This window comes from Photinus pyralis, unplaced genomic scaffold (genome assembly GCF_008802855.1).
Source record: "Photinus pyralis isolate 1611_PpyrPB1 unplaced genomic scaffold, Ppyr1.3 Ppyr1.4_LG7, whole genome shotgun sequence".
NCBI lineage: Eukaryota > Metazoa > Arthropoda > Insecta > Coleoptera > Lampyridae > Photinus > Photinus pyralis.
Window position 1 is genome coordinate 27071693 of NW_022170738.1, and position 144179 is coordinate 27215871.

General features: G+C 35.9%; 6 protein-coding genes and 2 long non-coding RNA genes across 13 annotated transcripts; 3 read left to right on the forward strand and 5 right to left on the reverse strand.

The window, feature by feature from the left end:
* Positions 1–5787: 5787 nt before the first annotated feature.
* LOC116176888 lies at positions 5788–6794 on the reverse strand. The gene is made up of 3 exons (XR_004146540.1): positions 6114–6794; positions 5971–6057; positions 5788–5918 (listed from the first exon to the last, which is right to left on the reverse strand). It is a non-coding gene; the product is annotated as an uncharacterized LOC116176888 (long non-coding RNA).
* Positions 6795–7156: 362 nt separating this feature from the next.
* LOC116176144 lies at positions 7157–9171 on the forward strand. Its single transcript, XM_031494619.1, has 3 exons — positions 7157–7212; positions 8040–9013; positions 9070–9171. Exons 1-2 carry the CDS (start codon positions 7157–7159, stop codon positions 8971–8973), a joined length of 990 nt encoding a protein of 329 aa, XP_031350479.1. The 3' UTR covers positions 8974–9013; positions 9070–9171.
* Positions 9172–15225: 6054 nt separating this feature from the next.
* Positions 15226–86912, forward strand: LOC116176887 (dnaJ homolog subfamily B member 6-B). 4 transcript variants are annotated; one of them, XM_031495704.1, is made up of 8 exons: positions 15226–15537; positions 40032–40118; positions 70896–71005; positions 82367–82476; positions 82541–82654; positions 82792–82968; positions 85627–85891; positions 85943–86912. In XM_031495704.1, exons 3-8 carry the CDS (start codon positions 70941–70943, stop codon positions 86037–86039), a joined length of 828 nt encoding a protein of 275 aa, XP_031351564.1. In that variant the 5' UTR covers positions 15226–15537; positions 40032–40118; positions 70896–70940; the 3' UTR covers positions 86040–86912. The 4 variants fall into 4 exon arrangements, with proteins under 4 accessions (XP_031351564.1, XP_031351563.1, XP_031351566.1 ...); XM_031495703.1 differs by lacking the exon at positions 40032–40118; XM_031495705.1 differs by lacking the exons at positions 15226–15537; positions 40032–40118 and adding an exon at positions 70750–70825.
* Positions 64160–65555, reverse strand: LOC116176884 (leucine-rich repeat-containing protein 15-like). Its single transcript, XM_031495699.1, has one exon. The coding sequence runs from the start codon at positions 65413–65415 to the stop codon at positions 64375–64377; it is 1041 nt and encodes a 346-aa protein (XP_031351559.1). The 5' UTR covers positions 65416–65555; the 3' UTR covers positions 64160–64374.
* LOC116176886 (chaoptin-like) lies at positions 76172–77332 on the reverse strand. The gene has a single exon (XM_031495702.1). The coding sequence runs from the start codon at positions 77224–77226 to the stop codon at positions 76228–76230; it is 999 nt and encodes a 332-aa protein (XP_031351562.1). The 5' UTR covers positions 77227–77332; the 3' UTR covers positions 76172–76227.
* On the reverse strand, positions 81060–82181 carry LOC116176885 (leucine-rich repeat-containing protein let-4-like). Its single transcript, XM_031495701.1, has one exon. It carries the CDS (start codon positions 82164–82166, stop codon positions 81147–81149), a length of 1020 nt encoding a protein of 339 aa, XP_031351561.1. The 5' UTR covers positions 82167–82181; the 3' UTR covers positions 81060–81146.
* Positions 86913–89670: 2758 nt separating the features above from the next.
* Positions 89671–91012, forward strand: LOC116176868. 2 transcript variants are annotated; one of them, XR_004146535.1, is made up of 4 exons: positions 89671–89897; positions 90109–90365; positions 90411–90573; positions 90755–91012. It is a non-coding gene; the product is annotated as an uncharacterized LOC116176868 (long non-coding RNA). The 2 variants fall into 2 exon arrangements; XR_004146534.1 differs by lacking the exon at positions 89671–89897 and having other exon boundaries at positions 89935–90365.
* A 4035-nt stretch (positions 91013–95047) lies between these two features.
* LOC116177361 (neprilysin-1) lies at positions 95048–116330 on the reverse strand. Of its 2 annotated transcripts, XM_031496328.1 has the most exons (13): positions 116261–116330; positions 111820–111981; positions 111491–111574; positions 111232–111437; positions 102294–102354; positions 102175–102242; positions 97775–97986; positions 97509–97725; positions 97277–97459; positions 97068–97230; positions 96895–97014; positions 96646–96842; positions 95048–95767 (listed from the first exon to the last, which is right to left on the reverse strand). In XM_031496328.1, exons 1-13 carry the CDS (start codon positions 116298–116300, stop codon positions 95495–95497), a joined length of 1986 nt encoding a protein of 661 aa, XP_031352188.1. In that variant the 5' UTR covers positions 116301–116330; the 3' UTR covers positions 95048–95494. The 2 variants fall into 2 exon arrangements, with proteins under 2 accessions (XP_031352188.1, XP_031352187.1); XM_031496327.1 differs by having other exon boundaries at positions 95049–95767; positions 102175–102354.
* Between the last annotated feature and the right edge of the window lie 27849 nt (positions 116331–144179).

The window sequence follows — 144179 nt, forward strand, 5'->3', positions numbered from 1 at the left end:
AAACAGTCAAAACTGAAATCTATTCACCCGTACTAATTATTTTCAACAGATATTTATGTTTTGGCTCACTACACGCCCGACAAAAACTATTCTAAACCGCTAATTAAATTGCACAATTTGTTTGGTGGGGCCTCTATTAATTATACTGTGCGTCAAGATCGGTTCAAATTTATGATCAGCATCGTCTGAGACTTTCGTAGAAATTCTGTAACGGGCCGTTACAATTTCATTTTTATTAGAAATCATGATGTAAATTGCAATTTTTTGTTTGGGGAGAGCTAATTAACAACCGATTTGAAGATGCGTTGCAAAAAAATTACCTATCGCGTTTAAATGAAAGTATACGTACGTAATTTTCAAGTGACGTTTAGCTGTTTTTAAATAATCTATGTCTATCGTGGTCAATGAAATCCATAGGATGGAGGTCTTTTTAAATTAATTCTTTGGCAATCAAATAACTGGAGATGATCTAGGCAGCTACCGAGATTTTGTCAACTTCACTTTATTTTGAGGATAATCCCAACATTACGCTGTTATTATTTTATCGATTGGTTGATCTAAGTGCAGTCAAGCCTTTAATAAATAATAGCGATCTCCTAATTAAGCTTGTAGCAACGACTAACGAGCCATGTTCGGTAAAGAAATAAACTGGTAGTTGTGCTCGTTAACTGATATAATTGACAATAGGTATGAAAGTTGAGAAAATTGCGCTTTAGGACATTTAAACTGTCGTATTAAATTATTTCTAACCTGCGAACATTACATGATAATTATTGTACAAGTTTTGCTCTACTTCGTTTATTTAAACGTCGTTAAATCTACCTAATGAACGGCTAGATTGCAATTTTCTTTTTTTGTTCTCGCCCAGTTTTCTCTCAAAAGACTGTTCAGCTCCAGCCACATAGTGCAAATTTTACCTAACTAATTCTCCTACACTACACGCAGATGTTAGCCTAGGAATCCTGGCTCTCATTAATACTTATTTCTTTAATTTTGGAAGATTCGCAGTTTTTAATAGATTCTTATTATTTGATCTTTTATTTGAAGTAGCGCACGGGACAAATGAGGGATATCGTTGGCAAAAGTTAAATTTATACGTTAATTAAGTTTGAGGAAAGGCAATGGGTGACATTTCACTCATATAAACACACTAAACGATTAACAACAAATACACAAAGGGAGAGATATTCTATTCATTTGCAATTAGAAAAAGCATATTTACGAAGCATTCAACCAATAAAATAGCATCAAATGGGGTTTAACCTAGAATAAGCAGATTACATCTTCTGTCGTTTTGAAATGGTTATATGTACTTTAAAATCCCGGAAGCCGACCTCCCGCATTACAGACCTCTTTTATTGCAGACATCTTGAGAACCGAAGCGGTGACATTACATTTGATATGGTACTGGCTATGTCAAGTTCGAATTTCATGCAATTCGGTTCACAAATGGCCGAGGTGATAAAAATTATCAAAGTCCGCATGTAAGATCGAAGGGACTTCAACGCATTTTTGTGTGACAGATCACTATTCTATTAGCCAGTTTTGACTCCAACATCAGTAAGATCTTGTCGGGGGTTACCATATTCCATTTGTCGGTACCCATCTCGGACGTCCCGTTCACCCGCGACGCGCGTTTGAAATTTCGACTTCACCATTCGGATTCTGAATTACGATTGGAGGGTGGACAGGATCAACGCGTGTCTAGGTCTCAATTTCGGACCCTTTTTACTACCTCCCTAGAGACTAGAGTCGTCTGACCTCTCAACGCCATCCCACACGTGAGATGAACCTAACTATGCTGGAAAGAGAGGCGGTTCTTATCGTAGTCACAGCTTGCTCTCTCACGTGGAGAACTAGCGGAGGTAAACCCAGGAGGACCTCCATGACGTCTGTGGGAGTTGTTCGCATCGCGCCCGTGCAAGCAAGGCACGCAGGTCTTTACACATGGTTAAGAAGTGCTACGGTTGTGGAGGGTGTGGTTGTTGGCCACCAGATAGTTGTTCCATAACAGAGCGTAGGTCTCACCTCCGTGTACAGTCACAAGACAGTCTTCGGAATGGTTCCTAAAGTCTCCCAATTGCGCGGCGACTTTGCTAGAAAGTCCTATTGCGGCTTTGCCCTTGATATTTTTGCTCCAATTCAGTTTTTTTGTCAAGTGTGATTCATAGATATTTCACTGACACTGAAAATTGGAGGGCTTCTTGGAATAGTAGGAGTTCGAAGACCCTTTACCTTTCTTTTTCTTAACGTTGCGAGCTCGAGCCCTGGCCTGTGGTCAGCTTGTCCATTCCCAAGGACCAAATGTAGCGTCATGCGGCTCGAATTGTAGCTTTAGGGTTGTAAGTCCTAATGTACATCCGTCCCGGAGGACCAAATGTAGCTTTTACTGGCATCGGAACACTTGTGGTAACGCGCACCAATTCGTTTAAAGGTGAAGTTAAAGAAACAAATAGACTCAAAACCGTTCCCATGCAATTTCTAATTGAGTGTAAAAAATTGGGGACACTACATGTTTCGACTTACGTCATCATCAGGTGTAATCTACAAGATGGAATTAAAGGTTTGAGGAGAGTATATAATTACCTTACAATTTTAAAACGAATTTCTCTAATACTAAATTCCGCAATACATATAAAGGAGGGGGACTTGGTCGACAGTCTTCCAATACTAACTTCAAATTTATTCTACTACAGAAAATACTTTCTATTGTTGATATGGTGCTAACGATGCCAAGTCTTCTCTTCGGAAAGCGATTATAAGGCGGATATCCCCTTTTTCGAAAAAATGCAAATCTTGCACAAACTGACGCAAGTTCGAAAAAAGCGCTCGTAGGAATGGTAATTGCGTCTTTCATTGTGAATCGTACTCTTATATAGCTCCGAATATATGTAGGCCGATAGTAACAGTGCGCCCCGAATTAATAATACGACAGGGCATGTTGCAAGTTTTTCTCAATTCATCACCGAAACTGAAAGGAACTTTGTAATTTCCCTCTCGCTAATGTTGAAAATGAACTTATGGCCTTACGTTTGACCGATTACCTAAAATGTCGATGGCTACAGCAATGAGTAATAATTGAATGGATTATGTATAGCTAAAAATTGTTTTGAAACCAATTAAGCTACCACCTTCTGGATGCCAGGAAGAGTGAAACTATCTGGTATGATGATTGACCAGTTGCGGTGTATTCCTCGAGGTGCTTTTGGAATCGAGTTACGCACTTATCTCTCAATTTGGAGGATATAAATTTAGATTTGTTAATACGTAAGTGACCGCCATTTGCTTAGTCACCTTTGTTGTATAGAGTATTTTTTTAGATTACGGCATCCGCAGACGGAACTAATTTAATTGTCAATATTATTTATAACCCTCTTATTAATTTTAGGTATGTGAAATTTTGTGTTCGTAGAGAAGCTACATGTGATTTCTTTCAGGGTTCTCGTTTCCGGTTTTAATTATTAGTTTGGGTTTCAATCATAGTCCCAAGCTGTAATTTCTACAACCATGACTACTTCCTTTTACCTACGTCGGCAATTACTGCATTAAAGGTAAGATTTTATTGTTACCTGTACTTTCATTGTCGGTATAAGTTTGCTCGTAATCAGTTTACACTTAAGAATTTTTGTGAGTAGTGTATTGTAAAAATTAACACATGTAGCCTTACAGGTTATTGCAAATTGATGATATTATTGTTACACCTAACGGTATCGGAATTCATGTTCCGAGATTCATTATTGATGCAAAGCATTTTTAATTAATATATGGATTTTGAAGCCCTTCAAATCTTAGTTGATGGATGTCGACGTAAAATAGCGGCGTATCCATTATTGCAAAACGGACAACTGGTCATTTATTTTATTTAAGGTCGTCCCTCGTTCTTTCATTTAATTCTGCAGGGATAACGCTAGGTCACACAAATAAAATACAAGTTTTTAAACAATTTGTTTATTTTCTCACGGAGCAGGTCTATAGTCTCCTATTCATACTAATGAATATTCGTCTTGTCTATATGCTGCATACCTGTGCACTTAAACGTTTAGTAACGGAATAAGCATTACTTACCTACGTTATACTTATATAACAAAATGTTTGTTATATTTCACGTACACGTTGTTTAACTAATCATTATAAAAATCATGCAGACAGCAAATCATTCAACTTCATTATATAAGAACTGACCTAATAAAGAGTATTTTTAATTCTTCCTCTCCATAACTTCTTTGTAATCATTTGGCATTCAAACTTCATAGTCTTTTCCGATTAATTGGAACTCCAACTTCAGAAGATGGTTTACCATCTCAAAAATTACCAAGATAATTGGAAGCACTGGAACTCATTTGTAGCCGTGGAACATACAAAAAGTGAAACTAAAATACCAATAAGTCACAATAATGTATTAAAGTATCGAACGCGTTTCAACAGCAAGACGGTCATCATCAGTAAACAACTGAACGATACGGTCTCGTTTATTGGCGTTTTGCTTACTTTTTGTACCTTGACATCTGGCTGTGTCTGATACATTGTGGTTTTATTAGTTCCAATTGTACCTCGGGTCACAGGATGCTGGACATTTAAAGTACCAGTGGGAAATACAGTGTTTATCAACCGACCTAGGCAGCGAAATATCCATGAGGGAGAAGAAGAGCGAAAGAAATAAAAGCGGGTGTGCAAGCACCTCGCGAACAAACAGGACTTTTTTGAATGAATTTTTCTAATATTATATAGAGTAGTATGTTTTCAGACGATGATCCTGTGTACGTGCTAAGTGACATGAAAACAGAGTATTGCGACAGCTACTCAAAGGTAGTAACTGAGTAAAATTTCATTCAAGTGGATCAAGTGGTAGTGGCTTATCTGTCATTGTTTCAGCTGTTTGTTTTGCAAATTGTTTTTATTACCTTCTTTTAAGCATGAGACAGAGATCGAATTGTTGCCTTGACGGAAGGTAGTTTTTCATTCGCAAATCATCTCTGCTAGAACCAATTCATTATCATGCGCTGTTTTCAATCTAATCATGAAACAGGTAGGCTCTGAATGGGCATCTGCGACATCTGTAGTCTCACAACTTATCTTAGCACTTGCTCCTAAACACCGACAGCAAAGTTTAACCTGTTACAGGCAGCGATAGAATTACAACCTGGAGTGGCAATATTATTTATAGTGGTGCTAAGTAATGAATCTCGCTTTTGTTCAAGAAGGCATCATGGTTATGAAATGAAGTTGTGGCGAAGAGGCTGGGTATTCATATTCATACATAAGTCGCGCCACAATGGATTTTTTGAAGCCATTATTCTCTGGTACTTTTGACCGGTCACTGCGTTCACCAGATTTAATGCTTCCAGATTTCTGTTCGTGGGGTGCTTGAAATCAAAGGTTTGTTTTGCTGTGTGCAATGGTATGTGATCACTACACCAATCACAAAACACCTGTTCAGCTAGCTGAAACAAATCAAAATTGAAACATAGAATTTTATAATCTCCCCTAATATTGATTTAAAATTTCTCAATTTCTGAGACTCAGTTGCCTCTATCAACTCCCGAACCTCCCCTTACCTACACAACTTTTGATTAACACCTGAAATAAATCTGAATAGAAAAAATCCGACATGAAAACTGTATCTGGGTCGCACTTTGGATTCGTGTAAACACACAATTAATTGATTGACAATGACAAACATTTATTCCGAAACATAATGGAAAAGTTTTTTTTAATAATCCAAATAATCTGGCCGTACAAGGTTTGCGATACTAGGCGCACTTAACACAAACGCTGACAAGTTAATGTGATTTATGTAGAACTCCATGATAGGCTTTGTCGTGTTAATTAATAAATCAAAGTATAATAAAAAACCTATAATTTTTATTGTTTTTCTATGGGCTATCGATTTCGCCTTATAGGGCTTCATCAGGCCGTAGCTGAAATATATATATATGCTAAACGCGTGAAATTTTTCAAAATCTATCTTACCGTCTACTGAATTACATTTTTTAACAAGATGGAAATGTATGATGTAATGTCCATATTTTTATATAAAATTGAATGTATGGGTGAGCGCTGAAATTGAATTAAAGGTTAGTAAATCGTATATCAGAAATAAATTAATTACTTACATGTTTTAAGTGTAGTGTGTGTGTGTATCAGTATGTGAGGTTATGTATGAGGCAGTGGCGTGTTATGTGAATGGGCAACGTATTTATAAAGATGATTATCATTGAATTCAGTTATGTCATTTATTAATTTGAAATTAGGATCTTGTAACGCTTTGTGAATTTCATAGTGTTCTAGTATTGTTAATTTTTTGTAATTGTTGGTTTTGTGTAGAATTTTTGTATTGTCTATTGATATTGTGTGTTTTGTGTTATTTATGTGGGTACCTATTGCTGAATGTGGTTTGTTTTTGTTGTGTTCGGTGAATCTTGTTAGCAATTTTCTTGTGGTTTGTCCTATATATATGCAGTTGCAATCGTTACATGTGATTTTGTATATTCCTGACTGTAAATGATGTGGTTCCTTTGGTTTGTAGTTGGTTAGAATTTTTTGTAATGTAGGGTGTGTGGTGTTAGTGAGGGTGATGTTGTAGGGGTTTAGTGCTTTTTGTAGGTGTGTATGTATGTGTTTGTAGTATGGGATGGTTATGTATTTATTGCTGTGTTTATGATGTGGATATATGTTTTTGAGCAAATGTTTGTACTTGATTCTTTTAAAAATGTTATTAATGAGGGTAGGTTTGTAGTTGTTATTTTGAGCTATCTGAAGGATCGTGTTGTATTCGTTATGAAAATCTAATGGGTTTAGGGGGGTGTTTAGTAGTCTATTAAAGAGGAAGTTGAAGGCGGCCATTTTTATGTTAGGTGAGTGATAGGAGTTGTAGGGTATTATAACATCAGTGGTAGTTGGTTTCCTGTATATATTGTATGATATGTGGTTGTTATTGTTATATAGAGTGATGTCTAGAAAGTTAAGTGTGTTATTTGATTCTGTTTCTAATGTAAATTTTATGTCTGAAATATTGTTAATAGTTGTGTGGAAGTGATGAAGTTGTTCTATTGTCCCACTCCAAATGACAAATATGTCGTCTACATATCTTAACCAGGTGGTAACATGTTTGAAATTTGGTAGATTTTTAATTCGAAGTTCAAGGTGATCAATAAAGATGTTTGCTAATAGTCCACTTATGGGATTTCCCATAGGTAGACCGTCTTCCATTTTGTAAGTTTTATTGTTAAACATGAAGAAATTTAAGTTTGTGACATGTTGAAATAATTTTAGTAGAATATTGATGTCGATTGGATCGAGGTTGTAGTTTTTTCTGAAATCATCGTTATCATATAACAAATCTGAGAGTATCTGTAGTGTTTCTGTTTTAGGAATATTAGTGTACAAGTTTACAATGTCGAAAGATATCATTGTGAATGTTTTGTGTTGGAGTTGTAGTTTGTTAATTTCTTGAATGAGTTGATTGGAGTTTTTTATGGATTGTGTGGATTTGTATTTAAATTTATGTATCATGATGTTGTTTAGTAGTTTAGCTAAGTTGTGTATGGGTGAGTTTGTTGATGCTGTAATTGGGCGGATTGGTTTATCTTGTTTGTGTAATTTAATTAAACTGTAAAGGATCGGAATTTTTGGGTTTCTGTTTTTTATTGTGTATGGTGTGTTTGTGAATTTATGTAATGTGTGTTGTGATTCAAGTAATATTTTGTTTGTGATTTCTATATATTTATTGATTGGATTGTGTTTTATTGTGTTGATGTTATTATCTGAAAAGAATTGTTCCGTTTTTGATATGTAGTCTTTGGTTTCGATAATTACCAAACCTGCGTTTTTGTCAGCGCATGTAACTGTGAGGTTGTGGGTTTTGATTTTTTGTTGTAAAGTTTTTATAGTGTGTGTAATGTTTTTATAGGTAGTGTTAGGAGTGTATTGCGTTTTACTAACCTTTTTGTTCAAGATTTTAATGACGTTTTCTTTGGCGTGGTTGTATGCTGGAAGATGTTTTAGTTGAGCTTCAATTAACATGTTACCACCTGGTTAAGATATGTAGACGACATATTTGTCATTTGGACTGGGACAATAGAACAACTTCATCACTTCCACACAACTATCAACAATATTTCAGACATAAAATTTACATTAGAAACAGAAGCAAATAACACACTTAACTTTCTAGACATCACTCTATATAACAATAACAACCACATATCATACAATATATACAGGAAACCAACTACCACTGATGTTATAATACCCTACAACTCCTATCACTCACCTAACATAAAAATGGCCGCCTTCAACTTCCTCTTTAATAGACTACTAAACACCCCCCTAAACCCATTAGATTTTCATAACGAATACAACACGATCCTTCAGATAGCTCAAAATAACAACTACAAACCTACCCTCATTAATAACATTTTTAAAAGAATCAAGTACAAACATTTGCTCAAAAACATATATCCACATCATAAACACAGCAATAAATACATAACCATCCCATACTACAAACACATACATACACACCTACAAAAAGCACTAAACCCCTACAACATCACCCTCACTAACACCACACACCCTACATTACAAAAAATTCTAACCAACTACAAACCAAAGGAACCACATCATTTACAGTCAGGAATATACAAAATCACATGTAACGATTGCAACTGCATATATATAGGACAAACCACAAGAAAATTGCTAACAAGATTCACCGAACACAACAAAAACAAACCACATTCAGCAATAGGTACCCACATAAATAACACAAAACACACAATATCAATAGACAATACAAAAATTCTACACAAAACCAACAATTACAAAAAATTAACAATACTAGAACACTATGAAATTCACAAAGCGTTACAAGATCCTAATTTCAAATTAATAAATGACATAACTGAATTCAATGATAATCATCTTTATAAATACGTTGCCCATTCACATAACACGCCACTGCCTCATACATAACCTCACATACTGATACACACACACACTACACTTAAAACATGTAAGTAATTAATTTATTTCTGATATACGATTTACTAACCTTTAATTCAATTTCAGCGCTCACCCATACATTCAATTTTATATAAAAATATGGACATTACATCATACATTTCCATCTTGTTAAAAAATGTAATTCAGTAGACGGTAAGATAGATTTTGAAAAATTTCACGCGTTTAGCATATATATATATTTTCAGCTACGGCCTGATGAAGCCCTATAAGGCGAAATCGATAGCCCATAGAAAAACAATAAAAATTATAGGTTTTTTATTATACTTTGATTTATTAATTAGCTGACAAGTTAACTTTGCTTTATAACACAGAATTAAATGACAATAAAAAGACTTGATGAATAAAATGTCTGTGGCTGTTTCGGACGGTACAAACTTTAAACTTTTATCTTTTAATAAGAAGAGAACCTCAACGAAAGGCCTCGCTGTACAATAGCTTCCTTTTTCAAATCAACGAAACTGTTTCTGTAATCAGACAACACGCATTAAACTTCTCACAAAACACTTTAGTTAATTTGCTTCTGCCCAGATTTATTATAAAAAATGACGAACTGCATCTTCAACAAAACTAATAGGACTGACGGCCCGTAAAAAAATCGCGTATACAAATTTACACCCTTTGTTAACCGTCGCGAAACTGAGAAGCAGCAGCCTATAGGACTATAGGAAACCATACCAGCTCCTACTGGGTTATCATTCTAAAATTCTAAAATATTAATGGTGCAAGAAGAAGAGGGTGCCTCTTCTTCTAAATGACAAGAGCTTTCGGGTGCAATAACACCCACTGAAATATCTGAAATTGGTATGCTTAGCAGCAAGTTGCAAGTAATTGTTTAGTTTAGTTATGTAGTCGTACCATGGCTATGAACTCTCTAATTGTTCTGCCTTTACCCCTTTTTTACCCCCCTCATTGGTTACTATAGGTCTTATGTGATCGTCCCTCCTGAAATTATAAGCTTTCGCTTCCATTTACATCATTTTTTCATAAAATGAATATTTATACAGGGCGATTCAAAATTGTGTGCAAAGATTTTAAGTGCACCTCTAAAAGCATTATGCGGGTCACTCTGTAATTGGGCGAAAGCCTGTTGAGGGCCCATACCAAGAGAGGAACAATAAATAAATCACCCAAAAAGAAGAAATTTTTTTCAATAATCGTCCTAACTTGCTTCGTTTTCTAAATACAGGGTGTAAAGGTTCTTAAAAAAAATCAGTTTTTTATCAATTATTCAAAAACCTTTCAAACGATTTAAATAAAATTTGGTAGGTTTATTTGTCGTCATAAGGCCTTTGGATAATTGATAAAAAACCGATTTCTTAAAAAAACTTTTACACCCTGTATCTAGAAAACGAAGCAAGTTAGGGCATACGACTACTTATATGAAAAAAAATTTCTATTTTTGGCTGGTAAATGCGCCCTTAAAATCTTTGACCTCAATTTTGAATCACCCTGTATAACGATGTAGAGTGTACGTACGCAGTAAAATAGGTGCTTTGGTAGCTTTTTTAAGATAAAGCCAAGCGAGATGCCTGCAGACGACTACTAGTCGGAAATTATGCTGAGGAATCGAAATGCCAGTAAAGCCAAATGCTTGGTGAAATTAATGCGAGTGCGAAATTTTCCAGGCGCGAATTGTTTTTGGTGTGATTTTTTCGTGATGGGAAATGTCCTGGTGTGAATCGTACTACAATCGGGCAACAACATTGTTAAAAGCATGAATGAACAAAAATTATGTCAATCTTTCTTTTTAAGAAATTGTAACTAATTAACTAATTAGTAATTAACTAATTAATAACTAACCTATGAGACTTCTCGGGAAAATTTATTCAAAAAATTCCACCGCCTTCTTGAGTTTGCAACCCATATATTACTGTACTGTAACTGTACAGGTGTGTATACTGTGTAGATAGGAACGTCATGGGTGACCTGCAGCGTGATAAAAAATTATTTAAGTAACCTATATACCTCCGTAAGTTTCTAATTACTTTTTCAAATTGATTTGTCAATAGCAAAAAGTGATTGACGAATATGGTCGAGCCGTGAAATTGGAAAGTTGCTTGTCATTAAGCGCATGGGAGGCATGCTTTTTTACATTATTGAGAGAAATTCCAAATTAAATAAAGCCATAATTGGTATAAACAGAAGATGAGCTATGAGTATGGTATGCTGGAAGCTACATTGTGGTACGAGTAATTAATATACATCAACAGGAATCCATAATTAGCTTGGCTGAGTTGATGTTATAAGCACCGGCAATGATTAATCGCCGGTACTTACGAGTCCTATATTAATTTTTTGGTGCTTAACACGTACCGTTTTAAACGGTATTGACTGCTTGAAATTCACGCAAAACACTTTTGTGAGTCATAAATAACAAAATATATAATCATAATAAAATAACTAACAAATTTCCGCGTAAGCTTCGCATTTATAACCATCTCTTTATCTTAATTTGATTTTTTTGTGCATTTCTCGTAAATTAATGTGCAACACGGTTTTTTGGTAACCATTCATTCGAAAATAATTTACACCATGTTTCTTTTTGGTTACGTTTTTTTTATTTAAAGCGGTTTTTAGTGAGTAATACCAATAAGGTTTATATAATACTTGCACATAATGCCAACAAGATCGTTCCGTATTATTTATTTTTCTGCCAATACTTTTTAGCAAATTTTAGAGAATAGTTCAAAAAAGGTTTTTAAAGAAATTTCTAAGACTTACAATACCAAAAAGGATAAGATGTTTCTGAAGAATACTTCTAGGAAGACTCTGCTAACATTTTCTCTAAGGAAATTTTTAAAAGATTCCTACAAATAATTTAAAATTACTTACTAAGAAGATTCAGAAAAAGAAAGTTAAGTTCTCAGAAGAATTCTGAGATCTAGAGAGAATTATTTTTTCTTCCTATAGAATAACGAAACGTTAACTGAAACTATTTCATTATTTGAGAAATAAAAAAAAAAATTAAAAAAAAACACTTCGTGAACAAACCGCAGAATCTGAAGTGAACAGTCAAGAATAAAATTTTCGTTGAAAATCTTAAGACTCTTAAGAATAGATGGAGAAATATGAATGTCGACGAAAATTTTATTTTTTGATTTTTAATTCAGATTCTGTGTTCTGTTGAAACGTATTTTTGCCAGTTTTTAAATTTTTTAAAGTCTTATTTATTTTATTTTTGTCTTTTAGTATTTTATATCTTGTCACCCAAAAAATCATGGAGAATTCTCTCGTTTGTTGCCGTGGACGTCTTCGGCTCGCTCGGCATTGGTTTGCGCTCACACAGCGAGTGACAGTTCGTGATTGATTAAATTTAAAAATTGTTTTAAATAAAAAATCCGATTAAAATGAAAAATATTTAATTACCTACTACCTAGATACCTATGTGGAAAAAAATCAAAATTTTTGTCATCACTGGTAAAAATGCAACCAGTTAACATTTTTAAGTAAATCAGGCGTTTCGATGAAACTGACCCGACTTGAGGTCTCAATTGCATATACTTCTTGATTTTATTTCGTATGAATCTATTCAGGAAAAAGATAAATCATTTTTATCATTTAAATGTCTGTAAACGCAAATTTGATTTTTAAAAAAAGGTAAGTATGTAGTTTAATAGTCATACGAATTTAAACTCGAATAATTCGAATATTTGGATAGTCGCATTTTTTTTAATAATTGTAATTACGCCAATATTGTAAAGGGCGCTTCGAATATTAAACATGGATACAATTTTCAAATATTGCGTGCTACGTCTGAATAGACTGCAAGTAAATGATAAATATTGAATTGTTATAATCAATATATTTAAAGGACGGCTATAAATTCCTGTGACAAGAAAATCAATTTATTTATTTATTTATTTATTGTCCATCTTGTTCTGTGCCCTCAACAGGCTTATGCCCAATTATTTTGTGACCCGCATAATTAAGTTGTTCTATTACATTACTCCGGTATTTACCTTACGAATTAGGAAAACTGCAGGAAAACCTAATTCTGAGTAGTCGGCAGAATACTCGAAACTGATCTAAGGAAATTCCCATCTCTACCACAGGTAACAAATTCTTACATCAGCCCAGAATCGAACACCCGACCTCCGGCTATGTAGACCAACGCTCTACCATAGCAGGTAATTAAATTTACGTACTGTACTGGTGTCCGGTGTGGGGTGTTTTAAAGTGAACAATTAGTAAAAGTTTGAGCCAGTAGTGACCAGAGTCACGTCATGAAAAATGGGACTGCTGCAATTAATGCAAGAAATGAAATGTGATCAGGTTAAAACCGAAGCCGGTCTAAATGACATGAAATTCGATCAATAAGCTATCGAAGCTAAAATAGAAGCCGGCCAACAGACGGTGGAAGCTAAATTCGAAGCTGGCCAAAAAACGAGAATTGCTATGTTGCGCTGTAGTAAAAACGGGCACAACAGAAGAAATTTTCCCGACAACAGCGACCAATAACAGGAAAGCACCACTTAAACTACACAATGTTATCTCCGAAATTGCGAACGAGATTGGGAAGGGCCGTATACAGTCGTGAAGAGCATAAACAGCTTGATGTGTCTCAGAATGTATGGCACATTACACTGGAACTCAAAGGGCACGATTTGGTGTTGTCCGTAAGATTCGTTTGAAGCGCCCGCAGAATACGCTTTGACTCACGGCGTATACTGTATACAAGGACATCAAACAATAACTACAAATTCATGGTGTTACAAAGTTGGCAATCCCAGTGGTCGGATGTGGTCTTGATGAGTTAAGACTGGCGCATCTTGCGCAATATGCAAGAGGTAGAAATATTGACCTGCTGTTTCATCCGCAGAGGAACATCGTAACACTTTCGTAAGACTGTTAATTGATTTTTGTGCGAAAATGGAAGACCGTCGTCCGTGTTCCGAGACGCAACAGTTTTAAGAGGAGTTGAAATGTAGCGATCCTTCTAGAACATTCGCGATACGCCATCAAGTCGATAAAGAATTAAAAGAAGGTTTATCGTTTGGTATATAATCAAATTAAATCGTGTTCAGTCTCAGTCTTAACATCGATGTCGAAGTGATAAATAACGAAATAGCGCTCGTGTTAAAAATTTAGTTTATCTTTAATAGTCTTAGTTCCTTGTGAACATAATTCCAGAAAAGTGATTAGTAAGGATTTGCTAGCAGAACTTCACAAATGCTGACTATGGGTGTTAGAATCGACGGCCAGAAGATGCTATCCGTTAGAAAATAGTGGAAACCTTTTCGAACATATGCTCTAAATTGAGTTGTTTTATGCAAATTCGTTTCTTATAGTGTTTTAAATCTCAAATCTTCTGTTAAAATATCACATGTTTGTTATTGTTTATTTTATTTGTTGGGTCTTTATTGTTGAGTGGGCGTAGTAGAAATCGAAGACTGCAAATCTCATTCGCAAAGGAAAACACATCGTACATAGTAAAAATCAAATTCGCCCATGTTCAGACTGCAAAATGCCAACTTTTTTACTGATGAAGGTCTCTCTTTAAAACTGTAACCATAGACGCTTTTAGTAAAAACAAACACCAGAAAAAAATAGTTCGTAAAACTGAAAAATTCGATTTTTTCCAAATAGCTCAAAAACCAACCACTTTTTCAAGGGTTTCTAAACGCTAGCTTGGATCTTCTAGACCTTTAATTGCGCAACTTTTCTTCGATTTAACCAAATTAGTATCTCCTGCCATTTCAAAAATGTTCATAGTGGGACCTCCTTATTATCTCGGACTCAGAGTACCCATAAATAAATCGCGAATTAAAAATTAAACCTATTTGCACAATAGGTAGGACTGCTTTAGTTGAGGTGGCTTTGTACGACAACTTCTCCCAAAATGTCGTGTGCGCTGTGCACAATCAAAAACAACGCGCTTGTGGCGTCGCCGCCACTGGAAAAATCCTTGACCTATGAGTAATAGGAAGTGTATCAAATACATTATTATCAATAATACGACCACAATACTTAACATTGTCGTTTTACTGATTCCCTTATTAGTTACAGTTAGTCATCCATTTTTGCGTCAATGCGACAATTTGAAATGCATTTGCCCGCCAAAATAACGCTGTTAACCAATCAACGATTTGAGAATGAAAAGGTGCACGGCAAATCCCTGATATAAATACGATAACGAACGAACCGAATGTCGATCTTTATCTGTTAAATGATGAACAGTTTATCGTTCTCACTTTCACTCGGTTCGTATGTTTGGGGTCGCCTGCCTAGCTCCGTGCGTCCGTGCAGTCCGTTTGCCGATCGTTGTTCGTTGTACGCGCAGCTGATGTTACCTCGTCCTGCGTGTGGCTGTCTGTAGTCTGCTGTACATTGTCCTCTTGTAGTGTTTAACAAAGCAACCTCGCTAGGCTTTAATAGTAGTAGTGTTTTAGTGATTTCCTTAATAATTATCTTCCTATTACGCGTACTAAACGTTGTTTTTAGTGTGATGCTTCTGTTTATTTCCAAGTGATCGCCTAATCAATTGGATATCAGTTAATAACTGACGAATTAAAGGTAAGTTTCTCCACTGTTTAATGTAAAATGTCCCATACGTACCAAGTGTGATTGTATTTATCGATTGCTTTGATAATGTAAAAGGCCGTTGCCATGACGACCGCGGTTCTAAAACTTTCCTACTCTCGATATTTTAAATTTACATTACCGATTCGCATTGCGCGTTTTGTCAATAAGGAAACGTTATTGTTGTTAAACACGTGTTCGTGATAGGCCTCAATTATATTTGTCTACCTCCACCTGAATTTCAGTTCCTAACAGTATGAAACGCCACTCATTTTATTTATACCTACCTCAGCAGCGCACACCGCTACTATTAATACACGCTTGACGTAAACTTTGATATGATAAACAAATAATAAAAACGTTTCATAATTAACACTTTATCAATTTTAACAGTTGCACTCGCCTCGTGTTTAGGGAAACCTTGTGCAATCATGCGGAATTTTCCAGAAATCGGTAGGTACGTTTTCTCGATCCATTCATTATTTTCCCTGAATTCGATGAATGATGTATACGTCTTCTTGCTCATCTTTAAAGAATTGACGATTCGCTGACGATGACACAATCGAAGTGGATGCCTCGAAATTGTTTTTGGACGGGATTAAAATAGTTTTGAATGTCATCAGCCTTGACGAAAATGTATTCGCAGCAAATTATTTCAGGCGGGAAAATGCCAATCTCTTCACAATAGCATTATTAAAAGTTTCCACAAAAGAAGTGGTCGGTCGACGGTCGGTTGTGGAAAAATACGGGTTGGTGCCCATGGCAGGTGGTTACTTCCAAGAAGGGGGTAGCATTTTGCAGGATGAGTTATGTGCAACACGTTCAAGGTGGTCAAGTGACAACTGCATCCGCTTTATCGCGTCATTTGTGTAATTTGCATTAATAACCTACCCATACCTGAACTTATAGTAAGCAGCGAGTAGTACATTAATTAATTTATTGTCAAACTTGTTCGGCCTTGTTTAGCTAAAATTTCATAGTCCGTTAGCTTGAGCGCCCTCATATCAGCTGTTCACATGGCTTGGTGAAATTAGGACTCTGTACAAAATTCACAAGTTTGTGAAACTTTGTTGTTGGCTATTGTTTGTTGGTGTCCATAGTTCGACGCTCACTATTGGTATCTCAAGAGATGGAAAGAAATGGAAATGAGCAACGTTTTGCAGAATTCATCGCTGATTTGAAAGATCACTTTAAATTTAATTTCATTTTTTTTGTTTTCAATATATTTGAGAAAAACAAAAATTTACTTTTCCTCCAACCGTCACAATAAGACGCTCGAGAAGGCGCTATTTTGTGACACTTTTGTAGGTTCATAAAATTGTCGATTTCATGATTAATCGGTATCACCATGGCAACCGAGATGACAACTGTACAAAAAGCACGGTTACATGAGAAAAAATGTGTCTATTTCTGTGGTCGAATTTAATCATAATGTCATTCACTAATGGGAAGGTAGTGGTAAGTGGTCAATGCTATTGTTTTGTTTAGATAATCCATGGCCTACTAAGTACATGTCGACCAAAATCGATCATTCTTCAAAAGCTGAAACATTGTTATGATAACAGAAATAAACAAATTGTGAAGGAAAAGGCACGTAGAAATTAGTGTCCTAGAAATAATTTTCATTACCACTAAAATTTTTGAAAAATAGCTTTAAGTTTTTATTTTTAATTTCCTATCATCATCATTGTTAAATTAAATCGAGTATGTTTTGCTCTTTTCAACGCCATAGAGGTTGATATATGTATTTCTTTTTAAAATTAGGGACTAATTTTAGCAAAAAAATAAATGCTTTATGCTATGTCTCGAAAACTGAGTAGGTAGTATATATGGAAATTATTTATACACCACTGTTTGCTATCTAACATTCTTGGTAAAAGTGTACAAATCTTCTCCCTTTGCCATTAATCTCGCCATTAATCTTTTAAAATACCCAACCAATTAGCCTCGCAATTAGTTTCCCAGTCATGGTTTTGAAAATTTTTCCTCCGACTGATTTCTGCGTGAAAATGTACAAAACTTTTTCTTTTGAATTTTCTAAAACGTTATCAAGGCGCCATCAAGTCGATAAAGGATTAGTCATCGGCGATAAGGAATAAAGGTGGATGTGACTAATTTTTTTGTGAAAAATGATATGCCGATTTTCCCGATTTTTGTCTACCATACAAACAAAATAAATTGCGTTTAGTCTTAGTGTTATCCATGTCGAAGCGATAAGAATAAAATTTGCGCTCGTTTTAATTATAAATATAAAGAAACTACGTATACCTAAATCTCGACCTAAATCAATCAATTTACGGACCGCGGTAATTTAGTTTTATCGTTAACGCTCGACTTAACGGTAGAGTCAGGAGTACTGAGATTTGGTAGTGGAATTGTAACAATAAATAGGCAGACATCGATGGAATGGAAGTTTGTTCTTTTTGCATCTTTCAATGTCTAGAGAGCATTGTTTTCTTAATGAACTTCGGATGTTTGAATACGAGATGTCTGGAATTTGGATCATATTCAGTTATCTTAATTAGGGCTATTTGATTATAAGTGCGAATTCCGCATGAGGTCATTTCATCAACGTGATAACTGCAACATACCATATGTTGGTCGCGAGTTGGTCGTATTTGCGAATGGTACCTTAACTTTTATTTGATTCGTATAGCGACGAGTAGGGCAGGAATTAAGTAAACGAGTTAGCGATTTAAAGATGGCCGTCTGCGTTAATAAGAAGCCATTTTGTAATAAGGAACAGAGGGATTAGTTTTCGGAGAAATTTTAAAGGATTCGTCATCAAGCACGCAGCGAGACTAGTGATCCTTAAAGAAATTAGAATAAATCAATTGGCGTTTGGTCACCAGGTATATCCAGTCGAGGTTATCACACCCTAGTCCTTCTCAGGATTTTAAATGGACCCAATCTATACAAGGCATGTGTTGTGATTGTGGACCTCCTTGGCGCATTCTTCGTCTAAAGTATCCGATTTTTACAGTTCAAGGGTCTGGACCCACGTTTTTGGGGCCAAGGAACACGATGGACGATGGTCAAAAATGTTATCGGAAGTGGAAGTCCGCGATTTTCATATTTAGGTCGAAATGGCGCCAAAATTTCGTTGCTGCTTTTCTGATAATGCTCCGAGTAATGCTCCTAGTTAGTGAATCCGATGTGTGGGGGTCGAAATAGTTGAAAACCACTTGCAACTCAGTACACGAAATGCATGAGCAAGGATAGCTTTTATTAGGAAGTGGCCCTGATGACAAGCAATATTTTCAATGACCATGACCATTAGTTGTTTTTTTTTACTTTTGACGACTTTAATCTCGACTTTAATAATTGATTTGTATCGTTTGGAAGTACTTTACACAAGTAAGAAAGAAGAAAGTATTTCAAAACGGAGCTATTTTCATATCTGCATATTAAACAGAAAATTAAGCGTTTAGAATGTGGGGGAGAGATATTTGATACATTTTGATAAAAAATGTAATATTCCCACCAGATAGCTAAGCTTTCTTTCGAGTTTTCTATAAGTACTCGTACAATAGATTCAATAGATCACAGCAATGCGTAAGTTGCGAGAAATGTGTACAAAACTTGTGTGTAATTGATTCATAAATCGATGAAGCAGGGCCAAACATTTCTGGCGGGAATTTGATAAAATGTTTGTTAATTTGGTTCTTGGCTTTGTTGAAATGAATATAAATAAATAAATTCATTTAACGTTTACCTATTTAAATCTTTAAAGTATTCTCGTACTCCACATGTTCATTTCTAAGCAATTTCCAGGGCAATTTCTAACAAAATTCCCAATATTTTCACCTTTTCAAAGCTTTTGTTGAGGCTTCGAGGCTTTTGTCAAATTTGCTACACATGTTCTATCCAATTTTTTTTACATTCGAAAAAATTTTACCCTTCTAAAAAAGTCTAACCCATGACTGATTCTACCTCGGATTCTACTATTTCAAATGCTGGTGTATAATAGTATCAGTATCTATTCTCTTTTCGCAAGATTTTTCAACAACCGGGTCTCCCTGTCGTATGCCGTTTGATACGCTTCCAATTGAATGATTTCACATAATTTGAGATTAAAAAAATTGTTTTGCCATGGTTTTTGAGTGCGACCACCATCTTGAATTCTTTAAAATCGCAACATAGGTCAGGTGATAAGTACGTCATGACTTGAGAAAGTTTATGTATTTTTTTTCTCTTACTACTTACCTTATCATGAATGATGTTCAGTTAGAAAGTAATGGAGAAAAAATGTCAAAAGGTTCATATTTCACAAAATTAAAGTTTATTACTTACTTAATACAATAGTTGTTCTGTGTTTTTGTCGAGGTTTTTGTTACTTATTAAACCCCTGCTCATTTCTTTTTTGTTCGATATTTTGTTAATTTTTGGCGTTCTGTTAATTTATAGGTATCTAAGGTGCAATACATTAGCCAGCCAAGCGTATGGCAAGGTTTATTCTAATTTTTTCTGTATTATTTTCTAATTTAACACCATACATATTTAAGGTAGCCAGAAAGGGAAAAATAAGCTTTCTAAGGACGCATCACATGAACATGATGACCTGACCTATGTTGCCATTTAATAAAATTCAAGATGACGCTCGTGAAAAATGTTTTTAACTTAAATACTTAATGTGGCACGAGATGTAACATAATTTCCAATGGTAGCTCTAATTTTCATGTGTACATCTCAAACGGTGTCGGTATATAAGGAGACGGAAGCCGAATTGTTATGTGCGGTATTGATTCCCTACTTTTTTAACACCCTGTATAAAATAAACTTAAACACGTAACGCTTTTGTTACATTACGCCGAGTATTACGCTATGTCAAGTTTGGATGACACGCGCAATATAAAAAAAAATATTTATAAATGCATTGTATACGCAATCAACTGCTTTGTTTTTAAATGCATTATTACCACTACAATTGATTTGCAGAAAATAGGTCGTTAATCAATTCATTAAAGTTGTTTGTAGTTGAACTACTGTATTCGGTATTGAAAGCATACGATGAATACATTTCAATTTGTGACAGTATAATTTCGTAGTAAAAAACGTCATGCGTCAATTAATATGTGCGTATCTATGGGGATTTAATTAAATTTAAACAGGCTTGTCGCAATAGTCTTGCAATAAACTAAATTGTCAAATTTTTAAATCCGAGTTTAAATATGTAGATATCTATATATTAGAAGAATAGCCTATAATCAAAGATAATTAATTAATCTTGTAAAAAGTTATACTACTAAAGTAAAAGTCTTACACATGGTCCATAAACAATTTAAAACGACTCAGGTAAAATTTTCTCGCTTTTAGTGGCGTCCAAATGCAAGTAGGGAAGTCATTGACAAAAGTAATGATCGCGTAATAGGTAAGTCCTGCAGCATACGCTTACGCAACTAGCAATAATTGTGCAACTTGGAAATGCGAACCAACAAATTAAGGTATCTCCTCCTGAAAGAATCTGACCGAGGCCGATGTGATAGGCATGTTGTTTGCTTATGCTGCAGAGTATAACCTATTAGGCGGTCATTACTTTTGTCAATGATCGTACATATACCAAGTATCCTTTTCTCTACGGAATACTGTTTATCTCACATGAAAATGAAAAATAGATTTACAAGACGTTCTGGACCTGGTATGAACCTACTAATCGTTGAGCGTGAGTGCTTGCTTATTTTGCCATGCGAAACGTGAGAATTATGCACGTCTCTATATATCGATTTATCAATATTACCAAGTAAATGAAGGCAGAAATAGCAACGCTTCAACCATAACCGAGACCATAACTTACTAATTTTAATCTTTATGGCTTAAAAAAATAAGTGGTGTAAAGACACAATTTCGCGCGGTTTGCATTGCTACACGCCGCAATTTTTATAACAAACTATCCATTTCAAACATTAAATTGCAAAACAAACAACGGGTTTGAGCTCGCGCCAAAAATCACTTTTGGATACTTCACCTAGTACTCGAGTTGCTAGAAGGAGCTGTTATGGCTCGTTTTTCCAGACCTTTCAACCAGATGTTTTGATCGTAACTACTTCGTTATTGAATACGGTTGCTTTAACACTGGTGACTGAACCACGAATCTAACCTAAATTTTAACAAAAAAAAAGGTTACCGATTTCGTTGAAAAACGCCTTAAAGCCCTGCAAATAATTTCAGGCAATTTAATTGTTTATAGTTGTGCTGAAAGTATGTACTAATATAGATATCAACTTCACTGCGGATGAATCACGCAACAGATCTTCTCGATGAAGAGTTTGACACTAATCAAGTGAAAGAAAAAAGGTTGTTGATCTTGATATGAATGAATCATGGGCACTCTCTCAAAATCGTAATCGTGTTCTCTACCCATTATAAGTTCCTTGAATTACCTTGCGATCACAATCTACAGAGCCTTGACCCCAGGTGAATTCCTTTACGGCGTCTCATCCACTTGCACTTTTAACAAAACAATTCCATATAAACAAATTGAACGCGACCGACCATTATTACAACCTTCAAACGGCTAAAAATGAGGAAATTACTTCTCGGAGCTTATAAATAATAAAGCAGGGATCGGCCTGTTAATGTGTTAATTACAGGTAGGTAAACCGTATTCTCGGTATTCCAATTGTGCAGGTAATGTAGGTTTCTACTCGAAGGTTGCAACACAACCTACACATTATGTAACAACTAATTTGGGACGGTAAGATTTTTTGCTTCCGTATTTGGAGGTAATTTATTTACCACACTAAAACCACTTAGGTGTTCTTGAAGATTATTATGCACTTATATTCCTCATATATCAACTAATTTCGTCTTGGATGCTTGCCATATTTAAGATAAATTTAGAGTGCATTAAGTCTAGGAAATCTATTGATGCAGTATAGCAACTATTTTTATGTTTGCGTATAATGTTAGTTATATCATCGTCTGAGCAGAATTTTTCCATTTAATGTCGGTGTAAATTTTTTACGATTACAGGTTGTAACCTGCTTTTTAGAGACTATTTTAAAACTGGTCGGTTTTATGCCTTGTACAATAATTATTATTAATAGTGCGGGTTCTTTTCATTTATCATTTATATAATGTTTGTCCTGCTTGTATAAACACTTTCAAAAGTTAACTTGTAGTTTATCTCAAATCTATTTAATTAATGAGATAACGGCCTATCCTGTTATTCTGGCACTCATAATAACTCCTATAATAGTTTTAGTATCGCCATTTCTCTTCACCTGTTTCCTCTGGGACTATTAATATAATTTTGATAACACAGAAAGCGTTATGTTTACGGAAAATCGATGGTGGAAGAGGTTGTAGAAGACGTCAAGTACTTACCCATGAGATTTTGAGTTAATTGTCAGTGTAGAATCCAATGTTTGAAAAGTTTAAACAACGAGCACACTTTTTAACGCATTTCCAAAAAAAAAAAAAAATGCGCTATTGTGGCCACTTTGTCCGTCCGTCCGTCCGTCCGCTCGTTTTGCGACGCTACTAGTTCTTTATCTTAAGAGCTATTGTTCTACTTTTTTCGCTATTTGGTTCGTTATGGTGTCGAGTCTTGTACCAAGGAAGGAATTTTTTCTGTACCGCTTACAAAAAAAGTTATTGTAAAAAAAACAAAAAACCGTTTTTTACATGTTCCATAATTTTACACTTTTGCCGTTTATTAACGATCCTAGAGATCGTTTATAATTTTGCATTGCTATCTGTCGCCTGCCGGTTGGTCTCTCCGTCTGTTCCTTTGTCTGTCTGTCCATCTATCTGTCCGTGTGAACGATAACTTTGTTTAGAAATGTTCGATCGCTTTACATCTCCGTTAGTTATGAACTGAATTGCATGAAATTCAATATGGGCATAGATTTAGCCATATAATACGCAATGCCAAAAGTTGGATCGAATCGATTCAAAATTCACAGTCCCCTTTTCGCATCTCGACCATTTATAAACCGAATTGCAAACTTTTTTACTTATAAAAGTATTTGAATGAAATTGGATACATAGGCATTTGTAATAAAGGAAAATCAAACGCCAATTTCAAAATTTGGTTTGGCGCATGCGCAGTGCCAACCTTTTTATTTATGGAAGAATTTAAACGAAATTTGATACATAGGCAATTGGAATAAAGGAAAATCAAACGCTAATTTCAAAATTTGGTTTTGCGCATGCGCAGTGCCAACTTTTTTATTTATGGAAGAATTTAAACGAAATTTGATACAAAGGCACTTGGGATAAAGGATCATCGAGCGCCAGTCTCAAAATTTTCTTTTGCGCATGCGCAGTGCCAACTTTTTTATCTATGGCACCATTTAAGTGAAATTTGATACTTAGGCGCTTGGAACAAAGGAAAATCTAACATTAGTTTTAAAATTTAGGTTTGCGCATGCGCAGTTCCAACTTTCTTATTTAGAAAAGCATTGAAATGAAATTCTTCTCATAAACTGAAATTGAAGTAACACGTCAAAAATGGATTGCCCATGTGCAACGCTATCTTTCATATTTGTGGCCGGATTTTTACGATTTTAACAGAAGTTGCATCTTACAAATGGGAAATGAATGCAAGTGGAAATGCGCTTTATGTAAATCGTTTACGATTACTTTTTAACTTGTTTGCTTATAAAAGTATTTGAATGAAATTTGATACATAGGCACTTGAATTAAGGAAAATCAAACGCCAATTTCAAAATTTGGTTTTGCGCATGCGCAGTGCCAACTTTTTTATTTATGGAAAAATTTAAACGAAATTTGATACATAGGCACTTGGGATAAAGGAAAATCAAACGCCAATTTCAAAATTTGGTTTTGCGCATGCGCAGTGCCAACATTTTTGTTTATGGAAGAATTTAAATGAAATTTGATACATGGGCAAATGGAATAAAGGAAAATCAAACGCCAGTTTCAAAATTTGGTTTTGCGCATGCGCAGTGCTAACTTTTTTATTTATGGAAGAATTTAAATGAAATGTGATACATAGGCACTTGGAATAAAGAAAAATCTAGCGTCAGTTTCAAAATTTTCTTTTGCGCATGCGCAGTGCCAACTCTCTTATCTATGGCACCATTTAAGTGAAATTTGATACTTAGGCGCTTGGAACAAAGGAAAATCTAACATTAGTTCCAAAATTTAGGTTTGCGCATGCGCAGTTCCAACTTTCTTATTTAGAAAAGCATTGAAATGAAATTCTTCTCATAAACTGAAATTGAAGTAGCACGTCAAAAATGGATTGCCCATGTGCAACGCTATCTTTCATATTTGTGGCCGGATTTTTACGATTTTAACAGAAGTTGCATCTTACAAATGGGAAATGAATGCAAGTGGAAATGCGCTTTATGTAAATCGTTTACGATTACTTTTTAACTTGTTTTAACTGTATCAGTTTAGGTAAACACGAGGGTAAACATATTGTCATACCCCCAACTTTTGGAACAGAATGAGAGAACATTAATAACAATCTTTCTGTGAATGTGTTTGAAAAATAATGTTTTCCCAAATTTTACTATGTACTATTATGCTGTTTATGAGGATCAACCGGAGATTTCCCAAATGTGCATTTGGAATTAGCATTTACTGTTAGTACTTACTTTTATATAGCAAAATATGTCACAAGTGCAAGGAAAATCACATTTTATTAAGGAAATCGTGCGATACATACACTAGATTCGTTGCTAGATTCTAAATTTAAGGAAATATTCCAATCGTTGAGCTTTACTGGAAAAATGAAGCCTATAGGAAATGCCTCGGGAAATGCGAATGAAATTTCCCAAAAGCTATACCTATGCGAAATATACCAGGCGATCAAAAATGGCAGACTTAAGGCATTGGCCAACATGATTCTCTTCCAACAGTAATCGCTATCCATTGGCGGCGATTTTTTATGTGTCATGTCTCTGTACCACGATCTTTGCATTTTAAAGCAAACCGTTTTCTTTCAAAGCATTAAAATCGTCGTCGTGTTTTAGAAAATGACCAATATACACATTTAAATCGTGTTTAATACCTTCGAAGTTTAAGATTATTGTTAATTATATGTAATAATTTGTCGCTATTACAAGGTATAAACCCGTATAAACCGGTATAAGCGACAATCAATAGAACGGTGATTGTATGACGCTATAGATTATTCTGACGCGGGTTCGAACCCCCGAGCGCGCTTTTTTTTACAAATCCGTAACGAGACTCTTCAAGTATAATCTTCATACAGTACATTCGAGATAGGAGGGTCATCTTAATATCTCTTATTTAGCGAGATACGAAAAATTTGTGTGGCATTACGATCTAACCAATCGCATATTTAAACTTCCGGTGTCATTTCCAGTTTAACCGCAACTGGGTTGTTTTTCAAATACGAGTTCAAATAAAATGCCTATGTTCTTTTTTTAATTTATTATTGAAAGTAGTAGTCTGTATCTTCTACATTTAGTGTGTTATGGAAATTCTGATAACAGATGCAAATTTTTCGAAAAACAACGCCCATAGAAGGTGCTAATGGGAACCGTCCATCTTCGACCGTTTAAGCTAGGGAAAATGAAAACAAAATTTGGCATTTTTGGTGCTATCACAGTTATTTTTAAAGATTTTTCAAAAATTTCAATAGCGTTTTTATAGCCACAAAAAAGGGCAACTTGTCCCCATTTAACCTACACTGTATCTCTTACCGTTGCGGAAGTGAGCCACACAATTAGATTTGCCTATATAGTATACGCCGGTCTTTCTCGAAAGTTCTCGAACACTCTACAATATTGTAGAACAAACACGTCATCTTTCCCGGAAAAAATGCTTCACATCCGTCTTAGTTTCTTATCGCCGATTACTAAACTCTCATTGCACCTCGATGTCTATTGGAATTTCTAGAATAGTCGTTCCACTGTGTAAGACCCTCGTTTAAGTAAAAAGATCAATTTTAGGGGTATTTCCGAAATCAGTCAATCAAAGTTTGATCTAACTATGGATTTTCACAGGTGATTTATCCTCGACTATCAGTTCCACTATCAAAGATGAAGCATTGGGTATATCGAGGTATGTTATATTAAAATGTACTACGGAATACTCCTCTCCTGTACTGAAAATAAATATTGTAATCGATGAACAAGAATCTCGATAAGAATAAGAGACGCACTCAAATGTAATTTAAGGAAATACTCCTTAAATGAAAAATAAGCATCTTATTTGATTTGATTCATCATATAATCAGATGATTTAATAGGAATTCGATGAAATTAGGCCCACTTTCACTTCCTGCAACTTGTGATATCACTATAGGCGCCCATAATCTTATCACTAATACTTTCAAGTGATTCGTTCATTAATAGGTGAATTCCACCCAAAATACATAGTGCAGCGGAGAGAGCCGCGAAATCGTTCAAAAAATTTTTTCGGAGTAGAAAGAATTGGGACCCACACCATTTTGTTCAGAAATGTTTGAACCTTCAGAATCTCGCTTTACGACATTTTCCCGTGGTCCTGACAAAAGTTATAGGCGCTAAAGTTGAACTTTACTCATTTTCGCGCGCGCGACTAGACCACCGAAAGTATTTATTTTCTCCGCAACTAAGCGATATACATCAATAATTCCTTTTGTAAAATGAAAGTACATTTATAGCAGAATCTAAAGCATTCAATTTACCTACCTTGTTATGGACAGTTTTTAGAAAAATTACCGTCAACTTCCAAAATTCGTGTAGCAGATGAAAAGTGCGCACTTTGAACTCTCATAACTTTTTATTTCACGATATCGATTTCCAATATTTATAGCTCATTCGATGCTCCAAAGCATTGTGATTTTTTATTTTCTATAACATTACCGTGAATTTTTCATAATAAAAAAGTTACGGTCATTTAAGTAAAAACCTACCGACCTCGCCGAGTCGGTAATCGCGAGTGAGATGGAGAGGGAAGGATAGTCAGCAGCGTTCGCTAAACAAGGAGCGATGCGTAAGAGATTTTACTTTACTAAGAAATTTCTCTCCGAATACCAAAACTAGCTATTTAGGCCGTTTAGTTTATAAATGCATTCCGCCGAGTTGCATTGTAAAATCTCAAACAATTCATTAACTCCATGTATTTCAGTTCTTTGGTGAAATATATAGGTACAAATAGGTACCTTTCCCTGTAAATTTTGGGGGTTACTCCACATTAGGTATCTCTTGTGCTGTGCTGTATATTGCAAGATCAGCAGTAACAACGGTATGATTTTGTCCCAAAGATTCAGGTTTGTTTTTTGATTTCACTAGACGATGGTTAGGATGGTATTGTAGCTCGCTGGTGGAGAATTCAAAAACGGCATAGGTATATTATATTGAATGGTAGATACCGGAACTTACTTAGGAGGATTATCAGCAGATACTTAGGCTGTTAAAGTCAGTTATCTGGTCGTTATCTAGTGATAGGTAAACGAGGAATTTGGATTTCTTCTGTCGATGTATCTCGCTTTTGAAAAAGGACTGTGCGTTGAATTTTTTTCGTCTGTTTCCACAGAATATGGCCTACTTATTCTTATTCTGTGACTGTTTCCTCATTGATGTCGAAGTTGCTCGCTGTGATAAAATTATCATTTTTTATTTGACAAATTTTTGTGAAATGTAGGTAGACACCCTTAGCAGAACATGTAATATTGACGTTTACTGTACTTGTTATGTCACTGTCGGAGAACATTTTCTGACCCGAAAGACCAATTTGCAAATGAGTGTAACTTTTGTTTGAAAAATGACCTTAAGAAAAACTGTTCAATAATTTTGTTCCGTAGGTATGTACCTAGACAACAAACGTGGAATTTTGTCAATTTTCGTTGTCCGGCCAAGAATTGCAGTGGAATTATTTTTTTCGAATTTTCAAAAACTAATTTCAGATTCAAAAACCACCAGATACCAAATTTCGTCGAATGTGCCCTTTTGCGGTAGGAATTTTGAAAAATTATTTGCAAAACCGGAAAGGGCATACAGCAAAACCTATTCAAAGACTTACCACCAGTCTCTGTAACTGTTGCTGAGAAAAAAAGAAACTTTACCACTTTTTTGAGGGTGGCTCCTAAACGAATACATGGATTTTTTTTGGGGGTTTGGATCCATCGTTCCTCGAAATGGGGGTTGAAATATATTGTGTGATCAAAACTCTCTAAACCTTCCCCATATAGTTTTTATTCGTTGAAGTTTTTAAAAATAAAAGCGACTATAGTTGTTTTTTAATTATTAACTGGCCAAGTGAAAAAACCTGAAGGGTGGTTAAACCGGAAAGGTTGTCCTAAGTTTCAAAACGAATTATTATCAAGCCTTGTTAAGACGAGGTTAAGACAACCAACCGGAGGGTTGAATTATTACATTAAAAGTTGAAAGTTGAATTTAACACATTTCAAAAGAACCGGGGGGGAAAAATAAACTTATAAAAGTTTTGAAACTATTGAGATGACTACATATTTAAATTATTTAAGTTAAGTTTAAATTCGAGATCATGCAGACGGCATGTCTAGAAATGATTGACCACCAGGTTTACCTATCACTAGATAACGACCAGATAACTGACTTGAACAGCCTAAGTACCTGCTGATAATCCTCCTAAGTAAGTTCCGGTATCTACCATTCAATATAATATACCTATGCCGTTTTTGAATTCTCCACCAGCGAGCTACAATACCACCCTAACCATCGTCTAGTGAAATCAAAAAACAAGCCTGAATCTTTGGGACAAAATCATACCGTTGTTACTGCTGATCTTGCAATATAAGCACAGCACAAGAGATACCTAATGTGGAGTAACCCCCAAAATTTACAGGGAAAGGTACCTATTTGTACCTATATATTTCACCAAAGAACTGAGATACATGGAGTTAATGAATTTGAGATTTTACAATGCAACTCGGCGGAATGCATTTGTAAACTAAACGGCCTAAATAGCTAGTTTTGGTATTCGGAGAGAAATTTCTTAGTAAAGTAAAATCTCTTAAGCATCGCTCCTTGTTTAGCGAACGCTGCTGACTATCCTTCCCTCTCCGTCTCACTCGCGATTACCGACTCGGCGAGGCCGGTAGGTTTTTACTTAAATGACCGTAACTTTTTTATTATGAAAAATTCACGGTAATGTTATAGAAAATAAAATAATCACAATGCTTTGGAGCATCGAATGAGATAAATATTGGAAATCGATATCGTGAAATAAAAAGTTATGAGAGTTCAAAGTGCGCACTTTTCATCTGCTACACGAATTTTGGAAGTTGACGGTCATTTTTCTAAAAACTGTGCATAACAAGGTAGGTAAATTGAATGCTTTATATTCTGATATAAATGTACTTTCATTTTACAAAAGGAATTATTGATGTATATCGCTTAGTTGCTGAGAAAATAAATACTTTCGGTGGTCTAGTCGCCCGCGCGAAAATGAGTAAAGTTCAACTTTAGCGGCCTATAACTTTTGTCAGGACCACGGGAAAATGTCGTAAAGCGAGATTATGAAGGTTCAAACATTTCTGAACAAAATGGTGTGGGTCCCAATTCTTTCTACTCCGAAAAAAAAACTACCTCAAATAAGCGAGTTAGCGCCGGCTCTCCGCTGCACTAACAGCTATATGAACGACATAATCTTGAAAATTTCAAGAGATCCAGATCAGCAATGCATAGAATAATACTAGAATTTTATTGGTTGTCGGTTCGCTTAGGAAGTATTTCAAAAAAATCAGATTAAAAATATATGTAAAATGTTTCAACTTAAATTTGAACCACCAACACGAGTTTCTTTACCAATCAGTATGCGCACTTTAAATCCACATTTATTTTTTGCAGCTAAACATTTATAAAGATTTAAAAAGAAACATTTTTAGGAATTCTCTGCCCATCCTAAATTTTTACGAATTTAGTTTCCGTTGGCCATTTCAGTAGCGCTCTTAGCTTTCTCTCATCTCCTTCTCAATTGCGACTGTCATTAATATAACCCCTCTCCAAGTCGAAGCATATTATGCTAAATCCGAGGGGGAAACCACTTCCTTAAAATTTGTACACCAGATTGAAAATGGAAATAATGAGAGGATTGAAGTGTGTAATGAAAGATTGAAATAATAATGAAAGAATGAAATCGTAAGAATTGAAAATGAACTATTCGTTTTTGTAAATAATGAAACCGTTAATGAAAAATATTTATAACCGTAATAAGAAAAAATGAGGAAATGAAAAATAAATGAAGAGAATTAATAGAATGAAAAAGAATTAATCTTAGAATTAATAGAATGAAAAGAGAATGAACAGATTGAAAGTAATGAAACTGATAATGATAATATTGAAAGATTGAAAATGGAATGAAACTGGAATGAAAAATTCATGTACACCCCTCGGGGGAAACCACTTCCTTAAAATTTGTACACCAGATTGAAAATGGAAATAATGAGAGGATTGAAGTGTGTAATGAAAGATTGAAATAATAATGAAAGAATGAAATCGTAAGAATTGAAAATGAACTATTCGTTTTTGTAAATAATGAAACCGTTAATGAAAAATATTTATAACCGTAATAAGAAAAAATGAGGAAATGAAAAATAAATGAAGAGAATTAATAGAATGAAAAAGAATTAATCTTAGAATTAATAGAATGAAAAGAGAATGAACAGATTGAAAGTGATAATGATAATATTGAAAGATTGAAAATGGAATGAAACTGGAATGAAAAATTCATGTACACCAAATTGAAAGAGTGGTTTCCCCCTCGGCTAAATCATTCTGGCAAAATAGATCTATTCATGGTATAATAAAAATAATAAAAGATCTATTGCAAAACTGCAAAAAAGGAAAAAAATGCACACACAATTAATGCTTAGTGTATGGCCAATTTCTTGCACGAAACATAAACAAAATTAACGTTACACGCAAACTAACCTTTGTTTAGCTTTATTAATTACATTTTTAAGATTAGATTATTACACTTTCACTTAACTAATTTTGCGGTTAATTATTTTAAATTATAATGCTAAATTGTTTATTAAAAAACCATCCGTTAAGACTATTCTATAATTAAAAAATGATTTGTTGTTGTTTTATTACCAACCTGTGAAAATGAACTACCACACAGTTAACACTCTCCTCGTTTATTACAGTTAATTTCCAAAGAATATCGTTACCGTAAAAAATTAAATCGAGAACGCGTGCCGTCTACAGCATAATTGATGGCAATTTAATTACCGAAAGACTACATTTTTATAATATATTATTGTAGTAATTAGTGAATGAGGTACCTACATCATTGTTCGTGTTTATTGCAAATCCTGTTGCATTTCGGTTTCGTTCCGTTTGTAAAATTTCTTTTATATATATATTAAAAAATCGCATTAATTGAACTTCAATCATTTAGATCTACCTTAGTTTAAATCAACGAACCTATTATTATGTTTGATACATTTGCCAGCCTTGATCTGTGAGCTTTTCATTACCGTGGCGGTAATGAATAGTGGCTACTTATGTAATTTTCCTTGACCTTCACCGTGTAAAAAGTGATCATCTGGCACGTTTTGATGGAAACGCAGTATTTTTTCTATACACTTGTAATTAACACCATTGGGTGGCATCACTTTTCATCTGATTGCGAAGCAGACGGAGATTACATATAGTTGGCGAGTAAGAACATTCTTTGATCACTATAATAGGCATAATGGAAATATGTATAAATAATGGATTTAGTTGCTGACAGATCCAAGCATATAATTATTTAACCGGGTAGGTAAGATAGGAAGCGCACAAAATTTATTTCCTGTGCATCAAGGTAGCGTGTTTTTTCGATTCCCAGATGATATTGGGGAACGAATTTGGCCATCATCCCAACCCATAACCTGGTGACCTATACCTATAAAACGAGACATCAACGAACTTTCTATGTGCCAAGATATCGTACCTTTACAGTACACGAACGGACGGAAAAGACCCTATTAATTGCGCATTTTCATCTTTGCTTGCCTTTGCAAATAGGATACAATACAAATACCGTTTACGTAACTCCATATTAGAAAGAACGCTATCAACGAAATAGGAAATAACAGCTGCAATATTATGAACAAAAACCAGTGGCAATAATTTACAAAAAGAATTAGTATGACATGAAAAAGCTACTCGTGTACATGTTAATTACCTAATTTAAAACTTTCAAAAATATTTAAAAGAACAAAATGTTTCTTCAATACAACACACTATTATTGTTCACGGTTTATTAATTGTTGAAAGACCCCCGTAACTTTGGTAGCGTTTTGATAGATGGCTCCGCCCATGGTATAATAAGCCATGGCTCCACCTATTTTTCGGCGAATTTTATTGCAGTGATTTTTGGTTGTCGACCTACATAAGTATTCCTCTTTCTGTGGTAAACCGTATCCAGTTATATTTTGTTTAAACCTCGGTTTAAACAAACAGCTGAAGCTTAATTGCCATCATCCATATATATTGACCTCTGGCGATTGGATTCATAATTGGAGGATTCCGCCTGGACAGAATTTCATCTATATAGCTCCTATAGTGAGTTCTTTCTTTCTTATCGTAAGTACCGCCCGAGGTACCGCCTTTTGCATTGCGTGTACTTAGAGTGTACCTTTCTTTAGATTCGGCTGATGTTTGTGTACCGCAAGGTCCATCGACAATTGCTGCTTCATCTACATATTGTACCCTCTTATTTAAGAGGTATGCAAATTTTTAGGTTATCAAAGAAGAGAGGTTACCTTTAATTTCTTTTAGGGTGTTAATTTTTAGTACCAGTTAAAGGACATTTCAAATTTTAATTTTAAGTACCAGTTGAGTTCGAGATGCGTTTTACTGTATCTACAATTCTTGTTCGAGTTTGGTAACCTTGGGTTAAATCTCGGGTTAAATTCACCGATACCTGCGAGTACCGAAACGGCGAAACCTTTGACATATCTTTCCACATGCTGATAACGATCGGCCATTTTGCTGTGAAATGGGTCAACGGGCCATGAAGGAGATTTAATATCTAGATTCGATCCTCAACTCCCAAAACTCTAGCGTCTTAGTTAATAACTACTTTCCCCTTCACCGAGTGTACCTACCACAAACAAAACCGGATATTTAAATTTTTTATTACCTGTAACTCCTCCCAGAACAGCTGCAAATATAACTATTAGGGAGAAAAACGCTAAAAAATTAAATTATCTAAATGACATTACTTCTACTACTATATTCCATTAATCCCCACAAAGAAAAATTTATATTCAACAAGAAACAGAAGCAACTCTCTCCACTCGTCTTTCCATCTTCCAGGAAATTTGTCCGATAGGTCGCACTACGTTGTGCGCGGGTGCACCATCCTGTTGAAATCAACTGTTCCAAGTCTTGTTTATTTTTGTGTGCCGTATATCGTTGTATTTGTAATAACGGCCCATATAAAAAAATAAAGTTTCTCCGAAACGTAACATTGTTTTGAAAACCTCTCAACGGTGTCCAGAAAAAAATAGAAACGAAATCGGCAAATTTCGGGGTTTCTGGCATACCTTCGGAAGTAATCGAAAGTTTCAGGTCTTCTTTAAAGCATGATTAACTGTTTAATTGTGCCACTGTTTCGTAATTTGACCATCGTCATATTCTATGGTTTCGAAGATCCCCACGAGATTCTTATTTTGGACACAGTGGATAGCTCGGTGCATAGTCAGCCTAGTCCCAGGCCTAATAATTTAGTGAATTCCTGACAATTTGATGTATGGGGTAGTTTCCCTTCCTTTTCTAGATCGATAAGGGATGACATTTATCGATCTCGAAGGGGAAGGGAATCCAATAGCTTGGCGGTAGGGAAAAACCGGAAATTTTTATTTTTGCGAAAAAAAGTCGCAGGGGTCTGAAATTTAGTCGAACGTCAAAAAAGAAGACAATTTATTGGATCCGCAAAGTGATAAAAAATATGTTTTTTTTATCGTACAATATCGTAAATATCAGAATTTTGAGAAAATCGCCAAAAATTGAAAAATCATTTTTTCCATATCCCCGACCCCAACGGATGCACACAGTCCAGGTGATTGTGTTTTAGACGCTGCATGATAGTCAGACGTTTATTGTTACTCGCTTTCGGTTGTCATAATACCACTTGATCTATGAATTCTGATAATGCAATTCATCCCCATTGGAAAAAGTTTGATGAATTAATTCATGTCAATCCTGATTTCAGTTTGACCCTGCGTTTTGAAACAAAAATGTGCGATCGCGATTTTCGTAAAAAAAAACACCAAAAGACTCCAATATCGGTAGTGCATCGACCACGACATTGCTTCACAATTTTACCAGCAGCTCATACAACTTTCCTCAATTTACACCGTATAGACGTAGGTATACCTTAATCATTCCGATTTCTGCCCACGGTACGGCTACGTCCTGTTGGAGCACATTGTACATAAGGTAATCCCATCGTTTAACCACCTCTGATATTTTACCTAACTTTAACGAAATGCATAGACGTGAACAATATTTGGTGTCGACCTTTTCTCTATTTTGCTGTACCTAGCTGCAACTTCCAGTCTAAAAACCACAACTTTTTCAATTCACCATAATCCAACAGATGAAATCGCACCAGAAAGCACTATACTTATTCAAGAGCAAGACGAAAAGTTGGCAATCCGCATAACCATAAATTTGATATCGGAATTGAAGCGTGCCAGGATCGTGTCTCTACGTTTCGAAAAAAATTTACGAGTTTGTATTGACGGTAGGTGAAGGTCATTACGGGACATGAACTTAGACACCTCCCATAAAGTCCGTAACTGGGTGCCACGAACGTGATGAAGGTACAAATGGACGCAATAACATCACACGTTCTCGTTGCAATAAACAACAGAGTTTAATAAACGACTAAAAAATCAGATCGTGTCTCCCGACTTGTAACGTAGTCAAATGACCGGACACATAATTAACATATTAAAATCTCCAACGGAAGGGGAGTACAAACACCGTCCACAACATTGATTTTTTTAAGCACGCATCGAAATAACCACGGCTGAACGACCTGATAAGTGTCCAATTACATTTGGGGACAAATTTATTTGTTTGTTTACCGGGAAGATGTTTATTAAAAATTCAATTTCCATCTGAAAGCTTTACCGTCTTTTTATTGCGTATTTTACGACGAGCTTTCTCTCGATTATTTTACCTGCGTAGGTATCGTTTCGTCTCGTGCGTTACGCCCATTCAATAAATATGTACTCCCTTGACCCACTTCCTAGTTTTAATCAAATCTAAAGAAGATTTTGCCACGTCAATACAGATATGCTAATCTAAAGTATCTAGTTTCTGGTCACGAATTATATAATTTCTATGAAGTGACAATTGTGAACTGCATTATGGATGTTCAGAAAAACTCGACCGGGAATACACTGTGCCCAAGATAAGGATATGTCCTCGGATATGTCGTATCATATTATACTACCATAGAAGATACGAACAACGATGTACAAATTAGAATAAGGAAGGGCTATTATCAATGCCTTCAAGAAAACTAGAAAATTCCAATAGCTTCCGAAGATGTTCGGTTTAATTTTGTCATTTCCACTTTTTGAGCTCTACCTCTACCGAGATACCGTAGAGAAATGTTCAATACAACGTTTCATTTCGGAGAAATCATCAACTTTATTTTTTTATATGGCCCATAAAAAAGTACACACCGTGTTGAGTAGAATTTTGTATATTATGAATACGACAATATATCGCACAAAAAAAAACAAAAGTTGGAAACTATTGGTTTCAACAGGATGGTGCACCCGTGCATAGCGCCCTAATCGTGCGAGAATACATCGGAGAATAAAACCGTCACTTCGGAAACTCCTCTTCTTTATTACCGAGTTTATTACCCACACACTTAACTTATTTAAAGTTGCCTATTTACTCTCTACCGTCGTACTCACAATCTCTCAATTCACCTAACTTTTTGCAAAGTTGCGTCCAAATTTGTTACGCACCGGTGTTACGTTACGATGTTTTGTCGCATGTCTGTACGCGCCTTTATCGCAACGACCGACAGTCTTAAAATTAAATAAACTTTTACAAACGCCTAATATAATTTTAACAAATGTTTCTTATCTTTCTCTAATTCAATTTTCCAAGAAAATGAACAAATGACAATATGTATAAACAAAAATCAGTTAACGTCCAATTTACACAATATAATATATATGTCTCAAAATTTGCGTGTCTTCTTCCTCTTCTTTCTCGCCCACCTTAGAATATAGAAAATAGGGCTTTACCTAGATTTTTGAATATACTCTTATCAAGAGCGTATATTCAAAAACCCAGGATAGCACATTACTTAGCGGAGATATAGAAAAATTCCAGCTAGACGAAATTGATATATATATACATACATATGTTTCATCATGAAAGTAAATCGACATATGCAATAATAGACAATGAATTTTAATTATGCGCGTTGTTAAATCAATAATCTTCTACCCACACACTAATCGCCCACCCTGTATACAATGTATAGACAAAATTTCCAATTTGTATATATCTTGCACGTTACGGTCGTCTATTCGCCATTATAAGAGTGGAAAATGTTGTTATAATACACTTTAAATCATTGCAAATCGATTAATATAATTAATTACAAATTCCAGTGTATTTGTATTTTAAAAATAGCCGTGGACGAGCATACTCGTACAAAATATCAGATTCTCGTAAAAATACACGGTGTAGGAATCACTATTGAAATCCGATGAAGAAATTATACGGCAGTTATTACCTCCCAAATTTGAAAAATAATAGATATATGAGAAACAGCATGCTGACAATAAAATATAGTGCAATAACCAGAATGTAGTGTATCGAATTTGCAAGATATCCAGGCGCCATCAAGTCGATAATAGATTCAAAGCGTCATCAAATCGAAAAAGGATTAACACTGGCGATGAGGAATAAAAACGAATGCGAATCATTCTTTTCTGTGAAGTATAATATGCCTTCTAGGTTCAAGAAGGTTAATTGTTTACGATGTAAATTGAATTGTGTTTAGTCTCACTCTTAACATCGATGCCGTAGTGATAAATACTGAAATTTGCGCTCGTATTATAAATGAAGTGTTTTAAAAGTGACTGCAAGTAAGCTGTCCAAGTAAATAAGTGTCCCAAAATACGCTCCTAAAAAGAAGGGGGGATTGGGAAGGACCTTTGGATTATGTCCTTTGCGGAATCGTTATGAGAAGAAAATTTTGGCCTTAACAAAATTTGGTATCTAGACATGAGAGTGTATCCAGCAGTCATTTTTGTTATCCGTTCAATAATTGCGTTTTTCTTTCGAAGTTTCATGGTGAAAGATTCTGGATTCTAAGTTTATTTGAAACCAGGTGTCAAATTCTTGACAGAATAGCTTCCTAGCTGAAACCAAAAATTGCCAACAAACGTACGTACGTACATACAGACGGAAAAAATAAGAAAGGTGCATTTTTACGCATGCATTTTGTTTGCTTTTATTAGAGGGACCTACCATCCAATTTTCGTTAAAATTGCTCCATAAATAAGAAAGTTGGATGTTGCACATGCGCAACTCGATTTTTTGCGCATGCATTTTGTTTTCTTTTATTATGAGGACCTACCATCCAAATTTCGTTTTAATTGTTCCATAAATAAGAAAATTGCATTTCTGCGCATGCGCAACACGATTTTTGCGCATGAATTTTGTTTGCTTTTATTAAAGGGACTTACCATAGAAATTTCGTTTAAATTGCTTCAGAAACAAGATCGTTGCGTTTTGCACATATGCAACACAATTTTTTGACTTTGACAATTTTTTTCTCCGTTTTTTGATAATATAACCCGGCCCAATTTTTTGTAGGTTGTACACAGGAAAATAAGGTCTTCCAAATAATAGAATAAAAATTTTAGGTTGCTATTTGAAAAAAAAAGTTCGATGCCGTTACGGCGCTCCAAAATTTTTTTTCAAAAATCCGGCCCGTTATTTTTCTGTTCGGTATGCCTAAAACATATATACAAAATTTCAACAAAATCCGTCGAGCCGTTTTCTCAGAAAATTGCCAACAAACGTACGTACGTACGTACATACAGACGGAAAAAAATTTTATTCTTTAAAAGTTGCTTAAAATGGCCTAAAACGTCGACATTTGATGAAATTTTGAAATGTTCAAAAAACGGCTATCGCAATAGCTACCTAGCACATGCTAGGAAGCTAAAAATATGCTTGATTTTTGGTCCTATGTATTGTCAAATTTCTTTGAAATACTTAAATGTTTCACCTTATATAGACACAACTACTAATTCAGCTTTTCTAATGTAGTAGTTAGGTAGATGAATACGTATCTTGAGTTTCTTTTGCCGTTAATTATAGAGATAAGGTTCCTTTGCACCCCGTAAGCCAAATCTCCACGACAAACGACCAAGGTTCCTTGATGAAGGTGCAAGACGTCTGCATTGACAAAATGTAGCTTTATATATGAAAAAAAAATTCTTCACTAACGTGCCAGACAAGGGTAGGAAAGGGTGCAGTTGGAGAGAACAACCAGGTTCACTCACATACTATTTCTGTTTGAATATCTTTGAGTCCGTAATTTGGTAACCATTACCTTTGGCATCTTAGAAAACGAACGCAAAAAAAATAGACGTAGGACCTTGCGATAACATTTCATGTCGGCCCACCAAAAGAGAAAGTGACAATACCGCCTCTGTTTATATGCAAATTGCTTATGAGTCAGGTGTCTGTTATGGTTAATTGCACAAGATACGTGTTTGTTATGCAACATTTACAATAATTATGGACCAATTCCACAGGTTGGCGTAAAATCGATACGGCTATTATGGGTGGCGTTACGTAACCGCCTCCTAGAGTTTAATTTTTTTAGCGTGTGAACCCTTTAACGCGTTTTAAAGTTCCGAAGCATGAGATCAGCAACCTTTATGTGGCCTTATAAATAAAGGCTGTGTGAATGCTGACATACAGAAGGGTAAGTAATATCCTGTTCTCGCGATAAACACAAACGCGTACCCATCTCAATGCTACACAAGCGAAGATCGAATGCGATGCAGGTCAGTGACAATAAATACTGAGCGATAAGGAGAAATTATACGATGTAGGTTGTTAATCGTTCAATTGGCCGAACGTGCACTGACCCTAAGCGGTCGGCATCCTCAAGGTCTATCGTGTTTGATTCCTAGAAAATGAAATAATTGGCTACCAACCGGTAGAACCGTGGGGGTGTTACTTTCGACAAGAGCAATGATCAATTCGACACACCTGACAAACCTACCGCTTCGCAACCACGACATTATTGTCAAAATCTTTATTTGCATATCGCCTACTAAAGATGTGATGAATTGGTTATTCATGGTAACAATGCGACACCCATCTTAGTGTCGGTCGGTAGTATTCTTAAGTCCATTGTTTATAACAAAAGCACTGAACTAGCTCTTGATTTATTTGTTTGTAAGCATGCATTGTGATTTTTTGTTGTACATTCCTCGCAGTTATTGTTGAGGTGCTCTAATGAACAACGAACTGACGCCATTTCTTTCGATAAACACTAATTTTGATGTATCTTTACAGGTGAGCCAATCGAGTAGCGGCGGTGGCTGTCTATAATCGATTTTTGGATAAGGCACAATTTGGAGATTTACTGATTTACAGCTCTTGGTACGTAAAGCACAAATTGGATATGGTGAACTCATTGTTTTATAAAAATGAGGATCTGTGTAGTTTGCCAAAATTAGGCTCGTCCATTCGGATGTAAACGCATCGATTCTTTATTACCTCTTCTAATGGACTATTAAATCTTTTGTCGTCCGAGGCACAGGTCTTACGTTATGGAGCCTAGTTTAGCTTCTACCAGAGACGTAGATTTCCGTGCAGCATTTCAACAACTGAAAAAATAATTACATAAAGCTAAAAAAGCGCATTTTAGAAAAGAAATCTTGACTACTTCAGTACCTACACTTCAATGACAACCACCAAAAAATTTAACTTCTTCTAAACATAGAGAGATTGTTTTATTTATATAAAGTATAATCAGGACCTTGAAGTATAAATACGTTGTAATGTTTTTGTAAACTGATTTTTTTACTTTTTTTGCAGATTGTTTTAAATTAATTAAAATATTTTGTTTATTCTAAAAAAAAAATTTTTTATGTCAAGCAGTGTTTACAAAAGTATTATTTCGCCTTTTTAAATATTAATTCCTGAATATGTATTTTAATGCTAACGTAGGGTTTCCAAAAAAGTTCTCATTTTACCGTACCGCGGTTGATCATAAATCGTCCAATCGCATAGCCTCATCACAACTTTAAACCACTTTAAATATTCAAACAAGCACATTTTCCTTTAACAAACTATTATCATAGATGAATATCAATGAAGACGTTTCTATAGGGTGTTTTCCAATAAATTATTTGACCAATGGAATTGAAACTATCCGTTGTGGAAATGAAATTTGTCTTTTTTTGCATGTCGTTAATTTCTGTACAGTGTGCATTATTTTCTTCATGGGTGCAAGATGTTTGGAGACGAGATGTCGGGGATTTGGATCATGTTTACGTATTTTAATTAGGGCGATTTGATTACAACTGCATGATATGATTCTCTGCATCGTGAGGAAATGGAAGTGAAGCAGATAGGAGTCGCAACGTTACAGTGTTGCCGGTTCTAAAAACAGTCGCGACAGCATGAGAGAGGCAATCTTCGCTATACTTACCTATGTATAAAAAACCGAGTAAACGCTTGTTTTGCGGTGGGTTGGTGTCAGAACTTCCAATCGGCGAATAGACCAGAACAGATTTGGTGAGAGAGCGGGATTCTTACCCCACCGTTTAGCGTTACCGTATTCATAGTTTGGTGCATTATTGTGTTAAGGCGCTTAAATAAATTAATATGAAATCGTTGGGATTCCGTTGCCCCAGATTTTTAGTGGCAAGTTACGTAAAAATTCAATTTATTAATCAAGGTTGTGCATCCAATTTATTTATATGAAGTGCGAACAAAATTATGAACAAAACGGCTACCGGTAAAAAGGTTAAAGACAATTAGTTCAAGCTTCTGTTTGCTGTTAAAAACCCTGCATTACAAGGGTCATTTGTGACATTTACACAGTGCGGTAATTTATAATTAATGTAAACAACTCAAAGTTCACCCATTTAAATCAAAGTCCTGAAGCACGGTGTGTTCTTGAATCAAATTTCGTCAATGATCTTGCGAAATTAATTTTTAAGAAGTTGTTACATTCACTGTGGGTAAAAGTAACAAAATAACCTTGAGATAAGATCAGACAAAGTAGAGGCTCATATACTAGCAAAAATAAGCAAAAAAGGGAAATGTAGTAACAGTAAACGGGATAGGCGCCACCTCGGGCGCCACTTAGTCTTTCGCAAATTTCAAAATGGAGGAGAGAATACTTACCAAAAGGGAAACCAAGGCGGACTAAGAGATCCTTGTTCTGGTCTTGAAATGCTAAAGGAATAAGACTTGATAGGGATAGAACATAAACAATAATTAACTTCACAATCGAGGATAATTTAATCAATGATCTCAGAAATATTACAAAGATGTCACTGTAAGAGCAAGATCTGCTAAGTCAATATTTGAAGTTTAATTAATTTTGAGTAAAAAGGGTATCAACACGTATTCAAAGAAAATATTAATATCAAAACCGCCTTCCGCAGAAACAACGGAGCTAAGATCGTTAAGTGCACCTGAAACAAATGTAATAATTACAATTTGATTGTCACGAAAACCAATATGTAATCAAATGTTAAATCAGGGAATCGACGAAAATAGCAACATTTTCGCACCTTGAGAGAAAGGCGAGGCAAGTTGAAACCCTAGAATTGTTTAACTGGAAAATACTAATTCGTAAAAACGTTTATATGGAGTCACCAAGACCAGTGGCGGATTTAAACTTTTTGCGCCCCTAGACACACCGAAAGATATGCGCCCCAAAATAATCTTTACAAATTGCAATAAATTTTAAAATAAAAATCAAATTATAACATGAAATTTTTAAAAGTAATAAGTATAAAAAGAACTATCTACCAATTCCAATAATTTTAATTAAACATTTTTGTCATTTATAATTTGTTAGGGGACTTATTTTAAAACTTAAAATGTTACCTAAAATAAGTATAGTGCAATAAATGCCGCCCCTAGGCACGTGCCTAGTGTGCCTATATGTAAATCCGCCACTGACCAAGACATCAAAGAGAAAGGGAAAACCACTCCAAAGATAATTCTGGTAAAGCCAAAAGACTAACACCTTTTCAGGCAGACGCGAAGCCAGATACATAATAGTTACCAAGAGACATCTAATCAACTCGTCGGCAGAAACTTTACTAAAGAGGAAGAGAAATACAACTACACGCAATAAGAATTAAAGAAGAGATAGCAACGACCTCGGTCGGCGACACTAATAACTATGGCAATAAGAAATGTATAACCCGAAAGGCGAAAATATAGAACTAGGTAAAAGAATTCGACTACAAGAAGAGCTACCTTAAACTAGTGGATTACAAAGAAGATATGGCGTAAGTATTAGCGTAACAGTACTAAATAAGGGCCACGAATCGAAAAGTGGAATAAATTAAGGGAAATGTTCAAGCAGGAAAAAAACACGCGATCCTGTATTTTCCTAGTTAGAAACAAAACTATCTTTATAATGATTGTTGCATAATCTGCCGTTTTCAAAATAAGTAAACGGGGCCAGGAAAAAAAGTTACATTCACTTTAAAGAGACATTTTTTGATTTTAAAGAAAAACCTTCACCCCAAAGATGAAGAAACGCGCAAAGTGATTAATGTCAAGTAAATTTAGATGTTGTTAGATAAAGTTTAATTTGATGAATTTGAAAGGATTGTAGGATGATTCGCCCCCGAAAATTCGCCCCGGTAAATTCACCCCTGAAAATTCGCCCCCGGAATATTCGCCCCCAAGTAAATTCGCCCCCGGACTATTCGCCTCCGTAAGATTCGCCCCAGAAAATTCGCCCCGGAAAACTCGCCCCCAATTAAATTCGCCCCCGGACTATTCGCCTCCGTAAGATTCGGCCCGGAAAATTCGCCCCCAAGAAAACTCGCCCCCGGACTATTTGCCTCCGTAAGATTCGCCCCAGAAAATTCGCCCCCGACAATTTCGCCCCCGACAAATTCGCTCCTGGAAGATTCGCCCCCGGCGATTCCGCTCCCGTAGGATTCGCCCCATAAGATTTATTAATTCTGGGAGGTAACAGGGCTAGCAGTTCATAAAATGAATTTTGCTTAATTTTAATTTTTTTCTAATAACTGTGTATACCTACATAAAGGGGATAGAATAATAGCACTCAAATACCTGTTAACTAAAATATGAATAGGTAATTAACATAAGGTTGAATAAAGTAAGGGTGATTTGCAAAGGATTTGACATCCAAAGGAAATAAATCCTATATTCACAATGATTTAATGACTTCTATAATTTCAGACATGACATATGGAAAATCCACTTTAACTCTTGTATTACAAAAGAAGGTAATATATAATCTAATTTAAATGACATTTTTGATTGACCGAGTTGTTAGTTAGCTTCATTTCTTCCTAACAGAACGTTTGATGGCTCGTTTGGTCATTGGTGGTGAAACTTTTTATGTTCCTACTTGTTATATTTTGGCGCGAATACGAACTTTGATTGTTGGTTAACGATTCTACAGCCTTTTTTTAACTTTCGGATCAATACTTGGCTTGAACACAGATTTTGAGTTTGGTGTATACCCGTGTGAAAAAATAGTTTTGAGTATTGAAGAAGATCGGTTTCACGTGGTGCTGGTAAGTTTTGTATTATTTTTTGATTAGGTAGTTAGATTTACTTAAAAAAAAGAATTTTGTGCACGATTTTCTAAGATTTTAACTATTACAATCCTAATAGACGAAGAGTTTATTTTATTGTAAATCAAACACAATATTTCACCTTTCGTAAATACAAAAATCTGAAAATCAAACTGACAACAGCAAAAAAGGAACTCCTTATGGCATCAGTAATAAAAACGTGCCTGTATTGTCATTTTTATACATAATAGTAGAACGCAAAGTATATACTAAATTCATTGTCTTTTTAAGGTCTAAATTTTTGATAAATGGTCAACGTTCAACATTTTTTATATTTTTATTTTTTATGGCATTTGCACATTTTTTACAAAAATTCTCAAATTTAAGGCTGATCCGACGGGCTGAATTTTAGTACAGTAAAATAACCTCTGAAATGCGGCAAAAAAAAAATATCTCAGTATAACTAAATGAGATATATATCATCTTTTAGGGAATTTTAAACCCTATCCCAATTAAATAATTACAACTTTTTTTAATAGGGCACATTTTTGTAAATTAGCAAAATGTAACGTTTTGGAGGCGAGTCAATATTCACGTTTTCATTGATTTAACTCCCTCTCTAAATTTTATTAATTGAGCTATAGCTTTCAAATTTTCAAAGTTTATAGAAGAAAGTACAGCGCTCATGATAGCAATTCAATTTTTTCCGTATCGCTAACAGTTTTTGTTTAAATAATTGATACACCACGGCACCGACAAACTGTATTGAAAATTTCGACATGCGAGCAACTTGTTTAAATAATAAAAGTACGTAGCTATATATATCGTACCAAATAACGTTAAAACATTGAAAAAGTTTTTAGAAAAAAAATTAGGTCAATACCTTTTATGGTTTTCGAAATGTGATAGATTAAAGGTTGACGCGGTGCGGTGTTGGCGCGCTTATTTAATGCTTCTACACAGATGCAGCGAGGTAGTCATGGCGTACTCGTATTATAATTTGAAATTTTGCATTTGATAATATTACTTACATATTTTAATTAACAAAATTTTATTTTTATTTATATTTCTAAATTTTCAACACATTTATTGTTGTCGCACTTTCTATCGGCACAAAAAATTGTAAGTAGACCCCTAACGTTGTCTGGAATTGGGGGTTTTTCTGTATGGACTGGTTCCCAAGTGCCATTTTGATTTGTCCATCCATATTCAGTAGGATCCATTTCCGGTATATGGCATAAATGACTATTCGTCCACATCTTCAATTGATATATACACCTAAACAAAATTAATAATGTCAGGAAAAATCTCGAGAAAAATAAATATGAAAAAGTGTTCACCTACCTCAGTACGTGCATCTTAAATGCATCATCTGTAGGAGGTAGTTGAGAGGCACACTTATTTGAAGACATTGTCTGTTTATATCTTAGATCATTCAATGATTTAATTTTTAAATCTTTATTTCGGAAAAGATGTAAAGCACATTTCGTTGCAATGTCAATAGCTTCTGGTACTGTTACATTTGAAATTTTTTGAAGTTCCTTAAAAGATTCATAACCTTTGTTTGCAGTGTCAAATGCCATTCTCTTGCCAATTCTAAAAAATGCGCTTGTTGTATTACAGCCTGTTAATGCGTGAAGCGACAATAACGTTTTTGATAGATCTTCTCCAATATTATTAACAATATCCGTAATAGAAATTCATCTTTTTTTGTTTATGTGTCCTAATTCTATGAATAAACGTTCCAATCATCCCGAAGCCGATACTAGAATAATACTCCATATCTTACACGATTTTAACATTTGTAAAAACGAGAATGTTTTAATCAGATCAGTGGATACAGACGTATTCCTTCTGTTGATATACTTCTACGTACAAATTGATAACAGCGTAAACAAACGTTTATTCATAGAATTAGGGCACATAAACAAAAAAAGATTAATTTCTATTACGGATATTGTTAATAATATTGGAGAAGATCTATCAAAAACCGTTGAGTGAAGAAATCCAGTTCACTCAACGCAAAAACGTTATTGTCGCTTCACGCATTAACAGGCTGTTATACAACAAGCGCATTTTTAGCGCATTTTTGAAAAAAATACGCTATTATATTCGTTATTGCTGGCAGGCCGGCTGTCCGCGTTAGATCTCCACAACTACAATAGCTAAAGACTCCAAATTTTCACTAAAAGCTTTCTGCTACAGTGTAGATGTGCAGGCACTAGTCTATTTTGAGTTAGATTACTTGTGAGATCGATAAGTGAAGAAAATAATTTCGATATGGGTTTCGGAGGTGCTATCATTTTATCGTTAGATAGCGCTACCAGTATAAAAACTTATTATTTACTTTGTGATTTGTTTTACAAAATGAAGACGTACCGTCAATTGAAATTAAATAAAATTAATTATTTAACGCAGCCAAAATTACTCGTGAGATCGATAATTTTTAAACTTCGCTAATAAAATACTGACCTGCATTACCAAAAATGCGCTTTAATCATGCATATGCTGATTTACAACTTGTTTAGAATTGGCAAGAGAATGGCATTTGACACTGCAAACAAAGATTATGAATCTTTTAAGGAACTTCAAAAAATTTCAAATGTAACAGTACCAGAAGCTATTGACATTGCAACGAAATGTGCTTTACATCTTTTCCGAAATAAAGATTTAAAAATTAAATCATTGAATGATCTAAGATATAAACAGACAATGTCTTCAAATAAGTGTGCCTCTCAACTACCTCCTACAGATGATGCATTTAAGATGCACGTACTGAGGTAGGTGAACACTTTTTCATATTTATTTTTCTCGAGATTTTTCCTGACATTATTAATTTTGTTTAGGTGTATATGTTACCGGACAAACCCGATTTTAGGACAAACTAGTTTGGACTAGGATGATCTCCGCAGATGTTCGTTGAAGTTTTGGCCCTTCCCTTTGATCTGCGGCTTAACGAAATGTCGGAAGAGGGTTCCATCAAAGGAAAGGTGCGAGGCGGCGAGGAGGTCAATCAAAGGGAAGGGCCAAAACTTCAACGAACATCTGCGGAGATCATCCTAGTCCAAACTAGTTTGTCCTAAAATCGGGTTTGTCCGGTAACATATATATCAATTGAAGATTTGGCCGAATAGTCATTTATGCCATATACCGGAAATGGATCCTACTGAATATGGATGGACAAATCAAAATGGCACTTGGGAACCAGTCCATACAGAAAAACCCCCAATTCCAGACAACGTTAGGGGTCTACTTACAATTTTTTGTGCCGATAGAAAGTGCGACAACAATAAATGTGTTTGTTTAAAAGAAGGAGTCAAATGCTGTTTGAACTGTAAATGTAATAGCAGCAATTGTAACAATCAGTTGATGCAAAAAAGTGAACAACAAATTGATGACGAAGAAAATTTAGAAATATAAATAAAAATAAAATTTTGTTAATTAAAATATGTAAGTAATATTATCAAATGCAAAATTTCAAATTATAATACGAGTATGCCATGACTACCTCGCTGCATCTGTGTAGAAGCATTAAATAAGCGCGGCAACACCGCACCGCGTCAACTTTAATCTATCACATTTCGAAAACCATAAAAGGTATTGACCTAATTTTTTTTCTAAAAACTTTTTCAATGTTTTAACGTTATTTGGTACGATATATATAGCTACGTACTTTTATTATTTAAACAAGTTGCTCGCATGTCGAAAATTTCAATACCCAATTTGTCGATGCCGTGGTTTATCAATTATTTAAACAAAAACTGTTAGCGATACAGAAAAAATTGAATTGCTATCATGTGCGCTGTACTTTCTTCTATAAACTTTGACAATTTGAAAGCTATAGCTCAATTAATAAAATTTATAAAGGGAGTTAAATCAATGAGAATGTGAATATTGACTCGCCTCCAAAACGTTACATTTTGCTAATTTACAAAAATGTGCCCTATTAAAAAAAGTTGTAATTATTTAATTCGGATAGGGCTTAAAATTCACTAAAAGATGATATACATCTCATTTAGTTATACTTCGGTAAAATTTTTCTCCTAAACTAATAGCGTTTTCCACTGATGGATTAGCAGTGCGCATTGGTACCGCCCGAATTCTGACCGCACTCTTTCTTGGAGCAGTAAAAAAATTGCACTACTTTGGGGCAGTGGAAAACGCGTGACAACCGAAAACTCTTTTGAAACTGTAATTGTTGTATCGTTAGTTAAGTAATACCTACTTTCACAAATTCAAGGATCTTTTACCTGATTATTACTATATTGCGAAATTATTTCTAAGTAATTCCTAATTTTTGGAACACTATTGTGTTCTGTAATAATTGAACCTAATTCTTCTATTAATTCCTCATCATCAGTATCTGAAGAAACCGTCAGTCTTTCTAATACAACAGTACAAATAACTTCATCCACTGCAAAAAATGAAAACAAGTTAAAAAGTAATCGTAAACGATTTACATAAAGCGCATTTCCACTTGCATTCATTTCCCATTTGTAAGATGCAACTTCTGTTAAAATCGTAAACATCCGCCCACAAATATGAAAGATAGCGTTGCACATGGGCAATCCATTGTTGACGTGCTACTTCAATTTCAGTTTATGCGAAGAATTTCATTTCAATGCTTTTTTAAATAAGAAAGTTGGAACTGCGCTGCGCATGCGCAAACCTAAATTTTAAAACTAATGTTAGATTTTCCTTTGTTCCAAGCGCCTAAGTATCAAATTTCATTTAAATTCTTCCATAAATAAAAAAGTTGGCACTGCGCATGCGCAAAACCAAATTTTGAAATTGGCGTTTGATTTTCCTTTATCCCAAGTGCCTATGTATCAAATTTCGTTAAAATTCTTCCATAAATAAAAAAGTTGGCACTGCGCATGCGCAAAACCAAATTTTGAAATTGGCGTTTGATTTTCCTTTATCCCAAGTGCCTATGCATCAAATTTCGTTTAAATTCTTCCATAAATAAAAAAGTTGGCACTGCGCATGCGCAAAACCAAATTTTGAAATTGGCGTTTGATTTTCCTTTATTCGAAGTGCTTATGTATCAAATTTCGTTTAAATTCTTCCATAAATAAAAAGTTGGCACTGCGCATGCGCAAAACCAAATTTTGAAATTGGCGTTTGATTTTCCTTTATCCCAAGTGCCTATGTATCAAATTTCGTTTAAATTCTTCCATAAATAAAAAAGTCGGCACTGCGCATGCGCAAAACCAAATTTTGAAATTGGCGTTTGATTTTCCTTTATCCCAAGTGCCTATGTATCAAATTTCGTTTAAATTCTTCCATAAATAAAAAAGTTGGCACTGCGCATGCGCAAAACCAAATTTTGAAATTGGCGTTTGATTTTCCTTTATTCCAAGTGCCTATGTATCAAATTTCATTCCATTCCATTCATAATCATGCATAATGCTGATTTACAACTTGTTTCACATTGAGATGTGTTTGTAAAAAATAGGGTTACGTATTTTTCTGATTGAAATTATTTGAAAACAAGCGCCAAACAGTTGTTTATATGAATAACAAATCAAAATGGGACATTGCAGTTTTACAGCATCTAATTCTAAAAATATGAATAATATATGTAACAGGAACGTTCATTATAATTTTAACGGGTAGGTTTCAAGACCACATCCCCATTTTTAGGTAGACCGAAAAGGCGTAAATAATGTTGGTGTTTTTAATTAAATAAAACAAGGATTAAACAGTAATATCCATTTTTGTATTGTGTACTGTAAAAGTGATCGCCTACGAGGCCATAAAGAACTAAAAAATAAAATCCCACGTCGAATACGAGGTGTCACATCTAGCTAGAATCAAGTCTGCGAAATTTATGTATAATTTAGAAGAAATTCTTTCCTGATAGTGGGAAACGGACATTAATGACAGTCGCATACAACCTTGAACCAACCGACCGAAAAAAAATACACGCACTATCCAAGCCAGATAGAAAGGACCAAATTGAGTCATTCTTTGTTACATCAAACAAAAGCGTTTTTTCCACACACTCAGAAACAACCATCAATTGAAGATTTCCAAATCGTTTATTAAATATAATTACGCTACAGAGAGCCACGCCACTTCTGACCTTATACTAACAATACTTTTTAATCGCAGCATATTACGGCCGCGGGAGGTCAGTCACGAATATAATATTATTATTTTGTAATTTAATTTTCTTGCCCGCTGCCGCGCGGTGTGCTATGGGAGTGTAATTGTGGATTACACATAATTTCTAGAGTGTAACCTTATAATTATTTATGACAAAATTCGATTACGTAAACATTAAAATCGAAATCCTTTACGTTTTAATCGGTAATGTGTCTACATACCGTAACTAAGAATGATTTAGTTTAAAATGAAAGTTAACATGCTTGCATCCACACATCGCGTGCTAATCCGATATCTACAAGTGTATTGGCAAAATCAGTGAAAAAATACGTTGAGCGCCGTTTGGATTGGGATGATAACGAAGTCGTTGAACTTTACACGTCAGGTACTGTAATTGTATTTACAACGTAAATAGAGTGAATAGTGATGAAATTGTTTAAAAAACGGTATACGGCGTGAAAGATACAAGGGAACGAATCGGCCTAGGTACCAAAACATACAAACGCGATGTGTAAAAACTGATTGCCTTTAATGCTACCGCGGCGGCAAAAATGTGCAGATCATGCAGTAGCGGAAAATTTAAAATGCTAGAATACGAAACGGTTGGCCTTAAACGTTTCCGTTGTAAACACATTCACTGATCAAACGATATTAAATTAAATCTAAACAAAAAGTGGAATAATTATTGGTTTGGTAATGAAGAAACATGACGTAATGTCATTAAAAAATTAAGTCTCGTCACTGAAATCGAAACCGGAAATGGCTGCAAAGATTAGCAACACCAAAAGATAATCGCATATAAACATCGGAATCATGAACAAAGAAAACCACGTCGACTGTGGACCAAGCACCACACCACGAATTGGGCAAAAGTGAGTGAAGGCTATTGATATCAAAGTTGCAATTAAAATTTTTTGTTTTAAACACTACACGGTTCAGTGAAGTCGAATCTTGTCACCAAAGAAACCTCCTCGAATCCAAGCAGTAACACGCCTTTCATTTCAACACTTTAAACCGTGCACAAGAAGTTGGATGCTTGTCTTAATTGAATAGCTTTTCCCTCGGCCTCAGATGTTTTTATTGCGACAAACGCAGATATGTATCTTGGAAAATGTCTGAATCTCCTGCAGTGTTCTCAAACTGTAAAGACCACATTTGAGTGATTTTTGGAACTTCACTTTTGCTTCTCATGTGTATAACAGAGAACAACTACCGTGCATCGACTATTTTGATTGACAGTCGCAATTCTTAGTGATCGACAAAAATATGGATGAATGATTGTGCTAAAATTACTCTCGATATCTAGGCGCCGTTAAGTCGCCAACAAATCGATAAGGGATTAGTCAACGCCGATAAGAAAAAATGGGGATGTGACGCATTCTTTCCAGGAAATATGTTACTTTTATTCGAGTACTTTCTAGAAGCTTTTTGTTTGCTGTAGATGCAAATTGAATTTTGTATAGTTCGGTTCCAAGATCGATGCCGGAGTGATAAGTAGTGAAATTCATGCTCGTGTTATATATTTGCATACACACGTACGTGATAAATCATAATCAACTAATTCAAGGACCGTTATAAATTCATTAATAATTAATTGTACAGGGTGAGTCAATGTTTGCCATGAAGATAAGATTTTTCGATAGTGCTTTTGTATGATGATATGGTTGAATATTCTCCACATTTTAAAAATATTTGGAATTATAGAGGGTGCGCCCACAAAGTAGGGCGCCAAAATAGTACACTTTTTTTAATAGAACCCTCTGTATTTGAATGCATTTTTGAATTCTACGTGTAACTGTACGTCTTTTTTATTATATGATTAATATCCGAAAAACTAGTAGTTTTAAAGATAAATTGGGCATTTGCAAGTGTCAGGACGAGGCAGATAAAAATTGCCTTTTTTTGCATGGCTACCCCGTTATTATGTAAATTACATATAACTTATTTAAGATTAGAATATAAAACCAGGAAAACCAAGATATTTCGAAAACTATCAGAGATAGGTATAGGACATTATTATCAAAAGTTGAAGGTTTTTGGAAGAGCTAAAAGATGACAGAAAAATGTACAGGGTGTTCGATTTAAAAAAGGGAGGTTTTTTTAATGATCTACAAAAAAAACACCCTGTAAGCTATTTTTTTAATGTGTCATAGTAAATGTATTTATTTGACTTTTACTTAACCCAGGATAAAAGATATAAAACCTGGAATCAAAATTTAGGTAATAATTATGACAATATACTGACGCTTGCAAAAGCCCAACTTTTCTTACAAATCGAATTATCTTTAAAACTACTAGTTTTTCGTATATTAACCATATAATAAAAAAGACAGTTGCACGTAGAATTCAAAAATGCATTCAAATACAGGGGGTTCTATTTAAAAAAATGTACCATTTTGGCGCCTTACTTTGTGGCCGCACCCTGTATAATTTTAAATATTTTTAAAGTGTGGATAATACGAGGGAGAATACTCAACCATATTTTAATACAAAAGCAATCCATCGAAAAATCTTATCTTCAAGGCATTAAGTTACTCCGCAATCGTTGACTCAGCCTGTACATAAATAAATCACGTAATTAAATTTGGTTATAATTTATAATATAAATAATTAAAGTGAATCCATCAACTGAAATTGTAGCCAACGCTGTAACTATCAAGTAGGGTAAGATTTTAATAAAAGGTTTTGTGGTAGATAGAGTGTGAACTGTTATTGTTGCTACTCCTGTGTCTTCTGTGAGCGGTGTTTTTACTGGTTCCAATACAGCTTCCGGTGTTGCAGGTATAGTATACCGGAATTATTGGCTTGAATCTATCCGTATATCTATGAGTCAACGTCTTCTTCAAATCAACAATTTAATAATAAGAAATGTTCCATACATTGGCAAAGATGTGTAATGGGAGCCCGCTTGAGCATTAAAATTTGTTCATTTTCATTAATTACGAGCGTATGTGTGTCAGGAAAATCAGGCTACGCGTTGGGATTACGAAAAATTTGTTTCCAAGCTCGGGCATAGTTTTAGTGTAGAATACGTGTATTTGTTACATTGACCAGCCGTCGATATTATTGGGATAATTCGCGTGTGTAGCCTGCTGCGATATCGGTTGACAAAGAGGTACTTTCATTGGAAACAATAATGAACGTTTAATGTACCAAATAGATTTCAATTTCATGATTATTAAAACAAGGTTAGTCCTTTCGAGGTATTCAATTAATACGTTTCAAATTAACTCTGTCATTTGGGTTACTCGACATCGAGCATTTCTTGAGTTTTTGCAAACAGTAAATCCTCCCCGCTATGAGCCAGGATTTAATGTCAGCAATTTTTGGTTCAATTCCACGAATCCTAAATAGAGGGTGATCCAGTTTTCCAAGGTTGGACGACTAAAGGGTAATTTTAAACATGTATGATTAAGGGAAAGTGTATCTTTCTATTTGTATTCTGCAGTATGGACCGTTTTACTTTAAGGATGTGCGTTTTGGAAATAAATAATTTGTTTTGTTTACCTACAATCTTTTGTTGGTTTACAAAACGAAAAATTGGATGGAATTCAGTAAAGTTAGTCATCTTATTTTTAGCGCATTTACCAACAAAGGGGCGAGAGACTTTCATTAACCGTATATAACCACCTAGAGCGACGTAGTTGACGGTGATTTTAATTTATTTCTCTCCGATCATTTCACCTCCCCTGCATACCACTTCACAACTTTAAAAAACATATTTAAGATATTAAAGTACCATGGCCCTCTTTAGTGAGAAACTTTATCATCGCGTGATGCTCTAAATAACTACAAAAATAACAGAAATAATTGATAAAAATGAAATAGATCTTTTTCAACCAACAAAGTTAAGCTACAAAAACGTGAAGTATAATTTCCTGCACGAGTATCTGATGACGATGTTAAAATTAAGTACCATATTGCCTCAAATTCACATGGAAAACATACAACCTATATTTAGAACGTTTTTGTCTATAGACATCCACTAAAAGATAATTTAGGAAGAAAGTTTGTCGCTTTAATCTAGCCTTAATGAAAATCGCACGAACGACGAAGGAAGGTTCGCGAAAATTTGGGTTAAGTTAAAAATAATTTAAGCTTAATTGACTATTTTCATTCTGCTTACCTTGAGTCAATAATGTACGTAAGTACGTCAACCCAGATTTACAATGCAATGGTGGATAAATTAACATTTTTCGCTATTAAATTCTTTTTTTAGATTTTGCCAGCATTCTCGTAACTGATTATGCATAGTTTTTCAAAAGAAAATTTTAAGAATTCACACGTGGACTGTGTTATTCTTACGGTGCCTTGGATTACAGATGCAAATCGCATCCTTGCGAAGAAAAATAGTAATTGTTATTGTTGTCCGTTGATTTAGGTTAATAACTAGCATTTTATTTATTCATAATAGTAATTCTAATTACAATCTGATCTAATTTCGCAAATATCAAAAAAATAACGATTTAAGTCAATATTATGAAACTTGCAATAATGCTTATTGATTGTAATGGAACCCTACTTAATTAACTAACATTTTCCCACCACCCGCAACCACGTACAATCTACATCTTTTTGGAATCGAGTTTGAAGACTTCAATACCATGATCAACATATCGAATTTTTTATGATCATTTATTCATAATATCGACCTAAAAGGCACAATCTTCAAGTGAGTATAACTTTTGTTTCAAAAATGATTTAAAAAACACAACGAATTTCGTGGAATTCTTTCCAGTTTCGTTGAAGAATTACAGTGGAATTTTTTTTTGAATTTTCAGAAACTAATTTCAGATTCGTAATTTTCATGTTCAAAACCCCCCAGATACCAAATTTCGTCGAAAGCAGAATTTTTTTTCGCACTCCCATTTAAGGGTGCGCCCTTTTGTGGTAGAATTTCTGAAAAAAATTTTGCAGGGTTTCCGAGAAAAAGATTAAAAAAGAAAAAAAATTTTACCACTTTTTTGAGGGTGCTCCCAAACGAAACGCGTTGAACCCTCGGTTTATTTGGAAAAAATGCTTGTTTTTATCCCCTCTACCACTCAGTTTTTTTTTACATACTTATCGTTATAAAGGACTCCTTCATAACTTCCAACTAATTCGATTAATATTGTTCATCCATCGTACAAATGCTTGTATTAACACAAAAAATGGAAAAACTAACGTTGCCTGTTGCTTGGTATCGTACTCATATAACACAACGGTTCACTCTCTGCTCCTTCAAAATATCCGCGGCGAGAAAGACCGCAGAAGATCGCTCCTTAACCGAACAGTCAAATGTAAATGTTTTACAAACGAATGTTTTAGCGCATGGTACGTAAGTGGCTTATTAGACGAGAACACCTGGCAACACCACCGGTAATAATATGGGTAGCCAGTGGTGTTCTGTTTCGTCGCGGGGCCGAGACACCGGTCGGATACCAAACTCTGGCGACGCGACACCAACGGTATCCCTAGTGTAAAAGGCTCCATAAGAACAAAGGCCCAGTAACTAGTCGCGCCACCGGTGGCGTCTCCAGATGTCGTCGTCTAATAAGGTGCCACCGCTATTGCGCAATAATCGCAATTACAACATTCTCAACACAAATAACATGTGCTAGTTTTTTGAAAGTCTAACTTCGCCAAAAAGTCCCATACAAACCGGTCTTACTAGCGTTTTATCTTGAAAACGCACATTTTCTCTAAAATGCACGCTTTTTTCTAGACATACGTTCGTTCATATGCACTATGAAGCGGTATATATATGTGTAGATTTTTCTATGTTGAACGAAATAAATTTTTGAAACTGCAAAGCGGTTATCTGTTACAAAACCTTCTGCAGCTCTTGTCTCGTACAGCGAAATATAGAGTTAACACTCAAATTCGGATGGTGACCGATATCCAAAAGGAAACTTGTTTAACACGGAATACACGCGAAACAGCCAAACACTTACCTTTTCTTAAATGAAAGCACGAAGTAGGCAGGTTTGACATGACCGAAAAATAAATGATTGCGCACGCACGCATGGACTCAGTATGTCTAGGTCTGACAAGGTATAACCGAAAATTTTAACGCAAGGTATACACTTTACAATCCTATACCAATCTCCACTGGTGTTCCTAATATCAAAAAATTAAAAAAAAATTCATTTACCTAAATATGCGATATAAAAAAAATTGTTTGTAAAACACTTAAAAATTACGAATTTAATTAACTTCCTATTGTCAAAGGTGCACTTTCATTTGTTTATGTTCGGTTATTTTGTCTATACGCCTTGTTGATTTTACGGGTATCTTGATTTGACAAATTATGTTATTTAAAAATGCTAGTAAACCGAAATCATTGACGAATTACGAATACCCGTCGGACATATTTTTCATTTTCCAGGAAATTTATCCGATTGGTATTCTCGCACGATTAGGGCGTTGTACGTGGGTGCACCATCCTGTTGAAACCAACAGTTTCCAACTTTTGTTTTTGTTTGTGTGCCGTATATCGTTGTAATAAAAAATGGTTTTTAGTACATTATGTAGTTTTTTACGGGCCATATAAAAAAATAATGTTGATGATGATTTCTCCGAAACGAAACGTTGTATTGAAAATCTCTCAACGGAGTCTTGTAGAGCTCAAGAAGTGAGAAGGTTTTTTTTAAATTTTTTTGTATCTAAATAACATCAGAAAAATAAAAACCAAAGCGGCAAATTTCGGTTTTTCTGGCATATGTTTGGATGTAATCGGAATTTTTGTATCTTCTATGGTTTCGGAGATCCCCATGATAGACATCTTTATCTTGGACACAGTGTACATTAAAAATTCTCGTAAAAATCCACCTTTGTGTAATTCAAAATATTTGAAAAATATGCAGGATATTGTATTATATAGAAAAGCACAATCTCTACAAGTTCTTCCCTAGATGCATAATAACATTCGGAATCGTTGATCCACCTTCTACATAAGCTAATAGGTGTAACAAAATGTGTAAAAAAAATGGGACTGAAATTCCGAAACGTTTGAGAGATACGCCCCCAAAGTTCCCAACATTTGCGTTTCTTGAATCTCTTTTCATTACCAAACATCGAGGAATGAAAGTAACGGGAATCTGGGTACACCATTTCTGATTTTTCAAACAATTTTCCAAAATTCTATTGCCAGCTACACAAGAATGGAAAAATTCCAATCTCGGTGAAATTTGGTGTATAGTGTAGCGAATTTTCTAAAGCGATATCAAGGCGCCCTCAAGTCACCGACGATAAGAAGTGAAAGCGGATGTGACGCATTCTTTCCATGAAATATGGATACTCATTCGAGAATTCTCTAGAAGCTTTTTGTTTTCTGTATGAGCAAATTGAATTGTTTCATTTCAGTTCCAACGTCGATGTCGAAGTGATAAGTGTAATAAATTTACATGTAATTACAAGGAAGTCAGTAAGTGATACTAAAAATTAACTGTTATTCTATTTACGGAACTAACATTAAAAATAAATCACCCAATTAATTATATGTACGTTACGGCAGGTATTTTTGAATATGAAAGGAAATTTATTAATTATCAACTTCAGGAATGGCTTACGGCTTTCAAACTGAGCAATGCAGGAATAACACGATAGTACGAATATATAATGCCGAAAACCCGAAAGTTCTACGATATTCCGTTGTGGCATCCGAACTACCACAGTTAGTGAAACAATAAGCACTTTTTTGAGAAACAAAAATGCGCTAATAGTGCCATAGATCTACGTTCGATTTGCGCACTTAAATGCGTAAGGAGGGTACCCACCACATTTTGTGAAATTTTGACGATTTTTGTCATCCGACTAACAATTTGGAGATGGATTTTTTTTCAAAAATGAATTTTGGATCCATTACATAGAAGGAGAAGCAGACCTGAAAATGATATCGAAAAATAAGTTGTATCTGCGCACCTCGTTTGACACCGTGTGAAATTTACGTTCACTCAAGCACGGAAAGCGTTTCGTCAATTGCCCATTTTCGGTTTATGTGGTTTACAGTAGTGCATGATTTACAAGCCTCAATGACTTTAGCCAATTACTACCGCCGCAGTAAACTATAAAAAGTCCAATCTTACACTTGAATGAGTTTAACAAGCGCCAGCCAAATTTCATGATGTAATCTCCTTTTGACGCCATTTATACTACGACCTTTCATTTAATCGGAAAATTATTTTTAAAAACTCCCACGTCTCGACTTTTATCAACAAGTCGTACTTCGAGATCCATTGCTAGTAACAGACGGATTGGTAGACAAATGTTTACGTGGTCTTTATCGGAATGCGTGTATATATGTTTTAACGCCAAAGGGAATTAAATTACTAGTAATTAGCGGCCAAGTGTCGAGAGATGACTTAAATAATTACACGATGAGTGCTCGCACAGCTCTAGAAAGCATCTGGAGTGCATCTGGGAAAAGTTTCGGGTTCATACGTACTCGAGACTTCTTCAACAAACATTGAATGCACCAGGCGGTAACGTAATAGCTATTAATGCACTGTGATCTAAATTTAAAATTGTTATGGGCTTGTCGAACAAATACAATTTGTGTAAGTAATTATTGAACCATTTTATGCTCCCTCGTCACTCGTTTCGTTAGCAATGGTTCCTTGTACTTACGTGCCAACACCTCTTCTCTTTACAACCCACAAGAAGTGGTTTGCTAGGCACATGATGACATTACAAAAACGGGTTTGCGCGAGCCCCTTTTTAGGGAATATTTTAGGACCTAACAACACCGACTTAACATACGAAGCTAGTGACAAAACACTGACCTTACCAAATGTGTGTGGTCCACTTCTATTCTAGCAAACTCAAATGGAAACCAATCTGCTTGATCTATGGCATTTGTCACAAGAAATTAAGTTGGAGCAACAAGATATCGACGACAGCGTGGAAACCTTGAAAAAAATTCGTGCCTCTGTCTTCCAAAATGGAGCACGTTTCTGAATGTCAGTTGAAAACGTGCGAACCGCGATCCAAAAACGCCGACATGTCCCTGGGCGCCTCTTTTTCTCGTGTATGTGTTTGGAATACGGCTCGGTTAATAATTAGTATTCCTCATGTAATTAGATCTCGTCCGTAATTTTTGGTGATGCATTCAAATTATAAAACACCGTTACGCGATTAAATGAAGATAAATCCCACGCGCGCGTCAGTGTAACGTCAGTTCGCCAAAATTTCCACCTTCGCGCCAATTGCACACCTCATCCATGAGTCAACTGTGAACGTAAGCAAATATCAATGATTTTACAGTCCGATGCGTTTGAAGGAAGTAATTCAATATCTTTGGAATTTCTTAATGGTAAAAATGCGGCAATTGCACAAGCAACATTAGCACCTTAATTTGCAATGCATGTAATAAATAAACAAATTACACTGAATAATAAATAGGTTCTCATGACTCAAAGCCTAACCCATTTTAACGCAATTTTAAGAATAATTAACTGCATATTTGAAAATAATATAGTTTTCGTGCCGAAAAATCAAGTTTGATGTTCTTAACTTCTTACAACAAAACACTTTAATATTTTTTTATTTGGGGAGATACGATCGCATATTGAAACTTCCGGTTTAATCGAAAATCCATGCAACTTTTGTTTTTCAAATGCAATGCTTCTTTTTGTTAAGATATTTGAAAAATTGTATCAATTGTATCAAAGCATATGCATATCTTATGTTTTCGTACAGCAAATTGATTGCTCTTTTCAAATTCCTTAAAAAACAAAAGCATTGCAATTGAAAAAGAAAAGTTGCATCGATTTCCTGTTAAACAGGAAGTTTCAATATGCGATCAGATTTTTAGCTTTATTTTTATTGTGAACTGTTGGGAAAAATCCTAAATTGGTCGATTTTCATTCTTAATTGAGCAATTTAAATTTAAATATTACCCCCTCTACCGCTCCCTCTAAACTTTTAAATTCATAAAGGGGGTCGCAACGCGATTTCAAACATTCTTATCGCAATGACGGATAAACCTATTAATAAAACGCTCAAATACAACCAGATGTTCCTACCTTTTAACACGTAATTTCACTTTTACAATTAAATAAACAAATCAAAATAAACAAATTACAAGGCGATTAATTTAAACACAACCTAAAAATTTAAAAATGAAAATATCGAACTGGGTGTTGCCTTACAAGTATGATATGCTGTTTTCCGCTGCTAAAAAATAAAGGTTGTGCGTGCGGTATCATTCTTTTATATATAAACGAAGCCTACACGAAGAAATCTAGGATGGGGCAAATTTTGAATCACACTTAGTATATGACTGCTAAGTGCCAATACTTCTGATGTGTCTATTACTAGGTGCATTTTAAAACAAATTCCATCAAAATTGCATAAATTGTTCTAAATTGCATTGAAAATGCGTAAAATTCACTTCTGAGGCACCCAAACAAAGTCTGAACGTTCTCGCTCCGAATTGGATGTATATATGTATTTATAAATTACGATTTTTAGCGCATTGTTTAAGAATTAAAAAAAATTACAAAAATTAAAAATTAATTTTATCTCTCATTGTATTGGTCTCAACGAAAGGAATTTATTTATACTAACTGTCGAGTCCGATCCTGGAAACCAGAGGAGGTCGTTATTGCGCAGAAGCAAGAATGAGTGACGTTGATATATTGAAGCTTTGCATAACTTTTGTCTTGACATGCATTTGTAGCAGTCGCATTTTTTGTTCTTGTATATTTTCACGTTTGGTTTGCAATTAAAACATTTTACTACAGTCCACAATTTTATTATGAGAGCTACGTCGAAACACTAACCATAGTCTTCTTCCTCGATCCCTCTTCGTGATCGGTTATAATTCCTTATATCTTAAGACTGAATTGTCAAAGGAAAGTACCTACAAAGGGCGATTGGGACGTTTGGAAGAAATATAACCATTGGGCATTTAAATAAAATTTGATACATAGCCACTTGGAATAAAAGCAAATGTAGCGCCATTTTCCAAATTTGGTTTTGTGCAGGATGTGCAGTGCCAACTTTCTTATTTATGGAAGAAATTTCGTAGGGGTGTTTAAAAAAATGCGCTTTACCTGCACAATGGTTGTGCACAATTTGTACTTGTTTTATCTTGGTTCAGGTAATAATAAACAAGTAATCCCTCTCACAGACTGAAGTCTATTTCTCAGACCATTATTTAACGGGAGTCCGTTAATGATTTGATTCGAATTTTACTTCTTTTTTTCCGATTTTGTGTATGTGGGCGAGTGGTCCTTAAATTTAGGGGGGGGGGGGGCGAAGTGAGACGTAAGATATGTCGCGGTTGGTTCGGATTACAGTGGGATTTTGTTTATTTTGCAGTCGTCGTTATCGAAACTGCTGCGTTGCGTTAGAATTGCTAACGGAAAATTACTCCACGTGGAATTTACCCGTCAAGGAATCTGATTTGATGAGTAAAATAGTTTTATTGGTTAAAAAAGAACAGTAGTGGGAAGTAGGTTGTTCGCGTGGTACTGCGATAGAGAATGTGCGTTGAAGGCTTGAACCACGACCGATGTCAAGCTAACCATCTGTAATTTACCGTAGGGTGGATTTTAATTCGCGCGAATGTGTCAGCGAAGTTATGTCGGTCACCTCACCGTGGGTGGTTTTTTTAATTTTGTACGATTTTTAGCGTTGAGCCGCGAGCAAAGAAAGACCCTACCACCTGTAATTTAGCGAAAGGTGTGTTTTATTTGTATTGGAACAACTCGCGTGGAGCGGCGAACGGACATGAGTGAACAATCGGAAGTTTATCGCAGGGTCGATTTATTTCCTGTCCTGTCCTGCCGAAGCAAAGCTTGGTGACCTTCATATTCAAGGGATAACGTGCGAATTGAGAACTATTACGATAAATACGAACGATAGAAAATTTGTAATTCTTCTCGCACTTCTTAAGCGACCGATGGAACGTAATAAATATTTATTCTATATGACACTCGGTTTACGTAATTTTGAGTAATGGGGGTTTACAGTATAGTTGAATTCCGTAGTTCTAATTTAAGAAGCGTGTACCTGAAACCATAAATCATTTTTTTTGACAGTAAAAGTTTATTTAAAAATAGAGGCTGATTAGCAAAAAAATTAACATGTCCGGTTTTAAGGGTTTATTCAAAACGATATGATTGTGGCGGACTCTGTGACGTAATAAGCCCGACCAATCAGCTCTTAGAACCATTCAGATGATATAACGAATTGGCAATATTGCAGGAGAATGTCATTTGTAACTTGCGTCACCTGTCACGGGCACTTGTCACTTGTCGTTCACTTTCGCGTTAGATGCAGTTAAACATGCCTCTTAAAACGTCAAATCCGAGAAACGCTTCAGACCCTCGCACAAGGTTGCCGGCTCACTTCTACGTGATTGGTTGTAGGTTTGTGACGTATTTAGACTGAAGCGTTTCAAATTTGGACTAAAAACACAGTTTTTCAATAATTTATTTTGGGTTTATTTTACTCGCAAATAAAAATTGAGGACACATTGATCTTTTTATTTTTAATGTACTTTGTAGATCAGAAATAGAAAATGAAGCCCCCATTGTATTAGAACTTCAAAATCAAAGGAGCCATCTCTGGAGTCATTTTAGACTGGTGTGGACCCAGCTAAAGGAAAAAGTAAAGTTTTTTTCCCCATTTGAATGTATACTTCATTCATTATAAGAAGGTGGTAGATGGCGCTGTGTTTGAAGATCGACACACACAGGAAAAATATAAAACGGCACAAAATTTGAAAAATATACATATAAATCAAACAATATCACGCTTGGATCTTTGAAATTGACAGCTAATGACAATTCGACAGTTTAGTTCGTAACTGAAACTTCTAAAAGACAGAATTCGTCACTCGTTTTATATTTCAGGGTAATACTGACTGATACTGACTCGTGTTTTAACCAATCACAGTGAAGGTCAAACTGTCCCTATGCTTTCTACCGCTACCTTCTTAAAATGAATAGCGTATAGTAATGGCTAACGAGAATCCACCAGATTCATTTTTTTTTCAATTGTAAAATATTAGTAAAGGGAATAGTAACTAGAACTCAAGTAAGTGCTAAGTTTAGTTAAAAAAGTGTCCATTCTAATAATACCGTACATCCTCAGTACTTGAATTTGACGTAAAATTAATATTATGTTTGGTATTGCCACAAAGATCTGAAAATAAACCCCTTCAATAAGGTTGGGCCCACACTCTATTTAAAATTTACGAATAAACACAAAGTGTGATCGTTTCGTTTGGATTTGTATTTGTTTTTCTTTTTAGAAATTTGTTTGATGAGTAATTTTTGTTTTAGTTTTATTGCTCTTGTAAATTGTTCAATTTAGATAAGGCGCTAGAAGTGAGACACATCTGGTCGTTTGCAATAAGAAGTTGTATTTTTAGGCGAAATTCAATGCGCATGTGGTTCTGGTAAGAAGATGCAGGTGTCTTACGAAGTGTGCGCGTTTTTCGGCGTAAGTGGGGACACGGGACGCGTTCTGTCGATTGTCGAGGCTGGCGTTATTCCAGCCAGTCTGATTGGCGGTTTATGTGAAAATTCATAAAGGAGATTATTTATGAATGCCGGACGTGTACAGGAAAAAAATATCAAATTCTAAATTGATTTGTGTGACTTGTATGAGCTAGCTGGACAGGTGTTTGATGGATGGATTAATTATCGAGGGGGAGGGGAGATCCGCCCTTTTGTACTGCAGACTTTTCGGAAAGTGTTTTCAACATTTTACATCGATTCGTCTTTCAAAGTGCACTCGACTACAAATTGTCAGCAGAAATGTCTAACTAAAACTAAAATAAAAACGCCCATATTAAATGCTTGTATTGATATCTTAGCAAATGAACACGAGAAGAATGCCTTCCGACTCCTTCAATTCTAAAATTCTACGAAAATAAAAAAAAGTTTCTATCACTAAATGGCAATAGCGCTTAAAAAATTATTTGGTGTAATTTCACTTCACCGGATTCTACACGGGACAGTTCGGATTTCGCCAAAAAACTACGTTAACGGTTAAGTTAAAAAAAACTACACCTCCATCTTTTTTTTAACGCATTCGTTTTTAGTGTACCGTTGAGTTAGAAAGTGTTTACGAATTTTCGCCCATATCTCAAGCTTTTTGAGGCACTCGCAGCTCATCGGCTCGTTGTTCTCAACGTGCAAGACGATTTGAGGCGATTTCAGGTCATAGAGCGCGGAAACGTCCAAGCAGCTCAACTTGTTGCCAGACAGTGACAGCACGAACAGTCGTTCAAAACTCGACAGTATCGTTCCGTCGAAGTCGGTGAGATTGTTGTCGTTCAACCAGAGGGCGTGCAATAGACTTAGCTTCCTAAAGGCCTGAGGATGAATGTACATTATTTGGTTGTTTGATAAACGAATGACTGTGGAGCGGCCGTTTTTGAGTTTGTTAAACGCGTTCGCCGGGAGTTTTGTTAGCTGATTCGAATCGATCGACAGGTGCTCCAAGTTGTATGTGTTGGTAAACCAGTCGTTATTCCAGTGTTTCAGCTGGTTGTTATCCAGGTTTAGCAGTCTCAAGTTGGGCATATCGTCGAGCGCCGTATTTTCAATGTACGAGATGTTGTTGTTGTTTAGATACAATTGGGCGACTCGCAGATTGTTGAAGATGCCGGTTTTTATGTAGACCAGTAAGTTGTTGCGTAAAAATATGGTATTAATGTATGGTAGAATCATGAAGGCGCCTGGGTGTATGTCCTGGACTTGGCAGTGCTCAATTTTGATCATTTGGAGTACCACCATGTTCTGTACGGCTCCGCTGTACAGTATCGGAAGCTTCTGGTTACTAATCTCGATTCCAACGGCCGGTCGTAAGACGCCCTTTGGTGTAAGGCACCCCGTTACGTCAATGATAAACGAGCTTGGTTCAAGTAGCAAAGAAATATTTTGGAGGGGCTCCGCCGATACGTCAATGACAAATTTTGAACTTTTTGTTACACTCACTGGCGTTTCCGAGAAGGATTTGTCTCCACAATAATAATTGACCGGATCTTGCCATATTAGTGTCGACGAAAAACCCGACAGTAATCCCAAAAACACTGCCGCCATTGCGTAGAAGTGGTCGCGCACTAAATCATTGCTTGGATTATCTTCGATTGATACCCATGACCTACTAAATAAAGGGTACGAAGGTTAACTTGATTAGGACTACTGTGATCTACATGTAGTAAGTAGGCTATATTTAATTAATTGGCGGAATAATCTTCCTTCCGCATTACGCATACCTCATCATCTTAACTTAACAACAATCGTGGTAAACATTTTGTAAAGAAATCAGTCGAGTCATCTAATCGTGAGCGGTTGTACACACTACAAGGGCAGCGTAGTTAGGTGCGATTCTTCCGGGTTTGTTAGCTTCCGTATTTTTTTTGTCCGTCCGATACTACAGATCTCATCAGTAATGAGTCGACGTGGTATTAGTCTTCCTGGTTTATTATTTTATGAGAACGCAAATGCAAGCGATATTGGCGATAATTACTGATTTTAAGGAGCGCAGTTCATTATTATTCCCAAGGTGTAGTCCATTGTAAGCTGCATTTGTCTCCGAGTGGGTAATTTACCACCTACATTGCAAAATATAAAAATAAATGCGGGTTTTGGTTTTGTATACTAACAGTATATTTTAAGACTGAAGGTTTCACAATTTGGTACAGTTTGGTTTAAACGTGTAAGCTATCTTTTTTCAATAATCTAAAAAAAAGCGTATTCGCCAACAAGGTAACGTCATTGATCCCACGCTGTTTGGAAACAAAGTCTCAACGTAGGTACGTAGGTATAGTGAACAAATTAAATATAAATATTAGTTGAGTTTGCGCCAAAAATACAAAGAACTTATTTTCATTCACTTACTTGTCAAAATAACTTTGAAGTCAGTTAATTTCTACAGCACTTAAATATAATACTGTTGTTAATAATACACTCTAGATGACCACTGCTGTCGTCCTTCAAATTGATTGAGTTAAAACTTATAAATCAAATTAGGGGCCGCATTAGCAGAACTAATTTAATATCGCACCTGGTCAGCCTCGAGGGGGATCATGGGGACATTTTTTTTAAAACAACTCAAGGGTCGGAATTATTGATGTTTGAGCAAAGTCTTCGAAAGGTTCAAAATTTCTCTCAGCCTCCTACAAAAATAGAATGGAACAATAGGTTTTTGGGCAGATCTCTTTCGTATTCTCCGAACATTCTTTTATCATGACGGTGCACCTCTAAATGTGAGCGCGAGAACATTTTGATTTCGACAAATTTTACCTTTTGGTGACCATGACCGTGAAATTGCAATGGTTTTTGTTGTAATAAAGGGTTGAAACTTCCCTTCATTTAACAAAGTTTTGACATTCTGAACTAAAACTGTACAAAATAAAATGAAGTACAATTCTCCCTCGGTCAGCCAATTATTTATTAAATTTTATCCTTTTTGATGAAATGACTGCTTCCTAAATTTAAAAAGATTCATGTAGCATCAAGTCAATATTGTTGATTTTGGAGGACTTTTTGAAATTCAAGCGCTCAAAGGATTAGTTTATTTCAGATTCGCGATTTTCATGTTTAAAACCCCCCAGATACCAAATTTCGTCGAAATCAAAATGTTGTTTCGCACCCCCATTTACGTGTGCGTCCTTTCGTGCTAGGAATTTTCATTTTTATTTTGCAAAACCGAAATGAGCATACTCAAAAACCGACTTAAAAGACTTGCCACTAGTAATCTTCTATGTTTCTGAGAAAAAAATTAAAGAAAAAATGAAAGTGCTTGTTTTCATCGCCTCTGTTCTTAACATCTAGGTACAGCGGTATAGCTGGATAGTATAATAGAGACGTGATCACATGTCTACTATCAAGAAAATGCATTTGGAAACTCGCCGATGACGAATTCTTCCGATACACGTAGGTACCGAAGCCTATCTTGAGGAATTAATGGCAGAGATTATTGCGTGAGCAAAGGCACAAATTTTTTCTTTCATCCTTCAGAGGAATAGCAGTTGTGATTCAACAACAAACTTGTGTGCAAGTAGATCACAGGTAATTGGTATAATTGAAGCAAAATTTTTGCAACCGGTAATGTAGAAACCCATATATGACGTTCTTGACTTGTTAGATGGCGGTGGACCTTCACAAATGAATGAATGTCGATGTAGAAATCACAATGAGGTAGGTAATAATGAAGCTAGAAGTAAGAGAAAAGAAACCTAAACAAATATTCAAAGCCCAGGGTAATGGCTAATTGTTTTGTTACATACTGAATACATCTGAAAATGCGCCAGTGAAGTGTTGGAAGCAAAATAATAAGAGAAAAACTTCACTAAACTTATACAGCACCAATAACACAGAAAAAGGCTGACAAAATTGTCGAGTAACTGTAATGGCGTGTACGTTCTTGCAAGTAATAATCGAATCTCGTTTCGTACGTGCGCCGAAAGAAATTAAAAAAAAAACTGCACGACCTCGGACGGCAAAACAAATAACTAATTGTATTAACAAATCCACTAGCGAAAATAGGAACTAGGTAGGTACATCTGAACTAGTGAAAGTGAACCCCTAGATGGCGCAAGAATACTAAATTTTAAATACGAGTGAAAAGAATTTAAATAAGAATACAAATCAAAGGTTACTTAAGCAGAATTCAAATTGGTGATATCAAACGGTAAGAAAATAGCGTTACAAAACCATCTAAGCAAGTGGTCGAGATTATCCGATTTAAATACGGCCCAAGAAATAAAGTATCTAATACCAATTGATAAAATGTTCAGCAATAACACTTAAACATAAATGAAACTGTCGCCCCACTATCCGTCCTGAAAATTTGATTCTATTTATTCTCACAAGCACTTTAATTTTTTGTTTAGAAGTATACGTTCGGATTGACTACATTATAAGACTCAAGATTTATTGGGTTCGTAAACGCACTTGAAATTTTTTTAAAATTACATATTACAAACACCTTAGAATCTAAACTAACCTAACGTCACCTAAATTAAATTTACCCTAAGAAATGTACTGTGTATGAAATACTACAGACGAAAATAGAAAGAAAATGCCACACACTCGTATGGTCTTGACCGCAAGCTTGTTAATTGTTGGTTCTGATGATAATGTTCAGTGCACTTACTTAAAAAAATTCGTAATAAAAAATGCTACTCAATACAGTATGTGCTTTTTTAGGGCCATATAGAAAAATAAGGTTCATTATGATTTCTTCGAAACGAAACGTTCGCGACGAACTCTCTAGTAAGCACAGGATGGGTGCTTGTAAATCAAACAGTAATTAGCAAAAATGAAATTTAATTACTGATTTGACAATCGGTAATGTTTCCGGCAGCGATGCTGGCGTAGGGACTGTGGGGAGAAACGGACGGATCTCGAGCGCCACCAGACGGATGCGGCCTTGCCCCTGGTTAAGGATTCGGAACGGTCGGAAGATGTCGGATGCCACATTTGGAGACACGGCAAACAGTGAAAAGCTGTAATAAGCTCACGGCCAAAGCAAACTAAAAAAAGAATCAAAGCTCAAAATTTAAACCGGTAATTAAGTACCGAAAACGGTTATGACTTAACTGTGCTTTGCACAATGCAAAATAGTCACGTAAGCTACGGTGAAATTAATTTCGAAACGAACATATAATCTTGTAGAACAGATCGAAATCGATTTGCTTACAACACTCGCAAACGGTGCAAAGCCAAAATATTCCCATAAAATCAATCGTGTACCTGATAAAGAAATCCGACTTTTTGGGAAGTGGTATATCGGAAAAATATGGGAAAGATATCAAACTTTTGAGATAAAGTCACTCAATTATAGAAAGTACCGCAATTATCCGCCATTTTTGGGCAAATTTGCTGCCAACTTTAAAAAATTGACAAATAAAATCTGAATAGCTGTAATTTTTTATAACCTAACTTCATAGTACTGTCATGTTTTATAAAAATTTATACAGATATCTCCAAACAGGTGGAACAATCCCTAACATTAAAGTTACTAGAATCTGGTAACTTCCGCCATTTTTGGGCAAAAATCATGCGTTCTCTCTCTAACACACGAGCCCAATGGATTGCGGTACTTTCTATATTTAGTGACTTTATTTTGAGACTACTTTGAACGCCGTCTGCTGGTGTTTTCTACAACTCATTAAAACGTCAGTCATTAATTATGCTTACCCAATTACTCATTAATGCAATTACCAACTAGGTCTAATTGTAATTTTCCCGGCACAGCGACTGCTATATCTACACACATGCACGTCCCAAGACTGATAACGTGTAAATACCTCGATTTGGAACTCGTCATATCCTTCTTTTCACTTACTATCGGAATCTAAAATCGGTCGTTAATTACCCAAGGAAGCTAAAATTCTTAAAATATTAATTCGGTGTCATGTTCCCCATATCAAAGGCTGTCTGACGTCTCCACGAGATCAATTAGAACACGGGTGAATTAATTCTGACATGATCGGCTTCAATCACTTTAAAACAAATTTCCGACGTCTTTAATACTTTAACTGTTTAATAGCGCAACTTTAATTTGACCATCTTTGTATCGTACGGACACAGTGTATATTTTCAGTAGGTAGGTAGTATGATTGAGCCTAGAATAAACTTAACTTTAAGAAAACCTTGATGCATTGAGTCGATGATTACATGGGAAACTCATTGCGAGAGATTCATACGGGTTATTCAACTGTCTCAACCGATTAGCACAGACCGCCGTGTACACCCGAAAGGGGAAGGGGCACATATCGCATCTTCCATGAATTGTATTTTTTCCAATAGATAAATATTGTACTTATGATGCATGGATAAAATGCTACTCATCTGTAAATAAGTTACACATATAGAAAACTACTTACTACTATATTATGATATTGCAAACACATACATGGTTTTCTGTCAACATTTTAATTTTTTAACGTTTATTCAAATAGGTATGTGCAAAAACATATTATTTAAAAAAGAAGTTGAATCTCACACTTCGACGGAATTACATGAACTTTTTATTAAGATTGCCTTTGCCGGGCTTCTTCCCCAAATTGTTCGATGTTCTGCTTAAAACGCTTAATTTAATTAATTTAATTTTGCTTTTTTCGTGAATTCCAAGTCATCAATTTAAAAACGAGTAATAAAGTGGATATCGCTTGCTTCAAGCTGCAAAATTGTACGGAATGTAAATCTTAAATGGCAATTAATTTATAAGCAAATAATCCAGTTTGTTGGCTACTCCTGGAATATTTTTTGTAGCAGCACAGATTTAAATAAGTATATTTAAATCTGTGGTAGCAGTTTGAAGAATTCCTGCCATTTTTCTCAAGATCATCAATTCTAAAATATTATTTCCTTGTGATCGGAACTGAATGAAAGAACGCATTTTTACGTCACGAACAAATGAAAAAGAGCTGTCAGTTTTTTAGACTCGACAAAAGTTCAAGTGTGTGTGAAAGAACGTAAACGAACAGATTTTCGCCAAGTTAGTTCCTTTACTTTATTCATTTAGTTCCTGCTCCATTCACGTTGAATAACGACTCTTTTTGTTTCAGTAATTAACAACACTGGGGCGCAAAGAAAATTATTCCAGCGCCGCGATGGTGGACTATTACAAAGTCCTTGATGTGCCACGCGGTGCGAGCACTGCTGACATTAAAAAAGCGTAAGTAAACTTTTGATAAGAGAATCCTTTATGTTAATTACGAATGAATCATTAGATTAGTAATCTAATTTTTTAAACCTTGTCGGTATTTCAAGAACGTTTGGGTTTACGCTAATTATCTTCACGCTTAAATTACGTTTACGTAATGGCAGCGCTAGGACTGTGAAATTTGATCTAAGAATAGAGTGAATGAATATAAATTGTCTGAATTAACGGACATTACCTTGCGTATCATTTACAATTAAATGTCATGCGTATGTGCGTTACATAAAAAGAGATTGGGTTATGAAAAAAAATTAATTGTTAATTTATGCAATTGAGTTGCACTTTGTCTACGCGCGCAATGTAAATGTTAATGAACTTCCTTATTTACACTATGTTACTGACCTTTACAAATTTAGGCCAGCGTAAGTTTATTAAATTGACATTAATTATTGCAATCGTACTATTTGCAAACGACACAATCTGTAAAGGTAATTGCGAAATGTTTATGAGATTGTTTGCATCATCAGCCAAGGTTCTGGAACATTTTTAGCCGAAATTCTGGAGTTGCGAAATTCGACGGTGAAAGTCGTAATTCAATGTTGTTCTGGTGCAAGTGCGATTCATTGCTGTTCTGTTTCACAATCCTTACTTGGCATTGGAACGTCATTCTATTGCCTACAGTACCATTTCTTCCTCTTTCGTTCAAGTTCACTGCTAAAGAATCTGTTAGTACAGCTGGTACAGCGTTTTCTTAAAGTTTGACCCCACGTGACTGCATGTGCTTAGGCAACTAAAGATGCACGCGTGCCAACAATAGTTTATCCCCCCCCCCCAAAGTTATAGAGTCCTTAAAAAATCAAATCATTATGGAGTGGAGGGGGCAATTTTACGCAGCGTTCTGAAAGGGTAGATCATCAATACGTCTAAAGTTCGTGAACAGTCATTAAAGTGGTTCCGCGAAAAATCAATGCAAGAAAATGTTCTCAAATAAAAACTCTCAATATTGTCTATAGTAACCAATAGGCAATACTATTACTGGATATAAATTTTACAACAAAATCTTATAAATAGTTGCATATTTTGTGTTGGGTCATTGGGTGCCAACTGCCAAATAATAATTGCCAAATAAAAATAAAAAAGTTTTTGAAATTTGACCAAAATGTTTTTTGGACTTGCCTTATGAACATAACAAAAAACCTCATATATGGAGGGGGGGGGGGTTGCGCAACATGCCGTCATTTTTGAATTTCAGCTCCCTTTTTTTTGTTTTCCCTCAATATCTCGAAACTATTAACTTTTTCATAACCACATATTTACAAAATAAGAAGCTCATCAAATTTCCTACAAAAAACGTATAAAAAGTTATTTTCTAGCATTGCATTAGTTTATTTACCCATTTGGGAGACATATAGATGAATAAGTAAAACATCCAGGAAGTCTAGGCTCTCCACCATGACGTCAATAAGCTTCTCCGACAAGCCTGGTTTCAGCGCTCAGCCAGGAAAATTAAACCAGACTAATATTAAAAGTCCAACCGTTTTTATATTTTTGGGTTAAATGTAAATGTTCATAATAAAAAGTTTTAGTGATTTTCAAGGGCCATCGAACACTTTATACAGAACTTCTACCAAAAATATCAAATACATTCTGTAACGGGAACCCGCTAACGCTTTTTAATTGTTTCGATTTTTTTAAATTCTTATTTAAATAGTAAATAGAAAACCGTAAAGAATCGGTACCCTCGTATCCTGCAAGTGTTTTTAATTTTTATCGTAAACTGCAATCAAGTGGTGGAGCAGGAGCGCCGCAAGTTGATGTGTTCAGAGAAAAAGGTCTACTTTCCTAGGAGGTTATTGCTATGAAATTTATTCATTGTGAGCTAGCCGATGGTACAAAATTCTCTTTGTGAAAATTTAGCATTTTAAATTCAACATATGTTATTGTACAAACTGTGGGGAGGCTGTCCAGAGTTCTATTAAAAGCTCGTTCGCCGCACAAGAAAATCTGTTTTATTTCTTAGTGGCAAAAGTAAGAATCCTCCAGGGTTTTTTATTAGGTATAAGTCGACAGATTTAACCTTGTATAACTTTCATATCTTGGGGGGGGGGGGATCGTGAACTCTAATTAGAACTCTCAAATTTAACCAAGAAATGGTTCTAAATATTTCATGGCACTTTTTTGATTATAAGGTTCCTCATATGGTAGTGCGGAAACTTTTAGAACTGACGAAGGGCTGCAAAGGACTCTAACCGGGACTCGTAAGCCCCCCCCCCCTCCAAGAAAATATGTGTTTCTAAAAACTAAATTAGAAGCCCTCCACAGTTAGGTTATAAGGTAGCATGGTGTATTTATCGATGTTTACTTAATTAATGGGGACTTTCAAACTCTACGCTATATATTGCAAGAAATATCAAGCCATTAGAGAAATTCACATTTTCGAGAGATTCACAATTAAACTTTTACATCGCCACTAGACGATCTTTCCGACTTTTGAGAGTATCAAAGTACCTTCCTCCGACACTCCGTTCTGTCGATATTTGCACTGAAAGTGTTAACATCATGTCTCTTCCTGACGTTCCACTTGCCCTTTATGAGTACCCTCTTCCGACAAATCGTTTTCAAGATATTCGCTTCGACTTCACTAAGAAATATGTCTCGTCCAGACGATTCATTTTGCCTTTGTGAGTACTTTCCTCCGACAAACCGTTTTCGAGAATATTCTTCTTAAAGTTTGGACATCACCAATGGATATATTTCTTGCAGACGTCCCAATCGCCCTTTGTGAGTACCCTCCTCCGACAATCCGTTCTTGAGATATAAGGAATTATATCCGATTACCATAAGGGATCGAAGAGGAGGACTATTGTTGGTAGAAATTAATTCCTTTCGTTGAGTACCTACCATGAAGGATAAAACCAGTCCTCCCCAAACCCCCTCTTTGGTAAGAAAAAAGGACGGTAGTACATGGAAAAGAGTTCCTTTTGTTGAGACCTTTAATTATAGAATACCATGAAAGATGAAATTACTCCCCCCCCCCTTTCCTTTCACTTACGATTACGAAGAATATCATGAAGTGTAGAACGTGCCCCCCCCCCAAACTTTTGAAAAGTTTTACTTGGCACCCCTAAAGGCATGCGTATGCAAAATCTGAGACCAATTGGTTGTCATATGTCAATATGTCACAGCAAAATTTGGACGTCTGGCACACCTTCCAAGTATAGACTATTTATTACAAATAATTCCAAGACTCTAGGACAATTCCCCTAAATGTAGTTCAAAACCGCAAAAGTGGGTTCGGACAAAACGGAAACAATAGCACATTTTTTTAATTTTTAAAAAATGCGCCACTTGTGTCCGTCCCTACAGCTGTGTCACTATGACATCTTTATATTAAGAGCTATTGCCCTTCTATTATTTTCTTTGATTACTTATGTGCACGTGTTAAAAAATAGATGACACATGCGCAAATACAACTTTCCTATCTATGAACGATTTTTTTTTTAAATTTTAAGGGTGTTTCAACAAAATATACACTTTTCAATCACAAACTAATAGACGCAAAAAATTATTACTCAGGCGCAGACTTACATTTCTTATTTGTGACCCAATTTTTTTTTTTAAATTTTAGTACCTACATTGATGCGTGAAAAAATATATTTTGTATGCTATCATTCGCTCGCGTAAGAGATAGGTACGGGGGAAAATAAAAAAATTGTCAATTTCAGAATGGCTCTTTCTTTTAGTTAAACACCAAAGTAAATTTATACATAATAGTTTTTGAATAATCTGCGGTTTTCAAAATAGTGGACGGGGTCAGATATAAAAGTTATAAGATCTAACCTCATTTTCTAAATGGAACATCCTGTATATTTGAATCTAAAAAGATAATTATAATAAAACGATTGCCTTATATTATTCAAAAAAAGGAAAGAATGATTTTAACCAAAACATCCAAATTAAGAGGCGAAGTTCAGTAGCAATGCACTCCTCCACTTAACCCCATTACTACATGTATTGTCATGTATTTAACTAAGCAAAAAATATTTAAAACCAATACCAACATACTTAAAACCTTTAGCAGATAACATATTATATTCTTTTTGAAAAATATAATATTGAAAAAAATATTCGTAATAAAAAAAATCAAAGAAGATTCAAAAAGATTAAAGAAAGATTAAAACTAAAACTTTTAACTAACAAAATATGGTTTCATTCTGAGATTTACAATTTTTGGATTTTCACTGTACTTCTTCAGCTAGCAAACATTTTCAAATTTTGATTTTACCATTTTAAGTTTGATCCAAAACTAGCACATGACGCCTATATTACTTTTTTGATAGCAGCAACAATTATAGAGATACTTTATAAAATTATCGAAAATGGGACACCCTGTGAAACGTATCTACTCAAAATCCGTCCTAGGAGAGACCGTTCGAATACAACGTTTTCATCGGATGGCCGTTACAAAAATTCTCCTTCCGATTTAGCAACCCCCCCCCCCCCCATTATATCGTAGGTTAACAGAAAAATTGCCTTTGTTTCAATATGGGAAAATATACAGGGTGGTCTATTTATAAATTGATTTATGTTGTTGTTGAAGATATCGTTAACTCGACTCTTAATTGTCTGATTTGAGCGTTGGAACCCTGCGAAAAAAAATGCTCATTTGCTTATTTTGTTTGGACCGGATCACAGCTTAGTGTGGTGTGAGACGAGTAATGTAAAAACACTTTTATGTAAGACTGCTTGATAATGGGGTGATTACAGTCGCAATTAGTGGCCATAATTTGCAATATTATGGCCTAGTCCATAAGGATAAAGTAAAACGGCCGCCTGTCAATGTGACAGTCGTACTTAGGTGTCAATTCAAGGTAAATTCAAGTATTTTAGAAATACTTGACAAATGCTTGACATCTGTTGTCAATGATATATAGATTTTATCGTTTACTGAATTCAACGAAATTTTTATTTTTAAGGGTTGTTGCAGTCGTACATAAAGCTTTGTATATATCGCGTCCATAAATAGGCTTTATGGAGACTCGCCTTGTTTATTTGTGCCTCGCTCGCAAGCTCGCTCGGCTAAATAAACGACTCGTCCATAAAGACCCAGTTTATGTACTTGATATATAAATAGCTATTTCGTCCGCGTACGTAACGTAACTGTAACATTGTGAGAAATAATAAATAGTAATACACATTTTATTTAAAAACTTGTACATTATACGCATCAATCATTGTCATCGTCCTTTCTTCGCACTTCTCAAACTGTGATAAAACGTTAAATAGTTTCTATTATCGATAGCCCACTGCTCCAGTAACTCCTTACAAACGTCACTCAGGGGAATGTTGTCGATCCACAACAGCACGTCCGACCTCAACGTGTACAAAAGTGAATCGTGCAAACAGGTTATATCAGTTTCACTGATGTCGATCATTTTTAAATTATTCAAATATAAAAAGGTGCTATTGTCTATCGAGGTGATGTTGTTATGCAACAGGCTTAAGTCGGTCAATTTCGTTAGGCCTCGAAAGGCCGCGTGGTGTATCTCCCTTACGTTGTTATTGGACAGGTAGACTCGCTCGAGTGTTCCGCGAACGTTTCGAAACGCGTTTTCTGGTACGCTCGCGATTTGGTTAAACTTGAACGAGAGCAAAGTCACTTTCGGACAATTTTGGAACCACTCCCCCATTAAAGTAATGAGTCGATTATGATCCAGTCGGACACTTTCCAAACGCGGCATGTCGTCAAACGCGTTTGATTCTATGTGGGATATCCGATTAAATGTCAGTACTAGTCTCTTTATCATTAAATTGTTAAATACTTGTGCTTGAATTAGCTCTATGCCGTTGTCTTCTAATTTTAAAATGGTGAGTGTCGGTAAGTTGTAGAACGCCCTCGGTTTTATTCGGTTCACTTTGCTCGAAATTATGTGCAACGAATGCAGGGACAGTAGATTTTGGACCGCACCCTCGTATAGAGTTGGCACAGTTTCATTTCGAATTTCAATTGCGATTGCGTCTTGGAATTCTTCCGTTGCCGTAATGCAGCCCGTTATTTTCATAATGGGAATCACTTTACTTCTGGGCACCTTTTTGAAGTAATTGTAATCTAGAATTTCGTCTTTGAGAATGACATCTCTGAGTCCTATCAGATGGGTGCCGTCGAAGGTCTCCTGCACGCAGCACTTAACACAAATCACAAAAACGTACGTGTATATTATTCTTAAAATAAACATCGCAAGACGAACCGGAACGATATGGATTAATGTTAAATTTATGACTGAACTATCATCGCCGGACTGATATTTTGTTTATTTTCTTGCTATCGTGAACTCAAATCTGCGTCGTGAACGGTTGCCCCCGTAATTTAGGGTCAGGGTATTTGGGTTTTTAACGTTTCTTCGTTCGTATCTTGTTATACATTTGATTAACGTATTCAAAGGCCATTTAATAACAATTTATTGGTTAATTACTCCCAACCAAGTCATGGACGCGAGTTTTACTTATTATGCAAATTAAGTGAAATTCCCACGATTATTTTGTCTTGTTGATTGTTGATTCAAGGGTCCGAAAGTACTTATAATTTTATTTAATGGAAAGTACATAGCTCTTGGTTCAAGTTGCTTAATTTTACGCTAGCGTGAAGAACGGATGGACGGACGGAATTGTTGAAAACTGAGCCAAAAATTATTAATCTTCACTTTTGCGAAATGTAAATTTCCGCTGTAAACAAATTAAGCGCTTGCTCAGGAAGTGAATGACCCATTCATTTAAAGAAGTTGTCAATTGAGGGATCTTCACCCGAGCCGTTCTTGAAAATGGGGAAATTTCTGAATTATGCTTCTATTTGCACCCGTTCTACAGTTCTAGATGGTTTTTGTTCTATACTACTCCGGTATTTACGTTACGAATTAGGAAAACGACAGGAATCCTAATTCGGAGTAGCCGATAGAATGCTCGAAACTGATCTAAGGAAATTCCCATCTCTGTCACAGATGAAAAATTCACCTCGGCCCAGGTTCGAACACCCGACCTCTCGGCTATGAAGCCAAACGTTCTACCACTGAGCCACACCACACAGTCTGTTTCTTCTCTAGTGTCCCTCGTATATTTATACTGGAACGTGAACTGGCGGTCTCCTGCCATATCGGTCGCTGTATGGCATGCGCGTACTCGTGAGAGAGAGTAGGACAGACATGTCCCTTGTGGTCTTGTGTGTATATTCGAGAACAGAGTGATCCCGCAAACAGAGCTTTGTCGCAAGACGCCATGTTGGAAAACTACCGACGGCACCATCGAACAGCTTATCAAGTTTTTAATATTGTTCGGGTGTCAAAGAGTGCGCTCTGTACAATTTATTTTTCTTTGTTCAATTTCTTTGAGCAGTGGAGGAGGAGAGAGGGAGGGAGAGGGACAAAAATAGTTCAATCCTGTATGGTGCTCTAATGAAAGGTCTCACATCAAGGAACTGTCACCCTCCTGCCAAATCATTTTAACGAGCACAGAAATATTCGACATGTCGCGAGATCAGATTATGTAAGGTGATGAAGTCAAAACAGCTAGGGGATGTACTCAAAAAGAGAAGGTGGATTGTTTCTAAACGAGACCTATCTGCAAGAGGAATCAAAACCTCTAACGTCTGGAGAACCCTTTCGTACCACAAAACGAAAGTTAAAGGTCTGGAAGAGTGTAACGTGGGTTTTGTAAGATCAGCGGGAGATTACTCCACGTTGGTCCGATTGAAGGCTGTCAAGCGATCTTATTGGTTTTATAACATTAGTTTTATTGGTGGAAACGGTTTTCGTCCCGGAATGGGTGCTCCAGACAACCAGAAAAGTATTGGGAAGTTAATTGTTTGGGGAGACGTGGGAGGGAATTGGCATCGAACCGCGAGTGAATTCGCGTCACCGCGGGACCGTCTAGAACCCGCGGAAAACCGTCAGGCAGTTAGCGTGAAGCTGTCAGCGGTTATTTGTAGTCGTAGGGCAGTTTTACTTTTGTGCAAAATTCACGTCGCGCCGTAAGTGAAGTGAAGTCAACGACCTGTAGAGTACCGTGGGGTGTTTTACTAGTACCAAGAGAATTCGCACCTAAAAGTGAGACAGGGTTAAGTTTAAGGCTAACTGGCGAATTGGAATTTATTCCAATAGTGGAAATTTAAAACGCGCGGTTTTAAGTTTTCGGTGAGCCTCATTTTAAAGGGACGACCATCGAGCGATTCAAAAAATTCAGAGTCATAGTCGGCAATTGAAGTTTAATTGAGAACATACCATGTAACTGACAATTCGATTAATTACTTACACATTTGAAATTTTAATTTATAATTCGAAATAAATTTATCGGTTCGTTTGACAAGTGTATTGAGGTTCGTTCATAATAAACAGCTTATCACCGCCAACTATGAATTTTTTGACTCGTTCTTTATTACGGTAAATACGAACAATAGTGGAAATTTTAAACGTGCGAATGGAAGTTTTGGCAACCTTCATATTCGGGAGTACCTTTCGAATTGGGAACCATATTTGAACTTCAAATCAAAGAAGAAACCTTACGCTATTAAAACATTTATTCTTCAAAATTTAATTCTTTTTTGAAAGAAATTAATCACACTAGCGGCCAAGTTTTATATTAAGGCACAGACTAAAGGTAACTGTAACATAATTTTTTAGGTGTTTTGTCGAAAAAAGAAAATTTTTGGTTGACCTTTGCTAAATCTTATTTTTTTTTAATTTTAAATGGCATCCGCCTAAACAAATTATACCTCTGGATAGTCGATATTACAAAATTTCTACTGATACACAAAAAACAAATTTCAGGGAAAAAATTAAGTTCGATATGCCACTGAAATACAGCACGCCACTGGTGATCAGAAATATTTATAAAAATTGCCACTCTAATTGCGCACAATTTTGCTCCAAGATTTTTTTCGGTATCTTGTATGGTGATGGAATTATGATTCGAGGGTCTTAGATGCTGCACCCTGTATAAATGTGTTAAAAAAATTTGAATTTGTATTTGATTAAATATGAATTTTTAAATTGGGTCCATCAACCTCAGGTGGAATTTCACCGTTTGCTTTTTGTTGTGTTTTTCATTACGAAGTTATTAGGAATTTCCGGTGTCAATTCGTCCGTAAGTAGAACTTCCCGGTGCGAATTTTCTGGGGCGAACTTTTCGGGAGCCAGTATTTCGGACTTTATAGAGACAGTGGCGACGATAGAATGTCTAATTTTTGATTGGTTGTTGAGATCGGCGGTCATGTTGCCTCGATTATACAGTGTGTCCCAAGTAGAACGCGCCATAGGCAAACGGCATTGTTTTTTTTCGCGAAGATCCACACTTTCTGGCATGAAGGCAAGCGCTAACGCACGTACATTGAACGCTAACTTCAAATGTGTATCAAAGACTCCGTGGATCCTTCACGAAAAAATACATTAATTCTGTTTGCTTACTCAACCTGGGACACACGGTATATAATACTGTATTTTAGTGTACGCAACACATGTCATACGTGTATTGTGTGTTGCCTACTTTCTAATTTGGGCTCCAATGTGGTTCTTACAGAAGAATTTTCTTTAACGGAAATAGAGACACCTTTAATCACAAGCAAAAGCAGAAGTAGCGCCAGCAATATACCTCTTCCCTCAATTGTACAAAGCAAAAAGAAGTGTATCTCATCCATTTGCGGGGTTGCAAATAGAGTAAAGTTTTAGTGCATTTAGAAGATGGTACCGCGTCCTTTAAAAGGTTATTTTGTTACTCTTAAAAAATAAGCATTGTGTAATGGTTCTGGAACTATTGTAGATGCAAATGGAATTAGCAAGAATAATTGAGTTGTAAAAAAATGAGGTGCCGTGAGAAGTTGGAATGTGAACCTATTAAGGGTGCAGTTTTTTTCAAACTTTTTTTTCTTTTGTTCATTTTGTTGGAGTAGAACATAAAAGACCTTTGTATCGTCAGCTTCAATGATCAAGGACCAGTAATTCACATTTTATTTGCTATTGCTTCAAGTCATTTACTCAACTTGAACCGCATGTATTTTGAACCTCTCATTTGTAGTAGACGGACCTTGAATAAAATAAACGCAATTTTTATTTTTTTATCTTTTACAGATTCAGCTACATTGCATTTTTAAATCGAAGTGCACCTACCTAAATTATTCGAATTTGGGCTGTTTTACAGAATCCAATACATTTTTAATCCTCTCCTGCATACACTCAATCTTTCTAATGTACGTTTTTAAATTGCCGTTGTGCTTCTTGGACCAATTTTGCATACTCTTCAAGCAAACGCAGTCCAATGGGTTGTTTTCGAGGTTGGTCATTTCGGTGACTGGAAGCGAATCCAAGATGGAATCGGATAGACACTTGATCTTGTTTCCGGCTAACAGTAGCGTCTTGATGGTTTTCATCCCAGAAAACACATTGGCGTCAATGGTCGCTATATGGTTCTTATCCAAATCCAGCATCTGCAAATCTTTTATACCTCTGAACGCGTTCTTGTCGATGGCTTCAATTTCGTTGCCGCCCAAGAAGATTGTCGTTTTTGTTTTGAACGGTTTGTCGCTTCCCTTGATATTTTTGAAGGCGTCGGCGGGCAGTTCTTTAATTTGATTGTTTCGTACCGATAGTAGGATTATATTAGGGGTGTTTTTGAACCAATCCGCATTCCATACCTGCAGTTTGTTATTGTCGAGGTCGATTCTGTTGAGCTCGGGCATGTTGTCGAAGGCGCCCGGATCAATTTTCGATATGAGATTGTCGCTCAAAAGCAAGCGTTTTATTTCCATTCCGTTGAAGACTCCCTCTGGTATCGTGGTGATTTTGTTTCTTTCCAAACTAATCGTTGCCATTGTTTTCAGATTGAGAAACGCCCCTGGCTCGATTTTCTCAATATTGTTCGCATTTAAAATCAACTCGTGTAACCATGGCATATCTTGCACTGATCCACTGTATAGAACGGGAACTTGTTGATTTTCTATGGTAATCGACAAGGCGTTTTTGAGTTCTTCATTTGGCTCGATGCACCCTGTCAACGTTTCCAATTGTATGTCATTTGATTCGTTTTTGGAGCTAAAGTACTTCGAAGCCTTGATTTTTACATTCTGAAAAGATTGCTTCTCACAGCACTGCACCAGCGCTGCACTTAGTAACGTAACCAGCAATAATTTTAACATGATTGGCGCAATTTGAAACGCTACAATCTTATATACCACTTATCGTTTAATGATACGAATAAGGTCACGACCTGATTAGCAGAAATGTTTTGCGAACATTTTCTTCGTACTTAATTATAAATATTTCATTTTTCAATGAAACTATAGTGTTGTCATTTTCTACAAACAATGTTTTGCAACTAACTTCTTTTCTATTTCAGATACAGAAAATTGGCACTAAAATGGCATCCAGATAAAAATCCAAACAACTCAGAAGATGCAACCAAGAAGTTTAAAGAAATTTCAGAAGCGTACGAAGTTTTATCCGACGGTAAGTTCGCCCTTTGTACGTTCTTAATAGTCGTAGTAACGTGGCACAATTTTATTTTCTGTAGAATCAAAACGAAAAATCTACGACAACCGTTTCTATCAAAGGGCAAGCACCAACAAATCTTCACGTAGCTTTAGAAGCTACTTTGACACCCACACTCCCTTTCACCGAAGTTTTGGTACATAAATGCGTGTAACTAATTTGCGTTTTTGTTTCCCCATTTAACCCCGTCTCGATTGTGTTTGCTTATAATTACGAGCGCATGTCTTTCGGCGGTGTCGACAGTTAACCTAACCTATTTTATTTTTTTTTAAGAAAAAAAGAGAAGAGTATACGACCAGTATGGCAAAGAAGGGTTGATGAGCGGAGCGACACGTTCACGAACCCGACACGACGATGACTTCGATTTAGGCTTTGGTTTCTTTACATTCCGAGATCCAGAAGATGTATTTAGAGAATTTTTTGGTTCTCCTGTTAGTGATCTCTTAGCGGGTATGTATCTACATATTTCAAAACATCACGAATTTATGAAACCTTTCCAATTTGTACTACCAAATATCTAGTATTACAAAATGGAATTTAATTAATTTTTAATTAGTTCTTGTTCTTACAGACCCATTTCCGGCGTTTTGGTATTAAACGGGTTTTGCGCATTGTCTGCCCGTTGCGTAAAATTTCGTTTTATTTTGATTACCGGTTGTGAAAATGTAGTGTGCGATGTGTTAAATCGAAAAGACGGGAAACAGTGAAAAGAAATTGATTCGGCTCAAAGGGCCAATATTTTGAAACACTCCTTTTTAATAAATCCCACCGTATAGGCGGTAAACATTTGCCGTTTTTTAAGGACGGCTACGCTAGCTTTCGTCTCGTTTTTCTGCAAACTATAGAAATTTGAACAATTTCGATTTTTTGTAAGATTTTGTAGTTTTGATTTTTATAAGACATACCCTTTACACACACCACAAGGTCCGAGCCAAGGCAACTTTTTAACTTAGGTTTTATGGTGTTAAAGTAATATACAATACATATGTTTCTCTCTCGTGCGCTACTAAAAACCGTGTCAACCATACTGTTCTGTATGAAAGAGAAGGACGCAACGTAACAGCTGCTCGTGATGTACGCATTGAATGTAAGAAAGTGCGCATGCACCGTTTCCATGTGATAGTAGCAGACAGAAATATTAATTACATTAATTACTTAATTTTAATTAATGGTAGTTTTTGTTTTGATTTAATTTTTTTGGCAACCCATTGGCAATGTGTATTGCATTTATTGCAGAGGAACTTCGTTCTCGAGATATTCGTTTCGCCCTCATTAATCATGTTTCGCTCAGACGATTTATTTTGTCTTTGTGAATACCCAAAATTTGAAGGGGTAGTTGTAGTTCAAGACTAGGGCAATTCTCCTAAAAGTAGCTCAAAATCTCAGAAGTGGGTTCAGATGAAATGGTCAATTATAAATACAGTAGACTGTATTTATAATTGACCATTTCTTTCATTTTTCGACATGAAGTCATTCTTTATATAAAGAGGCCTGTTTCAAATAGCTTAAAAATGAACAATTTACATCACAAAAAGAGTTCACTTATATATTGCACTTCATTTTTCCCGGTACGCAATAATAAATCAGTTCTGTATATCATATGGTTTTTTACCACTCGGCAACTGTGCGGTTCCAAAGTTAGAAGTTGTGTTATTTTTCATGAAAAATATGTCTGCCATATTAAAAAAAATTAATTGCAAATGCAGTTAATAATAGTATATTACATACTGAGGGACTAAAGTGTGTGTTTTAATCCCGAGGGTGCAGATCAACTACGTTTCAGGCAACAAGCACCCGAGGGATTAGGACGCACTTTAGTCCTGTGGTATATACGCTATTTTTTGTACTCCGCTAATGAGCTACGGCAATTTCAATGTTAAAGTGCAAATTTGAAAGAGAAAATTTTATTGATTGTAGGATCAATATACCTGGTAATGTCAAATTGTGACCGTATAACGATATGTCAGTTTGATTTAAAGATTCTAGTTTAAAACTACAGCGTACAAATGCTCGTTTAAATCTCTGAAGAACAAGCTATAAGGAAACCTATTGCCTTCCAAATTCAAAAAGATTGCACTTTAGTCCCTTAAATGAATGACAAAACACGTTGATTTAGTAGAATGGGATCAAAGAGAATCTTTTTTAAAACACGTTTTTATTGGTACTATTGCGGCTATCGATTTCAACCACGTAGGGTCATCTTCAGGCCGAGCGTCAATACTATAAAATGATGAGGCATGTACTATTATTAGCGGAGTAGTATGTGTTAGATGTCAGGAAAGATGTTTACTGAAAGTGAGGTTGTGTATAATTACTTTCACTTTCAGTAAACATCTTTCCTGACATCTAACACATACTACTCCGCTAATAATAGTACATGCCTCATCATTTTATAGTATTGACGCTCGGCCTGAAGATGACCCTACGTGGTTGAAATCGATAGCCGCAATAGTACCAATAAAAACGTGTTTTAAAAAAGATTCTCTTTGATCCCATTCTACATCATACAACACGTTTAAAAATGGAACAATACATCAACCGAAACGTTGATTTAGTCCACGGAGTACAAAAAATTAAATTCGACAATAATTTTAAAGGCAAGATGCCTGAAATTTGTGCATGAGCTTTTTTTAAATTTTATAACACATGTTAAATTAAAGAGAAACAAATGATTGTGCATTCTAATGACATCTGTCATTCTTATTAGAAATAGGACGCGGAGCACGAAATAAAATGCAGTTCAGAACAGAACACAATATTGTTTCCATGGAAACGACGGGAGACCTAAAGTTGCTCTTTTTGACTTCTAAATTAAATTCAGAATTTTCAGAACATTTATTTAAAGGGAAACTCTAACCATCTTGTGAAAGTCAATTCACTCGTGGCGTAGCCATTCGTGAATTAAAATCTTTTTCTCAATGCTTAAAACATCCCTCTATGGTCTATTATTCCTGAGACCCCTATGTGCTTCCTCCATTTATGTGCTAGTGTGACGATAATTCAAAAATAAAGTGCACTGCAATCTTAAATAAAAATTTCGAATATGTACAAATTGGAAGGTCGCAATTTAACAAATGTTATCCAATTCTGACTGTACTTCTCATGTAGATTTACATGGACATCACGACCACCGAGGTAGGCGAGGAAATCGTCACTCTCATCCACAGAACGCCGTAAGTTCGACCATATTCAACCCATTCGGTTTCGGTTTAGGTTTTGGCAATTCACTTATGGATGACTTGTTTCACAATGGCTCTCCCGGCTTTTCATCGTTTAGTAGCTCCTTCTCCAATGGCACGAATGGACATACAAATATTAAGAAAACATCGACGTCCACGCGTTTTATAGATGGCAAGAAAATTACAACAAAAAAGTAAGTTTCATTACTTTTCCGAAGGAATAACTTACGCATCTTACTTTTCAGAGTGTACGAAAATGGGAAGGAGACAGTGGTAACGTACGAGAATGATGTAATGAAATCAAAGACTGTCAATGGGGTTCCTCAAAGTCTTACTTATTAATGGAGTGTACATTCGATAAGGGAGTTTACGTTGTTTTTAGATATTTAAAATCTTTTGTTATTGCACGAATATTACTACATATTTTCAGGAAGTAGCTAATAACAAAATTGTCAATATGTATCCAAGAAGACTTACTTAAACGGCTTTGTTCATTCTTATGTGAATAAATATTATAATTCTGTTTTCAGAATTCATTAATGTATCTTTGTTAATAAGAGTTAGATTTTGAATTAAACAAAATTCACACTTTGAGCACTTTTACGAAATCATATTTACCGGAAGTGTGCAGAGGAAAGAGCGTGTCCAGAGTTCCAATTTGCCAAAGTGATATCAACGGTTTTAAAAAGTATTTTCTCTGTAATACGTTTTTACCATTTAGCTTCTGCTTGTAAGTAATAAAATGTTTAATGGTACTGAAAATGCTACTGACGTTTAGTTGATTAGAAATGTGAAAAAACTGCTCAGGTTTGTACTTTAGTTTTGATTAGTTTTTCTCATAGGTTTAAATTTAATATACGATTAAGTAGTAAGTATTTATTAGGTTTCTAAGTATCTTAATTATTTTATTGTGTTTTATTAGGAAATATTGGACGTTTGACTGAAGTACAGTCGATTTTTTTACAACTAAATCTTTAATTTGGTTTAACTATTATTTGATGAATTTTTTTTGACCTACAGAAATGTAACTGATTAAATGTGGTCACTGTAAGATGGTGGTATATCTATTGTATTTCAATTCAATATTTATTGCGCGAAATAAAAGTTGTAAAGTTCATACTACTGCACACCGAGATGTAAATGTTACGCAATATATTATGTGTGCTTAGATTGTGTCTACAGAAATGTATTATAATGACCATATTTAGAAACAAATATTACACTTATTATCTTCCCTTCATCCCACAACACTTACTTCACCTACTTTTTAATGTAATTGTTGCCTTTATAATTCCTTTAAACGAACTCATTAGTGATACGGAAAAAAAGTGCAACATACCACAATCGCACTAAGCAATAGGTAAGTACAAATACTAAAAACAGTCGATCACCTCTAGTACGAGGTTTAGGTTATGAACATTGCATAGTATGCTATACTACTCTTTAATCCTAAAATGATATGATATTGGATACCTATCTCCCTTGTCAACCAAATCTGCAAACGTAAATTAAATATAGCAAACGAGCTTCTGGGTATGGCTAGCATGTGCAAAACCAAATTTAAAACCTGGTGTTAAGTTTTGCTTTTATTTAAAGTGCATGTGTATGAAATTTCATTTAGTTGCTTCCATAAATAAGAAAGTTGGCATTGCATATCCTACACAAAACCATAAATTTGGAAGATGGCGCTACATTTGCTTTTATTCCAAGTGGATGTATCAAATTTCATTTAAATCCCTCCATAAATAAGAATGTTGACACTGCGCATGCGCAAACCAAATTTTGAAACTCGTTAAATTTGCTTTTATTCCAAGTGGCTATGTAGATGTACCTACATCTTTGGCAAGCATCTCGGTAAGCTGCTCGGTGAATCCCCCCCCCCCGTACAAAGCAAGCTGTTTACACGCATCTGAGCACAACTCAGAAGAAGCTCACAACCAAACATGGCGGACGTAGATGTTATTGCAGCTGTTCCGTTCGGTTTGACATAGTACTTTTGTTGGAAAAAACAACAACGAATTGAAAAGAGACGAAGAGCTTGGAGAAGGTGGTGAATGATAAAAATTTATAGAAATCGCACCAAGCCCGTCAACGCATGTAAACAGGTATACGAGCGCAAACAGATTCACCCTTTGAACTGTGTCGAAAAACCGACACTAGTCTGGATCGGTGACGAGCACAGGCCGGGCCCCCAGAGTATGACCAGGCCCCGGGGCAAATGCACCGGCTTCCCCCCCTTATCGGCGGCCCTGTTAAGATCATACATAATTATATATGATCTAAGACAGGGATGGGGAAATAAATTTAAAAGAGGGCCACATAAAATAATTACATTTAAGCGGGCCAAAGAGGATTTATTATATAAGTAACAAAAAATCAGCTTGACAAAAATTATCGTTTCAATGTCCTGGGTTAGTGTCACACATCAAAAATTTTGACCGTTCATTCATTATAGCGTCGAAATTTGGCTCCAAATTAATGGAAGAAATTCGCATTTTGTTCATAAATTTGTTTTTATGAAAATAAATGACTGATATTACCCGCGAGCCGCTATTTCCCCATCCCTGATCTAAGACGTCGATGGTGGGCATTACGCGTTCCCGAGTTTTTTCATCGATCATTTTATTATTTCTTGTACTGACAATTGATCCTTTCGTCCATCCCGCTGTCGTTCCCGTCTTCCCGCATCGGTTTGAGCGGACCTTTAGACAAACATAATTTTCCCTAGAGTTATTGCCAACTGTAAGTGCCAGGCACAGATATACGTTAAGTCAAAATACAGTATCCGATCGATCGATTGATTGTTATAGCCAGGGCGAATTAAAAAAGTGGAGTATGCAGCAGTAATACCTAAATACATATTTACATAACGGTCCTGGCGAGGAAATAATGAAGTGCGAGGTCCCTTTGGGGCCGAGTACTTTAATTTCCGAGTCAGGTAATGTCATTATTTTACTGACGAGTTTTGTATTAAATTTTACCCGAAATTGTATTTTAATATAAAATTCAATTTTTATATAGAACTTTTGATTAATGTCAATCTGTCAGTGATGACAGGAGTCATTATAGACATTTGGAGAGGTCACAAATGCGGCCGGTAAAGTGACAAGCGGCAGGAAACATATGTCAGCTCTGCCTCTGTCATGGAAACTAAAATTTCCTGACAGAAAGCAGGCATGAAATAGTAGATTACATACCGAGCTGGGAGGTGGTTCATTACCTACCCCGAGGGCTTAAGGTACCTCACCGAAGCGCGGAGGTGAGGTATAAGCGCGAGGCGTTGGTTATGAACCACTGACCAGCGAGGTTTGTATACTATTTTACTCACAATCGATCATTTAAGGTAAAGTATATAATTCAACAAGGTGTTACTTTAACTGTCAATAATAGTGACACCGCCAATGTAACCATTAATGTTTACAACAATAGCAAATAGTTTCGTTCTTCTTCGTAATTTGCTATTGTTGTAAACATTAATGGTTACATTGGCGGTGTCACTATTATTATTTATTATTATTATTTTATCCCTCTCTTGTTTTGGGCCCTCAACAGGCATGCGCCCAATTACAGAGTGACCCGCATAATGCTATTTAGAGGTGCCTCTGCAGAAGGTCTTAAGTTGGTCTATACTACTTCTATACTATTAGTATAAGTTTCATATAAGGATAATATGAATAGCATTTGCAGGTAAGGAAAGTGACAGATGCTAGCCGGGAAAGTGACAGCTAGCCGGGAAAGTTACTTTCCCGGCTAAGGTGAGTAATGAGTCGCTTCGCAACCGCTATGAAGGTTAGGAATTCAGATAATACTAACCGATTGTGAGTAAATGAAGGTTTCAAGACGATTTTGGGTAAAGTGTATTATGGCTTGGATTTGATATAAGGTTAACCCAGCAAACATACAAGTGGCGGCCGACTTATGGGAAACTTCCGGCACTGATGGTAGAGTGCTGGCATAATAAATCCTGCACTGGCCCTGTGGCCTGTGCAGGTTAATTATCATATTTTGATGAAATTTTAGCCATGCAACAATCTGCGACGGGCCATTGACCAGCAGCCGGACCTTGTTGAATCACGTGATTCGTTAGCGATTGTAGCGCCATTGCCATACGCCATTGCGCAGTGTTGTGTAACGTGATTGTTTTCTTATCATTATTTATTATTTTAGTTGACTCATGAATGAAAAAATGGAAATCAAACAGTAAGGATCGTTTATTCGTTTACTTTCTTTCGTTATAAGTAGTATAAGGTATAAAACATAATATTTATTTATTCCCATATGACATAACCTCAGATTCCTTGAATTGTGTATACCTTATAACATTTTCCCGGTATTTTCTTTGGCATAAGTAAAACCAGTAAAGTCGTTAGGTAATGTAGGTACGAGTGTAAATCCGAATTTGTTTTTATAGTGATAATAGCTCGTTTGTATAAGAATGTCACGGCAACCTGTATTTAAGAAACGCAGTGAACGACAAGAGTATCGCAATATCAGAAAAAAAGTGGTGGACACGATAGAATTGTCAGTTTTAGAACATCCTCCGAGTACATCTACTTCATTTTCAAATAGCGGGTGATGAAAAATGGAGAACAGTTTCTACAATTGAAGAATTAAAGGAACTGAATAAAAAATTAAATTCGGCCGAGAATATGACTGAGTGACTTTGAAGTAAAACAGTATTAAATGAATGCTATTCTAATGTATAAATTTCAGATTAAGACACTACAACTGATTGGGGGGAAAGATTTATCCGACACTTGTAAAAGAGTGTTGGGTAAAATACTTTCAAACGAAGTTGCTGTGGCAATGAACTGGTCGGGGCGCAATCAAAAAGAAGGCTTTGTCCATTTGAATAACATTGTGAACTTAGTTCTTGGTAATTTATTTTTCCTATCATACAAATTACATATCAAAAATGAGTGCCTGTCAAGCCACCTTTGGAATTTTTATTTACATGGGGAATAAGATTTAACTTCCAAAGACCTCTCAACAGCAACTCATTTTTGATCGATTGTTTTTGCAGTAAGTTGTATTTATAATACAAATTGTTGTTGTAGTCACTGTACGGAAAAACCCCTTGTGCAGAGACACAAATAAACAAGAAGTGGAAAATTCCATAAAAATTTGGCTACGTAATGCGAGTGATCGGGATGGTGGTCGCAACAAACGTATGAGAAGAACTGAATAAAAATTATGATGTTAATACTTGTTACCTAATGTGATATTTATTTTTATTTATTTAGAAAATTCTGTTGTTTTGTGCATATGTATGTATATATTTATTGAATACTAAATTTATATTTTTATATGCGTAATTTCATATTTCAATTGAGCACGAGAAGGAGCGGCCATCGCTGGCCATGCATTTAATTTTTGGTGTGGAAGACCACTGGCCCAGTGTCAATAAAGTTAAGGCAACATGCAAATCAACCATCAGTTGGCCAACTGATGGCCAGACTGACATTTGTGCGCTGGCCCAGTGCCATTTGCCATTGCTGGCCCATTAAATTTAGTGCAGGGAGTACGTTACATTCCCAGTAATGGCCCTTAAATAAATGTTTGCTGGGAAGATATTTTAACCGCTTATTGTGATCGGGTATTAATTCCTTATACCTCAAGAGTGGATTGTGGGAGGAGGGTACTTACAAAGACAAAATGAATATTTTAAAGAAAATGCGCTTTATCTGCACAAGAGTATCTATTGCACAATTTGTCCTTGTTTAGAATGTCATCGCTATTCTGTTACCAGGGCGAAAATTTTGTCTGCCAGGGCGGCGCCCTGATTCGCCCCCCTCTGGGTAGGGCCCTGATCGGGAACCCTTTTGATCATCCCAATTATTACCTTCTTGTACTTAACAAAATTTTTAATTGCTGCTAGATGTCGATAAATGAACGGATATGGTACGTACGTGGTGCGAGCTGAGTTAGCAGGGACAGAATCCCACGGGCCTCCTGATGGTCGGGTACGACGTTGCGGTGGTGTTGCCATCGGCGGCAGCGGTGAACGGTTTCGAAATCGCCTTCGCAAGTTGCGTCGGTGTTTACGCTCTGCCTTTAGGCATAGAGTAAATATTCTATGCTTTGGGTTAGCAAGATAAAGTGACATCTGCCTCGGTCGTTGGGCGCCGGGGGCCAGTGATACTACGCTGAATCTTCCTAACTTTGAGAGGTAGTCAACTTTGGGCGTCCAAATGTTTCTTAGAGCTGTAATCTTGGTATCTCTTTCTCGTGCCTCGAGCTATGAGAAGTGCCCCAAAGATTGAGTGTTGTTTTGTGGAGAGTTTTTTTTAGCGAAGTTCACCGATATGAGAAATGCGGGTGAACGGGACGTCGGAAGCGGGTACCGACAAAGGTAATAGGGTAGGCCCTGGCAAGATCTTAATGGTGGTGGAGTCAACACTTCAAAGTTCAAACGCAAACGGTGCGTGGGAAGTAATATGGAATGGAACGGACAAAGTGAATGAGGTAGTTTTCCGGCGCCCTAATCCAGACGAAAGGCAAAGTCGCGTTCACCAGGCAAAGCGCTTTACGAGCGCTACCTAAAGGCGGGAGTAGACTAGTAAGCCATTCACACACGGCTGAATTCCCGCATACAGTATCGGTGACTAAATTTCGATCTCTCGTTGTCGCAGTCGCAAGGCCATTTACGATTTTGGGGAACTGATGGGCTATTGTTTTATTGAAAGCAGGGGCGCCGGAAGAAAATGCGCTAGGGAGGGACCCTTACATTTTTGGAATAGAAAAAGTTACCTAACTATTTTTAAATTAGTAAATCAATAGGATACGCAGCTAAATTATATATCCAATAAAAACCATTGGTGTAATAGTGTAATAGGTACGTATTAGACACAAAACAAAACAAGAACAAAAGTAACAAGATACAGTAGTTTACTGAAAAAAAAAATGAAATTAATAGCACTATATTATAAAATTTGCTGTGGTTAGCCCAGATATCACCCGCACACCGGCGCATGCGCGTTCTACGTTCTTTTAGGCCTAACAATATATGTACCAAATTTGTTTCAATCGGTTCAGCCGTTTAGCCGTTAAAGAGATTAACACACTTGCGCATGCGCAATTTTCCCCGAAAGCTTTTTAGCTCTCCCTTTTGTACCAAGTTTGGTTACAATAAGAGTACAGACAGACGGACATCATTAAAATTTTGTTGGATTCGGAATACTGGTGCTTCAAAACGTGTACTTCCGTAAAAAAAAGGGGGGGGATCATTTTTTACCCCAATGCAATACCTCCCTTACATTGTAACATTAAACTGTTTCTGCATAATTTTTCACCTAAAAACTATACCATTTTATCAACCATAACGTTATTGATTACAATGTTGAATGTAGAGTAGGGGGGTAACACAATTTAATTATTTTGAAAGAAAAAAATTCCTCTTACGTGATGGTTTTGCACGTCTGTCTGTCCGTCTGTTCTTGGTCTAACTCGAGAAGACACAGCGATGTCAAACCTTCGCCAATCGATTTCTAGTTCAAGGATCAGTGCTATTGGATATGAGCCGGATTAAAAGTCTGGTTTCCCAATACGAGCTGAGTAACAAAAAATTTCCCTACTGAATCGTATGCGATTGTTCGTATATTCATCACTTTATGTGCATCTATTCCATAACAAGTTAAAAACGTGGTCACTCGCAACCGACGAAAGTGCATTTTCCCCTCACAGAATCAGTAATAGCTCGGGAAGGAAGTGACTAATCCAAAAAGTCTTTTGTCGTTCTGGTCTCGAGGCTGTGCTACACCGTATAAGAAAAAAAAAACACAACGAAAAAGCCTAAAGTGGAGGACTTGTAATGGTAAAGACGGACGAAAATGCTCTAAAAAGCGCCGAACCGAAATATGTAAGTGACATGACAGTATTGTCATTGATGTTTTTCCAAAACAAACAGCCACCCTGCGGTCTTCGGTTAATTTAATCTCTACAGTCGATACAATATGGCAACTTAATGGACATTGAGGTAACTAAATAAGGTTATAAAAGGTTTACCTACTTTTGCTTTGTCACCGAACGGCGATGGAACAGAAAAAGGTGGCTGTGTTCTAGTTTTATTGTGAGCTTTCAACATTTTCTAAAATGGATTAAGTGATTTCTCAAATCCCAGGGAGGGGCCCGAGCCCCTCCTTGCCCTTTAGTAGCGGCGCCCATGATTGGAAGTGTGTACACCAGGAGACTCTTTTATTAGCCCACCACTGAATTGTAAAAGTATCTCGCGTACAGTCTCCCCGTGTAAAAGCGGTCGAGGGTTTTAGGGTAAAACGAGTCTGTTCGAAGTTGGCCGAATCTTGAATTTTTGCTTTGAAGTTTACAGTGTATTTCTTATATTAAATAAGTAATTCCATGGCTGATTGTCATTGAAACCAAATTCATTTGTTTATTGTCTAGCATAGCCGCCGTCAACACGGCTCACTGATGATGGCACACAAGAAAAAACAAGTTGAACACTGTTGGTTTCAACAGAATGTTGCACCCGCGCACAACGCCCTAATCGTGCGAGAATACCTACCTATCGGACAAATTTCCTTGGAAAATGGAAAATTTGTTCGATAGGTATTCTCGCACAATTAGGACATTGTACGCGGGTGCACCATCCTGATGAAACTAACAGCTTCCAACTTTTGTTTTTTTTTGTGTGATGCTGTACATCATTGTATTTTAATATAAAAATGCTACTCAATAAGTCAATACAATACGTACTTTTTTTACAGACTATATAAAAAATAAAGTTAATGATGATTTCTCGAAAACGAAACGTGGTAGTGAAAATCTCTTGTCTTGTCTTGTAGAGCTCAAATAGTATAGCAATGAGAAAGTGTTTTTTTTTTGTTTTTTGTATTTGTTCAAATAACATCAGGAAAAATAAAAACAAGATCGGCATTTTTCGGTTTTTCTGGCATACTGTCGGAAATAAGCTGGTAATAACTTGACTGGTAGGAAGGACGTCGCCTATTTGACGGTCTTGTTCTGTTAAAATTTCTCGTAGCTTATGTAATATTCGATTATTGTTGCAAAATCACTAGAATGTTCCAAATTATTACTTACTGTTTTGAGATCGGTTGAGCTTTACCAGTTAATCTGTGCTATTGCCTAGCGCAAAACCTAGTTTGGTAATTTGGATTTTTCTTACATTTGCATAGTATATAATTGTCATCAGAAGAGGTAGATAGATATTGTTCTAAAGTATTATTAAACATAAGAAATCAAACAACAAGTAATATATATTAGTTTTATTTATAAACTAATGATTATCACACCAATTACCTAAAGTGATCGTGAAAATACATCGATAAAAGGTTTTAATTGTCTAAATATACGAGATAATTTTAATTAATATTTTCTATAAAACGAATGCAATTCATTTACTCAAACAGCCAGATTATTTCCATATGGAGGGTAGTGAAAAATAGTATTTAAATGTTATTATTATTATTATTATTTTAGTAGGTAACTTTTAAAAATGCATATTATAGACCATATGCAAATATCCTAATAATTATTATAACAAATAATAGGATACATACAAAGTTAAGAATATGTTGTACATTACAATATGATTATCTTAGTTACGTACCTACTAATTTGCAGATCTTTTGAGAGCAGTGTTACTGCAACTAAAAAATCTTCTGTACAATACCATCACCTTAATACATCTAAAACATTCCAAGTTGTCGGGTAACAACCGCTAAGAGCATCTGATCTCTCTTGATTTACAAGAGGTATTTTGATCATTGCGCACATTAATCGGCGTCTTCGAAATAATCTTCATATTATACAAAAGCATTTTACCAAACGCTACACTTATTTGTTGGATTCATTGGCGAACCTAGGGGACAACTATAAGCCTTGGCGAAGTCGCGAGAGTTTGAAAGTGGCCCCAAAACTCGAATAGGTCCCGGCGAATGTACACTGGATCGTACTTTCGTTAAAGCGTCTTCCGGTCTCATCGAACCACACCATATTTGAGCGTAGTTTAGGAAAAATAGTTGATCGTGCGTTAAATTCAGTCCTGGTAGGTCCGCTTCTTCGCCATGTTTTCGTACCCACTTGCGATACGCCTGCAAAATTAGATAGAAAATTTCTGAGGGATATGAATTCAAAAAGGGTGCGATGTGTGAGTTTACGAGATGCAACTCTTTTATTTTTTAGGGAGACACCCCGAAATGAACGAAAGACGATTGTCTTGTCTTCAATGATAATAATTCGTGTTTGTTCTTTTCCGTCCATTAATATTTACTATTAAATATCTACTATTTTAATATGGTTGACGGAAGTTTTGTAAATTTGTACACATTATTGTTATAAAAGGTACAACATATGTATTTTAAATTGTTATAAAATTTCCCAAACGAAATTCGCGTGCACTATCTGCGAACGTAGAAGCATAGTGTAATTCTTTACACTAAGGTAGAAGCAATAATTTTTTTGATGTAGTGTCATTTGCTGGTCGATTTTCTTGCAACCAAGATGTTCTACTGGGGGGTGGGGTGCTAGAAACTGCCTGTGAACTCCTGACTCTCGTTAGGATTTTCAGAACTCCAATACACCACTGCGTGTATAAGGTCCCAGAAGGAATTTTTCATTAGCAAAACTATAAAATCTTGAACATAAATCCGTATCCATACATAACTCGTACGTTCACATGCGATGTGCGATTATAATGATCCATTGCAATGTTTATCGTTACCATTATTACATTATATGGTCTTATCGTGTCTTCGATCACACATTTTATATATGCACTTATCAATGGATGACACCTAGACAGCGTTTGTTGCTGATTTTTCCCGTCGGGGAGTTGAAAAACTTACCTATCAGTAGGTATTATATTAAAATGTCAATCTAAACGCTGTCTGGTGTTGAAAGGAATCTGTGTTCAATGTGAGTGTTTGAATGAAATTGTGTTGAAATGTAAGACGATAAAAAGAAAATATACCCTGAAGGCTTCCTTGAGTCCGCCATTATCGGCGATGTTTTCACCTTGGGTCATTCTTCCGTTTACATACAAACCGACTTCATCAATTTTATATCGCGAATATTGATCTATAATGCACTGCGCTCTGTCCCTAAAGGCCCTTATCGTCACATTATTCCACCATTGCATCATATTTCCATCCTTATCGAACTGCCGACCTATTTTTAAATTACGTCTTTCATACTTTAGCATACATTAAATAACTCTTACCTTTATCATCAAAACCGTGCGTAAGTTCGTGGCCAATAACCACTCCGATTCCTCCATAATTTAAAGATTTGGGAAAATGCTGACTATAAAATAAGGGCTGCAGAATTCCGGCCGGAATCACTAAAAAGTCGTCATTTTCACTCGGGTTCGTTATAAATGATGTACACATTTACCAATGTCGTTTTTATTTGGATTGTAAAAGGCGTTTACAATTGCCGGCTCCGTGGACCATTTATCTCTATCAACCGGTTGGCGTAACTTTTGAGAATTTTGATCCGCTTCATATTTCAGTATGTTTAAAATGTTAACCATAAACTCGTTATCGCTAATATTCAACTGCAAGTTGAATATTAGATGTTGGAGAAAACCTCGAAACCCTTACCATTTCGTATTCCTTAATTAATTCCACCGGCTCAGTAATGAGTTGAGGGTACCCGATGCGTTCATTCATCGCATCCGCTTTCTCTTTGGCCACTGCTCGAGTTTCGTCGTCCATCCAGTCATTTTCGGCTAAGAGATCATTAAATGCCTCCCTAATTGTGTGTATCATTTCTAAAGCAGTTTCCTTTAAAAAATAATGTTGCGAAACGTAAAGGACTAACGCGCAAACTTACTTTGCTGTCGTGGTTGAAATTGTCGCGTATAAAAAGTGCACCGACGGCCATTCCCAGTTTTTTATTAGTCCATTCCACGCACTGCGACCATCGACTTCTCTCGCTCAAAATTCCAAGCAGAATTTTTCGAAACTCCACACGTTCTCGCTGATAATCGTCGATCATATGCGGCACCAGTGCCATAATCAATCTCCACAGGACATAATTGTGAATTACCCTAGAAAAGAACTACTTGAAAAATCCGAAATTAGGCTAGTGTTATTCACCTTCGGTCTGTCTGTTCGAGGATTTTTCCCATTTCGATGAAGTAGGAGAGACCGTAAGCTACGACTGGCTCATTTTCGGTAATTTCGTCGCTGAGAAACGAACTCAGATACTGTATCCAGTTGACTTGCGGTACTATTTTTTGTAGCTGGGCAAGGGTTAGTTTCTTGTATATTGTGCTCGTATCGTGGCGATCCACTTCCGGCAATGAAACCTAAAATAAAAAAGCTTCTTTTATTTGGTTTGTTTTAACTTAAGCACTGGATTTCAATTAGTTTCAATGACATTTTTTTTGGTTCAAAAATGTCATCTGGGCTGGTTCTTAATCTTGGTTAATGACCCCCCTCCCCCCTTCCCTAATGTGACATGGAAAATGGATAAGCAATTAGGCACTAGAAAGTGATCGCTTTAAAGATTTTTTTGACAAATTTACAAAACTGCTCGTATAGGAAAGTTCGGTACATGAAAAAGGGGGTCGTTTTGTACATGGATTCGGCGAGGTATTTAAGTAAAAATCTAGTGGGAGAGCGGCATTCTTTCTAAAATGTTTGAAGAGAATCAATGCCGGTTGAGCGCCAGTTTTTTAGGTTGCGTTTTGATCTTTAGTCGAACTGTCGGGTCAAATTTAGATATTTTGAACGCGAAAGAGTTATAAATCGCTTAAAACATTATTATTACCTCAAAGTTCCAACCGAAAGCTGTATGTTGTACGCGGTGCGTGGAAAATCGTTGTCCTTACAACCGACCGGCTCGGCAAACACACTTACGTTTAAAACGGTTTTAAAGCGCTTTGAAAGGATAAATTCGGTATTGGTAGTATGGTATAAGTTTTTTTAGACCAATTTTATATCTACGTTTAAAATACGATTGTTATTCATATCTATATATAAACAATAGATTTCACGTTCTATGTTGATAATACGTATATAAGGAACTGTTTTTAGTTTAAGTGTTTGTTTACAATTAACGTATACGTAAATGTTTCATAAACCGTAACTCGTACATATCCGTATCGTTTCCGTAAATTTACTTCGCTATTTACAATAAACCAAAGGTCATACTACATACTCAACATAGTAGTATGATCTTTGACCGTACGTAACTTGGAAACATTTTCAACCTTTGCGACTATGCGCAAGACCTCCATATCGCTTACGTATATGTACGTAAAAATTATGTTCATTGTAAACACCTTCGTATGTTTCTATCCAGTTCAACTTTGCGAAATTTTTACGTTTTATGTATTTCTTACGTATACGTTCATTGTAAACAAGCACTTAGTTTGACAAACGTGTATAATATCACTTTGGGAAATAATTAACGCATAATATTTCTACAAACATATAGCAATATCCGCCGGGCATTTATGCGTATTATACGTAGGGTTTAGTGTACAATTAATAAACCCTACTTTTATACGGTGTTGCCAAGGGGAGACAGCGCCGCCATTTTCAACAGATTAACTAACGTGGATGCCTTCTAAATTCGGTACAAGTTGTCAGCAGAAGTTAATTAATAATACGTTGCTGGTTTATACAACAAGAGAACTCCATTGGGTGAAAAAGGCGATCGGGCGGCTGCTATAATTTTTAAACGTGAATATTGCGAAGCGTTACCGTATTAATAAGAAAGTAAACCTTTTTTAGTTGCGTTGCGGTGCATATTTGGATTAAAGTGTTCGCGTTGCAATAAATTATTACTACGAAAGCGTTTGGGGTTCAAGGTGCAAAACGTTGCGTTGCGCCAGATTTGTAGCGGAAAATTACGTAAAAAATATCAAGTTGTGCATCCAATCTGTTTATATGAAGTGTGAACAAAATTACGAATAAAACGGCTACCGGTAAAAAGGTTTTAATGACAATTAATTCAAGCTTTTGTGGCAACCCTGTTTCTGTTGTAAAAAAATATGCGTCAGCCGTTGTTGGAGATTTTGCATAAGGAAGTCAATTTTATATTCCTGAAGAGGTCGACTTCACGGGTTTACCTATCTCGTATGGTAAGTATACATAGGCCAAAGATAATTTCATTTTTCTCATTAATGGTAAATTTAGAATTTCACGTCCAATAATGCCAATCTTTGTTGTCGGTTTTAAACTTTTTATTTAGTATCCAGGTTGTGTGCAAATTTGTTTTAAATGTGAATTTGTATCAGGTGTTTGATGAATATTAAAAATCCCGAAGCACCCGTTTTCCGCCCTGAAATACCCGAAGTTATGACCACACTGTATATTTGTGAAGTCGACCAGCTTTGCTGAACAAACGGTATCTAGAAGCGTTTTAAGTTGAGCGCTTCGTTACTAAGTAGTTTCTGAATTTACTTATTTGCTCTAGGAGACGAGGAGTAAGTCTTGTGTGTTTTAATTTTGTTTAATTGTTTGCTTTGCCTCCGATAACGCAAATAAGTTTCGAAGTAATCGATCCTTTTTCCTGTAGGAATATTTAAATTGCTTTTACAACTGCCGAAAGCTCTTTTGCCAGAGAAGAAGAGAGAGAACCAATCATATTAAGTTTGAAGTCCGTTAATTATCGATTAATCGACTTTAGTTTTCTAATGGTATACGAAAATCGAGGATTGAAACTGAACAGGTTGCACAGATTAAGGAAAATATCAACGTGATAATCGATTGCGCCGTTTGACCTCACATTCCAAGGAAGAAAGAGCATTGCTGGACTGCCGAATTTGGAAATTTCATTTCGACTAATTGGGTAAGTAGAATGAAGGATTGACATTTAAATGAGTTACAGAAAACCCGTCCGATTGAACTGGGGCTTATTTCAAAAGAAGCGCTCCTCAAAAATGTGAATTGACATCGGTCCCATATTTTTCTGATTTCAGGGAAATGAGTAATTAATTAAAAACAGATAATTTGTTCGAACGTATCGAAGGTTTTGCGTACGAGACGGGAATTCCAGTTTGTCCCTACTCAATTGGACGTTTAGATAAATCGTAAACGCACTATGCAATAGGATCTTTTGCCTTAAGTACGTTAATTTACAGAGCAAATTTCTGCGAAACCGGACCGGATTTAGATCTTTTACATTTTTGTATCTTCGCAGGTACGTTTTGTAAGTACCGAAATGTTGAGCTTTGCCGTAAAAATTTACTTTGGCAATTGGCTTGCCGCACTGGGGCTTTTAGCGAACTTTTGCTACCGCTCCGTTACTTTCAAGGTAAGCCTTTTGTTACGTTACACTGATTTTCGCCATCTTCTGAACCCGTCCGATTGCTGGAGCCGTTTGTCCGGTTGCGCTCGAGCCCGTTCGTCCCTTTGTTCGCCAGTTCGTTCTTTTCACGAGGTTGCCGCCGACTACCGCTACTATATTAATTTTTATAATTTGTATAGCATTATTTTTTAAATTAAATTGCATAATCCACTCATACTTATTTAATTTTAAAAGCTCACTGATTGTGCGCGAACTACCCCAAGTGAGTCGCAAGAGTAGTGGTCTTATTTGGAGAAATTTCGCCATAAATTGAATTTGTTTTCAAACCTTGGGCAGATGTCTTCGGATTCGGAAGGTCGGATACGCTTGAGCTCGAGCTCGAGCTCGGCAACTTGACGAATGTGCCGTTTCGGTTTTTCTAGCGGGCGAAATACAAGTACCCAATGCAACAGGAGAGCAGGCATCTTTAGCTTAACTTCGAGAGCAAGCACGTACCTACAACTATGGTGTGACTGTGAGAAAATTCATTCGCGCAACATTCGCAGTTAAAGTAGGTATACCGTTTCTAGTGATCCAAAGAAACACTTGAACCAAGTTCAGTAAATCGCCGGGCGAGATAAGACTGTTTAATAGCTTGATAAATGGCAGGGCCGTTTGGTTTTTGGCGATTAAAATGTCCGCGAATAAAAAGTTCTGGGTCATCGCACATCGCAACGCTTTACACACCAAAACGCGACCAAATCAATTAATACTAAAACCCATCGTGCTAAAGAAATTCACAATCTTTGATTGTAACTGCTAGTTAAAAAGGTAAGTTCACCCAAGTCTAGTGACATCATTTCGAGTAGCTCGGTTATCAGCAGAATATGTTAAAAATTTAAAGATTAGTGCATTTACTCGCAGCAAAACCCAATTAATAAATGGGTAAAATTTATATTGATTGGCTTTTTATTCCTGTGCATAACCAAGTTCTTGGACCCCGCGCTTTCGAAAATCTGATGCAGATTTTTCTGTGTTTATAATAAATACGGACAAGTCTCAATGATGTAACTAGAATTAGACCCCCTTTAGAAAAAACTGTTTGCCCCCCCCCTCCCCGTTCGAATTGTATTTTTTAACAAAATGTTTTTGGTCAGGAAAAGCAGTTATAGTGTAATTCCCGTGGGAGGAGCTTCTTATTTACCTCACTGGTCATCAGCAGACAAACATGCATTTAAAAATAGGTAAAAATACTTACATTGGCTAATTTTTTTTCAAATTCTACCACCATTCTAAGTTCATCTTCGGCCGTCGTTTTATTGGCGCCTAAAAGTAGTGCAACATTGGTCATATATTTATGATAGGCTTCCAAATCACCTTCACTACTTGATTTTAAATAATAGTCTCTACTAGGTAGCGCCAACTGCATTTGATCTAGCTGCAACAGTTAAAAAACTACGCATTAATTAATTTTGCGTGAAGCAGAAACAAATAAAAAAAAAACGTAAATGTTACGACGTATTAATTACAACGTAAAAACTAATTAGTCTACGTGAACGGTGGACTTCCTTTGCGGCGCGACAATTAAACATGAAGAGAACTGTAATAAAATTGTGGGGTATTTTCATTTCGAGGTACATAAATTGTTCTTTTCATCATAAATACAAAATACGCGCGACCGTGCCTTTAACTAACCCTTACAACTGGAAATGAAAAGTTAAAGTGAAATTCCTCAAGTTCGTATTTTAAATGAAATTGCAATTTAAATGTTTCCATTTGCATTATTTCTTTACTGAATGTTGGCATTAATTTTTCTTTTTTAGTGGCAAGAGAAAAATAAGCCGAGGGGAACGCGAGTTATTAGTCGTGGCTGAAAAGATCAAAAACTGTTTTTTTTTACAAAAGCGGTGCTAGGGACGCCATAATTCGTTGCAATCTTTCGTAAAATGTATGAAATCCGAGTATAAGGTTATAAATAAGGCCGGGGAGGCTTTGATTAAATTGGTCGATTACGTATAGTTGTACATCCGTGTATCTGTTCTTTGGGAATTACCACAGCGTTCCTGTTAGCAATTCATTACTCAAAACGGGCGTTTATTGTAAACCGTTTCGAGCCTTCGACTTATTTTCGTTATTTCGAAATGTTTTGGAACAAATATCTACTATAGTGTATTCAGAAAATAATGTTACTTTTCTCATTAACGCTGGGGGTGTTCCCAATAGTATTGCGATAAATGGTATTATTGGATTTGCATCTTAAATGTTTGGGAAAAACCGGATTTTTAAGTACGAAAGTCGTTCAAAACAATCCTTACGGCTTGTTTAAATGAATAGAACAATAAGCACCAATCACCCACCAGTCAGCAGTTCTCAACAGAATATAAATATTACACCAGTTACGATACGAAATCATGCTTGTATTTTAGCAGTTCACATTAAAAATTACAACATTTGTTACAAATAAACATGAAAATATGTACATTATTTACTTAATTGCTACCTATTATAATAATCGACATGAATTAAGTTCATATGAATTCACGCGTCGTTGTCACTTTCACTTAAATAATCGCTTTCTTCATCACTTCCTGTATTTACAGTAAAAACCAAAGCCCTTACATCGTCTATAATTTTTTCACGATTGAAGGTATCCTTGATTATTTCTTCTGTATGGGTTACGCAGCGATTCCACACGTCTGGAGTTACTTTAGCTAACGCGTCGTTCCAGGTTTTAAGAACATCTTCTGGTCTTCCCGGCGTACCAACAATATGGTCATCGTAAAACTTTTTCGAAATTCCCCATACCAGTTCAATGGGATTGAAATGGCAATGGTAAGGCGGCAAACGCAGAACCTCGTGGCCATATTGTAATGTCATTTCATCGACAACATATTTAGTTATGGTTGCTTGACTGTGATTTTTTACAATTTCTAACAATTCGGCCTTAAACATCGCAGTACCAAATGGTCTATTCTTCATTTTCAACCAATTCGAAATTTCCTCTTTGGTTGAAGAAGCTGTTGGAATCTTTTCACTTTTCCGCGTGTGATAAGATGCATTGTCTAAAACAATAATTGAGGGCTGAGCAAGTTTCTTTAGGAAAGATTCTTCAAACCATTTTTCAAATAGTTCGGCGTTCATATTGTCGTGGTAATCGAACGATTTGTTGGTACTCGAAAATATTAAGCTGCTGCCTTCTATAAACCCATTTCTGCCACCAGCATGAATAATTATGTATCGTTTACCATCTGAAGCCTTATGAGTTGTTGCAAACTTTTAGCGCGGTCATCTTGCCAAGTACGCTTTGTTGCGCCTCTGCTAAACACCCAGGTTTCGTCTAAAAAAACGAAATCATGCGGAATTTCGGATTCGAGATTTCTGATGTATTTTCGCAAAAACACATTCCGCATGGAAACCACATGACTTTGTTCACACGAACCCCGTCTGCTATTGGTCATCTTAAATTTAAAGCCCATTTCTTTCAGTGCATAGAACAAGCTTGTTCTGCCCAAATCACACAAGTCTTTCAATTTTATCACCGCCAACAAAGTATCTAGAGTTACGTGCTCTTTATTTGCGTACATATCATAAATCAGATATCGGATGGTATGCTTTTTATTTTCTAGTAGGTCCGTCCTACGTGGTTTAGAACGGCGATATGGATTTCTTTTTAAATCACTTCCAATCTCTCGCATAGCACATGTCCTCACAACTGTTTGTTTCGATACTGCACCGCATCCGCTGTTCTTTGTTGAACTGCCATTACTGAAGTAAGTACTCCACCATGATTTTTTTCTTTTACAAAATAATCATACACGTTCAACTAAATTTTACGTTTGGCCTCAGTGGCGTCCATTTTGACCAGGTTGTACAGGAAACTAAGTGAGTATAACAATTCAGTTGCAATATATATAGAACCCCTTCCTAAAGACATTAACAAATATTTTCTTATTTTCTTTTACTTATAAAACATTAATATTGATTACAATAATTAGGAAGTCATTATGGTACAAGTACAAATCTAAATATAATTAACTTCTGAGGTAAACAAGCGATTATTGTATTGAAAGTGATAACGATAATACCCCTAGCACAGTATGTACATATTTGCATATCATTACATTATATTATGTATTACGTACCATTTGAATATCGTAACGGGCGATCAAAAATGAGTTGCTGTCGAGTCGCCTTTGGAAGTTCAAGTTAAATACGATTTCCCATGTAAACAAAAGTTCCAAAGGTGACTCGACAGCAACTCATTTTTGATCGCACAGTATAAGTTTTTAGCGCATTTTACGAACGTAAAATTACCGTTATTTTACCATTTAAAGACAAGCGTGTTCAATCACAGATTAATCTGGGATTAATCTAGAATTAAACAATATTAAGTAATTCATGTAATAAGTAGGTATTAAGACATCATTATTATGCATAGATAAAGCAGGTCAATTGAGTAAGGCATGAAAATGCAAATAATAGAATAATAGTATCGCTGAGCTAGGTAAACAAATGGTAGAACTAGGACAACAATTTTGTATATAAACGTGTAAATATTATGAATAAACGAGTATTATAGCTTAGGCTGTTTGTACTCATTTGGGGTGTAAGGTTCCAAGTCTACAATTTGGCACAGTGACGGGTGCCGCCTTACAATCTACCCCAAAACTATCTTAATCTCATACTGAGATTAAACAAGCGTTATACCTTCGTATCGAAATTGGTGTAATATTTATAATTCGTTGAGAACTGCTGACTGCTGGGTGATTGGTGTTTATTGTTCTATTCATTTAAACAAGCCGTAAGGATTGTTTTATACGACTTTCGCCCTTAAAAAATCCGGTTTTTCCAATACATTTAAGATGCAAATCCAATAATACCATTTATCGCAATACTATTGGGAACACCCCCAGCGCTAATGAGAAAAGTAACATTATTTTCTGAATACAGTATATAAACATTCCCCCATATAACATTGTTGGGGTTTGCACTTCGTTTTTCATGCAAAAGAATCGAATCGAATCGAAAAGACTCTGACTGAGAAGTGGAAAAGTTTACAATTATTTGTCGATGACAACGGAAAAATTTCTCCCTTGCAGTACACTCTTACAGGGTGGTTTCGTTGATCACTGGATCACAAATCTTATAATAGATTATAGTTTACTTCCTTATAGGTACTTTTCACTTCGGTGCTAACATGACTCATTTTTCAGTCTATTTCACCAGTGCTAAATGAAACTCACACTTTTTATTCTTGTGGTTGACCAACTCCGCTCACGGTTCAACGCACAATTCCTGACGGTTCTCCCAGAACTCCCACTCTTGACGTTTTTGATTGTCACCTATACTCAACGTGGAATAATTTCCTACTGATGTTGCGAATCCCATACAACCTGTAACCTGTAATCTGAATCAATCACGCCATATCCCACGACTCACTGGCGCCTTGAGTTTTCAAACGCATTTACAATCTCAAGACCGTATTCAAGGACAACTGGCCCACCTAACACGACCAAAAATATTTATGAAATCTTACCACTATTATCGTTTAAAACACAATCGAGAAACGAATCAAAATCGGTAAAAAATAATAGTCAAAAGTTTGTGAATCCCGAAACATCCCTTTGCCCTCCAAACTCCATCGCTAGGGCTACGGCTGATTTACTGTTATTTAGTCGCTTCCTACGACACGCAACATTACCGATCATTACAACACTAGATTTTTTGTTTTACATCTAGGGAGGGCTTTGATAAATTTGAAAGAGAGAAATGAAAAATGAAATGTCCATCCGGAAGAAAAAATAAAAAATCTAAAAAAATTGAATGAATAGAACAATCCGAATAAACTGACTACTCTGGAGCGTCTAAAATCCCGGCAAATTGAAGAAACAAAAAATCCAACGAATTGTAAGTACTTACACGACTTTAAAGAGTAGCAAGGATTAAAAGAAGAAGAATCTGACGTATAGCTAACAAATTCGAAGGATTCCAAAAGCGTGAAGATTCCGAAGAATTTGAAACATACAAAAAACCTGAGATATGAAGCATTTAATTGATATAACTAGAAGAATAAAAACAAAAATTCCGAAAAAATGCAATAGTCGGAAGAACATGAAGACACCGAAAAACCAAAAACATCCAAATAGGCAATCAAAGGAATGACGAATTATCCACAGGGTTGGAAGGATCTGAGAAATTTAAAGAAAACAAGAAAGCTGAATAATAAGAGTAAAAAAATCTGGAATATGTGCGTTTTGTCCATTGATTTCATTTGTAACAGTTTCTTTATCTTCTCAAGTAAATATAAATTATTATTGGCCGAGGCTGAGTATCACTGTAACTTTTGATTCAGGACCACTGGTGTTGCAGCTGATTCGGTTAACGAGTACGCGCCCATTTTCTTTAACTGCCTGTTCACTAGCCCATTGATCGAATTGATTTTGGTGGTGTATAAATGTAAGTGAGTTTTCTCCTTCAGGGAGTGTAACACGTTAATTAATGCAGTCTATCGTGAATCGGAATACAAGTATTTGGTTCCTTAAGCAACCATCATTTCCATGTGTGTTCCTTGTGTCTTTTCTTTGTTTTAGAGCGAATTGCTGGAAGCGTCGGAACGGAGCCCTCTTCCTATGCGGGTCATTTCTTCGTTAAAGGTAAGATGGTTATTATTATTTCATGGGATACTTGTATTTTCAAAATCGGAGCCGTTTTGTCATAATAATTTTACGTTTCGGCGATTTTTTTAAAGCTGTAACTTGACGTGTTAAGTGTTGATTAATTTTAGAGAAATCACTGCCTCTGGTGAGACGGGCTGGATGGTTAGGGGGCGTGATCTCCTGGAAATCTTCACGTCTTCACTATGGATATGATATTTGGTTAGCTGTATGATCTACGCACTGGACCCGGCAACAGCGTCCAGTGACGCCCAACTACATACCATCCCTTCCGAGCTAACTATCTTCAGCGGCGGCCAACTAGAAGACCCCGCCACACTCTTTACGACACTCGAAGAAGTGGCCCCGAAATCGGACCCCAAGGAGCAACTTAGCGATAGCGACAGAATGGTGGAATACCCATTAAACTTCTCCTGAAACAAGCCTTCCTCGAGAAGTAGGTACGATAACGACGTGATCCGCTTGACCCTCAACTCCGAATTCCTAGCCAAGGAGCAGAAGACAGAATCCGTCTACACCTTTCTCCAAAGAAAGGCGAAGATAGCAAATAGTATCAACTACCGACGTTGCTACACCCCAGAATCCGTCGGTTCTTAGGCGGAACCAGTCAAACGATGCTGCCCAACCTAGCAAAATTTACCAGCAACATCGAAACAGATATTAAGTTGATGCACAATAACGCATCTACTCGTAACGATCCCAAATGCTGTTTCCGCCCGCGAAATCAATTCCATCGGGACTGCCCAGTATGTCTCACCTACCAAGCAAACGGGCCAGCAGCGGCCTGAATTTCCGGCCAACAATACAATTGGTCCACTGCGCACCCAACGGCGACCTACCAGCACTTTTGGTTACCGTGGCCGGGACCGAAGTACCGGGTGACTCAATAAGACTGTTCCTCGGCCATATCTGCGCCGTATGACTTAGGGGGAAAAAAAATTATTGATTAAATCGGTTATGAAGAATCGCTGGAAAATATTTTCAAATTCTAAAAATGACCAACAGAGGGCGTAGCTTAAATTTTAAAATTGCATTTTCTTTAAATTTCGCATAATAAACTAAAAATTCTTTTTTCACATTTTTAAAAAGAACCAGTTTATCCATCATTTTCGTAAAAACAAAAACTCAGTTATTTCAAAAACAAAGATGGCGTGGGGCGGGCGTTCAATTGTTTTTGCAATAACCTGCTTTAACTTCTTAACCGTTTGACCGATTGTAACAAACTTGGTATCATTGAAAAGAGCATTCCTTCGGCAACAAGAATCAACCAAAATATAGTTAATTTACACAGCAGAATAATTTACAAATTACGGCTGTTATTATTTTATAATGCATCGTGTTTCATTTGTTTAATTTTCCAAGGCCTACCTAATTGTAGGGTGCTTTTCTTTCGCGCCATCGACAAATACCAGAAATACGTAAAAAGTAGATTTAAGATACAATTTAAGCATTTTAATTAATTATAATTAATCTCATTTTCCCAATATTTTAGGTTAGGAACGAGATTTTGAAAAACGGTTTTCACTGGCTTCTTTGGATGTTATATGGCTACTTTTTCATAAAGAAAAAGTCATATCATTCCATTTGATTTTTTTAGGATTTTGGGTCATAGTGTCAATACTAGCCCCCTGGCGGAGAAGGATTCAACTAAATTAACTATATTTTGGTAGATTCTCATTGCCCAAGGAATGCTCTTTTCAACCATACCAAATTTGTTACAATCGGTCAAACAGTTAAGAAGTTAAAGCAGGTTATTGCAAAAACAAACAAACAAAAAAACGAATTGGAGTTTTTCTTTTTACTAAAATGATAGATAAACTGGTTCTCTTTAAAAATGTGAAAAAATTTTTTTTAGTTTACTTTGCGATTTTAAAGAAAATGCAATTTTAAAATTTAAGATGGCAGTTACGCCCTCTGTTGGTCATTTCTAGAACTTGAAAATATTTTCCAGCGATTCTTCATGACCGATTTACCCAATAATTATTTTTACCCCTAAGTCATATGACGAACGGTTTATGGCCGAGGAACAATCTTATTGGGTCACCCGGTACAGGCCCTATTCGACACGGGGTCTACACACAATTTCATCCGAGAGGACCCCGCCGGCAAAATATCCCTTTATCGTCTTGTATAATAAATATTTAGCTATTTAGCACCTGACATTGAGTTAATTTTACGCAATTGCCTTACAGGATTGTTTCGCGTCAACCCCATTTAATGAAATGTTATTCTCTTACAACTAAGGCGATATTATTAAGAAAATAAGAACCATCTCAAGTTTTTGAATAAAATATTATCAGGTTTATTTTGATGTACGAGTGTAATTTGGGGGAATATTTCCCGAACAAACATTACTTGTCAAATTGACGTTACCTACTTATGTCGGTGTATTACAAAAGTGTCCAATCGAGTTGCCAGTTGCCATGGATATGGACTGTGCAATTATCGCAGGGCTCTTTCGCTTTAATTACCGCTGTAATTGAGCGATAATCGTACACCTCATATGGGATTTAATACATCTGAGGGAAATATTCGAATTAATTAGTTTTCACGGAGCGATAAGGAACGGTTTATCTCAAGATCGCATTTAAACTTTAAAAACACTTGACGCAATTGTTTCCAGATGTCCCTAATCTTTCTTAAACGTCGTCTAACTTTACAATAAATCAAAACAAAATATAAGGCGATTATTTTAAACAAAAATTAAACTAATAACATTAACATAATAGCATTAATTTTGAAGTAAATTAATGTAAAATTATGAAATTATTGCGCAGTTTTATTTAGGTTTTCCTAATTTAATATTTGAAAACGATGTTACTTACTATCAAAGCGAAAACAATTAAACTGTGCTCGTTTCAACATCGAAATACAATAGTAACAAAACGTAAATATTGACATTAGCTTCGTTTTGGTGTAGTCAAAGACAATACTCGTCAGACCAACTTACAAATGTAAAGCCCATTTATCGTGATTAGGTGTAGCGATTTGAAACGAGGCAAAACCCCTGTAATTGTGGTTTCGACGTAATTTACACGTCGGTCGGTTGCGGTTTAGCGCTGTTGAATTGCACATGTTCTTATCTTCAATTACGATCTCAAATTGCACCGGGGGATGAAATCGTGTCATTTTATTTGGATACGAAGTTTAAATTAAAATCCCAGTAGCAAATAAAAAGAGAACCCAGGAAATGAATCGCAAACGAGACAAATGCAAATTTGTGGCCGGATTTAGAGGTAACAAATAACATGTTAAGTTAACCGATTTTAATTAGCAAGATAATCGCTTCTGACCCCGATAAAGTAAGCCGAGGTTTAGAGCTGCCAACCGTACGTTGTAGTATGTAATGAATAAATTTCCGACTGAAACGTTTGGAACTTTACAATTTCGTTACAAGTTACAACAAAGTGACTATCGAATTTCGACAAACCTGAGAGGATCGCTGAATTTTTATGAACCCACGTCTCATTCGTCAGTCCTCAAAGAGATGTAGCCATTTCTCGGCAGAATAAGAAACTAAACGCAAAAGAAAAGCAAATAATGTTTTTTTTTGGGAATTTGATCGTGCTTAAGCCTGATTTATTACATTCGTCAGAAATAGAAAATTAATGGCATGTCTATACCGGATGAGAGATAGTTACCTGTATGATATTTACAGAGCTGTTCTTATCGTCCGGTCCTACCCATTGTTCTATAAGCACACCTTCGTTAAAATCGCCCCTTAATCTCCCCAACAGAATTTCTATCGAAAATGGTGGTGGTTCCCAATTCGAAACTGTCACGGGCCATCCCCCTAATGATGATAAAACATTCCTCAAGGGATCGTCCCCAATTTTTCGTATTTGCGCTGGAAATCGCAAAAAATTGTTAGACAATAAAGGGGGTTAATTTGTAACTTACGTATATTCATGCACGTGTTGTAAAATGTTTTCGCCTTCGTCGTAGCCTCATTGTCGTCAGCGTTGATCGATTCTTCCAAAACACCTGTTTAATTATATTTACTAAATTGTATTTTATAAAATAATCTGATTATACAGAATTGAAAGCGTAATATAAAGAAGCTTACAAAAACACAAAAAAGTAAGGAAAACTGCCTTTCCTTTGAAGCTTCAATCGACTCAATTTACATTTCTTTCCACGTCGTTTAGTTCGAGTTCACTAGCTCGTAACGCGGAAAATACTATTATCTCTTGCGGATATACCCAAAAAGTTGGTCTTTTCGAGATTACCTTTCAGTATAACTTGTAATTGGTCCGCCATAACTTCAAAAGTACTAATCGAACTTCTGTCTTCGGGAATAACGTGATTTTTCTTCCACGTGCCGCAGGCGTATTGAAAGAAATCCTGACAGGGATCCGTCGAGTGATCCATCGCCGACAGAAGTGAGGCGGCTAGAAATTTCCACAACTCAAGTTAGTATTTTATTGCGATAGTTTTACGTAAGTTTTAGAAGGCATTTCCACTTTACGATAACATAAATAATCGTTCATTAGGTTAAATACTTGCAGGCACGCGATGTTTACCCTACATTTTAATTTAACCCCTTACATCGGAATAGAGCAACTTTTGAACTTATCTTAACGATCAATGGGCAAACTTAAGTTTGGTATAATATTGCCATTGAAAGTTAACAGCGGCGGCGAGGCGTAGTCCACTGAAGTTATCAATCGATGTGCGAATCTAATTCTGAACACGCGCTGATTATTATCAAATATTTGCTTTACAACAAACGTTTCGCCGTTTCGCATTATGTACACATGCAAAGCTATGCGAAAAACAAAAAATAAAAGAGTGCATCTTGAACGGTAAATCCTTCAAGACTGTCAAATTCGATTCTCTGGTTTGGAAACTCCATGGCAAAATGAATGCTAATATTTTGCAAGAGGGTAACTACCCCTTTTCTATATGACGAACAGAGCTTTTAAGTACAATTCTGGAAACTTAATTTTAACGTATTGGTAATATTAGGATTGAGGCGATTTAAGGCAACTAAGGTAGTACAGTATAGATACCTACATATATGTCTTTAAGTATTTAATATATCGATTAGGACATAAATCGTGAATGTCTATTAATATTTCTCGTTGCTTCTCTTAATTTTAGGGGTTTGTGGTCCACAATAACAGACTAGTAGGCTTCTCGAAATCAACTCATAAGTGGTCGCTGTGTACCGCTTCTACCTATAGTAGTGAAAGAGAAAATGCAATAAAATGAAGCGCTTTCAGATAAGACTCAAAACGCCACAGTGTCGCCGGTTCTAAACTTCTACGAAACATGAAGGACAGACTCTGATATACCCCTAAATAAAAAACGTAGCCGAGGCTTGGTTTGCGTGAGACAAATTCGTATAATCGAGGCATACGGAAAATTTAAACAGCCCCGTAATCGTACCTGAGACTGTTATTGCGAAAATTGAAATTAATTGCTGTATTACAAGGGAAACGGGGCCGCAGATATTCGACGAAAGTTTTGTTGTGTGTACATTTAAATCCGTTTCCAGTTATTTTGAACCGTAAGTATAGTGCGAATCTGTAGCATTGCTAATACGCGAGCATTATGCAGCATTTGATCAGCGTGATCGCGTTTATATAAATTTTACCACGAACGCATTGGGGTCAAAGGTACTGAACGTTTCGTTGCGTTTATGATGAAGTGTTTATTAACCAAATTTGTACGCATCTCTTGTTTATACGGGGTGTATGGATTAAACGACAACCGGTAAAAAGATGATTAATTAGTAGATACTTTTGCTGGCTGTTAACACCCTAAGTGTATAAGGGGAAAATTGACATTTCCATACTGCGAAACATTGGTAAATTATTTCAGTGGTTAAACGAAATTTCAACTATTAAACTCCTGATTCAAGTCGTCAACAATCTTTCAAAATTCACTTTCAACGAGTAGTCAATTAGTCAATAGTAAATTTAACATTCCTGAAGAGGTCGACCCACGGAAATTTATTTCGTGAACAGATTTGTATATTTTTTATGAATGATGAGCGAAAAAGGATTTTGGTGATTTTTATTCATTGTGAAATATAGAATCAACTTTCCGCAAGGTAAGAATCATTAATCATTACGTAGAGATTAAAATTTATTTTTTCTGTGACGGGAAAAACGTTTGACATTTTATCTCTGTTGACAGGTAACAAAATGTCACTTTTTATGAAATTACTTTTTTCCCAGGGAAAAAAGTGAGTACTTTTTGAAAACTTCAAATTTCTATAAATCGATACGACTTCAATATATTGTTTTTCCCGTCGCAGAAAAAAATAGTGTATTATACACGGGAAACATGTTAGATTTTAGCTCTCGGTTTTTTGTCTCCCTCCGCTTCGCGTCGAGAGACAACACAGCTTCGAGCTAAAATCTAAAACTTTTTTCCCTATTTATGCGTGCCGTTACAGCAGTCGGCAACAATAAATAATGTCAAAATAAATACAGAACCGAAATATTTATTCAGATTGGATAAGTGATGACTGATCAGGATCGAATCAGAATCGTTTCAGGCTCGGATTAAAATCCGATGAGCAACAACTTGGGAAACGCGCGATAATTGGGATAGAATCGGACCGAGATCAGATCATAGTCGGATCACGATAGCATCAGGATAAGAGCAGGATCGGATCAGAATCGCTTCACGATAGGATCAAGATAGGATCATATTGATCAGGATATATGGTCATAATCAACTCATGATCAGCTAGTGATCGGACTGGTACTGGACTGAACTCGGATGACGCTTTAGACCCGGATTGAGGCGGAATCGGAAGTGTATCGAATAAAGATAGGACCAGAAACGACTCCAGATCAGAGGGAGATCGGGCTGGCTCCAAATCGGTATTGCACGAGAATCGGATCAGGGTCTAACTAACATCAAAGTACGATCGGATAAGGATTGGGGGACGGGATTGCAACAATTTTACATTAGGATCGGACCCGTTTGAATTAGGGCTAACTCAGGATCTGTGAGGTTGGGATCGGATCGTATCATAGTATGAGGATCGAATACAAATCGGATCAGGGGCAACTCAGGATCGAGTTTGGGTTGGGAAGGAATAGAATCAAGGTCGGATCAAGGTCGCGTCAGGTTCGGAGCGGAGCAGCTTTCATATGGCGTTTGAAATAAGTAATTAGACTTAGGGTTGTATTGCAATGAAATGTCAAATTTGGAAATTTTCAAACGCGTTTAATTCCATTTTTTAACAATAGAAACACACAAACACACGTTTGGGTGTATGCGTAGTGACGATATCAAATTTAACGTCAATTTGAAAAAAATGTACAAAAATAGAGCATCACATTTAAAATAATGAGCTAGAGTCACTTCCGATGAAACGATATTGTAGCGAGTGTTACAGACATCGGGGCGCCAGCAGCCCCCATCGAGGCGCAATGAAAGAATAGTAACCGATGATAAGGTGTGAAAGCGAATATGATGTGTTTTTTTCGAGAAATGCGACATGCTAACTGCGCGAGTATTCTCCTTCTAGAAACTTCCCGTATAAGCAAATTGAAGCGTGTTTAATAGTCGTGTCTTACATCTTCTTTTCATTATTTTAATGCTATAGTTGCCATCATTTATTTCCAATGAACGTAAGGAAAAAAAGTAAAGGTACACAGCGACGCCACTGATTTTTTAAGGCACTAATCCATTTACCAATTTGTAACAAGTAAGTCCTTTCGTTCATGTTTCTTTCTTATTTATTCCAATTTCTGCTACATGTACCGTATCGATCGCCCACCAAGGTTTAGAATCAATTTATTTTATTTGTATTTTTTTTATAAATAAACACGTTAAATCATTCGTGTCGTTAAAGTATGCCTACCGCAACTGAATGATAAAGAAGCAACTTCAATTCCATATTGAAGAAATTATTTTCGAGGATTCTATAGTCGGTCTGTGCAGGAAGCAATTGGAGGGTTAGTAATTTCCAATTTCCATTCTGATTGAACATTAAAAGCCTTGACCCGAGCACACCTAGAAGTTAAAACTCCTGGTGCACAACACTAGAAGTATAATGAACGTTTTAGTTTAATTGCGTCGTAGTTACCGCTACTTTTTCGTAGTTATTACCACTTTTCGTAGTTTCGCCTTGTTTTAGAATATAAACAATTGCAGTTAAGTGGTGCCTTAAAGAGGAATAAGAACTGTTTCGGTGATGTCGATCGAATAATATTTTTGTCAACACTTCTTTGCAGAAATTATCATTAAACACGTTTAGGTTTCCGATATCCGATTTTGGAATTTATTTTGTTCAATTCCTTATGGCATGATTTCTTAGAATTCAATTCTCGCCTAACTGCCATTAAACGTCCTCCTCGCTACATATATCGACGAGGACATCGACGTGGATTCGTTTTGAAAGGAAAGCATGCTCTGTATATTTTCATCGTTTTCTTATATATTCACTTACGTTAATTAACAGTCTAAAATTCAAGAATAATTGACATTTATTCAACTCGCCAGAGCCACCAAGTAAACTAATACGGAAGTTAAAGACCGATTATATTTAATTAACCCAATTTAACCAAAGTCAAAGTAAAATGGCTAATTTAATTACCTAGTCGATCAAAGCACGAATCAACTGCCTCAAACACATATTTTAAATCGCAAATAAAATGGAAGATGGCGAAAAACTCTACCTCTACGTCTCATTTGCAGTTATACCTTCACGCACACTGCACACAGCATAAATTAGCGGTTTCATTTAGATTTCAACCTGGGTACTTCATCCTTTTCAGGATACAGAACTGAAACTAAAAAATAAAAAGCTTGAAAAATGCGAGTGGGGTAGGTACAACTGGAGGGATTCGCAAGGGGAGATACTCCGCTACCGCTAAAAAGGAAATCGCGCCTACATTTTTCAGTTCTATTATCAGATTTAATGTTCCATTCACAAATAAGGCTCATTAACTGACATTTTCAATGTCCTTTTCGATAGTGTTGTCAATTCACTGTTTCGTTTTCCTAAAGAATATTGGTTAAGAACGGGAATGGTAAGGTAAGTATCCAATAAAGATAGCAAATTAATTTAGTTTTTCTAGAGCGAATACTGACTAACGTTTTAGGGCGGTGTAAAACTCTCGTGTTACATTTATGAATAATTAACAAGCACGTTTCGTTTTATCTTCGTTGGTAAACTTGCTGTTGTTGTTATACGGGTATCTGTATAATGAGTTCTTGTTTACTTATACTGTAAAACCGATAATACGCTAAAACTTCCAATTTACCTGCGTTTGATCCTCGTTACATATTACATGAGGAAACGTGTCAAGATAAAAGCTCGACAGCTCTAACTGGGAAAGTGTATGAATGAATGATTAAATAAACATTTTTTTACGGGATCCACTTTATTATTATGCAATGGAAAAGTTTCATTTTCCGCCGTTGAGGTAGGAGGTACTAAAATGTTCAAATTGAAAAACCGTTGATGTACAAAGATTCTTAATAAGTTTTGCATAATACGAAGATTAGAATTCGTTTAAAGTTAGAGGTAATCGTTTATTATCCAGCTCATCAAAGTTTAATTAAGAACACCTCTACTATTCTGTACCTAACTTGGAAACATGACCTGAATTGGAATTTCTGTATATAAGTACTACATAACTACACATTATTGAATCGCTCGAAGTAGGTAAGTCAATCATTTCTAAAGAAATGAAATGATTGCAAAAATTAGACGAATGTGGCATTTCTTTAAGTTCGCATTTTACCATTCTTCATCAATGGAGAATTAATTTTTTTAGGAAGTGCCTTATATTCATTTACAAATTACAGATTTACAAAGGATGTGATGAAAAATAATATGTAATTTCTTAAGCACAAACTGTGTTCGTGATGGCGGCCGAAGTAGACGTGTAATGCTGCAAAAGACTCCATAATTAAGGAATTGACATTGAAAGTGGAAAATACTGCACATCATGGTGCTAAGGCGAACAACTTTGGTCGTAAAGTTCAATATCCGTATCCCTCAACATCTAGCCCATCAGACCAAAGGAAATTGCACAGAAGCAAACGTAAACATCGGACCTAATTCGAACCGCAAGCACACGTGCATAAATCTATGTTGCTTCCGAAACTACTATACCTATACGGATTGATATGAAGTTTCTCTTCTTAGTCTATGAAAAATGATGATTCGAAAAGGTTCAGAGGGATGGTATTACCTCGAACAGTTCTAAGTGTGTAATGTTCTTGTTTTGTGCTGATGATAGGGTAACCCGTACTGATCATGATCGCAAAAAGGATGTTAATCACAATTATCAGTACTGTTCCGAAAAGTTGAGGCATTGGACATTGTGAAATTGGATATGGACGAAATGTATCCGAATGCTATTACAATTTTATAACATGTTGTGTTGACGGACCTGCATTCAGACCAATTAAAATCGTTGGAAAAGCGCTTTACTAAACTAAACCCTTTGGGGCTGAGTACTTTAATTTCCGGGTCAGGTAATGTCATTTTACTGACAAGTTTCGTATTAAATGGGGACATCCCGGCTACATTTTTTATTCCTGATCTACAAAGTACATTATAGGTGGTTATTTATGCGTCAAGGGCATTAAGGCGATATTTATGCCGAGGGCGACAGAGCCCGAGGGCCTCCGGCCCGAGGGATTGTAAGTCGCCCGAGGGTTAAATATTAAGTAATGCCTGAGGTGCATACAACAATGTCATGATTATGGTTTGCCCAACATTAAAGTGCTTCATACGAATCAGGTTGCATCTTTTTTATTACATAATATAACTCCGTCAATCAATTTGACAGGCCGTTTGAGGGCAGAAAGAGATGACAATCCATTATGCCCTTGGGCGTAATAGACTGCTTCATATATCACATATGACAGATATAATTGACATATAATAAAAAGACCCGTGTGTCCTCAATTTTTATTTGTGAGTAAAATAAAATCAAAATAAATTATTGAAAAGCCGTGTTTTTAGTCCGAATTTGAAACGCTTCAGTCTAAATACGTCTCAAACCTACAACCAATGACGTAGAAATGAGCCGGCAACCTTGTGCGAGGGTCTGACGTTTGTCGGATTTGACGTTTTATGAGGCAGGTTTACCTACATAACGCGAAAGTGAACAAGTGACAACTGCCTGTGACAGGTTACAAATAACATTCTCGTGCAATATTGCCAAGTCGTGATGTCATTTGAATGGTTCTAGCAGCTGATTGGTCGGGCTTATTACGTCACAGAGCCTGCCACAATCATCTCGTTTTGAATAAACCCCTAATACCGCACATGTTCATTATTTTTTTTCTAATCAGCCACTCTTTTTAAATAAACTTTTACTGTCCAAAAAATTGTTTTATGGTTTCAGGTATACGCTTATTAAATTAGAACTACGAAATTCAACTATACCTACTGTAAACCCCCATTTTACCCGAAATCGTATTTTAATATAAAATTTAAGTTTTTATATAGAACTTTTGTTTAATGTCAATCTGTCAGTGATGGCAAGAGTCATTATAGACATTTGGAGATGTCACAAATGCGGCCGGTAAAGTGACAGGTGCGGTCAGTAAAGTGACAAGCGGCAGGAAACGTAGTCAGCTCTGCCTCCGTCATGGAAACTAAAATTTCATGATAGAAAGTAGGTACGCATGAAAATGGAGGTCGTCTGACATACATTCAAAATCCTCCGATACTCCATGCTGCAGATATTTGCACTAAAAGCTTTGACATCACTATGTCTCGTCCTAAGGTTCCACTTTCCTTTTATGAGTGCTCTCTTCCGATACTTCGTTGTCAAGGTATTTTTGCTTCGACTTCACCAATAGATATCTATGTCTCGTCGAGTCGAGTCATTTTGCATTTGAGAGTTCTTACCTCCGACAAACCGTTTTCGAGATATTCGCTCTTAAAGTTTCGGTATCGCCCAGGGTATCGCCCTTTGTAAGTACCCTCTTCCGACAATCCGTTCTGGAGATAATAGAATATATCCGATCACGATAAAGGGCCAAGGAGGAGTACTATGGTTGGTAGAAATTAATTCCTTTCGTTGAGATCTTTCGTTAGAGTAGGTACCATGAAGGATAAAACCGGTTCAAGAGGGCGTGTAACGCCAGGTTCGACCCAGCGTATGAAGGCTCCAAGTAAGAATCCAGACTAAAGACAATACGCACTGCGCAGTAGTTACAAACAAGCTGCCGAAAGGCAACTAAAAGTAGCGATTGTAGATATCAATAACCCTCTGGGTAGGCTAACGGCTAACGGATACGGTACACAATCACCTGACCATGTGTCCTGACCAGCATCTGTTCGACCTAAAAGGTTTTAGGACCCGCGTTTGGGGGTTGGAGGTACTCGGGCGAGATCCTAAGGATATCGTACGAGAACAACCATTCCTTTGAGTGGTTGAAGGAGGCTGCCACAATTTTGGGAATCTGCACACCTAAAGGCGATACAGGAAGACTGCTTTCCTAGGCTCCGCAAGGCTGCCATCTGGGTCTTGGGGGAACCTGACGACCTGATGGCGCTCAAACGGCGTTTGGAGGTGCAGAATTCCTGGGCCAAGGTAGGCGACTGGTGTCTCGTCCACACAGCCGTGAAGGATCAACCTCAAGGGAAGCTGATAGTTTACGGCATTGAGGAAAAGGACCAAGCTAACCTAATCGCCAGGGGGGAAGGCCCAGCTATGGGTTATCTTCTCTATAATAGGTGCGGGTTAGTAACCCTACCGAACCTGAGTACGTCCCAAAAGGAACCGTTTTCTTTGACATACGGCCAGATAAACCTAGAACATGTGTTTATGTTCCTAGCCACCTTAAAGCTCTTCTGCTGCCACACTTATGTCTGATATCACGACAATACAGTTAAGCTGTGACATACAAGGTGAAGCTCAAGCATTACTATTACTAGCATCAACCTCCTCCTACACTCTTTCCGCTAGTCTGCGCTTTTCCCTCAGTACCCTTTCCAACCACTCCTCCCCTGCACTCTTCGCCCTACACTTCCCGCTGCCCTGCACTCTTCCTGCTGCACCCTTCCCTTGCACTCTTCTCCTCCACTCTTCTTTTGCACCATTCCTCTTACACTATTCCCGCTGCACTCTTACCACTACACTCTTCCCGCTGCACTATTCGCCTTGAACTCTTTTCGTTGCATTTCGCTGCGTTAATTACCAATTCAACCATCAACATGAAAGTTTATATTTATGTTATTGTGAATTATGAGTTGTGACAATTGACTACATTTTCTTATCTAGATATTTAGTACCAAGTAAATCCTGTGATTATTGAAATACATCTGCAACATTTCCATTTTTTTTCATTTATACAGGGTGCCCATTATGTATGGAATATAGTATATATATATATCTCGGTAAATATTGACTGTATACAAAATTTTTCTATATGAAAGTTGTTTAGCATTTTACTTCCCATAAAAGGTAGCACTGTTTTTATTTTAGAACACAAATGAATATCGAAAAACAATTGCATTTTTTTAAATAGCAATGCACACTTTGATTAGGCTCATTTGAGTTTTTTTCTCTTGTCAATGACGTACCTATCACGTTAGCATCCGTGTAGAAAAAATTAATTTTTATTTGCTTTTGTGATGCCTTATTATGGGAAATAAAATGTTAAACAACTTTCATATAGAAAAATTTTGTAAACATTGGATATTTACCGAAATATAAATACGATATTCCATACATAATGGGCACCCTGTATATATTCTTTTAAGAATATAATTAATAATCTGAATTTAATAAAATAAAAAAACATTTGAAAAGATGAAAGTACGTAAGATTGGTTGCCTATCTTAAGAGGTATTTAACTTATAGGAGATTTGTATGTTCATAGTTAACTACCACACAAAGGGGGTCAATTTATCAATAGCAAAATGTCTTTACATAGGTATCTACTACACGAAAATATTAAATTATAAGCTGTAACGAAGCATTTCCGATTGACCGTGTCCGGGCGTGTCTACTTCATGGTATTTTTTATTTCCAAGCATAATTGAAATAAATTATATTAGGTATGGCTCTTACGAATATCCCTAAACGTTTACTTTTATATTAATACAACTGAATGAATATTTTGCAGAATATTTAAAATGTGCTAAAGGTGGGTGGAGGTAATCCCATTTCAGATTGAAAAGACAAATGTGTGGCAAAATAGAGACGAGACAAACTGGAGAATAAGCTCCTGTACCTATTTCTGACGTTGCTTAGCAATTTAGGGAATTCTGTTAGGGTACCGGAAAATCAAATGCGCTTTTCATTCGCGTTTTATTCTAATATTTTAGATTACTAGAATTAATTTAGTTAGATAACTAAGTGAACTACTCCAATTATTACAAAGGCGTAAGATATAGTCCTTTAACTTTAATTAAATTTCTCAACAAGCTCCCGAAATGTGTAACTCGTAAAGGTAAGGTAATTTATTCCATTTTAGTGATTGGATTTTCTTGATCATCTCGCCTGACGCTTAGCTATTCCTTATTACATTGGATTCAAATAAATTAGTGCGAGTGATAACAAATTGTGCTTTCTCTTAGTTTGTTGAAGGAAAGAGAAACTTTTACCTGTACCTGTGTTATTTTTCTTGTTGTTGAGGTCGTATTAATCGAGAGATAGGTATTTCATTTCCATCTCCATACAAAGTAGTCAGGGAAGCAGACAACTCAGGCTCCCCATACATCTTCATAAGACGACCTAAAGAATGTAGGTACTTGAAAATACTTGGTTTTTAATGCAAAACTCGTTTCCATTACGCCCCTGGCATTTTTAGAAAATCCGGTTCCGAAAAAGCACGGCCAACTCCACGCGGACTCCGGAAAGATTTTGAGTAAATCCCAAAGCTATTTTGTACCTTCTTTAGAATTTAATGCACTTGAATATACAGGGTTTTTGATCGCCACTTATTTTTATTCATTTTGGGAACACAAAAAGATTTAAATAAGAGTTTTAGTACGTGTTTTATCTGTACCTACTAAAAAATGTAGCAATTGATTGAATTGAATATAAGTGCTCAACGTTTTCAATATCTTAGGCCACCCAGTATGTTTTTTAAAGTCTGGAGTAGCCCTGTTTTACAAATGATTACAAATATATAATATTAGTTTCATTTTTACTATTAGACTAATAAGAGATAATACATAGAGTAAATAATTTACTCTATACACATAGTTATTGTAATCTTGAGTATGGTACTTTATACTATAATAATATAATATAATGTAATGTAATATTAGTTATTTATGTATTAAGGGCATAATAGTGATCTTTATATTCTCGAGGGCGACGAGTTAAATATAGCTCGAGGGCCTATCTATTGTTTAGTCGCCCGAGAGTATAAACATCAGTTTATGCCCGTGGTACATACAAACTTTTATGTCTTACAAATAGTTTTCTTCGTCAAAGTAAATATTCGTTTACAAAATAATGCATTATGTTTGATTAAGTATGCGTGGTTCGAATTTGTTAATGTGATTGAAACCATCCAAACGACAAACTTAATTTTAAATAACTCAATTCATCGTGAATTTATTTATATATTATTATCCCTCTCTTGTTTTGGGCCCTCAACAGGCATGCGCCCAATTACAGAGTGACCCGCATAATGCTATTTAGAGGTGCCTCTGCAGAAGGTCTTAAGTTGGTCTATACTACTCCGGTATTTACCTTACGAATTAGGAAAACTGCAGGAAAACCTAATTCGGAGTAGCCGGTAGAATGCTCGGAACTGGTCTAAGGTAATTTCCTACTCCGCTACAGATGAAAAATTCACCTCAACCCAGGTTCGAACACCCGACCTCCGGATTTATAACCCAATGCTCTACCACTGAGCCATAAATCCGATAATATGAATGAGCAAGAAGTTCCAGAAACTATACGAAATAAGGCCAATCTTGTGATTTAGTAGGTATTGACAATTAATAATTGACGTTTCTAATTTTCAATGACCTGCAAATATTTGTTTGTTTTGTCATTAAGTATAAATTATTTTGGGTTGGATCCATCGTTCCTCGAAATGGGGGTTGAAATATATAACTATATGGGGAAGGTTTAGAGAGTTTTGATCACACAATATAAGTATAAATTAGTTACTATGGTGATACTTAATGCCCTAGGGCATAAAGTGGTACTTTATGCCCGCGTATCACAGATATAAAATGTGCTATTATAGGTTAGTAAGACATAAAATATAATACATATAAAGTTATCCAATTTATATATTTGCAATCAGGAAATACAGGGCCTACTTGAAACTATAAAAATATACAGAGTGCCCCAGATATTGAAACCGTATTTTGTTGTGCACTCTGTGTGTATTGAATATAATCAGTTACTACATTTTTAATCGATACAAACAAATATTAAAACTTTTATTTGAAACATTTTTTGTGTTCCCAAAATTAATGTAAATACTTAGGGTCTAAATGTACTGAGAAACCCGTAACATTTGGCAGTGTTGATCGTAACACGTGTACTTTTACCACTAAAGGTCTCTTTATATCTTTCGAATTCGAATAACAAATCCGTACATTAAGTTGGTATAGCATTTTATTCTACAGATGGCGTGCAACGGAATTTATTATGAACAGGGTATAGTCGTTACTCAACGGTATAGTATAATTACATAGTGATAGTGAATTGGTTATCAAATTTCACACAATGAGAAATATTTCAATTGAAAGTTCCAAAGTATATGTGAATCGGTGATCCATTTTAGTCAATAAAGAACACATTGTATCACGTGACATTCAAAATTCGACGTGTCAGAGAGGGGAGTATTGAACTTTTAAAAAACTGCGGACATAATTCTCGCGTCTCTTTTAATAAAAAGTGTCGGAAGTTTATTGTCGCAAGATAGCAGCGTACCCATTTTTTATCCACCTGACGTGGAAAAGTGTACAAACTTTTTGTGTCGGTTTGAAGTTTTGTATTCTCTACTACTATGGATTTTACACTCGCTATGGAGTGCTTTCATTGTGTCAGTTACATTTACGTGCAGATTATATTCTCCGTTTTACCCTCTTAAAGGCGCATCTACTTAACTTGATTAGGGATAATCTCAGGGCATTTAACCGTCTTTAGTTCATCTCACCATCGCGTGAGCTGAGGGAATGAGACTTTCTTTGGCGGTTTTAACAAATAGCCCCTCTTTTCTTTCGATAATTTGGGAATAGGGAATATACTTTATCTCACTCACTAGCCAACTTGCTTGCAATCAGTAAGATTTTCACTGAATTTGCTTTAAAAAGCTCACGAGGAGAAGACCATTTATTTAAAAAGAGCTTAACCAAATTTATTGCTTGAAATCCACTTAAATTTGGCCCAAGCTTGTCAATCAACGGAGTTAAGTCTGCTACCTTCAATCAAATATGGATTCAATCTCAAGATGGCTACAAAATTTCTATAAAAGAAGATTTGCATTAATTGTCCCATTAATTTTTGGACTGGGTTACTGACGCAGTTTACTAGCCGAATCTCAATGCCCCTATCCTCTTCCTTGGGTAATATTTGTGAGTGCCTAGTCCAGTTTTTTTCAAACAATGGAACGAGAAAAAATCACAAACATGAGAATAATGTTCATATTTGCGCCGTTGTAACTCGGAACATATTAGAAGTACGAAAGAAAGGAACATAATTACGTAGCGAAGTTGACCGGTGTTACCTCTCAAAGCGGAAGCAAACAAATTCCTTCCGTTAATAGGATTTACGTGGTCTCATTTAAATCAATTGTTACTAAAACTGTTACGAAAACGTTGAGGTTCAAGGTGCAAAACATTTCATTGCGCCATTTGAAGTGATTAGTTGCGTTAAAAAAACAGTTTATCAATCAAATTTGTGCACCTATTCTGTTTATACGAGGTACTAATAAGATTTTGAATAAAGTGACAACCGGTAAAAAGATCAAAGATGATTAATTCGTGCTTTTATTGAAATGGCGAGAAACCTGAAGCACTGTTTGTCCCTTATTCAAAATCATTCATTTTCCACGAGTAACCAAATTTTACCTGGTGATACAAAAAGTCCTTATTGTATTGTACAAGGTGTTTCCACCATCACATTTTATAAATTGCTGCTACCCTTCAAAAGGCGAAAATCAATTGTCGATTAGAGAATATTTCCACTCATCGATAAATGTAAGCTTTTCATTAAGTATGTAACCATGGGAGTGGATTTTGTATAACAGATTTACATTTAAATTCATTCTAACATTCCTGAAGAGGTCGACCCACGAGAGTTTGTCCCGTGATGATAAGTGAACCCAAACCAAAGATATTGTTTTTTTTTTGTTGAAGTTGAATTTTCAGTTCAGTTCTTTTGTGTGGGATAAATGATATTTAGCAGCTAGAGGCACGTAGATTTATTTTGAATTTTGTACCAGGCGTTTGGTTAATTACGAATAGTAAACATCTAGGTAATTAATTATTAGATTAGGCATTAAAACTTTATTTTGTATTAGTTACATGAAGTACATTATATTTTAAATAAAAAAAATTGGTGTGGTAGGAGATTATTTCCAACAATATATTCGAACAAGTTAATTTGTTTGATAGTGATGAAACCAGTGCATCAGGTTTTAATTTTCAGTGGGGATAAAGAACCAACCTCCTGCAAGGCAAGAGTCGTTATTCAATACTGAGCTAGCCGTGGTATTAATTATTTTATTACAAAAAATTAATTGTTACAGTAAAATGTAAGTAAGCCGTTACAGAGGCTCGTCTCCGGCCAAAAACAAACTAAGGTTCTACCAAAGGTGTCCTTCAGGCAAAGGGCCAAATATCTGCTTCGATAAAAATGGGGCCAAAGCTTAGGGACCTAGAATGTCTTAAAACCTAGGAACCTAGAGGTTTTATCTTCCAGAATTACAATAAATTACATATACCTATGCCATATAGGCAGTAACTATATAATTAAGTTATTTTATCCAAGTCGTTTTATGTTTATATATACTATGTCCGGAAACCGCGCCGAAACAAACTTGTATGGCAACGAATGTAAACAAACTTATACACTACCCACAAATACGTTTTTAGTTAACTGCGGTGTATTTGGTTATCGACAATCAATAACCCCTTTAACAAGCAATTAAAGGCGATATCTCTGAATTATTGAGATTGGATTCAAAGCAATTTTTTAGTGAATCGGTGTCACAATTCAGCCGCCTCGTTAAACGCTCGTTTATCATCATTTACTTTCACGCAAACAAATCCCTTTAGGCATAATTAAAGTCTCGATAATCGTAATTTAATAAAATTCGATACATTTGATACAAACAGTGTTTCAGCGCGGAATTTTTGACGAAACAAGTATTTAAAATTGCTAAAATTAGGCAGACTGATCTAAACTGATTACTTAATGTTTTTGAAGACACACAAAAACACCTTTTCAATAATTACGTATTTTTCTTTCTTAGTTAATACCTACATGCTATTTGAACAAAAATGATATCATGCGCACAAAAGGAAATTCTTCTGCACGCCGATTACCTAAAAACATGATATTGTTGTTCATTCTTCTAAGAGCTTTTTAAGTGCACACGTGCGTGTTTTATAACATCAGTACAACCGTGGGATCATTTTTGTGTAGGTGGTTCTATTCTTTGTCAGCTATTCTTGTTAATTAAGTCCTTCGTTTGGAAGTTCATGGATTGCTTTTAATGGTGACATTAGCAAATGTCACCATTGTGTCGCATCTCTTCCAAATCCCTTTCAGGGGTTGCTAAGAAATTTGAGTTCTTTCTGATTTATACGACAATTGGAGAACATTTTGCCAGTAATGAATAAATCGCGGTTTGAACAGAATACTATTACAATAGGAGTCGCGTGCGACAGTCCCGTTTGAAGAAAATTTCCCTCGGGAAATTACTTGTGTAATAATATAATACAATTTTGGGCACTGCAAGCATTTCTGTTGACATTGTAATCGTAAAGTGTAAAAGAAGGGACAAGCATAAAATCTACTCACCTGTCCGCACGCATTCTTCTGTAAGACATACCCTTCTAGTGGTCCCTGTAAACAAAATACGACGTTACTTTTATGGGAAACTATAATCCGATTACGTGAAGCTCTTAAAAAACGAGTTTAAGCTTAAAACCGTATACGAAAAGTGCATCGAACGAACGCTACACATAATCTTGAAGTAGGTATACGTTTTCTTATTAAATTTTCTTCCTTTTTCATGTAAGTCTTCGGTGCAGTAATGGAAGCTTACAGAAGCTTTTCTGACATGGAAAGCTTGTTCTCAAGAGTGCGATACTTGACAGCTTTGAAAAGATTCTTACGTTGAGAGCCTCCTGCGACAGTCAATTTCTGTAAATAATTTAGTAAAGCAAAGAAGCTTTTAAGAGGTAAGTAGGTACGTGGTGAGAATGCCATAAAAACGTGCTCTCGAAAGAAGATTTTAATTCCTTCTCACTTTAAGTGTTAATTAAATTCTAGATCAATGTGTATGCACGTTTGTGGTTTTCGTATTTTAAGTCAATGTCCAGGAAAATCATTTCTCTGTCTGCCAGTTCCACACTTATAATCTGTTGCATGCTGCAATGTTAACGAAATTGAAGGAAAGTTATTCGAAACGCGGTAGATACACACCAAACGTCATTTTTCTCTTTAATTAAAATGAGCGTACCGCCTAACGTAGGTAAATGAAACTGTAGCGCTGATGATCCTAATGAGTTTTTGAACCCAAAAAAAACAAGTGTGGTTACTAGTCATATGTGGGGCGATTGTTTTCTTATAGAAATATTGACCAAACGTAATTTATATAACTGTTTTATTTATTTTTCAGCGAGTTTATATTTTTTTTGGAGAGGTGTTCTACCATCTATACTTATATTTTTATGTGGCATCTAATTAGTGGAAGAAGTACTAAATATTGTTCCAAGAGTAGGTACTTTTCCATACACATCAACAATTGATCAACGAATCGACCAGTTTTGAAGAGGTAATTGCGGTTGAGTACTACTCGTACATGAAAAGCTTTTGTTGTTAACACGCTTATATTATTTATGACGAATTTGATTAATGAAAAGGATGTAAGATTGGAAGGATGCATTCGTTGTCATAATCCTGCTTTTGTCGTCGTTATACTTTTCCGTAATAATGTTGGAAACCAGGGTCGTTTATCTGAATTTCTCTGTGGCGTCACAGTTACACCAGCTGTAGGGTACCGGTACGTCTTGCATTCTACGTATATTAAATAAACTGATTTGCTTTTCTTTGATCAATTGTTTATATCATTGCGCGTAAGATTTTGCGGGAAAGTAATTATCATTAGAATATTTGATAGATAAGATAAGATTAAGATCGATTTTTCTGTATGGATTCAAATCTTACATGGAATTGTTTATTTTATTTAAATTAAATTAAATTAAATTAAATTTCCCTTTATTGCCCAACAGAAAAACAAACATTCCAATTACAGGACAATATGACGTTACAAATAATAAAGTGTGCAAAAGTGAAATATTAGCTTAAATCTTAATATAATAATACCTTATTGTTCTACATAACAAAACAACCAAAAACAAAACAAAAGAAAATTAATAAAATGAAAAACTATGAATGCATTGTATGGTATTGTACAATCAACAATTGCTTTAACTCCCTAAGGGTGTGAAAATTTATATCACCTAACCGAGAAATTTTGTTGAATGTACTGCACATGTGAAACATCGGCGACTTTAACATTAAATTAGTACGGGCGCTCTTACAATAAAATGTAACAACATTCCGAGTGGCATGAAGTGGAACCGAAAATTTGATCAAAGACATCAACTCAATGCAATCCACCTTATTCGACACTATATTGTATAGAAAGGTCAGTCCGAGAACTAACCTCCGAACTTCCAAAGAAAGAAGTCCAAACCGTGCGTTGAGTAGCGCGTTCTCATACCCTTGAGGAGGGTAAACTCCATCGCACTTAAATGCGAGATATTTCAATAGTCTTCTTTGCACAGATTCAATTTCATGTTTCATATTTTTATAGTGCGGACACCAAACTATAGCACAATACTCTAGCTTAGATCTAACAAAACTGATATAAAGTAATTTTATTAACGAGATGTCCTTAAAGCTTTTTGTATTGCGAATTATAAAACCTATCATCTTCATCGCCGAGCTGGTGATATTTCGAATATGAGTGGTAAAAGATAACTGATTATCAAATGTAACACCCAAATCCACAGCCGCAATATCACGATTAAGAACAGTATCTCCACATCTGTACAAGTAAGTAATGGGTTGCAATTTTCTTGTATATGTGACCACCTTACATTTCGATGTATTTAAATGAAGAGAGTTAGCATCACACCAATCTTGAACGATCCGTAATTGGCTTTGTAAATATTCACAGTCACCAATCCCATTAATACCATAAAAAATTTTCAAATCATCGGCATAAAAGTGATGTGTACACGGTATTTGAGTTGATAGGTCATTTATAAAGAGAACGAACAGTAGTGGCCCAAGGTTAGACCCCTGGGGCACACCTGAGGATGCAGAAAACAGTTCAGAATTATAGTTGTTGAATGCCACATATTGCACTCTGTTAAGCAGGTAAGAATGTAAGAAAGATAGCATCGATTCATGAAAACCAAAGTCTCTTAGTTTATTAATTATTATGGAATGATGAATACGGTCAAAGGCCTTGGCAAAATCAGTATAGCTGGTATCTACTTGGCCTTGATTATCCACAACTTCAGACACATATTGTGTAAAACATGTCAGATTGGTCACAGTAGACCGATTACCCATAAAGCCATGCTGGTATCGCGAAATGTATTTATTAACTTGAGGATAAACGCAAGCATAAATTACAATTTCAAAGACCTTCGCAAAATTAGACAGTATGCTGATAGGCCGATAGTTGTTAATTTGCGACAAGTCACCAGATTTTAAAACGGGACAAATGCGCGCCTTTTTCCACAAGTCAGGAAACGTATTAGTTCGTAGAGATAGGTTAAAAAGTAATAGTAATGGTTGGACCAGCACCCCTCTACAATCCTTTATCAGGAAACTTGGCACTAGATCGAGACCAGCCGTGAATTTGTTAGGTAGTTTGCTTATTGCCTGGATAACTTGCGATTCTAAAACACTACCGATGTTAATGCACGGCAAATTGTTAAATTCATTATCCTTGTTTGCACTATCATTGTAACCATCATCAGATAGGTAAACACTGCCAAAATACATAGCAAATGCGTTGACAATTTTTTCTGGAGAATCATAGCACACATCGTTATAATACATTTTGTTGGGTATCCTTGTGCAACCTTTTTTTTGACGCACGAATGACCAAAATTTGTTAATGTCAGTGTTCATGGACCTTTCAATACTGTGCACGTAATTGAGATACTCCAATTTAGTTTGTTTTTTGATAAGTAGCCTAAGCTGCGAAAACTTTTCGTAGTGATTAGCGTACTTATTTTTTTTATATTTACGAAAGTAATAATTTTTAAGTTTTATGTTACGTATTGTAGCACCAGTCATCCACACTGGATACGTCCTGGCATTTTTCTTCCGTAAAGGTACATGGAGATTAAATAAATGATAAAGGACATTGTAAAACTCTGTGGTAGCTAGGTTAACATCCGTATAATTATGAAGGAATGACCAATTAACGCTAAGCAGCGCATTATAAAGACCTAGAAAGTCTGCTTTTGAGAAATTATAGCTAGGATGATTTATATTAAGAGGGAATTTATTTCCAGAAGCATATTTCAGCTGCAAAGTAAAACGCAGGGCCGGATGGTAAACATCTTCTTTAAGTAATGGCACCAAGTCACGCGTTACTTCTGTGTGAATATCCGATAAAACAAGATCCAACAGTCTCTTATCTACATTTGTAACAGTGTTATATTGTTTTAGATTGAGTAGATCGGTTAGATTATATATCGATTCTGATTTACTATCATCATAACCATCGTTACTGAAACTTGGGATGTTGAAGTCTCCCATGATTACTATGTTTTTATCTAAGACACTACACACTTGTTCAAGATAATGGGTACACTTAGTAATGTTATTCAGTGTTGTATTGGGCGGAATATATATAACAAAAACATACACTGTATGCGAATCAAAACAACATTTACACCCCAACATATCAATTGATGGAACAATTGCATAAAATTCTGACATATCAATGCGATCAACAGATGTACAGTCTTTAACAGCGAGAAGCGCACCTCCTCCCCATTTTTGTTTAGTTACCTCGTATTGACGATCAGATCTCTCAACTGTGTAGCAGTTAGGAAAATATTCCGCACTGGAAATGGAATTTGTTAAGGCCGTTTCAACAAGTCCTATCAGGTCGTATTCACACATTACTATCGAAGCATTGAAATCGTCAACTTTTGTACGCAAACCACGAACGTTCTGAAAATAGCACTCTAAGTCAATTTTACTGTTGGGCAAAGTTAGTTTAACGAAACTATGGTAGGAACTTCGCGAATATACTTGATCTTGAGATTGGATTCCCCAGCAGCGATGCGTTCATCTAATTGCTTCTTAATTTTGCGGTAGTAATTTATTTGCCTGGGCGTTCGATCAAAGGACAGCGAGATATGTTTATAAAGTGGCATGCTTCTTAATTGTAACCTATCGTCTGCATCATAAATAAAGCAGCTAGTATTTATTTATTCTTGCATACCTACTTACATAATAAACATAGGTTAACGAAGCAACACTGTTATATATAAATAGCATGTATATATCTCTTACAACAAATATTATCGGTCAACAATTCGAACTGTCGGTAACGTACCGGGTTTGAGTTACCAGATAATCCCCGACCGTATTTACTTTGTGTAAGTTTACTTGGTGTACGTTAGGAGTTACGACCATAACGCTACATTTGGTCCTTGGAGCCGAATGGTGTACATTAGGCCTTACAACCATAATGCTACATTTGGAGCTTCGAGGCGTTAAACGAATTTGTGCCGCATTACCACAAGGGTTTCGGTCCAAGGAAGTGATGCATTTTGCGCCATTTGATCTCTATAGCGCGTTGTTCTCTGAATATCTTCACGAAATACTCGGTTCCAAAAGGTAAAGTATGCAATTTTGCATGGTGGGAATTTCTCCTATTACGGTAATACAGATAATACTTATAGATCATACTTAGCTGTTATCATTACACTCCTGTGCTTGCTTGCAATCTATAAACATTAAAAAAACTTCATCATTGAGAGGCCCACGACTCTCTGACAAATTCGTAGAACTTACAGTCAGTATCATTTCACGAAGCATTGTATTAGCCAGGAATAATCGCCCTTAACATGGTTGATGCCAACACAGTCATCTACAGAAGGACATAATGCGTTACCGAGTATTTTTTAAAATGTCAGATTAACCAAAAATTTATTCAAAAATATTCAAAAATGGATGATGACTCAAACGACAGCATATTCCGTCTTATTCTTACGTAAACATAAATCACATTTGCTGAAAATAGAACAAAAAGCATAATAACAAAAAAATTAACAATACAATTTTTTTTGACTACATAAAAAGATATCAAACTTTATTAACTAAAGCTACACTTTAACTCAGGGCTGTATGCCTAGTGCATAGACCTTTCCCTCTTAAATTTTTTTTATGTTAAAAACTCATTGTCTTTCTCTCTCTTTTCTTCTCTTGTTCTTTCTTGTAGATATCTAAAAATTCTTCTTTATAATACTTTCATGTATTGAATGCATATGCATAATACGAAGTATGGGAATAAAGTCAATTATTATTTTTTTTATGAGGTACCGTTTATTTATTTATTTTATTTATGTAAAATTTAAGACAACATCGTCGCAAATCATATGTGAGTGAAGTAGAAAAAGTCTCAAGTAAAATCTGAAATTGAATGTTTTTATAGATAGGCATTTTAAAACCGTTGGCATTGCATGTATTTTGGCGAATTCTTTGACATGGGAATTGTTATAACTAATTGGTTGTTTTCGTTTAACATTACTTTAATTTCAATACAGAAAAAAATCAATCTATATATTAATATCTATTAAGTAAACAAAATCCTGTCGAATTGATGGCGCCTTGATAACGTTCTAGAAAATTCGCAACAATATACATAGTAGGAGTAGTTTCGAAAGATGAAATAGGATGCTTTACCAACAACGTAATATTACACAGAGAATGTTGGGATAGTAACTTGTTTTACAACATCAATTCAATTAAAAATCCGTTCAAACGGTTAAATGGTAAAAAAATTCAACTAATAAACGAAACTTCAAAATATTAAAGCACGAAATATTGCACCAAGATGGTAAAAATAAACTTACAAATCACATGTAGCAGTGGCGATACTGAGTGATGGAAGAATGGAGGGTGATAATGAAAGATACTGTAAGAATATTTCAAAATTATTCTTTGAAATCATACAACAAATTCGGTCAAACTGTCAAAGAGTTTTTTCTTACAGTCCATTAATTTGTTGGTATAGTAATAATGGAGTGGATTCAACATAATGTAATTAAAAACGATAATTAAAAGAAATCCCAAAGTTGATAATTAAAGAAATTTCTATATAATTTAGATCTCGCACAATATTAAGGTCGAAAAACGGTTTCCATTAACTTTATCGTGCACCCAGTAGCAAATTAGGGCTTACTTTAATTAACCACCGTCGGCAGTCGACGAGTCAATTTACAACGCGGCGGACTAATGAAAAATTTAACTTTTTTTTCAGATCCATTCCAATATCACTTTACTCGCTTTTTATGTTTGGTCGAGTCGTGCAAATCAGTGTAGAGTTTTTGTTCCCCTTTTAGGGTTAAACGTGCAAATAACATCAAAGGGATCGATTGGTGTTTCTAAAGGGAAATTGGTTAGGTACCGTACAGGAAGCAATGCAGTGTGCTTTTAGTTTTAACTCAATTATTCTACGCGCTGTTGTAAAGTAAGGGCAATAATAGGTATTGATTAATTTTTTACTTACCTAGAAGTTTCTATTATACGTTCAGAAACTTTGGTAGGATATCAGGGCACTAATAAGTTAGGTTCCTACTGTACACCTGCATCATAAATTTAAATTAATTCTTTTTAGATCACTACCTTCATAGCATTTCAGTTATTTCGGTAACCCCGAGGTGATTCAACGGTTGAAACATGGATCCTGTTCGAAAAAACATATCAAAACATACCAAAATTCCTTTAGTTGTTCTCAGATAATGATTATTAAAGAAGATACAAATTCGCAATTAATTTACACCAATCAATATCCTGAGTACTTTCAATAAAAAGTTTTGCTTAAAAGCAACCGATCACAATTGTTTATACAGATCAACAAAGTTACGTTACCTTAATTAAAGTCTTTCTAGAATCAGTGGTTTCTCTACGGTACAAACGGTATCGCCCTTCCTTGAAAAGATGGTACCTTAGAGCTTTGTTGAATTTTCCTCGTACGATTTTGTTGTAAATTTTTTATTTACCTCGACTGCATTTCAACCTGTCTTTCTACTTCCGCCATATGGATTATTATTAGAGCATTTAAAAGGTCAAACGAATTCAAGGCTAAACAGTAAACACCCAAACTGGTTAATTTCTTGCTTTCAAATTATAGCGAAACAAACGCAAGCCCTCATTGTTATCTATTCTCCTTTAATTTTATATAAATAAAATAACGGTACCTAATATAAATTAATATATTCTTCTGTAGATGACGATGTGGACATAAAATAGGTTAGGCGCAATTATTCCTGAATGATACAATGCTTCTAGTGAAATGATACGTACTGTAAAATGGATCTTTCCGTCGGATAACTTTTCTTCTACGAATTTTTCAGCGAGTCGTTTGAAATTTTTTCTGACGTTAACCTCTAACAGATTGCAAGCAAGCAAAATTTTTAACTCAGGAGTGTAATGCCGTTTTCTAAAGGTTGGCAACGTCTTTTGTATTAGAATAATAGAAGAAATTCCCAGCACACAAAATAAATATGAACGTTTTTCCAATACATGTGTTTAAAATCAGTATAGGAAGTTCAATCCCCTTTTTGTAGCATTCGCGCTGAAGTGACTGAGCATCGCTCGTAAATAATATTTCTTTTCGGCGAAAAATAAGTACGACACTGGCACGTTTAAGCGATTCGTCCTCGACCGATAACAGTAAGTTGTCTATACAGAGTGGCCCAACGAGAAGTATACAGAGGGCTTTTAGGGTATTAAATTTAGAAAGTCTTCACCCCTCTACGTAGGGAGCTTAACCCCTAAAATTTTAAATGGAATCCTATGGCACATGGCACATTATTTGAAAGCCAATTTAATCGTGATTACTAATCTGCTTTGCTTTTTTAATTCTATTGATTCGTTTCAGAGATATTCGCATTTGAAATGGTTTTTTCCCCTGATTTAAGTCCTTTAGATTACTTCTTGTGGGGATATTTAAAGAATAAAGTTTATGCTACTCCGTCCGGAACATTACAAGGGTTGCGAGCACGTATAACCATACTGTATGAATAGAATACACTATGGTATAACTCAACAATTTCGAGCGATTACCCCTGAAATCTTGCAACATGTACGGCAGCGTTTTGAAGCAAATCTTTATTATTGCATGGAAGTAGGCGGAAGGCAATTCGAGCATTTATTGAAATAAATGTTTAAAATTATTTGTTATTTTTTGCACAATTTAAACCTTTTTTAATACAAGGTGACTTAGATCGCATTTGTTTTGGTTTTTTAAGAAAAAAACCATTTCAAATGCGAATATCTCCGAAACGAATCAATAGAATTTAAAATGCAAAGCAGATTAGTAATCACGATTAAATTGGCTTTCAAATAATGTGCCATTTGCCTTAGGATTCCATTTAAAATTTTAGGGGTTAAGCTCCCTACGTAGAGGGGTGAAGACTTGGGTTCGTGATTTGTATTCCAAAATTGTCCCCCTCGAATACAAAATTGACGTGTTCGAGGATTTGTCGAAATTTCTAAATTTAATACCCTAAAAGCCCTCTGTATACTTTTCGTTGGGCCACTCTGTATATTTCCACAACTAAACACGCAACTTCAGTTTAAAGTTCCTTTCTTTTTTATTAACACAAAGAATTTTTTTACTCTTCCATATAATTTTCACCCTTTTTAATTGCAAGATTTTCGAAAAACTCGCGTTTCTAATCGATGCCCGAAAAAATAGGAACCAGTACCTAATCTCGGAACGAATTTTTTTAACAGAACACTGCTTGCTCTGGTAACCCAACCCAGACCACGCACTGGTCATCGGTATCTCAAATGCGAATGAATTCAAATTTTTCTTATAGATTAATCCCCCTATTCTTTATTAAACAAATAACGCATATCCAATATGACGTCTAAGTGGATCATTTTGCTTTAAAAGTCAAGACCACTGCACTCCCAGAGTGCAATAAAAACAAGGCTGTTCTTAAGAAACCCACACACGAAAATTCTGCGGAATTGTGTTTTTATAATGCGGACTGGAGATCTCAGAGCTGCATAATTTTTAGGTCAGCTATCTTTGCAACAAAAACCCCTACTGAGATAAGATTACCACTTGTTATCTGGAGCCGAGAATTTCGTAAAGCTATTAATAGAACAACTCGCTATAGCAATCAAATGACGCAGAAAAGAAGACTATTAATTCCAGTAGTCATTTAGGAATTTTACAATTCCTCCAGCCATGTAATTGTATATGGATAATTATATTGGAAAATTTCGCTTCCTTAACACCCTGTAGACTTTCTATATGTAATGCCTAAAAACTGTTCACACTTCACACACACAATTTCAAAAATTTCAAGGAGATAGGTCATCTCTATAAAATTCGAAAAAATAAGTCGAAAAGAAGCGTACGTTACCAGAAAAAATAGTTGTCGTTTCACCATCAAATCCGACTTGTTTTTCATAAACTGAAAATAACCAAGCAATACTTAAGCTCACAATCATAAAAATTCAAAAATTAAAAATTAGTTCATCGTATCTCTCGTAACATCAATCCAGGTACTGAATATTATTCCACTGAAATTCCTAACATTCGTGATTTACATTTTGTCCAATACGGAGCTTTTAGAAGAAACAATTTTGTATTTTTAGTACACGACCAGCTGTAGAAGGCATTTCTGGTTGACGAGGAAATCAGAAGGTACAACGAGACTGCAGAAAGTGACTATGCAGTTTTTACCCTGTGTTCAGTTTTACTTGCGCGTGTGTTCACTACTGTAGACAGCAATAATGGCATTAATTTTGAGCGTAACTTACTTGTTTTTAAAGATTTTGTAAGAATTAAATAATTTTCTTTGTAGTTTGTCGCGTTATGTAGCCTATCGAGTAGTTACAAAAATTCTACCAAAAACGCGTCGCTGCCACCAAGAGATTAAAGTCTACAATGGTTAAGAATTTTGTTCAAATAAATACCTACCGGCTTTCTCATCAGTGCTCCACTGATCCAACCGAGGCTTACGATATCAATTGACAACATTATTGCATTAATTGCAAAGGGAACGTACCGACGCAGCTATGTTGTGTTTATTTAGACACTGCATAAGCGTTTACTGAACAGTATTAGCAAACATTCAAATTACCCTATCATCTCCTTCAGCTACAACAGCAGTTGATTTAAGTAATTAGTTGCCAACTAGAAATCGCGTTCTGCTGTGCTTATGCATATGAAGAGATATCTTCATCGAGCCAGTGTTTGGGAGTTATCGCAGCATTTATCCGATTAAGCTTTAGCTTTCACTTCCGTGCGGTTCGTATGAGAAATCCATTGTGTAAATTGCGCGAGCTTAGTAATTTTATCAAATTTACACCTCTAGAATGGAGTTTATCGGGAAAACGTACCCTTTTAAAATTGATTTAGGTGGGTAACGGTTTCGAGCGTAAGTTGCGTGGCAAAATAAATTATTTGTGGGGTCTTTACTGAACAAGATGTTTGGAAAAGATTCATTGACTATCCTATACGACGAATTGGACATAAATTTAGGGAGAAAATTGAAGTACTTGCGCCTACTGTATTTGGGCGTGATAACAATAGCAGTCTACAAGTGAAAGATAATTCAAGATTTCCAATTCACAGGCAACTTACTTAAATGCACTTAAAAATAACTGGGAAAAAGTTCCTAGACCGAATTTTTTACATAACAACGATTTAACTCATTAAAAAGTTTAAGGAAACTTTCCCAATTAAATTGTGTTGAACTACACATAAAAATAGGAAACATCCATTTTAAATTTTTAGCACAACCGTAAAGATTTACGATCTTCAAACTGATTATTTAACAACGCCGTAGACTTATATCCTAGAGCTCCCTTAACATTTAAACATCGATCACCCCTTTGTCAGGTGAAAGATCTGAATTCATGTATTCGTATACGCCATATTAATGAAAATGTTTAAATAACTTCACGATTATTCCGAAAGCGTACCACAAGTTCCCTTTTAATTTCGTACTTTACCTAAAACCTGACCGTCGCTTCGATGCAACGCACACTTCATTTTTCTTTTGTTATATCGTTGAAAGTGTAATTGTTTTTTTTTCACTATAATTCCGTCTCAACAATTTTAACTACAGCTACACAATACATGGACTACTAATATATCGCGTATACCGTAAGTACGGTAACTGTATTACGATATGTCATATGTCCACAATATACATTTTACCTTAAGCAGTTGATTTTCGGAAGAACACAAAGAAAAGTGTAAACCAAAGTATACATTTTAGGTGCAATATGGTGACTGGATGCAACGACCAATCAAAAACGAGATATCCGGTTGTAGCTACTGTTCTAAATTGAGTCGGCGTACCTATACCTAGAAGCGATTGGACTGAATGCCATAAACTTGTGAAAATACAATGAGATCATTAAGTGCTTTCAATATTGCTTATTGTATAGGACCTATGGTAATTAAGTCCTAAATCAGTAAGGTCAGGGACGGTTTATGTAAATAATTGGAATTCGTGCTACTTGAATGGATTTTCCTGATTAAAATTTAAAAAAAACAGTACAAATAATATAAATACAAAAAAAGACTTTGAGACCAAACGAAAGTCTCGTCGAGACATTCGTCAAGACCCATGGTTAGTCTCGTCTCGGCTGGTCTCGTCTAGGCGGCATCACTACTACGCCTCGAGTATACGATTTTTCATTTTTTATAAATTAACGCTCTATTTTATGACTGGCGATTCCCCTTTTCCACGGGTAATTTAAATAAATTGTTGGATTACATTAACACGCCGTTTGTGAATAAATTGAATTTCGTATAGCGTATGATTTAGAATTTAAAAATCTAAAATAATGAAAACTTCCACATTCCACAATGAAAATTCTTACCGAATCAATTCCGCTATAAAAAAAACGGGCACGAAGTGTACAGTTTCAAAGACGCTTGCGGCTGGCTCAGCTATTTATACCAAACCAAAAAGGAACCTACGTAACTCTGGCGACTGACGTCCAACCAATAGCAATCTTTTGCTTCTAATGCAATTTTTAGCTCGGCAAAAGGGAAACCGCTATGTCAGCGAAATCCGCTACTATCGTAGCACAAACAATACCTACTGAATCACCGATATCCATTCGAAATATTAGCTATAACTCTTTACACTGACCGTCCGTGTTTTAAGTAATAGGTGCAGGTTCACTTACAGTCTTAGTGAAAGATAAGTTATGAAATTGATTCTTGTTTAAATGTAAAACCCAAGCCAAACTCGAACAAAGCTATATATGTGAATTGATTTTATCCACACTGCAATTATCACGTTAATTATACAAACTTAGAAGATGTATAAGAACCCGACTTGAACCAAGAGGGAGATTGAACCAGCGCGGCTCTCGAACCGTCATCAGTTTAACCATTATACCTTGCATAAAAATGAGTTGGCGAGCCTCATTTCATTTTATTCCAACTTTTGTGGGTTTTAGTGGGTGTTAGTTATTTTATTTGGGGTTTCAAGCGGTCCGCTCGCGAGCACTTTTCGGAGCGGCCGCTTGGTGCTCGATACTCGAACGTTTACTTAAAGTGCTCGGCGCTCGAGCACTTTTTTTTGTCCACGAGCGGTTTTTCCACTCATCAGCGTTTTTTTCGCTCTTTTTTCTCTCGCGAGCTCTTTTTCTGCTCGCGAGTGCTTTTTTCGCTCGCGAGTTCTTTTTCTGCTCGCCAGTGCTTTTTTCGCTCACGAGCGTTTTTTCCGCTCCCGACCCCTTTTTCTGCTCCTGAGCGTTCTTTTTCCCTCGTGAGCGCTTTTAACCGCCCTCAAGCGCGGAAGGATTAAGCGCCGCTCACGAGCATTTTCCCTGAGTGCTCGCGATAAACTGCTCGAGCACTTTTAGGAGTGCTTGGCACCCGCAAGCGGTTTCGCTTTGCAAAATAACTCGATGCTCGCGAGCATTTTTGAGAAAATTAGAGCGCTCGTCGCTCGAGCGGTATTTTAGAACGCTCGACCCAGCTCTACGTTCCCTTTATTTTTAACCGAACAGACTTGTTGTTATTGCTTAAAAGAGAGCTGTACAAAATGGTATTTCGAAGAAGAATTTAGTTACGATAAGAGAAGTATCAATTTGAAACAGTGAGCCTTTTTAAAGTAGCCGATATCGACATCTGTACTTAACATTTATAATGGAAAGAAAGTCATGGAAGGTATTGATAACAAAAGCACAAGAGCATACTCAGGTGACTGTATGAGTTACATTGCAGGTACTACGTCAAGTCTCGGGGCTGGGGAGTTTGGACAAGCGGTGACATTAGGGAGAATTTTTAATTTGTTCGTTTTCTAATAAACTCCTGTTTTATAACGATTCAAAACCATTACATTGGCGTCAGGTGTCGGGTATAATTAGAAACAAAAATAATGAGAAAATGAATGGAACTGATGGTTGCCGAACTTCGTGTTCAACTTGAGGAAGGGTCACTTAATACGACAGGTGCGCAAAGTGTTCTCCAAAAACGACTTGACGCTGTGCTGATTGAGAAAGGGATCAATCCCTCGGAATATTCCTTTGAATTTGAAAATCTCGAATAATTTCTAGAAAAATGGAAGAGAATTATAGAAGGATCAAGAAAAAAATTACCAGAGAAATGGAAGAAAGTTGTGGATGTTCGAATTCATGAAACTTCCGGAATGTTTTTAGAGAGGAATTTTTCTAGAAAATTCAAGAAATATAAACCCGAGCAGTAAACATAGTATCGACGCAATCAGTCACGTGAGCTCTCACAAATGGTACAACTTGAAGAAGCTACGATTGACCATCACAGATCAAAACATAATCCCAAACCGCCGATTTACGATCAAGCTGTCAAGGCTATGCTGACAAAAATACAACTCCGTTGTTGGAATTGCGGAGAAATTGGGCATTTGCAGGATCGATGTCGAAAACCTCGATATTGAAAAAAAATGGCCGACTCCTCCGCTCACATCCTGAAATTCGTCAAAGTATTTTATGAAAGTCAAAAATTCTTAATAGGTAACAGGAATGGACACAACCGAATAATATCGTTATCATCCACTGAGACACTTATTTAACGAAAAAATTTGAAATTGGTCAATTCCAGTTTTTTTTCTAAACTTCGTCTAGATTATTTTCCTAAAATCCACACCATTTAACCTGAATGGAAAAAAACTCTTTCGAACGATATACGAAACTCGTTTTCTACTTTGAGTCGCGAAACACAAAAACCTAAACGAAAAAGAAGCGTAGCCCTACTTTTAAGGGATCGTAATAAAACACAACCGAAGAAAAAGTGGATGAACTCTATCGTAAAATATGTGTATAATATAAACGGTTCGAATATACGGTGTATTTTCCAATTTTTCACTGATGCGATTGAGCTCAGTGAGGTGTTTAGATTTGGGAAGCACCACTAAAAATACGCGATTATAAAATATGAGGGAGAACAAATTTTCTTTGAACGAAATGCTTTCCGTTTATGTGCTTCCAATATTTTTTTGCTGCTATATCTTTATAGACTTGTGAGACGACACGAAAAGTTTTCATATAAATCAATATTATTGTAACCTTTTAAAAAGTTTTATAGTAGACTGATACTTTCAAGTGAAACGAATAAACGTCCCCATCTGCAATTTTAATTGAGGTTCAGTTAAAACAAGTTAAAAAGTAATCGTAAACGATTTACATAAAGCGCATTTCCACTTGCATTCATTTCCCATTTGTAAGATGCAACTTCTGTTAAAATCGTAAAAATCCGGCCACAAATATGAAAGATAGCGTTGTACATGGGCAATCCATTTTTGACGTGCTACTTCAATTTCAGTTTATGAGAAGAATTTCATTTCAATGCTTTTCTAAATAAGAAAGTTGGAACTGCGCATGCGCAAACCTAAAATTTTGAAACTAATGTTAGATTTTCCTTTGTTCCAAGCGCCAAAGTATCAAATTTCACTTAAATGCTTCCATAGATAAAAAAGTTGGCACTGCACATGCGCAAAATAAAATTTTGAAACTGGCGCTAGATTTTCCTTTATTCCAAGTGCCTATGTATCAATTTCATTTCAAATTCTTCCATAAATATAAAAGTTGGCACTGCGCATGCGCAAAATAAAATTTTAAACTGGCGCTAGATTTTCCTTTATCCCAAGTGCCTATGTATCAAATTTCGTTTAAATTCTTCCATAAATAAAAAAGTTGGCACTGCGCATGCGCAAAACCAAATTTTGAAATTGGCGTTTGATTTTCCTTTATTCGAAGTGCTTATGTATCAAATTTCGTTTAAATTCTTCCATAAATAAAAAAGTTGGCACTGCGCATGCGCAAAACCAAATTTTGAAATTGGCGTTTGATTTTCCTTTATCCCAAGTGCCTATGTATCAAATTTCGTTTAAATTCTTCCATAAATAAAAAAGTTGGCACTGCGCATGCGCAAAACCAAATTTTGAAATTGGCGTTTGATTTTCCTTTATCCCAAGTGCCTATGTATCAAATTTCGTTTAAATTCTTCCATAAATAAAAAAGTTGGCACTGCGCATGCGCAAAACCAAATTTTGAAATTGGCGTTTGATTTTCCTTTATCCCAAGTGCCTATGTATCAAATTTCGTTTAAATTCTTCCATAAATAAAAAAGTTGGCACTGCGCATGCGCAAACCAAATTTTGAAATTGACGTTTGATTTTCCTTTATTCCAAGTGCCTATGTATCAAATTTCATTCAAATACTTTTATAAGTAAAAAAGTTTGCAATTCGGGTTATAAATGGTCGAGATGCGAAAAGGGCACTGTGAATTTTGAATCGATTCGATTCAACTTTTGGCATTGCGTATTATATGGCTAAAGCTATGCCCATATTGAATTTCATGCAATTCAGTTCATAACTAACGGAGATGTAAAAGCGATCGAACATTTCTAAACAAAGTTATCGTTCACACGGACAGATAGATGGACAGACAGACAAAGGAACAGACGGAGAGACCAACCGGCAGGCGACAGATAGCAATGCAAAATTATAAACGATCTCTAGGATCGTTAATAAAACGGCAAAAGTGTAAAATTATGGAACATGTAAAAACGGTTTTTTGTTTTTTTTACAATAACTTTTTTTGTAAACGGTACAGAAAAAATTCCTTCCTTGGTACAAGACTCGACACCATAACGAACCAAATAGCGAAAAAAGTAGAACAATAGCTCTTAAGATAAAAAACTAGT

Excerpts from the sequence above, each read along its gene's own strand:
- LOC116176144 (XM_031494619.1), top strand. The coding sequence starts at position 7,157 with ATGTTTGCTAATAGTCCACTTATGGGATTTCCCATAGGTAGACCGTCT. Across the intron at positions 7,213-8,039 it reads GGTAGACCGTCTTCCATTTT|ATATGTAGACGACATATTTG; the intron begins GTAAGTTTTATT and ends CACCTGGTTAAG.
- LOC116176884 (XM_031495699.1), bottom strand. The coding sequence starts at position 65,415 with ATGGCGGCAGTGTTTTTGGGATTACTGTCGGGTTTTTCGTCGACACTA.
- LOC116176887 (XM_031495704.1), top strand. The coding sequence starts at position 70,941 with ATGGTGGACTATTACAAAGTCCTTGATGTGCCACGCGGTGCGAGCACT. Across the intron at positions 82,655-82,791 it reads TCCCTTTCACCGAAGTTTTG|AAAAAAAGAGAAGAGTATAC; the intron begins GTACATAAATGC and ends TTTTTTTTTAAG. Across the intron at positions 85,892-85,942 it reads AAGAAAATTACAACAAAAAA|AGTGTACGAAAATGGGAAGG; the intron begins GTAAGTTTCATT and ends CTTACTTTTCAG.
- LOC116176886 (XM_031495702.1), bottom strand. The coding sequence starts at position 77,226 with ATGTTTATTTTAAGAATAATATACACGTACGTTTTTGTGATTTGTGTT.
- LOC116176885 (XM_031495701.1), bottom strand. The coding sequence starts at position 82,166 with ATGTTAAAATTATTGCTGGTTACGTTACTAAGTGCAGCGCTGGTGCAG.
- LOC116177361 (XM_031496327.1), bottom strand. The coding sequence starts at position 116,300 with ATGAAACCGCTAATTTATGCTGTGTGCAGTGTGCGTGAAG. Across the intron at positions 111,575-111,819 it reads ATTACAAGTTATACTGAAAG|GTGTTTTGGAAGAATCGATC; the intron begins GTAATCTCGAAA and ends ATAATTAAACAG. Across the intron at positions 96,843-96,894 it reads GCACGGTTTTGATGATAAAG|GTCGGCAGTTCGATAAGGAT; the intron begins GTAAGAGTTATT and ends ATTTAAAAATAG.